The 144179-nt window shown below is 40.7% G+C and overlaps 2 long non-coding RNA genes across 4 annotated transcripts; one reads left to right on the top strand and one right to left on the bottom strand.

Annotated features, from left to right (window-relative positions):
- Positions 1-52397: 52397 nt before the first annotated feature.
- On the bottom strand, positions 52398-53731 carry LOC110130657 (uncharacterized). 2 transcript variants are annotated; one of them, XR_002311925.2, is made up of 3 exons: positions 53652-53731; positions 52734-52848; positions 52398-52527 (listed from the first exon to the last, which is right to left on the bottom strand). It is a non-coding gene; the product is annotated as an uncharacterized lncRNA (long non-coding RNA). The 2 variants fall into 2 exon arrangements; XR_002311924.2 differs by having other exon boundaries at positions 52734-52861; positions 53652-53730.
- A 37-nt stretch (positions 53732-53768) lies between these two features.
- Positions 53769-105091, top strand: LOC139037706 (uncharacterized). 2 transcript variants are annotated; one of them, XR_011490543.1, is made up of 3 exons: positions 53769-53897; positions 61375-61519; positions 104884-105091. It is a non-coding gene; the product is annotated as an uncharacterized lncRNA (long non-coding RNA). The 2 variants fall into 2 exon arrangements; XR_011490542.1 differs by lacking the exon at positions 104884-105091 and adding an exon at positions 63997-64261.
- The last annotated feature ends 39088 nt before the right edge of the window (positions 105092-144179 follow it).

A 144179-nucleotide genomic window follows, 5' to 3' on the forward strand; every position in this document is an offset into this window, starting at 1 on the left:
AAGTATTTATTTATTCATTTTTGGCTGTGCTGGGTCTTCATTGTTGTGCACGGGCTTTCTCTAGTTGTGAAGAGTAAGGGCTATTGTCTAGTTGCAGAATGCCAGCTTCTCATGGCAGGGGTTTCTCTTGTTGCAGAGCAGGGCTCTAGGGTGAGCAGGCTTCAGTAGTTGTGTCTTGCAGGCTCCAGAATACAGGCTAGGCAGCTGTGGCACCAGGGCCCCCTTACCCCATGGCATATGGGATCTTCCCAGACCAGAGATCGAACTGGTATCCCTGTACCGCAAAGTGGATTCTCAGCCACTGGACCACCAGAAAAGCCCTCTGTTACATTTTCTGTTTCAATATTGTTTTTTATTTATTTATCTGGTCTTGAGCAGATGGGGTCTTAGTTCCCTGACCAGGGATTGAACCCAGGCCCTATGCACTGAAAGGATGGAGTCTTAACTGCTAGACCACCATGGTAGTTCTAGATACATTTTTTATATATGTGTCCACCTAAGGGATTTTTTTTTCTTTTGGTTTTATGAGCGTTCAGCTCAGTTCAGTCACTCAGTCATGTCTGACTCTTCAACCCCATGGACTGCAGCACGCCAGGCTTCCCTGTCCATCACCAACTCCCGGAGCTTGCTCAAACTCATGTCCATCATGTCGGTGATGCCATCCAACATCTCATCCTCTGTCATCCCTTTCTCCTTCTGCCTTCAATCTTTCCCAGCATCAGAGTCTTTTCCAATTGGCTGGTTCTTCACATCAGGTGGCCAAAGTATTGGAGCTTCAGCTTCAGCATCAGACCTTCCAATGAATATTCAGAACTGATTTACTTTAGGATTGACTGGCTTGATCTCCTTGCAGTCCAAAGGACTCTCTAGAGTCTCCTCCAACACCACAGTTCAAAGGCATTGATGCTTCAGTGCTTAGCTGTCTTTACGGTTCAACTCTCACATCCATATATGACTACTGGAAAAGGATAGCTTTGACTAGACAGACCTTTGTGGGCAAAGTAGTATCTCTGCTTTTTAATATGCTGTCTAGTTTGGTCATAGCTTTTCATCCAAGGAACAAGCGTCTTTTAATATCATGGCTGCAGTCACCATCTGCAGTGATTTTGGAGCCCAAGAAAATAAAGTCTCTCACTGTTTCCATTGTTTCCCCATCTATTTGTCATGAAGTGATGGAACCAGATCACATGATCTTAGTTTTTTGAATGTTGAGTTTTAAGCCACCTTTTTCATCTCCTCTTTTCTTTCATCAAGAGGCTCTTTAGTTCCTCTTCACTTTCTGCCATAAGTGTGGTGTCTTCTGCATATCTGAGGTTATTGATATTTCTCCCGGCAATCTTGATTTCAGCTTCTGTTCATCCAGCCTGGCATTTTGCATGATGTACTCTGCATAGAAGTTAAATAAGCAGGGTGACAATATGCAGTCTTGAAGTACTCTTTTCCCAATTTGGAACCAGTCCATTGTCCATGTCCAGTTCTATTGTTGCTTCTTGACCTTTATACAGATTTCTCAGGAGGCAGGTAAGGTGGTCTGGTATTCCCACCTCTTGAAGAATTTTCCACTGTTGTGATCCACACATTCAAAGGCTTTGGTATAGTCAATAAAGCAGAAGTAGATGTTTTTCTGGAACTCTCTTGCTTTTCCTATGATCCAATTTATGTCGGCAATTTGATCTCTGGTTCCTCTGCCTTTTCTAAATCATGAGAGTACTTGAACCTAAATAAAGGATCTGAATATTTGAAAAATCCATCATCATAAAATATTCCCTGAACCTCTGGTTAATGGGGTTTAGGATTAAGCAAAGGCAGTCATCTGAGGTCCTAAGGCAGGATTGGGTCATATCTTTCAATCCATTAAGCTTCAGGCTGCTCTGAGCCAGTTCAGAAAATCTTTCCTTGCTTCCCATGGGTGAAGGATGCTTCTCTATTGAGTATTGTACTGAAGGATGATTTTTCCCTCCATGTTTTTCATCAACCAGGGACAGATTTCTTTCCCTTCTTGGTGAGAAAGTCCTTTAAAATCCAACTCAAAATCTCCTTTCTCCAAATATCCAGATTCTTGTTTTCTACTTGAATGCTGAGGCTCTCACACACGAGAGCAGTCCATCAACTTTCTCCAATATTCCTATGTTCTGTGTACTTGGGACAATGCTTGCTTCTTCCCATGCCATGTTCTTCCTTCTAGACCATGAGATCCATGAGGGGAGGGGCTATGTTTCAGCTCCTTCTGATTTCCACAGTCACATTCTGGCACAGGGATTGGCACAAATTATCAAAGAAAACTTACTGGAAAAGTAGAGACCATTTTGATGAGAGCAGGGGTCAAACTTGTTTCCCCCACCCCAAATCTGCCTGGTCTCCCTGACAATTATAAATTCCCTCACAAGTGTGGTGCAATTAACCACAGACAAGTGTGTCCCACAGCAAACACGTCTGCTTAGGATACATGTTTGATCACTGGAAAAATCAAGGCTTAGGGCACCTAAGTGAATCTGAAATACATGTTGTAGTAGCTTTTATCTTCTCTCTAGTAGAATTACCAGAGAAAGATAAAATAAACCCACGAGTATACTCTGAAAACAGCAACATAACTCAACCCTGTGTCCTCAGAACAGTTTGACTTAAAATTGAAAGGAACTATTTTGTCTGCTGTTAAGAATATAAAAGTAGGACAAGCTATAGGAGATCAATTTTAAATCATCTGCGGCTATGGGAAAGATATTTCCCGAGGCTTTTTTGGAAATGGGATAATGTGTGTTTCTGCTGTGGCCTTTTAATAAAGAAATCATGCATTATGCAAACATTAACATTTAAACCAATTAGGAGCCATTGAAGTTAATTCTTTGAAGAATATAGAATTGAGTTATGAATTTCTTTTTATGGATATGATGCTTTTACTAGAATAAAACAATGAGAGTTATGTCTTAGGCGTTAGCTCACACTGTTGGAGAAAATCTCATTTTCTGTTTTCTCTTTTTGGAGGAGGGCACATTATCAATTTTTTTTTAATGTGTGAAGTATGAATTTTCTCTTTGAATGTGGCAGGTTTAACAATTTCAAGCCATGTATTCACCTCTCACCATCATACTGGGGTGACCATACCTTCCTTATTTTACAGATGAAAAAAACTTAAGTCCCAGGACTTCCCTAGTGGTCTAGTGGCTGAGACTCTGCATTCCCAATGTACTGGGGCAAGGTTGTATCCCTGGTCAGGGGACTAGATCCTGTCTGCTGCGGCTAAAATATCCTGCCCACCACAACTCAGACCTGGCACAGCCAAATAAATAAATATTCAAAATAGAAAAAAACTTAAGCTCCAAAGGTCTAGTCTTTGCACTCATATCAAGAGAAACTGACAACACTCTCTCTGTTGAGGCTCCTTCTTTAAAATGAGTAGATGAGGAAACCAGAATTGAAAGAGACACGTGTACCCCAATGTTCATCACGGCACTGTTTATAATAGCCAGGACATGGAAGCAACCTAGATGTCCATTAGCAGATGAATGGATAAGAAAGCTGTGGTACATATATACCATGGAATATTACTCAGCCATTAAAAGAATACATTTGAATCAGTTCTAATAAGTGTTTTAAACATTTTCAAGTCATTCTTTGAATATTTGAAGATTTCTCATAAACATCCTGAGGTTTGTTTGTTTGTTTGTTTTGTCTCCTAGAACATCTGAAGTTCTGACAGGCTAGCCCGCATTTCTTTACGGGCTCCATTATTGGAAGGTGAGGATCTCCTACCCTTTTCAAAGGATGTGCCCTGAAAGACTCTGGTTTGCCAGTCTCTTCCTGGCCCCATTTCTCTCTTGAGATGAGACAACATCATAGCAATATCATCGTGTTTGCCTGCTTCTCATCTTAGAGAAGAGAAGAGAGAAAATTCTTCCCCCTGCCTGTGTCTTTCTCAAGAAGGCGCCAGTGATCAACTCTGAAAGATGTAGATTTCAAGAAAGCTACCCTGGAAGCATTTCAATGTGCCATCCTTTTCCCAAGAATATGAAAATGCTCTTTTCTACAGACCAGAAATCCCACAGGGCTTTCCTTTTCTTCAGTAGGCTTCCTATGTCTCACTTAACTTTGCTGCCTGGATTCATTTACAATGAAACATTCTGACTCAGGGGGTGGGGAGAGGCAGAAAGCAGACGAAACATCCCCGATTTTCTCACTGTGTTTATCCTCTGTTTCAAAAACCCCACTCCAGTATTCTTGGGCTTCCCTTGTGGTTCAGCTAGTAAAGAATCTGCCTGCAATGCAGGAGACCCTGGGTTCGATCCCTGGGTTGGGAAGATCCCCTGGAGAAGGGAAAGGCTACCCACTGCAGTATTCTGGCCTGGAGAATTCCATGGACTGCATGCTCCATGGGGTTGTAAAGAGTCGGACACCACTGAGCAACTTTCGCTTTCAACAACCCCAGCCCTGTTATATGCACAGATCCTCGTGTAGCACCAGTGGTCATAACAGCAAGCAGTTATTGATTCTTCACTTCTTCCTGTTGTATTTTCTCTCTTTTAACCTTTTTAAAATTGTGGTTTAAAAAAAAACAAACAAGACATCATCTTAACCATCTTTAAGTGTACAGTTCAGCAGTTTTAACTATATTCATTTTGTTGGGACACAGTTCTCCAGAACTTTTACATCTTGCAAAAGTGAAAATTTATATCCAAGAAACAACTCCTCATTTTCCCCTCTTTCAGCCCCTGGCGACCACTATTCTGTCTATGAATTTGACTCCTCCAGGGACCTCAAACACGTGAAATACCACTTTGTGACTGGCTTATTTTACTTAGCATAATGCCTTCAAGGTCTACCCGTTCTATTATCTCATTTAATTCATATAGCAGTCCTGAGAGGTGGATCTTATTTATGTGCTAAGTCATTTCAGTCGTATTGGATTCTTTGCAACCCTATGGACTGTAGCCCGTCAGGCTTCTCTGTCCACAGAATTCTCCAGGCAAGAATACTGGAGTGGGTTGCATTTTCTACTCTAGGAGATTTTCCCAACCCAGGGATCGAACCTGTGTCTCATGTCTCTTGCATTGGCAGGTGGGTTCTTTACCACTAGTGCCACTTGGGAAGCCAGATCTTACTTGTAGATGAGCAAAATAAGGCTCAGACCCATGTCCATGAAACAGGACTAGGATTCAAACCCCGTGTTAAATTATTCCCCAGTGCTCAGGCCAGGGAATAATTTTAAAACCATGATCTTCTGGGAGAGTCACAGCATTTTCCAAGAGACATTTTTTTTACTAAGGTACTTAATATTTACTTTTATTTCAACAACAGCGTTCCTTCTTTTATTTGGGGTGGAGCAGGGCTCAGGTGCAAATGCCTAATCATGCTCATCTCATGATGCAATACAATCACTGGTCCATAGGAATCCCTGCTATTGGTTAATTTCCATACCATTCCTCATCAGTTGATTCTATCTACATGCGTTTATTTCTGGGCTCTCAATGGTGTTCCATTGGTCTGTATTTTAATGCATTGCTCTCTTATTTTCTGATTTACAACATACTGAGAAAGCTGCTCTGACTCCAAATTCTTCTTAATGCCATAGAAATAAAGCTCTTGATTCAACGTGATCAAAGAAGACTTGATTTGTTGCCTGAAGGCAACAGGAGGAGACAGCAGTGCCTCAAATCCTTCATCTCATTACTTCGAAGTTTACCTAAGAGTTCCAAATATTTTATTTTAAAAATCTGTCTACATTGTTGTCGGTATGTTATGTGTATTCTGATTGCTGCATTGCATTCCATTATAAGCTCCTCTATCAATTTTCATACTCATATAGTAATATTATTTTTAGGTTGGTTTTTGTTTTTTTAAAAATTTTGTTGAAGTATAAATTTATTTACAATGTTGCCTTAATTTATGCTGTATAGCAAATTGTTATGCATATATATATATTCTTTTTCATATTTCATATTCTTTTCCATTATGGTTTTGAAACCATGTGACTCCAACTAGGTTTCTTAACTGAGATCACATGCCTGGTCAGGACTTAATGAAGCTCAGGTCCTTGATGTCTCAACACAGAAAGAATGCAATCAGAGACAAAGTGATACTTAAGAAGTGGATGGTGGCTCAGACGGTAAAGCATCTGCTTAAAATTCAGGAGACCCAGGTTCAATCCCTGGCTTGGGAAGATCCTCTGGAGGAGGAAATGGCAACCCACTCCAGTATTCTTGCCTGGAAAATCCCATGGACGGAGGAGTGTGGTAGGTTACAGTCCATGGGGTCGCAAAGAGTCAGACATGACTAAGCGACTTCACTTTCACACTTCACAGACAGAGTGTGGGCCATCTCAGAAAGCAAAAGTGGCCCCAGGGTATGGGGTTGTCAGTTTGGATAGAGGTGGGTAATTTCATAGGCTAATGAGTAGAAGGAGTATTCCACTATTTTGGGGAGGGGTGGGGAGTTCCAGGAATTGGGTCACTGCCCAATTTTTGACCTTCATGGTTGGCCTTGAAACTGTCATGGCACCTATGACTGTGTCATTTAGTCTGTTGATGTGTTAGAATGAGTGTATACTGAGGCTCAAGGTCTGTTGGAAGTCAACTGGCCGGCCTTCTTGGACCCATTTGTTTCTAATCAGTTTATGTTGTGTCTTCTGGCTTTGCCATTCTTTGCAAGGTCGTGTCCTGGCCCGCTCCCCTCCTATTTCAGTTTATTACTTATATAATATCACAGAATATTGAATATACTTCCCTGTGCTCTATAGTAGGACCTTGTTGTTTTACACCCATTTTTGATAATGGAAAATTAAATTGCTTCCATCTTTCAGCTAATACTAATAGTTCTGAGATGATTTTTCTTATTCCTATTTACCTGCAGTCCAATGTAACAAAGACTCCAAGTCACATACTGCACATGGGATTGTGCATAAAAAGCAGGCATATATTTAACCACACTAATGCCAAAGATGGAGAAGCTCTATACAGTCAGCAAAAACAAGACCGGGAGCTGACTGTGGCTCAGATCATGAACTCCTTATTGCCAAATTCAGACTTAAACTGAAGAGAGTAGGGATAACCACTAGACCATTCAGGTATGACCTAAATCAAATCCCTTATGAATGTACAGTAGAAGTGAGAAATAGATTTAAGGGACTAAATCTGTAGACAGAGAGCCTGATGAACTATGGGCGGAGGTTCATGACATTGTACAGGAGACAGGGATCAAGACCATCACCATAGAAAATGGCAAAATGGTTGTCTGAGGAGGCCTTACAAATAGCTGTGAAAAGAAGAGAAGCAAAAAGCAAAGGAGAAAAGGAAAGATATTCCCATTTGAATGCAGAGTTCCAAAGAATAGCCAGGAGAGATAAGAAAGCCTTCTTCAGCAATCAATGCAAAGAAATAGAGGAAAACAACAGAATGGGAAAGACTAGAGATCTATTCAAGAAAATTAGAGATACCAAGGGAACATTTCATGCAAAGATGGGCTCAATAAAGGACAGAAATGGTATGGACCTAACAGAAGCAGAAGATATTAAGAGGTGGCAAGAATACACAGAAGAACTGTACAAAAAGGGTCTTCATGACCCAGATAATCACAATGGTGTGATCACTCACCTAGAGACAGATATCCTGGAATGTGAAGTCAAGTGGGCCTTAGAAAGCATCACTATGAACAAGGTTAGTAGAGGTGATAAAATTCCAGTTGAACTATTTCAAATCCTGAAAGATGATGCTATGAAAGTGCTGCACTCAATATGCCAGCAAATTTGGAAAACTCAGCAGTGGCCACAGGACTGGAATAGGTCCGTTTTCATTCCAATCCCTAAAAAAAGGCAATCCCAAAGAATGCTCAAACTACCGCACAATTGCACTCATCTCACACGCTAGTAAAGTAATGCTCAAAATTCTCCAAGCGAGGCTTCAACAATATGTGAACCGAGAACTTCCAGATGTTCAAGCTGGTTTTAGAAAAGGCAGAGGAACCAGAGATCAACTGCCAATATCCGCTGCATCATCGAAAAAGCAAGAGAGTTCCAGAAAAACATCTATTTCTGCTTTATTGACTACACCAAAGCCTTTGACTGTGTGGATCACAATAAACTGTGGAAAATTCTGAAGGAGATGGGAATACCAGACCACCTGACCTGCCTCTTGAGAAACCTGTATGCAGGTCAGGAAGCAACAGTTAGAACTGGACATGCGACAACAGACTGGTTCCACATAGGAAAAGGAGTATGTCAAGGCTGTATATTGTCACCCTGCTTATTTAACTTATATGCAGAGTACGTCATGAGAAACGCTGGTCTGGGAGAAGCACAAGCTGGAATCAAGATTTTCTGGGAGAAATATCAATAACCACAGATATACAGATGACACCACCCTTATGGCAGAAAGTGAAGAGGAACTAAAAAGCTTCTTGATTAAAGTGAAAAAGGAGAGTGAAAAAGTTGGCTTAAACCTTAACATTCAGAAAACTAAGATCATGGCATCTGGTCCCATCATCACATGGGAAATAGATGGGGAGATAGTGGAAACAGTGTCAGACTTTATTTTGGGGGGCTCCAAAATCACTGCAGATGGTGATTGCAGCCATGAAATTAAAAGACGCTTACTCCTTGGAAGCAAAGTTATGACCAGCCTAGATAGCATATTAAAAAGCAGAGACATTACTTTGCCAACAAAGGTCCGTCTGGTCAAGGCTATGGTTTTTCCAGTCATGTATGGATTTGAGAGTTGGACTGTGAAGAAAGCTGAGTGCCGAAAAATTGATGCTTTTGAACTGTGGTGTTGGAGAAGACTCTTGAGAGTCCCTTGTACTGCAAGGAGATCCAACCAGTCCATCCTAAAGGAGACCAGTCCTGGGTGTTCATTGGAAGGACTGATGCTGAAGCTGAAACTCCAATACTTTGGCCACCTCGTGTGAAGAGTTGACTCATTGGAAAAGACCCTGATGCTTGGAGGGATTGTGGGCAGGAGGAGAAGGGGACAACAGAGGATGAGATGGCTGGATGGCATCACCAACTCAATGGGCATGAGTTTGAGTAAACTCTGGGAGTTTGTGATGGACAGGGAGGCCTGGCGTGCTGCGATTCATGGGGTCGCAAAGAGTCGGACACAACTGAGCAACTGAACTAAACTGAACTGAATTAATCTGATTCACTGATTTGCTCTCCGGAATGGCCAAACCATATTCATTCTGCCCCTGTAGTGTACAAGGGGGACGTCCCCATGTCCTTACATTCCTACCAGCTCTTGGTCTCAATCTGTCTTGCTCATTTCTCTCCACCTGATGGAGTCAAATAGTATCCCATTGTTCTCCTCTTCAGAATTCTCAGTTTAACAGTTAGCAGGAACACTTCTATCAATTTAGAATTTTTCTTTTGTAAGCATCTTCATAGTTTCAGATGTATTCAGGTACATCTAGATGACTGCAAGTAATGTCTGGATTTCCATGGCAGTCTACCAGTTAAGACTCCATGCTTCCAATGAAGGGGATATGGGTTTGATCCCTGGTCAGAGAACCAAGATCCCACATGCTGTGTGGCCAAAAGAAAGGCAAGTAATGTTTTACCATTTCTGCTCTTCATTCGGTTTGCTGTTCATAATTGTTTTGACATCAAATAGATACTCAGATCAGGGACTTCCCAGGCAAAGAACTTGCCTGCTAATGCAGGAGACATAAGAGACACTGGTCGGAAGATCCCCTGGAGAAGCGTGTGGCAACCCACTCTAGTATCGTTGCCTGGTGAATCCCATGGACAGAGGAGCCTGGAGGGCTATAGACCATAGGGTCGCAAAAAGTCAGACACGACTAAAGCCATTTAGCACATACACATGCAGATACTCAGATTAGGACAGCATTTAACTTCTCACGCAGGTTTTTCTCAAACTAGAGATTGTGGACCCCTGCAGGTGCAAATATACATTTCCTCATGCAAAGGTGCTGGGGAGAACACTGTGATTTCTCTATTTAAGGAACCTGCATTATATCACTCTGCAAAAATGAAGCCCCTTGGAGAGATCTGAATATCAGCAGTTATAAACAGTGTCCAATGCGTGGATGGAAGAGGGAGGAGCAGTTTTTTTGGGAGGTAGTATTTTGGGTGGACCCTGAGGATGGGCAGGAATTCTCCTTGGTTCTGACAGAAGCTCCATCAGTGCTAAGCACATTTGGTGAATAAAACCAAGAAGAATGAAACTCCATTAGCAATTCCTAAGCTGATTTTAGCACTGAAAATAGTTTGCAGTCAGGGGAAACAAATCAGAATATGAAAGTGTGTAAGTGAAGTAACTTACACAGTAAACAAGGACCTAATTTAATGAATACAAGTGTAAATGCCTTCCCTCGGATACTCAAATACTATTTTTCCTACAACAGTTTGACAATATTGTGATTTTTCATAGTTTATTTTAAAAATCCATAGTTATAGTGTGAATTATTTGAGTGTTTTGTATTTATTATTCTCCATACCGTTCAACCTTAGTAGAAATTAGTTCTTAACACCCGGGCATGCAGTTCTTGAAGATCTCTGATATATGTGCCCTTTTGATGGCTAATGAAAAAAAAAGGATATTTTATCCAGTCATGTGAATCTGTATCGTCCATAGAAATGTACTGTTAGTGTTGTGCTAAAATGAGGAAATAGTATGCCTAATAGGCCTTTGAGAATTGAGTTATTAACACTTTTTACTGGACTATTGTAATGTTTTTTATATATATTACTAATGAAAAAAATTGAGTTTCAGTACTGTGAAAAATGTGTTAAAAATAACTCAGTGATATCGCTATCAACACTAAAAAATGGTAAGTTTATTTTTAAATTGTACTGGTTTCATAAAGAAATAAATAAAAATACAATAGACTGGAAATCAGAAAGCAAAAAGGTTCTTTCACTAAAAGGAACAAAAGACTGTTAGAAAAACATTTCATTTTTATGCTGAGCAGTTTTTTCTATAAATGTCATCTTTCTTTTTTCTTTCTCCAATAACCAAACTAACTTTTATAATACAAAAGAATAAGGAAGGCATGCCTACTTTTGCTCCAGGGTAATAGAAAATTGATACCAATGCAGGTTAAATGACCTGAGTCCCGTGGCTCAGCTGTGGGGACACGCATCACTCATCACTCATTTTGGTCCAGTTGCACTGTATCCCTGTTGAAGAGGAAGGATGCTGTGAATCTAAAAAAAGAGACACATTTGTTTTTGATAGTCTGGTCAGCAGCTAATTTTAACAGAAGCATGTCTGTCTTTTGCAGAGTTAACAGCAAACCATGGTTTCCACCAATCTCCTTTGACAATACATCCTTGTGATTTTGATTACTTTGGTGAGAATACGTTCCAGAAGACTAGTACACGTTAAGTAATCATCATGAAAGGTACCCTCTGCTTGCAGTAAACTATATAAAGGTGTCCAGTTCCTCTCTCATCCATTAAAATGGAAGCCAGGGAGAGATGCAATGCAAATTTCATTGCTCAAATGTGGTTGTCACAAGGGTTTCAGAAGAATGTAGTTCATGACTTATGATACTTTATTTGAGTCTCCTTTTTCTCATTTGTTCTAGAAAAACAAAGTTCCATAATTCATAATAAATGCTACAGAAACTTTGGCATTTATGGAGTAGTTTCAGGATACAGAATGCTGGGTTGGGAGCCATTTTTTCCTTCCAATATTTTTTCTACAGTTTTTACACTACATAAGGAGATCAGTCCTGGATGTTCATTGGAAGGACTGATGCTGAGGCTGAAACTCCAGTACTTTGGCCACCTCATGTGAAGAGTTGGCTCGTTGGAAAAGACCCTGATCCTGGGAGGAATTGGGAGCAGGAGGAGAAGGGGATGACAGAGGATGAGATGGCTGGATGGCATCACCGACTCGATGGATATGAGTTTGAGTAAACTCCGGGAGCTGGTGATGGACAGGGAGGCCTGGCGTGCTGTGATTCATGGGGTCGCAAAGAGTCAGACACGACTGAGTGACTGAACTGACTGACTGACTGAATAGATAACGTGTATATATAACTTATAAGTTTTTGCTTTAGCAAAGTATTATTCACTAATTATCTCTGTGTATGTGCAAGGGCTAAACATGCATGCACATGCTCACACACATGTACATGTACATAGAGATACGTAGTATACAGTGCCTTGAATTATTGCAAAAGGAGCAAACACACATGTAAACCAACACTAAGGTCAAGAAAGAGATAACAGGCAGCACTTAGAAGCTCCCACAGTGCCTCCTTCCAACCATCAACCCCATCTTTTCTGGAGGTACTCATTCTACCATTATCCCAACACAAATAAGCTTTATATAACTTATGCTACAGTTATATAAAGAATACATACAAGAATACAGTTGTATAAGAATACATAATTTTACACGGGGTTTCCTACATTCAAGATTTTCTTTGGGAGAGCCATTCATGTGGTCAGGTGTGCCATTCATTCATTCACTGTGCTGCAGTATCATGTACTGTTACATGGACACACCAATATGCTCTTACCCCTTTGATTGTTGTAAACACTAAAATTGCTTCCAATTCAGGAACTTTTAAATAACAATTTAGGATTATAAACACATAAAGAATGCCATGAACATTCTTGCACATATGTTTTGGTGATTCTGTGTATGCACTCTGGGGGTTGGGTATATACTTGAGGGTGAAATTGCTTAGTCATGGGATGTATGTAAGTTTGTGCTCAGTCACTCATAGGCTGCAGCCCTCCAGGCTCCTCTGTCTATGGGATTTTCCAGGCAAGAATAATGGAGCGAGCAGGTTGCCATTTCCTCCTCCAGGAATCTTCCTGACCCAGGGATCGAACCTACGTCTCTGGTGTCCCCTGGATTGGCAGGCAGATTCTTTACTACTGAGCCACTTGGGAAGTCCCATATACGTTCTACTTGAGTAGATAATGCTAAAATACCTTTTCAAAGTGGTTAAAATACTTTCTACTCCCACCATCAGTTACTGAGCTTTTTAGTTTTCAACCTCTTCCTAACACACCATAGAGCTTTACAAACACGTTGCCAACTTTACCATTTTAACCCTTGAGGTAGTCTTGGGGGATAACTCATTACTTTTCACAGTTTTAATTTTCACTGTCCTGAGTGTTAAAGAAGATGAACTCATTTTGAGATTTTTATATGACACTTGGATATCTCTTGTAAGTTGACAATTCACGTCTATTGCCTTTTTTAAATTGGGTTGTATATAATTTTCCTATGAACTTTATAATTCTTTCTGTATTCTAGATGTGAGTTGTTTGACAAATATTTACATGTATTTAAAATAATTTCTCCTATTCTTTGGCTACCTTTTATATTTTAAAATAATTTATTTATTTGACCATATCAGGTCTTAGTTACAGCATGTGAAATCTTTCATTGTGGTGTATGGGCGTAGTTGCCTGGGGTGTGTGTAATCTTAGTTATTTAGTTATGACCAGGGATTGAACCTGGGTTGAAAGGCAGATTCCCAATCACTGGACCACCAGGGAAGTCCCCGGGTTTCTTCTGGATTCTGAGTTTAATGTAGACCATTTTATAAATTTTACTGGATAGTTATTGCATTTGTATCCTGTTTAAGCTATCTCTACTTATTCCGAGGTCAGAGTAGCTATTCCCTGATGTTTTCTTTTGGACGATTTATTGGTGTAATATTCACTTTATAGCTACATTCCAGCTGGAATTAATTATTGTGCATGAAATTAATGTTCCCATGCTCTATCTAATGGACTCTGTGCCATCGACTGAAAAAAAAAATCATCTTTCCTCACTTCTCTGTTTTGACAGGTTTATCATGAATTGTGGAAAAGGAAATGGCAACCCAATACAGTATCTTTGCCAGGAGAATTCCTGGTGGGCTACTGTCCATGGGGTCACAAAGAGTTGGACATGACTGATGGACTAACACTTCATGAATTGAGTAACCACAGGTGTGTGAGAAGAGTTCTGGATTCTCTACTTGGTTGCATTCATCTATTTTTGTCTTTTTTCTTTTTTTGTCTCTTCTTGCATTAATATCACTGTCTTAATTGTCCTCCTCCAGAGGCTCTTCCCAACCCAGGGACTGAACCCTAGTCTCTTACGTCTCTTGCATTGCAGGCAGATTCTTTAACACTGAGCCAGTGGGGATGCCCATTGTCTAATTAGGTATTATAACATTAACTAAGGCTTGATAGTTGGGGAAAGATTTCTTTTGACTTTGTTCTGTGAATACTTATTCAAGGGAACTCCTGGTGGTCCAGCACTCCCAATGCAGGGGGCCGAGGTTCGATTCCTGGTCATCGAACTAGATCCCTTATGCAGCACCTAAAAGGCCTGGCATTCTACAGCTAAGAACCGGCACAGCCAAATAAATAAATAAATAAATATTGAAACTAAAACTTATTCAAGGTGTTTTTTCTTATTCTTAGCATTTTACATTTCTATATGCATTTTGAATCAGTATGTAAATTTTGACTGAAAAGTATCTATGGAGTCTTTTGTACATTGACTCTGCAGATCAGGGGTTTCCCTGATGGCTAAGTTGTGAAAGAATCTGATTGCAATGCAGGAAACCCCAGTTAGATTCCTGGGTGGGAAACATCCGCTAAAGAAGGGACAGCCTACCCACTCCAGTATTCTTGGGCTTTCCTTGTGGTTCAGCTGATAAAGAATCTGCCTGCAATGTGGAAGACCTGGGTTTGATCCCTGGGTTGGGAAGATCCCCTGGAGGAGGGAAAGGTTACCCACTCCAGTATTCTGGCCTGGAGAATTCCATGGACTGTATAGTCCATGGGGTTGCAAAGCATCAGACGCAACTGAGCGACTTTCACTTTCTGCAGATTATTGCAGGGGAAAATTGACATCTTTGCAGCATCAGTTATTCCAATATATGAACAGTATTTCATCCATTTATGCATTTTAAAAATTTCTCATGGTACTCTTTTATCAGTTTCACAGTTGTAGTCTAGCATGTGTTTCTTTAGATTTATTCCTAGGTGTTTCAATTCTATGCTGCTGTAAATGGCATTTAAAAATCGCTTTGTAACACTTCACTGCTGTGGTATATTACAAGTATAGAGAAATACAATAGATTTTTATATTGATTTGGTAACCAGCAAAACTTGCTAAATTTTCTCCTTAATTCTAATATTTTTCCTGAGATTCTTCTAGACTTTATTCATAAATAAGTATTTACATGTGCCTATATATTGAACACATTTTGTGAAAATAATGAGTTGTTTTTTTTTTTTTACATTCCTTATATTGGTTTTAGTTTAAATTTTTTTCTTGCATTGTGGACAGGCTAGGCCCTTGGTTTTATGTTGTATAGAGGTGGTGATAGCTGGAAGCTTGTGTCATTCCTAGATTCAGAAAGATAGATTTCAACACCTGACCATTAGATATAATGGTTGATATAGTTTTCTGTAAATGCCTTTTATCACAAAGGTCAGCACGCTTTTCCCTTCAAGGCCAGATAGTAAATATTTTAGACTTTGTGGGCCAAATACAGTTTCTATCACACTTTCTGTTTCTCCTCTTCTTCCTTCCCCTCTCTTTTTTTAATAACCAATCATTATAAATCATTATAAGAATCTTAAATCATTCTTAGCTTTCTGGCCATATGTATACAGCAAATATGTCTTCGGATGAGTGGAAATAATCTAAAACTCCAGGTTTCAGTTGTTTTTCTTTTCTTCTTGAGAATATAATAAAACTTATTTAAACATTTCTAAATTGAAGTATAGCTGATTTACAATATTGTGTTTCAGGTATACAGCAAAGTGAGTCAGCTATACATATATATATATTTCATATTATTTTCCATTGTGATTTATTACAGGATATTGAATATAATTCTCTGTGCTCTTCAGTAGGACCTTCTTGTTTATCTATTTTATATATAGTAGTGTGTTTCTGCTAATCCCATACTCCTAAATGGTTCTCCCCACCAGCTTTCCCCTTTGGTAACCATAAGTTTATCTTCTGCATCTAAGAGCCTGCTTTAAGGGCTTCCCTGGTGGCTCAGATGGTAAAGAATCTGCCTGCAATGTCGGAGACCTGGGTTTGATCCTTGGGTTGGGAAGATCCCCTGGAGAAGAGAATGGCTACCCACTCCAGTGTTCTGGCCTGGAGAACTCCATGAACAGAGGAGCCTGGCGGGCTACAGTCCATGGGGTTGCAAAGAGTCGGACTTGACTGAGCAACTTTCACTTTATGAGTCTGTTTCTTAAATAAATTCTTCTGTATTATTTTTTAGATTCTGCCTACAAGTGCTATCATATTTATCTTTCTCTGTCTGACTGACTTCATTCCCTGTGATGGTCTCAAGGTTCATACATTGCAATGCTGCAAATGGCATTATTTCATTCTTTATGATGGCTAAGTAATGTCCTGCTTTAGAATTAATAAAGTCCCTTACTATTTTCATTGTCCGGATCTTCTAAACATAATCAACAATGTAGAATTCTAGGAATCTTAACAACCATGATGAAATCTATATTATTTCCTTTAAATCTACTGAGATGAATAGAGAATTTGACTCCTTTATGCATAAGAATTTTGCACATTTTGCAAATTCCTGTTCTTTAGCACTTAATATCATGACAAAGCCTTTTCTTTTTGGTGGATTTTTAAGTTGATTGTTAAAAGATCAGAAGCAGTGACAGACTTTATTTTCTTGGGCTCCAAAATCACTATGGATGGTGACTGCAGCCATGAAATCAAAAGACGCTTGCTCCTTGGAAGAAAAATTATGACAAACCTAGACAACATATTAAAAAGCAAAGAAGTTACTTTGCCGATGAAGGTCCATCTAGTCAAAGCTATGGTTTTTCCAATGAAGGTCCATCTAGTAAAAGCTATGGTTTTTCCAATGAAGGTCCATCTATGGTTTTTCCAGTAGCCATATACCGATGTAAGAGTTGAACAATGAAAAAAAAAAAAAAGAGTTGAACAATAAAGAAGGCTGAGTGCCAAAGAATTAATGCTTTCGAACTGTGGTGCTGGAACTCTTGAGAGTTCCTGGGACAGCATGCAGATCAAACCAGTCAATCCTAAAGGAAATCAAGCCTGAATATTCATTGGAAGGACTGATGCTGAAGCTGAAGCTCAGTACTTTGACCACCTTATGGGAAGAGCTGACTCCAAAAGACCCTGATCCTGGGAAAGATTGAAGGCAGCAGGAGAAGGGAACAACAGAGGATGAGATGGTTGGATGGCATCACTGACTCAATGGACATGAGTTTGAGAAACTCTGAGAGAGAGAGAAGGACAGGGAAGCCTGGCATGCTACAGTCCATGGGGCCCCAAAGAGTCAGACATGACTGAGCAACTGAACAACTGAACAACAACAACAAAAGAGATCAGAATGGGAGTTGACAGAGGATCAGGGAAATGGGAGCAATTCTGTGGCTCTCGTAGTGGCCCCAACATAAGACCCAAATGATGGGGGTGGGAGGAAGAAGGCCCCAGGGTCACCCTGGGCTTAAGGAATTCAATTATTTCTAGGTTTCCTCCACTAGCTCTCTTGTTCTTTCTCTTTTTGGAGCTTCATATACACGTGTGCCTTGGGCTGGGCAGCCTGGGTCTCAATATAGCCCTGAGGCAGCTGATGTCATGGGATGGGTGTGGTTCTAGAACAGAAAAGCTAGCTGTGAGGTTTGTATATGTCAGTATGGATTGTGCTATGCTTAGCTGCTCAGTTAAGTCCAATTCTTTGTGACCCCATGGGCTGTAGCCCACCAGGCTCCTCTGCCCATGGGGATTCTCCAGGCCAGAATACTGGAGTGGGTTGCCATTTCCTTCTTCAGGGGATCTTCCCAACCCAGGGACTGAACCCAGGTCTCCCACACTGCAGGCAGATTCTTGATCATCTGAGCCACCAGGGAAGCCCCATTATGGATTACACATCTAGAACCTTGACCCCAGGTTGGCTTGGCTGTGAAGAGGAATATTTACAGGTGACTGTCATGGCTAAATAATACAAGATTTTCAAGTAAACCCCACAGGCTGTGCTCAGCTTTGCTTGATAGGATCATGATGCTACAGACACACCAATAACAGGTACCATTTGTGGAGCACTTAGGAGCTGATATGTCTGGGGCTTATCTGGCAGAAATAACCATTGCTTTTTGTTTGTTTGTTTTAATATTTATTTATATATTTGTCTGCACCAGGCCTTTGTTGCAGTGTGCAAGGTCTTTAGTTGTGGCATGTGGAATCTAGTTCCCTAACCAGGGATCAATCTGGGGCCCACTGCTTTGGGAACATGGCGTCTTAGCCACTGGACCACCAGGGAAGTCTTGATATGACCACTGTTAACCTTTGCAACAGCACTTGGAAGGGATATTGTTACTGTACAAATACAGATAAGAATATAGGGGATCTGTGGGATGAACCTCCTGGAGCAAAGACACCAAGGCCAGGATGAACCCAAGTTTGTCCTTCTTCCAAGTCACATGCAACTTGCCCTTGCAGTCCAAGGACTGACTGAGGGACACACGATCCTTTCCTTATAAGCCAAACTGTATACCCAGCTGTGCCTGGGGTGCAAGACCTGTGTTCTAATTCAGCAAAAGTCAGGGAAAAGAAATTCACCGTATCTTTCAATCTAGCACCCATGCCCTTCAAGTCCCCATCCTGTTGGATTGACTGGGAGGTGAGTGTGTCAATGGCTAAGTTGACCTGAGTCCTCTTCTCTGCCCCTGGGATGCCTCCCTCAGCTGTATTGGCTGTCTTCTGTGGTGCTAGGGGTCCCTGAAAACAGTGCCCACAAAACCCATAAGGACAATGCATGTGACCCAGCTTGGAGACTACTCAGATTTACAACCAATATTGGGTGAACTCAACTTCGTTATATCCACTCTCCTATATTCCCATGAGCGATTTTTCAATATTTGGCTTCTTTTGTAGGCTTGACACTTGTAGACCGGTGCCAATGTGTTTTTCGATACGTGCAAAAATCACTCAATTTGATCCCAAGGCTAATGGTTCCCCAAAGAGGATGATTTATGGAGATTTGAAAAGAAACGAGGGACATTTCCTACGGTCTGTGCTGTGTTCTCAAAATGTGTGTCTGAAAATATGGCATTCAGGTATACTGCTTACTTGAAGAATGACTTCATATCGCTTTGAACTAAAATATCTTTTATCTTTGGAGTCTAGTTGAAAGAATAAAGAGAAGGAGAAGCGTCAGTTGGGGAACTGGTAGGTCCCATTAAATTGAAAATTAATGGAGATGAATTCATGGGATGTTGTCGACAACATTAAATAATCTTTCTCCAAAGCAGAGGGAGAGAAAAAAAACAAATCTGAAATTCCTTGTCACCATTTCATATTGGAAATTCACACACACAGGTTTGTTTTTCAGGTAAATATATCACTTCACCATCTTTCTTTTTGGAATGACTTCTAAATGAGCTTTATTTCCAATACATGGCTCTGGGATAAGTTGCTAATCTTAGTACAGGCAGCATCACCGTGCAGACCTTCTGTGCAGGGAGCTCTGGTCCTCCTGTCTGAGGTCTGAGTCGCTCCTTTTCATGCGGTGTTATTTAGATCCTCTAGCAGGGCAGCCTCACGTCAGGGCCACCCAAGAGGGACAGAACAACATATTGGAATGACTGCACCCTAGAGACCTAGGTTGCTTCTGCCCAGGGGTCAGGAGTACATCTGGTTTAACAAGGAAGCTCAAAGATGCTTCCAGGTGCAGTATCATTCACTATTCTAATGCCAGAGCCTGCCACTCAACTTCAGTGTTGACCTTTTATGTTTCAAAGCACATGATGCTAAAAATAGAACAGGGAGGTGACTTTGGGTCGTTGGTGTGGACACACAATGGTATTGTCATTTGTTACAATGATTCTATGAATGTTATTGTATTTGTGAAAATAGATGAGGGCAGAATATACAAAATAAATAAGAGGCTTGAGCTGTCAGGAGCATCATCTTTGTGGGGGAAAAATGTTTCAAAGACTTGTAGGATGCAGCAATATCTATGGTTCCAAACCAAACCCTGCTAATAAATTCTGATATTCACCTCTTGTCTTTCAAGGTTCATTGTGCTGATAATGGGCTAGAGAGACTTTTCTAAGTAGTATTGCTGTTGTTTAGCCACTAGGTCATTTCCAACTCTTTGGTGACTCCATGGACTATAACCTGTCAAGCTCCTCTTTCCATGGGGATTCTCTAGGCAAGAATACTGGAGTGGGTTGCCATTTCCTCCTCCAGGGGATCTTCCTAACCCAGGGATTGAACCCACATCTCCTCCAGTGGCTGGAAGGTTCTTTACCATTTGAGCCACCAGGGAAGCCATAGGAACTTGCAAATACTGTTTGCAAAAGCTGTTTTATTCCCTGCAGACTAAGCTTTGTGGAAGAAAAACATTTAGAAATATATGAAACAAATAAGATGTATCCCCTGCCAAATCTCACTTTCTAGATGATTTTTTAAAAACATTAACCAGAATATTTTCTATGTTTTTACTAACACATGCACATACACACACACACACAGACACACACACACACAAAGATTCATGCATAAACATTCATCATGTACGCACACATTGCCTGGAAAGATCTAAAAAAAGATGGGAGTGATTTTGTTCTTTTGCTGCAACTACAATAAATTATGCAGTTTATATCAAATGAATATAAGGTTATCCTGATTTGTAATATAGTCTTAGGAATTTGGTTGGCATAAACTGTGATCTCGGAACCCAGCTTAACCTAGGCACTGATAGATTAAATATTCTGAATTTATACCATGAGCAAGGATTGGAATGCTTCCGGCATTATCGAAATTCATAACAATGTACATTTTAGTGCCCAAGGCCAGAAGTCACTACACCTATAATCACTGAAATAATAAGAATTGAAATAGCAAATAAAACTATAGCCACTTACTCCAGCATTCTTGCTGGAAAATTCCATGGACAGAGGAGCCTGTTGGGCTACAGTTCATGAGGTGGCAAAAAGTCAGATATGACTGAGTATGTATGCACATATGTATAGCTGAATAACTTTGCTATGCAGCAGAAATTAACTCAACATTGTCAATCAACTATACTTCAATAAAATAAATTATAAAATAGATCAATAGAGACTTCCCTAGTGGTACAGTGGCTAAGAGTCTTCCTTGCAGTGCCGGGCATGTGGGTTTGATCTCTGGTTAGGGAACTAAGATCCCATATGCCTTGGGGCAACTAAGCCAGGGCTACATCTACTGAGCCCAAGTGCCACATCTAGAGAGTCCTCCCACAATGAAAGATCCCGCATGACACAATTAAGGCCTGATGTAGCCAAATACATAACTACTTAAAAAGAATACCTTATTAAAAAATAAAGGAAATCAATAAAATGAACACTCTGGAGTTTCCCAGCTGGAATTCAAATTCTGACTCAAACTGACCACCACCTGAACTAAGCAAGTTAGTCTAGGAAACAGGGTTGGGTAGATGTTAAATTGAAGAGTCCCGGTAAAGTGATGTGTGCAGGGCACAGCTAGTGTCAGTAACCGTGGCTACTCTATCATCATAGAGGAGGATGGATCCTACAGCTCACTGCTTCTTCTGCAGTCCAGAGAGATGGAAGGTGTCAGTAAAGGCCTGGTGGAAAAAAAAAAATTCCAAGTGAGAATATAATGAGTGCGTGCTGAGTCACTAAGTCATGTCTGACTCTTTGCAACACCATGGACTGTAGCCTGCCAGGCTCCTATGCCCATGGAAGCTTTCAGGCAAGAACACAGGAGTGGGTTGTCATTTCCTCCTCCAGGGGATCTTCCCAACCCAGGGATCAAACTAGCACTTCTTGCATTGGCAGGTGGACTCTTGACCACCAAGCCACCTGGCAAACCATGAGAACAGAATGAGTCCATATTTGTTGATGGGCATGCCTGGCTATGGGAAAGCAGAAGTCTGCAGAAAGCAGGGGGCTTGATGGTGGGGTGTCAGAGAGGAGATGCAGAGGAAGAGCCGTGAGGGGCCTCTTTGCTATTAGTGTTTTCGTGTGCATATTTGTCATCGTGGGGCATGTGTGTCTCCTTCCAGACCAGAAGAGCAGTGAGACAGAGAAGAGGGTGAACCCTGATGACGGAATAATCTCACATCTTGAGGGTGTTGGCTAATTTGCAAAGAGTAACTTTCAAATCCTGTTTCAGGTGAAAGTGCTACTTGTTTGGGAAACAGAGGGGTTGAAGATAATGTTTAAGATTTGTTGTGGGAGGGATGAATGGGAAGAACACTAGTCATCCAGGAATGTAGCTCCTTCCATGACTGGGGCTTTAGAAATGGAGCGTTCAAATTTTCACAGGAGTGAGACAAAGCTGGATGTGCAGAAGCCCAGGCATGACTGACTTCAGAAAGATTGCCTTTGATGGGAAAGCCTGTCTGGTGTGTTAAGGAGAAGTTGAAGTGAGGTTAGTGGAGGCAAAGAATAAAAATGAGCCTTCACGTTTTATGACATTTTAGTGCCGGGGCTAAAATGGATCAGAAATGACACATTCTTTTTTTGTGACATCTGAGGGTTTGGATCATTTCTTTCTAACCTACATCCTCTCTTTACTCAAGAGTCAGACCTGACCTTCTGCACACAGTCCTGTGGGCTCCGTAAACATGCCCATTGTTAGTAATAATTATGTTCAATCTCATGGAGGACCAACAATGCCAGTTAGATTATGTGTTAAGTGCTTCATGTCATGATTTTTTAAAAAGAAATCTACACAAATACCGTAGAATTGGTAAATTGAAATATTATTCTCATTTGACCCATAAGTAAACAGCCTCAGAGAGGATAAGAAATTTGCTCAAGGTCACACGGCTTGAGTGGGGTAAAACTATGATTCAAAACTCAAGTTTTAACCTCTTATCCTTTGAAAAAGTATTCAGACTGTTGAGTGATACACTAAAAATTAATCTTGGGTTAAGGCAACCAATTAGAAAAATTTCAGCTTCTTAAATTCATAATTCTGTGGAATTATCAGACTCTTTAGTCCTCTTTAGTCCCAGTTTCTTGGTGTTAGCTAAAAAACTGAGAGCATATAAGTTGGTTAACAGCAACGCTCTAGTTTTATTTTTTATGTTTTTTAGTGCTCTAGTTTTAATTTCATCTCTGCTGTCCCTAATTCTGTGATCCTAAACAAGTACTTTTACTTCTCTGAGTTTTAGAGAAGTTCCTATAAAAGAAGAAGAATAATTTCTATCACACAGGGTGGCTGTTGGGATTAAGAAGGGCCATATAACTACTAAGTACTTTGCATAGTGCCTCAAATATAGTGAATACTTACCAAATATTAATTATAAGGGGTTTCCTAGTTCTTCTTACTGCTTTATCAAAGGCCATTAGTCATACAATTTTATTTCTCAGTAGCATTAACCAGTGTGCAACCTTAGGATGACACTGGTCCCTCCCTTGGAAGACTGTTAGGGTAAAAAGAATGTACAGGCAACTTACAAAAAGAAAAATACAAATGGTCAATAAACATGCAAAGATGATCAAAATCACTAAAATTCAAGGGGACTTCCCTGGTGGTCCAGTGGTTAAGAATCCACCTTCCAATGCAGGAAACTAGGGGTCCATCCCTGGTCCAGGAAGTTCCCACATACTGTGGGACAACTAAGTCCATAGGCTACAACTGAGGAGACTGCGTGCTCCAAGTACAGAGTCCATGCACTCTGGAACCCACTAACCATAACTAATGAGAAGCCCATGAGCTGCAAAGAAGAGCTCATATGCTGCAGCTAAGACCCAATGAAACCAAAAAGATAAATTAATTAATGTGTTCAGTGCTTAGTCATTCAGTCACGTCCGACCCTTTGCGACCCCATGGATTGTGGCCCACCAGGCTCCTCTGTCCGTGCGGATTCTCCGGGCAAGAATACTATAGTGGGTTGCCTGGCCCTCCTCTAGGGGATCTTCCCAACTCAGGGATTGAACCCAGGTCTCCCACATTGCAGGTGGATTCTTTATCATCTGAACCACAAGAGAATTAATTGATTTTTTAAGTCATTAAAAAAAATGAATTAAAATCATGGGTGTGACATAATATAATATCAAATATTGTCTGGCTGTGAGAAATTGGGGGATAGAAACTGAATTGGCATAGTTATAGCAGGGAACCATTTGGAAATATCTATTAAAATTAAAAATCGGTGAGCCTTCTGACCCTGACATTAAACATTTAAAAAAAATATCTCAAGATACTATTTCACATACGCACATGCCAAAGTGTTCATTGCAGTATATTTTGTGGTAATGAAAAGTTGGAAATTAGCCTAAATGCCCATCACACTGTTAGATCTCCATGGAGTACTTTGCAGAAATTTTTTAAAAAAGAAGAGTTATCAATACTGAGATCAAAAGAATTCCTAATACATGTTCTGTAGCTCTAAAACCCAACATTAAATATCTCACATAGTATGATAGGTTGTAGGCAAACACCCACAAATGCATTATGCATTTTAATTCCTACCTTTGGTTAAATACATTAGGAAAACCTCAGAAAAAGATCTGAATGGCTCTCCACCAAACTGATCCCATAGCTACATCGGGGACTAGAGAAGGGGGATGGAGTGATAGTCTAGGGAAAACTAGTTTCTCTGTAGTGTTTCAGTTCTTTTATATATATGGATACAAGAAACATGTCTCTGTCTGTTCAGGTTATTATAACAGTACCATAGCTTTGGTGACTCACAGAATGGTAGAAATGTATTGCACACAGTTCTGGAGGCTGAATGAGCAGATTCAGTGTCTGGTGAGAGTGTACTTACTTTTCCACAGCTGTCTTTTCCTCATAACTTTATATGGTGGAAGGGGCAAGGGATCTCTCTGGGGCCTCTTTTATAAGGGCCCTTTTATAATGTCCCCCTGTTTGTGGGGGACATCACTCACATGACCTAGTCACTTCCCAAAGGCCCCACCTCCTAAGATCATCATCTTGGAAGTTGGGCTTCAATAGTAAAATTCAGGGGAACACAAACATTCAGTTTGTAAGAGAATGTTTAATAACATTTCCTTAAGTGATCAAGTAGCTTTAAGAATATCTCTCAGGACCCTTCCCTGATAGTCTGGTGGTTAGGACTTTGCCTTCCAATGCAGGGAGTGTTGGGGAGCTCCCCTGGTTGAGGAGCTGAGATCCCACATGCCTTGAGGCCGAAAAACCAAAACATAAAACAGGAGCAGTATTGTAACAAATTCAATAAGAACTTGAAAAATGCTCCACATAAGGGTTTCCCTGGTGGTGGTGGTGGTGTTCATTCAGTAGTGTCTGACTGTTTGCGACCCCATAAACTGCAGCATGCCAGACTTCCCTGTCCTTCATTATCTCTCAGAGTTTGTTCAAACTCATGTCCATTGAGTCAGTGATGCCATCCAACCATCTTATTCTCTGTTGTCCCCTTCTCCTCTTGCCCTCAGTCTTTTCCAGCAACAGGGTCTTTTCCAGTGAGTCAGCTCTTCACAACAGGTGGCCAAAGTATTGGAGCTTCAGCTTCAGCATCAGTCCTTCCGATGACTATTCAGGGTTGATTTCCCTTAGGATTGACTGGTTGGATCTCCTTGTTGTCCAAGGGACTCTCAAGAGTCTTCTCCAACACCAAAGTTCAAAGCATCAATTCTTTGGCACTCAGCCTTCTTTTTGGTCCAACTGTCACATCCATACATGACTACTGGAAAATCCACAGCTTTGACTAGATGGACCTTTGTTGGCAAAGTTATATCTCTGCTTTTTAATATGTTGTCTGGGTTTGTCAAAGCTTTTCTTCCAAGGAGCAGGAGTCTTTCCATTTCATGGCTGTAGTTACCATCCACAATGATTTTGGAGCCCCCTAAAATAAAGTCTGTCACTGTTTCCATTTTTTTTTTTTTTTTGCTATCTATTTGGTTCCAAATTTGGAAAGGAGTATGTCAAGGCTGTATACGGTCACCTTGCTTATTTAACTTATATTCAGAGTACATCTTGCAGAATGCCAGACTTGATAAAGCACAAACCAGAATCAAGATTGCAAGGATAAATATCAATAACTTCAGATATGCAGATGACACCACCCTTATGTCAGAAAGCAAAGAGGAACTAAAGAGCCTCTTGATGAAATTGAAAGAGCAGAGTGAAAAAAGCTGGCTTAAAACTCAACATTCAAAAAACTAAGATCATGGCACCCAGGCCCATCACCTCACGGCAAATAGATGGGGAAACAATGGAATGTCTTCCAGACCCAGGGATCGAACCCAAGTCTCCTGCATTACAGGCAGATTCTTCACTGTCTGAGCCACCACGTAAGCGCCCCCACCCCCAACCCCGATCTCTGGGCATCTACAAATCTCCACCCATTCTTCAATTGCTATCAGAAACTCACTTCTTTGCCAAAAAAAAAAAAAAAGTCACTTATTCAAGTTCAAAATGCACTTCTCCCACTGAATTCTTTCTCTCTGCGGTTATGTGTACTTAAGGAAGCTATCGATTGTAAGGCTGAAAATCCCAGGGGAGTAAGTATCAGCAATTGGTTTCAGACAGTGTTTCCTGTAAATTACTTGTGTGACCTCAGGTGTGCTCTTTAATGCCTCTGGCCCTCAGTCTTGTGAATCTGTAAAATGGGTGTAGAAGAAATATTTCCCTCGAGTGCTTAAATATGTTAACTTTAGGAGAGACTGTTGACTGAAAAAAGATGCACAGTGTGAGAGTTTCAAGTTAAGTTTTATTTGGGGGCAAAATGAGGACTAGCCCAGGAGACAGCCCAGATAGCTCTGAGAGACTGCTCCGAAGAGGCAGTGGGGGAAGGTCGATATATATGATTTTGGTGAAGCTGGAGTTCAATGCAATCAAGCACTTATTTTATAACATGTTTTCAGCTAGTCACAAGGAGCTGATGTCACCATGAAGGGATTCAGTGCTTTTCCAAATTTGAGGAAATGCAAAGATTGGGATGATGAAATCAGTTCCTGAAAATATCTAACTATCCAAAGACCTGTTTCACCAATTTCCCTGGAGCACAGAATGCCTTTTTCTCCACCTTGAATTCCCTTTAGGATGTGTCAAAAGGTCAACAGCTGCCACATTCCAGGGTTCAACCTCCACAGAAGCAGATGGCAAATGCCCTTGGCAAGACTTAGAAAAGACTCAGTGGGCAGTAAATGTTAGCGGTATCATCATTAGAATAAGCTCTTTTGCTAGAACATAAGACCTTTGAGAGCAGAATCTCTGTGTCCTGGCTTTTGCACTTTCTGAATTTAAGTTGACTAGGCACAAGGCGGACATTCCCTGAACAGATGGGAGGCTTTTCATTGCTAGTTCCTCTGGGTGGAAAAAGAATGTTCTATTAGCCAACAACAGCAAAGGATCTTAATTCAATCTCCCTGTCCTGCTGGATTACTGGTGCAATACATAAGCAGGAAGAGAAAGAAAGGAAGAAAATAATTCTGATGGATTGCATTTCCTGGGCCAAGGCATTTCTTGGATGCAGTGGTATTGGATGTTTCATTTTCTTTCCAGTAGTCATAAAACAATGACTCTATGTTCACTGAGAATTTCCCTATAGGACCCTCTGGCAAGCTCATCAGTTTCCCGGCTGGCTGCCCACAAGGGGCAGACATTTCCCATCACTTTAATCCAGGTTCAAAGAGACATCTGGGGTCTCTGTGGAGAGGAGTGTTGCCTCAGAAGGGAGGCAAGATGTGCTTTAACTCAGGGCCACCTGCACTTACTTGTCAATAGCACATCAGCCTCAGGGTCCCAAAGACAGGGGTCCACATATCTCACTGCATCTGTGAAGCAGCCAAGAAAGGGCATCAAAGTATGTGGCCACCTTGTTTCGTTAACTCACATTCTAAGAGGTGTTATTCCTGGCTCAGTTACTCCCTTAGACATGATTTCAGGACCATTGCTTCCTTGTCTGCAAGTGAAGGCCAGGAATCATCACTCATCCATGACCTAAACATCATTCATTGTCAACACCCTCAGAAGAGAGCAGAGCCCAACCAGAAGAACAAAGACTCCTTTTCTCAGGACTTCCCTGGTGGTCCAGTGGCTAAGACTCTGCATTCCCAGTGCGGGGTACTTGGGTTCGATCCCTGGTTGGGAACTGGATCCTACATGCCACAGCTAAGAGTTTGCATGATGCAACTAAACATCCCTCAGTCCCCATGCCACAGCTAAGACTCAGCACAGTCAATTAAAGAAATAAAAATAATAAAAAGGAGAAAGACTCTTTCTCTGGCCAGGACTCAGCCAATGAAAAGCCAGGGTCTCTGTTTTCTATAACAGCCCCCTCCTCAACTTCCTTTTCTCTATAAAAGCATTCCCTGCCCTTGCTTTGCAGGGTTTTGCATGTGGTTCGCTGTGATTGCAGGCCCAAAATGCAATTTTCTTCTGATCCTGAATAAAGCCATCTTTGCTGGGAAAATATCTGACTGTTTTAGGTCAGATATTTTTGTTTTAGGTCATCAAATATATTTATATACACTTATTGTATGTGTGCAGAATTAATATAGAAGATGCACTCTCTGAAATATGTTTCTAATCCCAACATTTTTAAAAGAAAAATCACTCCCTATTTTTCTATTTTTTCCCCCCACTGCATGGCATGCAAGCTCTTAGTTCCCCAACCAGGGATTGAACCACTGCCTCCTGCAGTGGAAATGCAATCTTCACCACTGCACCACCAGGTAAGTTGCTCTAGTCCCAATTTTTGTGAACCCAAAAGAAGCCTTTGTAACAGTTTGAAATTAACTGAAATCAGGAGAATTGGGGGCTAATTTTGTTAATGTCAGTTTTAGGAAACTCAAAGATAGTTTAAGCATAAAAGATGTCTTGGCAGTTTTATTATTCTGAATCTTAGATGTTAGCGTCCTCAACAATTCTGATGGTCCTGTGTTTCCTAGGTATGCACAGAGCCCTGACTGTTCCTGTAAAACCTCTTGTGAATCTGTTCTGCCAGGAGGCTGGGCTGATCTGAGCTCCCAGACAGGTAAAACCAGTGAAGAACCACTGCAATTTTTATTATTATTGTTTCTTTATTGACGTATGTTTGGCTGTTCTGGGTGGTTACTGCAGCGAAGGTTTTTCTCCAGTTGCAGTGGTGGGCTCCTCACTGCAGTGGCTTCTCTTGTGGCAGAGGGGTCAGTAATTGTAGTTCCTGGGCTCTCTAGAGCTCAGGCTCAATAGCTGTGGTGCACGAGATTTGTTGCCCTGCAGCCTGTGGGATCTTCCCAGATCTGGGATTGAACCCATGTCTCCTGCATTGGCAGGTGGATTCTTTGTCATTGCACAACAGCTTCCTGTGGACACTTTCCTCTGATGAGACCATCATCATAAATTCTGTTGCCACCCAGCAGGTTGATACAACATTGACAAAGGATTCAATAGAATTTTGTCAGTGACTTCAGAAGGTGAAAAAAACAGAGTGGAAAATTATAATACCGATCCAAGAATTCTACCTATTTTTCATTCAACTAGAAGAAATCAAGATTTGTAACAATAAAGGATAAGTTGCAAAATAAATGTCTAATACAATGACTTAGTCTCTCTCTTTTCATGACATTTCACAGCTAAAATACATTTACTCTCTGAAACGTCCTCTGCTTGTTTTTCCCAATAATTATTTCAACTTTGAAGAACTGGGGGAGTTCACTAAAAATAGAAAAAAATGGGATTTATTTTTTTGGACAGAAAATATTTCCAAACCATGACTTGTCAACCTATTTGCAATCTCAGATATTATTCAGCCATCCTAAATTTGACTCTTGTAGGAAAATGACAGTGAATCAACGCTCAGTGGAAAAAAAGAGATGCCTAATTATGTTCACTTGATTCAAGTAGCTTTTCAGTCAAGGCATTCTTTGCGAAGAATGTTTATGTTCCCAAATACTACTCTAGAAGCCAGCTTTACTTCAGTAAAAGCCTTACGGTCAAGTCAGTTCTTGTAATAATCAAATGAAATATGCAATCAGAGTATATTTACGGACAGCTTTTCAGCTGAGTCCTTTTTAAGTAGACCTGACCTGCATTTTGCAGTTTTATCTATTGGGAAAGTGGAACAGATTTAAATGCACACATAACTTCTACAAAGCTACCTGTTTTCAGCTCTCGTTTCTCACACTGGAGGCTCATAATTTTCTCAAGCCAAGTACGATTTCTAATGCAAAATTGGATTTCCCCACGACCCTAAATCTAGCTGCAGAGGGCTACAAAACATTGCAACTTCAAGGGGAAAAGAAAGACTTTGATTCACTCTACACTCTAGTAACACAATAAGCTCAAACAGAAACTATATAGGGCTGCAAAATTCTTCCATGTGATACACAAATGGGGGACATTTGTCAAAAATCTCTCACACACACGCTGAAATCGTATATACTAAAAGATATATATATATATATATATATATATATATGATTTATTTATTTATTTTATTTTCATCTGTGCCAGATCTTCACTGCTTTTTATAGTTGTGGTGATAGAGGCTACTCTTCACTGTGGTCCACAGGACTTCTCATTGCGATGCCTTTTCTTGCAGCAGAGCAAGGGCTATAGTCCATGGGCTTCAGTAGTTGCTGTCACATGCACTCAGCTGCTCTGAAGCATGTGGGATCTTCCCCAACCAGGGATCAAACCTGTGTCCCCTGCCTTGGTAGGCTGATTCTTAACCACTAGACTTACCAGGGGAGCCCTAAAAGATATATTTTTAAATTACTTTGCTGTTGTTGCTGCTTAGTCGCTAAGTCATGTCTGACTTTTTGCACCCCGATGGACTGTAGCATGCCAGGCTTCCCTGTCCTCCACTGTCTCCTGGAGTTTACTCAGATTCTTGTCCATCGAGTCAGTGATGCTATCTAACCATATCGTCATCTGTTGCCCACTTCTTCTCTTGCCCTCAGTCTTTCCCAGCCTCAGAGTCTTTTCCAGTGAGTTGACTCTCTTGCATCAGGTGGCCAAAGTATTGCTTCCTTCCAGTGACTTCAGGGTTGATTTCCTTTAGGATTGACTGGTTTGATCTCCTTGCTGTCCAAGGGACTCTCGAGAGTTTTATACTAAAAACTATATTTTTAAACTATTTTACAGTATGTAAACTGCTGATAGCATCATTGTAATGCTTATTCAATGTCTACACCCCCTCTCCTCTAAAACCCAAAATGCCTCTTCAAAGACTTTCCCATCAGAATCAGCAGTGATTTTTCTCTTTACCTTGAAAATTTTCTATTCTGAGCGGCTGCTTATCGTCATACTTGATCCTAGAACTTGCAACAAATTCTCTCAAGAAGAGAAGATTAAAACACAAAAAGGTGTTTAATCCAAAATGAACCACTCTCAACCAAGATTACTGTGTATTTATCATTTGAAACAATTTAATTCCCCTCAACCAGCACTGATCGATTACCTGTGAAGTTTCCCACTGTGTTGGATAAAGATGAAATATAGTCACATAAAGGTCAGTTGAGCTCTTGGATTTGTGAGTTTATAGTTTTCATTATGTTTAGATGTTTTGGGAGATATTATTTCTACAAATATCTTTTTTCTCTCCTTACCTCTCTGTCTTCACATTAAGCTGCTTGGCGTCGTCCCAGCATTCATGGATGCTCTCATCCTCTGTTTTGGGGGATTCTTTTTCCCTCTGTGTTTCATCTTGAATAATTTCTTTTTATTTTTATTATATTTATTACTTGTTTATCTATTTGGCTGCTCTGAGTCTTAGTTGCTGGGTTCTTAGTACACTGGGTTCTCTGTGAACTCTTAGTTGTGGTGTATGGGCTCTAGTTCTCTGGCCAGGGATTGAACCTGGGCCCCCTGCATTGAGAGCATGCAATGTTAGCCCTGGACCACCAGAGAAGTCCCCTAAAGATTTTCTACTGTTGTGCATTAAAGTTCAATAGTCTTTTTCTCTTGCAAAATCTAATCATTGTTAATCTCTTTCAGTATATTTTTCTCCTAAGACTGTTAAGGAATTGGTCTTATAGACCCCTTATTTGGACCTTATTCCAGTCAAAGATCCCTGCCTCTGGCAGTGAAGATTCTTTTTTTTTTCCTTTGGATTTGCGCAGCCAATAACAAAATCGATGCTGAGACAAACATGCTTTGTTCGATGGTCAGAGAATGGAACTTAGTTTGCAAATCAGCTTCTTGCAGTCACAGCAAGATTTTAGAGGTTTATAAGATGGAGGTATATGTATTGCTTTCTCCCAACCCCCCCCCACCTCCTCCCCCCGCCCGGCTTGTGTGGATGGTCCCTGGGCATCTGGGTCCAAAGCAAGTCGAAGCATCATGGCACAGGTGGGCAGAGATCTTACTATTATAATTATACATATATATTTTCCAAGTTCCTTTGCAACTCTGAATTGCCACAGGGTCCATTTTAGGCCAATGACAGTAAAGTGGAAATCCTTAGAACAGACATCTCCTCTCCTCCAAACAAAGCAAAACATTTAGAGCAGGAGATGTTGATAGTCCTTCATTTTCCTTTCTTGCAATTTAGGTGTGATGTATGGAAATAAAGCAGCCATCCTGTAACATGAAGATGAATATCACATAGTGATGTTGGGTGAGAGTGAGAGGCTAACAGGCAGGAAGGCCAGGGGTCTGCAAATGGAGCAAATAGGCTGCAAGTGTAAGGTGTTTTTTATCTCTCTCTTAAGAGGCAGGAGGAAACAAACTACAAGTGTCAGATTTTTTTTTTCTCCCTTCTCTATACAAAGTTAAAAGGAGGTTTCTCTTAAAATTCTGGGTAGCCATGATGACATCTTGCTCCACCTGAACTTAACTTTTCCCAAACATTGAGCTAACCAGTGTGTTTTTCTTATGGAAATGTTTTTCTTAAGCTCTGTCTACACATGGACATCACCAGATGGTCAATAATGAAATCAGATTGATTATATTCTTTGCAGCTAAAGATGAAGAAGCTCTATACAGTCAGCAAAAACAAGACCAGGAGCTGACTGTGGCTCAGATCATGAACTCCTTATTGCCAAATTCAGACTTAAATTGAAGAAAGTAGGGGAAACCACTAGACCATTCAGGTATGATTTGATTTATCAAATCCCTTATGATTATACAGTGGAAATGAAAAATAGATTCAAGGGATTAGATCTGATAGACAGAGTGCCTGAAGAACTATGGATGGAGGTTTGTGACATTGTATAGGAGGCAGTCATCAAGACCATCCCTGAGAAAAAGAAATGCAAAAAGGCAAAATGGTTGTCTGACAAGGCCTTACAAAAGCTGAGAAAAGAGGAGAAGCTAAAGGCAAAGGAGAAAAGGAAAGATATACCCATTTGAACACAGTTCCAAAGAATAGCAAGGAGAGATAAGAAAGCCTTCCTCAGCGGTCAGTTCAAAGAAATAGAAGAAAACAACAGAATGGGCAATACTAGAGATCTCTTCAAGAAAATTAGAGATACCAATGGAACATTTTATGCAAAGATGGGCTCAATAAAGGATAGAAATGGTACAGACCTAACAGAAGCAGAAGCTATTAAGAAGAGGTGGCAAGAATACACGGAACTATACAAAAAAGACCTTCATGACCCGGATAATCACGATGGTGTGATCACTCACCTAGAGCCAGACATCCTGGAATGTGAAGTCAAGTGGGCCTTAGGAAGCATCACTATGAACAAGGTTAGTAGAGGTGATGGAATTCCAGTTGAGCTTTTTCAAATCCTAAAAGATTATGCTGTGAAAGTGCTGCACTCAATATGTCAGCAAATCTGGAAAACTCAGCAGTCACCACAGGACTGGAAAAGGTCAGTTTTCATTCCAATCCCAAAGAAAGGCAATGCCAAAGAATGTTCAAACTACCGCACAATTTCACTCATCTCACACGCTAGCAAAGTAATGCTCAAAATTCTCCAAGCCAGGCTTCAACAGTATGTGAACCTTGAACTTCCAGATGTTCAAGCTGTATTTAGAAAAGGCATAGGAACCAGAGATGAAATTGCCAACATCCACTGGATCATCAAAAAAATAAGAGAGTTCCAGAAAAACATCTACTTTTGTTTTATTGACTATGCCAAAGCCTTTGACTGTGTGGATCACAACAAACTATGGAAAATTCTGAAAGAGATGGAAATACCAGACCACCTGATCTGCCTCCTGAGAAATCTGTATGCAGGTCAAGAAGCAACAGTTAGAACTGGACATGGAACAACAGATTGGTTCCAAATTGGGAAAGGAGTAAGTCAAGGCTGTATTTGTCACCCTGCTTATTTAATTTATATGCACAGTACGTCATGAGAAATGCTGGACTGGATGAAACACAAGCTGGAATCAAGATTTCTGGGAGAAATATCAACAACCTCAGATATGCAGATGACACCACCCTTACGACAGAAAATGAAGAAGAACTAAAGAGCCTCTTGATGAAAGTGAAAGAAGAGAGTGAAAAAGTTGGCTTAAAACTCAACATTCAAGAAACTAAGATCATGGGATCTGGTCCCATCACTTCATGGCAATTAGATGGGGAAACAATGGAAACAGTGAGAGAGTTTATCTTCTTGGGCTCCAAAATCACTGCAGATGGTGACTGCAGCCATGAAATTAAAAAATGCTTGCTCCTTGGATGAAAAGCTGTAACCAACCTAGACAGCATATTAAAAACCGGAGACATTGCTTTACAAACAAAGGTCCATCTAGTCAAAGCTATGGTTTTTCCAGTAGTCATGTATGGATGTGAGAGTTGGACTATAAAGAAAGCTGAGTGCCAAAGAATTGATGCTTTTGCACTGTGTTGTTGGAGAAGACTCCTGAGAGTCCCTTGGCCTGCAAGGACATCCAACCAGTCCATCCTAAAGGATATCAACCCTGAATATTCATTGGAAGGACTGATGCTGAAGCTGAAACTCCAATACTTTGGCCACTTGATGCAAAGAACTGACTTATTGGAAAAGACCCGGATGCTGGGAAAGATTGAAGGTGGTAGGAGAAGGGTATGACCAGAGGATGAGATGGTTAGATGGTATCACCAACTCAATGAACATGAGTTTGAGTAGGCTCCAGGAGTTAGTGATGGACAGGGAAGCCTGGCATGCTGCAGTCCATGGGGTCGCAAAGAGTCAGACATGATTGAGCAACTGAACTGAACTGGATGTTAATGAACTATGTATTTACCCTATACTCTGTCTTTCTTCAAGTCAGTTGCACTTAAGACTCAGAACAGATAAGGGCTCAACAAACCTGTATGTTTTACTCATACATTGTTCTCCTTACTTATGTTTATGAGACTATATATTTACTTGGAAACCTGCCTTTCTTCAAGATTCATGTCTATCATTTTATGGCCTGAAAGACTCACCTGGTGCCAGTGTTATCTCAAAATGCTTATTGTGGGTGAGGGGCCTGGTGCTACTCTGAGTTTTGAGACATCTCCTTTCACTAATTAACAGCTTGCTGATAGGTATATAACACCCTGCTAAAGGCTAGCAGGGAGCACAGTTTCTGCTCCCTTCTGATGTCTGTGTCAGAAGCCTTCTCTGTCTCTTTTATACTTTAATAAAGCTTTATTACACAAAAGCTCTGGGCAATCAAGCCTCGTCTCTGGCCCCAGATTGAATTCCTCTCCTCCGGAGGCCAAGAATCCCGATGCCTTTCACAGCTCAGCAACAACCTTTCAAGAGCAGGAGACGGGAGTTTTTGTAACCACCATAAGCCATCACAACAGCCCTAAACTGCCTATTTCTGTGTGAAAACAGAATCCCTTCACGTATTTATGCTACTTGAATAGGAATTGGTGTTTTTCCTGTTAAACACAATACCTGATAATATTTTGTCCTCACTTACAGAAGAACAAATGACAACTTTTGGCTTAATTCTCAATAAAGGAACTCTTAAAATTTACATTTTTAAGAAACCTTTCTTATTTTTAATACAAGGACTCCACTTCCTATGTATAAAAAGAGAGTGGTATGTTAATAAAATCAGTGAATTTTAGAGTCTGATAAGCATAGATTGAGTCCTGGTTCATCAACTTTTAGTTGAAACAGAGATGGTTCTCTGTGGTCTCTTTGCACCACACATCAACCTTGTGTTGTTTGCTTTATTGTTATTATTATTATTTGGTTTGTGTCTGTGGAATCACATTCACCACGGAGGTCAAAGGGCTTCCCAGGTGACGCTCGTGGTAAAGAATCCACCTGCCAATGCAGGAGACTTAGGAGATGTGGTTTCAATTCCTAGGTCAGGAAGATCCCCTGGAGGAGAGCGTGACAACCCTCTCCAGCGTTCTTGCCTGGAGAATTCCATGGACTGAGGAGACTGGAGGGCTACAGTCTATAGGGTCTCAGGAGTCAGACGTGACTGAAGCAACCTAGCACACACCCATACGTAGAAGTTAACAGTAATGAAGAAAATTCAAAGACTGTAAAATATGCAGTTATGATCTTCTAGTCTTTAGGAACTCAAGTAAGAAAAACTTTTGAACTATGCGACTTAGCCTGGGTGAGGTTCCTGGTGGAGGAACATATCCCCAGGTAAACTCTGGCTTTGTCCATTGCTATGGTCCGTCATTCTTTCTCTTTTTTTACTTCTACCGTTCAGAGTCAACCACTATTTTTTTTCATTATTTATTTATTTATTTTTAGCTATGCTGGGCCTTTGTTGCTGTCTGGGCTTTCTCCAATTGCGGTGGTCTGGGACTGTTCTTGGTTGCAGTGCAACCAAGTGATGACTTCCCTTGTGGTGAAGCACAGGCTTCAGTAGCTGCAGCATGTGGGCCCAGTAGTCGTGGCACATGGGCTTAGTTGCTCCGTGGAGTGTGGAATCTTCCTGGACCAAGAATCAAACTCCTGTCTCCTGCCTTGGCCGGCAGATTCTTATCCACTGTAGCAATAGGGAAGTCTTCCCTTTGTTCTCTTAACTCTTGAAACATCCTGATGGAAGTTGGATTGAGTGGGATTCTTAAGTGGCAGGTAGTAAACTTCAGTGCCACGTGAATCACTCATCAACAAAAACTGGTCTCAGAGATAGCCTGTCTTGAAGATGTTAAGAAAACAACTCTGTGAACTTGACTCCTCTAAGCCCTTGCAAAATTACGGTTTTTCAGAATGGCATTAAATTGTCACAGCCCGATTGTTCCCATGATTATGTAAAATAATTGAGTTATGTTGGCTCAAGCTTGTAAAATAAACTTCTTATGCAAAATGTATTGATTAATAAAAGATGAGCATTTTAAATTCAGCTGTCCTTGTCCATCTAAATCCTAATCATTTTTATTTTATTCACACAAAGCATTTTTTAAATTTTAGTTTTTCAAATGTAATTATGGTTTTAGTACCCTCATGGATGGTTGTTCAACAGCAATGCTGGTCACGTCTTTTCCGGTTATGATTTTCAAAAAGAATTTCATTAAAATGAGTTTTGCACCAGGGTTCACCCCATGAATTGAATCTTTGACAACAGCATAATGTGCCACCTGCTTTTCACATAGTTTTCAAGAATTTTCTTTACATATTATCCATCACTGTCTGGAAAATATCATTGTCCCTCTAGGATAGAGAAAAGGGGGTTAGAGTGCTATAAATGCAGAAACAACCTCAGGACAGAAAGTGTCCACAGTTCCTTTTAAACAGTTCTTTAAACTTTCAGATTTTTATTGAAAAAAATAATGAAACCCTCGGCCTCCTAGAAATAGTGTGGGTGAAAGAAGATGGCTTCTAGGGAACTCTTTTGTGAGATTTCTTTTTTTTAAATCTACACTCAGTAAGAGGTAATGTTCTTCAACATGGATCTGGCTCCACTCTTCTGGGAAACTCTGAGGAAGAGACAGCTGGGAAGGTCCCCAGGTAGAGGGCAGTGCGTGTTACGAAAAGATTGTTTAAGTGAACAAAATGCCTTGTGGAAGCAAGTGGTTTATCTGTTGTTTAGTTGCTAAGTTGTGTCTGACTCTTTGCAACCTCATGGACTGTAGCCAGCCAGGCTCCTCTGTCCAGCAATTTCCCAGGCAAGAATACTGGAGTGGGCTGCCATTTCCTCCTCCAAGGGGATCTTCCTGACCCAGGGATCAAACCTTGGTCTCTTGGGTCTCTTGCCTTGCAGGTGGATTCTTTACTGCTAGTGCTCCCTGGGAAGCCCCATATTCACTATAATTTCTACACACACACACACACACACACACACACACACACACACGTATAATCGAGTCACTTGGTACAGCACAAATTAACACAACACTATAAATAAACTACACAAAAACAAATTTTAAAAGTCATTTGCAATCACTTGCATCTATAGACTGACTTTATCATTCCCAAGACAAGGCTTTGTGCACAAGGGTTCACCAAAGTGGTTATACTCTTGCTCACACTGCTCCGCGACATGATTCAAGTTTGGAAGTTTTCTCCCTTTTATTTTTGTATCCATGTGACTGCAAGCCCATGGCAGGGAAGCAAGCCTCTGATGAGAATGTGCAGGTACAAGATTGGGTTTTCTTGTCTGTATAAAGAGAACAGTGGGGGAAGACACACATTTGCATTGCTTTTTCGACATGAGTGTATTGGAATTGCAGGGGATTTACCCATGGGCTGTAGGGCAGAAGTCCCGACAATGAGTCATGCTGCTTCTTGACTGTCGTGTGAACTCAGGTCACTCTGACCGCATTGGAGTTACAGAATAAACTCAGCGAGGCCAACAGGCTGTAAGTTTTTTTATGACAAAGTGGGAGGTGAAATCAATTTCCTATGGAGTATAGTTTGCCACACAAATGACCAAACATATTTTTCTACGACAGTCATCTTAACAAACAACACATCCCCCAACAAGTATTCATCATCTCAATGTTATAAATCATGGTCCTGCCACTATTGGAGCAAACCTTTGTAACACCCAGTAAACCTCTTTGCTCTTCTGTATAAATGATTTCAATGAATCTCAATTTTATGATGATAACACACCAGGTTAAGTGTCAGCTTCAATTTCATGGTAACTGGTGTATAAATATTGAGTAACTTTCCTTATCTCTATAATGTGATGCCAACTACGGCCTCTAGCTTGCCCTCTCAAAGCACCTGAGTCTACAGGGTCTCTTAGTAATCTTGGGACGTTTAGCTGTTGGCTTTCACTGTAATTTCTAGCCAACACTGAATTAAAGGAAATGGAGCAAGCTTATAATTTTCAGTTTTTCCAGAAATTCCTTAGAGTAACACTGAACAAAATTTTCAGGCTTATCTTTCTGAAAATGTCACTCACAACCTGGCATAATGCTGCGACATGTCTTGCTATGGATGAGATGCCTTTGTCTTCTTAAAAGGGTGTTAAAAACACAGATTTGAGTGTCATAAAAGCCCTTCTTCTTCCTGCCTAGTCCCCACCATCTACCATGTTGGGGGGGGGGGTCACTAAACATACTTAATACTCAATTTTCTCATCTATAAATTAACAGTAGTAACTATTTGGTAGGGTGAGTGAGATTAAGGAGATGGTTGAACAATCTTATCAGAGCACCTAGGACTTGACCATATTTAATAAATGTGCATGGTTTATGGCGAGTTTTATCTTGTCCTCACAGCTCTTAGAAGACACTGGACCAAGTTCAACTGTCTGACTGACCTGAAGTAGTTGGGTTTCTCAGACACAAGTGATGGAATCACAGAAAAAGAAAGGGACTGCCTTGTGACAACCGAAAAACAGATTAAACTGGAATATTTCAATACAGAGTTTTAAAAGCAGTATTTTTTTTCTTTATATTGTGGTAAAACAATATAAAATCTGCACTCTGAACAGATTTTTTTAAGTACATAGTATAGTATCCGCAGGCACAATGTGGTACAATGTGTCTCTAGAACTTAGTCATTCTGAATAACTGAATTAGGATTTTGGAGCAATATTAGCACCACCTTGTTCATCACAGCAGTTAGTAAGGGCCAAAAAGTGAAAACCACTGAATGTCCATAGATGGATGGATGGGTAAAGAAAATGTGGTTTCTACATACAATGAACAATTCAGCCTTAAAAAAAGAAGGAAATTCTGCACTATGTGACAATATGGATGAACCTGGAAGACATTATGCTAAATGAGAAACTGGAAACAGAAGGACGACCATGACAGGACTCCACTTATATGAGGGATCGAAAATAGTCAAACTCATAGAAGCCGAGAATAGAATGGTGCTTGCCAGGAGCTGAGGGGGTGGGGAGAATGTGGATTGTTAACATGCATAAAATGCTAACATGCTATTTTCTATTTGTCAATTTGTTAACTTGTTTTCAGGGATTCTGACAAAAATGCTTTCAGGAATCCTATAAAATCTGAGGATGGTGAAGTTATGTCTGAGTGGAAACATGAAACCACTCAAGCCATCTGCAGCCAGCTTGAGGACAAGGTATCACCAAGAATGGAGACCAGAGAGATGGGAACACCTTTTTGTTTTCTAACGTATTGCAATTAAGGATATATATCTCTTCACTACTCTAACTGTATCACACATTTTAGTACATAATATATACACTTGAGTTTTTAAAAACTTTTAATTTTATATTGGGAAATAGCCAATTAACAAAGTTGTGCTAGTTTCATATGGACAGCAAAAGGACTCAGCCATACATAAACATGTATCTATTCTCCCCCAAACTCCACCCCCATCCAGGCTGCTACATAACATTGAGCAGAGTTCCCTGTGCTATACAGTAGGTCCTTGCTGGTTATCCATTTTTTTTTTCCATTTATTTTTATTAGTTGGAGGCTAATTACTTTACATCATTACAGTAGTTTTTGTTATACATTGAAATGAATTAGCCATGGATTTACATGTATTCCCCATCCCAGTCCCCCCTCCCACCTCCCTCTCCACCCGATCCCTCTGGGTCTTCCCAGTGCACCAGGCCCGAGCACTTGTCTCATGTACCCAACCTGGGCTGGTTATCTGTTTCACCCTAGATAATATACATGTTTCAATGCTGTTCTCTCAAAACATCCCACCCTCGCCTTCTCCAAGAGTCCACAAGTCTGTTCTATACATCTGAGTCTCTTTTTCTGTTTTGCATATAGGGTTATCGTTACCATCTTTCTAAAGTCCATATATATGTGTTAGTATACTGTAATGGTCTTTATCTTTCTGGCTTACTTCACTCTGTATGATGGGCTCCAGTTTCATCCATCTCATTAGAACTGATTCAAATGAATTCTTTTTAATGGCTGAGTAATAATCCATGGTGTATATGTACCACAGCTTCCTCATCCATTCGTCTGCTGATGGGCATCTGGGTTGCTTCCATGTCCTGGCTATTATAAACAGTGCTGCGATGAACATTGGGGTGCACGTGTCTCTTTCAGATCTGGTTTCCTCGGTGTGTATGCCCAGAAGTGGGATTGCTGGATCGTATGGCAGTTCTATTTCCAGCTTTTTAAGAAATCTCCACACTGTTTTCCATAGTGGCTGTACTAATTTGCATTCCCACCAACAGTGTAAGAGGGTTCCCTTTTCTCCACACCCTCTCCAGCATTTATTGCTTGTAGACTTTTGGATAGCAGCCATCCTGACTGGCGTATAATGGTACCTCATTGTGGTTTTGATTTGCATTTCTCTGATAATGAGTGATTGGTTATCCATTTTAAATATAGCAGTGTGTGCATGGCCATCCCAAACTCCTTAACTATCACTTCCCCCTGTCTTCCTCTCCAGCAGTCATAAGTTTGTTCTTTCTGTCTGTGAGTCTAGAACTTGTGTTCTTGAGGATATATTAAGTCCCCAACACAATTAGCTCTGAAGTCATTCTTACTCTGGAGTTCTTCCTAGATTAGTTGACAAAATCTTGTTATGATTGAGCCACTGTGAGCTACAGTTCTGTCATTCATGGCTGGGCTCATCCCAACTTGTAAAGACTGTGCTATATATTTTTAAAAATTTATAGCATGCAACATAATTTAAGACTTGTGTGCATAGCATAGGTTATGAGAGCCAGGTCATAGGAACTGAATTTCATTATTCTGGATTCCTATTTATTGATGGGAAGAAGGGAGAAAAATTAGGAGAATTATCCTTAGTATAGAAATATGGGTGATGACTGAGTGTAGATTACAATGCCCGCTGATAATAATTAAAGTATGAAGCTAATAATAGCCCATCTCAGGATTTCCCTGGAGGCCTGGTGGTAAAGAGTCTGCCTTCCAATGCAGGGGGCAGGGGTTTTAAGTCTGGTCTGGGAATTAAAAGCCCACATGCCATGCGAAGTATCAGAAAAAGTCCATCTTTCCAAAACAGTATCAATCAACTATATTTAAATAAAAATGAATAAAAATTAAAAGAAAGATAAAATAATATCTCACCTTTCATTAGATTCAGGTCCTCATTTCAACCATTTGATTGACTTCTGAGAAGGAAGGTAAATTGAAAGGTGGGATTCCATCTCTTTATCTTTTTTTCTTAAGAGATCAATTGTCCACTCCCATTGGAGCTCCCTCCCCACTTTTTTATGAATCTCTGATTATTCACTCGTCCTCAGGGACCAAGGTCCGCAGTCTCATGCAGGCAGAGGGCTGTGATGTGGGTTGCAGAAGCGTTTTTTTGTGGAGTTCAGTGTTTAAAACAAAATACAATGAGTTTGTCAGACTTTCCTGAAAACTGAAGATTTCACAAAGCATCTGGAGTCAGTCCCCAGTTGCCCCATTTTAGGCAAGAAGTGAGCTCCCCTGCTGACCACAGTCTCCATTACAGTAAGTCCTCTGCACATGAGCGAGTCCCATTCTGAGAGCATGTTTGTAAGTCAAATTTGTTCTTTTAAGCCCAATGAAGTTAGCCAAGGTACCCAACTAACACAATTGGCAATATTGTACTGTATTGTAATTGACTTACCGTCCTTCTCACACAAATAGTACATAAAAAACGGGCACAAAAAATAGAGAAAATGTTTTTCATCTTACAGTACAGGACCTTGACAAGTACAGTGGTGCAGCTGGCATCCAGGGGCTGGCATCGAGGGAACAGGCGAGGAGGGTTACTGACGGGAGGAGGGCGAGGTGGGAGATGGTAGAGCTGAAGGATCCTCAGCAACAGGAGACGGAGGGGAACTGCACTTTCACTCATGCCTGACGTTGAGGGCACAGGTTCTGGTTCCCTGCTGGGTTCAATTCTATCTACCCTCTCGAAAAAATGATACAGTGATACCTGGGTAGTAGCTCCTTTTTTCTCATCAGAGATTACACGGTAGCACCGGATTGCTTTCTGTGCAGCTGCCGCAACCTCCAAGTACCATTCTATGTTTGGGTCCAAAGCCTCAAAAACCAACAGTGCCCCCTCAAACAAAGCAAATCCATTTCCTGTATTGAGAATCTCTTTCGTTCATCAGTTACTTCTTCCTTTTCTTATTACTTCACTCTCTCAATTATTTTCACTTTCATTTCCATTGTGATCGCTTGGAGCATCTTAGTGGTACCAGCTACATCACTGCTGCTTTTTCCCTTGCTTCTAGACATCCTGGGCTTGAAACAAAGATACTGTATTCTATATAGTACTGTGAGGCTTCCCAGGTGGCACTAATGGTAAAGAACCTGCCTGTCAATGCAGGAGATATAAGAGACGCATGTTCTATCCCTAAGTTGGGAAGATCCCCTGGAGGAGGGCATGGCAACCCACTCCAGTATTCTTGCCTGGAGAATCCCATGGACAGAGGAGGCTGGCAGGCTGCAGTCCATAGAGTTGCAAAGAGTTGGACATGACTGTAGTGACTTAGCATGCAAGCATGCACATACAGTACTGTACAAGAAAGTACACAAAAGCACAATCAGTTATAGAGGATGCACACATATGACAATGTACGCTAGACACATGAACTAACTTATATGGTTGGACATGTGAATGAAAATCTTTGAAAATTCTCAACTTGAACTTTCCTATGTAGGGGACTTACTGTATTTCCTATTGCCTTATAATCACCCACCATTCTCACTCATATTGCTTTTCTTGACACCTGTTGGCATTTTAGTTTACTACCTATAGAAGTCATTTCAAGCCTGTGTCCTATTGGATCCTTTATTAAAGCCAAATATTCTACATAAAAATGTTCTCATTCCAGACACATAGACGTTTGCAAGACAGAACAAAACACTGATGACTGGCAAAGTCAAATTTTGCCTGAGAAATGAGTGACATCTTTCATTTTATTTTAATCACTCTAATGAAAAATATGAAAGAAGCAATTTTTTTAAGAGGAGGAAAGTTGAATTACACTATTATTTTTTAAATTGACTTTTATCTCTGAAAATTATCTCACAGTTGAAGAAATAATATCTGGATATGGTAATCTTAATATTTTTAATCATTTTAATATTGTGAAAATAATTGTTATTAGTGTTTCAAATGTCTGTTTTTCAATAGCTGAATATGATTAAGCTAAAAGCTTTTTGAAGGTTGTTTGTGAAAGCTTTTCTTTTTAATACATTAATGAAATCTGTTAAAAAAAATAGAATCGATGTGTCATCTCAAAAGTCATTAGAGAGGCTGAAAATTACCCAGCAGTGTTTATAAGCATATCCAGGCTTTAAAACCCAACTCTTGCCCTGTCTCAACATAGTATGGAGCTCTGGTAGGCTACTGTCCATGGGGTCAGAAAGAGTCGGGCACGACTGAGCGACTTCACTTTCACTTTGATCACAAGCCATTGAAAATCCCATCAACCACCACTAACCTCCACCACTTCAACAGTGCTAGGAATTTAAGATGTGTTTGGATAGGAGTCATCTTTCAATTTCTGCAGTATCTTGGGTTTTCTCAAGGTTATAAGCTGGAATATACCATTCACAAAATCACTGTTTAGAAACTGATCAAGTATGCTTCAATAACAAACAAACATACTCACAGAAGAAAAGATCAGCTTTGTGGTTACCATAGACAGAGATAGGGGGAGAGGCTATTGGATGAAGGAAGTCAAAAAGTACAAGACATAAGATGTATATAAGGTAAATAATACTAGGGACGTAATGTACAACCTGATAAATGTAATTAACAAGGGTGTATGTTATATATGACAATTGTCAAGAGAGTAAATCCTAAGAGCTCTCATCACAAGGAAAATATTTTTTTGATTTCTTTAATTTTGTATCTATATGAGATGATGTTCATTTAACTTCTGTGTCTCACTAAAGTTGGAAGAAAATGCAGAAACAATAAAGAAGAAAAATTTTTAAATACTTTGATAAAATTGCATTGAATTACCAAAAAATTATTTTCATTAAAAAAAAAAAAACTATTGGACTATAGTTGATTTGCAATGTTGTGTTAGTTTCAAGTGTACTGCAAAGTGAATCAATTATTCATATACATAGACCCACTCTTTTTTAGATTCTTTTCCCATATAGGCCAGTACAGAGTATTGACTAGGGTTCCCTGTGCTGTCCATAGGTCCTTACTGGTTATCTATTTGATACATAGCAGTGTGTATATGTCAATACCAGCCCCACAGTTCATCCCTCCCCCCGCTTCACCCCTGGTAACCACAAGATTGTTTTCTACAAATAACATTGCATCTAGTCATCCCTGTAGTATTCCAGACAGGAAAAGGGAGAAAGTGAGAAAAGTCAAAGGACAACTGTGAGCTGAGTCAGCTCTTTAGTATAGTTTTCTTTGGATGTCTCATCTAACCACTTCACAACATTCATTTCCACCTTATTGGTCAGAATTGACAAGGTTTATCTGCAAGAGAAAAAAAAAAGTTTTCCACTTAGTTAAGGATCAGTGTGGTTCAATTTTATTATAGTCACACTCATTTCGAGAGACAATGTCTCACACTGTTATTGGATGCTCAGAGACACATCATGTTCTGACATGTATTCCTCATCAATGGGCAGTAAGCAGAGACGCTTCTCTCTGAGAGGAGGCTGTCATTAGGTTCAGGTGCAGAGGCAGGGCAGCATTCATAGAGGAGCTGTTCCTTTCATAAAAACCATCCGTCCCCTTGGTTAGATGCTCGATTCACCAAAGGGAACTATCAAGGATTTCCTGGTTGTAAAAAATATTGATCATTGAAATGTGGAACAAACAGAAATTTCTTTATTATTCATTAAAGATGAGGATGTGGAAGGTTGATGTAGTGAATGATTGTGAGTAAAGTGATTGGATAAGGATTAGGTCTGCTTTATGTGAAGGAATGCACAAAGTTTTTGGGGCACTGATGATTTGCCAATTAGGAATTCTGGTCAGTGGAAGATAACAGAGATATCTCCCAATGTAGCAGTTTATTTTTCTCTCACGTATTATGGAGTCCAAAGGTAGGTAGTAGGGCTAGTGCAGTGGAATATTACTGCTACCAGTATCCACACACATCCTGTTTTTCTCTTTCTCTTTTGGCTTGTAGTCTCAAGATTACCTCACTATCACAAGATGGCTTCTGGACACCAGCCATCACTGCAGTATTCCAGACAGGAAAAGGGAGAAAGTGAGAAAAGCCAAAGAACAACTGTGAGTTGAGTCAGCTCTTCACTATAATTTTCTTTGGATGTCTCACCTAACAACTTCACAACATTCATTTCCATCTTTTTGGTCAAAATTGACAATGTCTACCTGCAAGAGAAATCACTACAGGTGATTTCTGTTTGTCTGTAAGTTTATTTAGATATTCTTGTTCCACTCCCTCAAACTCAGGACACTTTCAGTGAGGAAGAAAGAGTGATATTAGAAATATCTGATTTTAAGATCAGCCTGCAGAATTTAATGCATATCAGGGTTGTATGGACCATTTACAAATATCATCACACCTGAAGTCTACTTATTCTATTTCTTAGTGTTTATCTATAAGCTGACACTGTTTTAGTTAAATCCATTTATTTAAAAGGGGGCATCTTATTGAAGTGGAAAAAACAGCCATGTTTTGCCATAAAAATAATATGATAACGATGAATAAATTTATAAGATTCTAGCTATAGAGTCATATTGTCAAAATTCTGAACATGAATCTCCATTTCTTAAACAGGAGATAAAGTGTTAAAAATTGCTGTCACCCAAAAGACTATTTCTCCACATCACACGAAAGCTCAAGGGGTTTGCCAATGGGGGAATGATTCCTCTTAATGTTATTTCCTGTCAGGACTGGTGCCACAGTGAAATCACCTTGCTTTCCAGACAAAGCACATCTGCTGTCTTAGCATCATTGATTTTTATTTAAATTTCCAAGAATTTTATTTAAAGATGAGAAATGCAGCTCATGTAGGTTTTGCAGAGCTTTTTAGAAAAATACTGTTGATTTTATTTAAATATTTGTTTTTGGCTGTGTTAGGTCTTAGCGGCGGCAGGCAGGATCTTCAGTTGCATCTTGCAACAGTCGCTGTGGGACATAGGCTCAGTTGCTGCGTAGCATGTGGTATCTTTGTGCCCTGACCAGCAATTGAACCCATTTACCCGGCATTGGAAGGTGGATTCTTAACTACAGGACCACCAGGGAAGTCCTGGATCTGTAGGTTTTTCTCAGAGGAGGGTCTAAGACACAAGTCACCTATCTTCTAAGTTCAAGATCATTACAGTGCCTCTCATCACCTCTTATCAACACCAATATACTGGAGAATTCTGAAGTCCCAAAATACAGATTACTTTGTAGAAACAACATGTGGATTTGACCACCAGCTATGCGACCATCACTGTGAAAGATAATGAGCAAACATCGGTTTTTAAAGCAGCATGATATCCACCCTTGTGGAGTGCAAACCCTCCATACAACTACCTCCTAATGACCCATTTGTTAGAAAACAGAACAACAAAATAAACTCCAGTGTAGGAAAATGCCTGTGACTCACTTCAAATGCAATAAAAGCCCACTGATTTCTGAGAATGGGTCCTGTGGGTGGAGATTCGCAGTTCTCTGTTAAAAAGAATCTTTCTGTCCATCTTCAGGCTGCAGTCCATGGGGTAGCAAAGAGGCAGACACAACTGGCACACACACACACACACACACAACACACACATTTGTTCTTTTGACTCAGTCTTTCCATAATGAAAGCACGTTATTTCTCTTCTCTAGAAATGACAACATTTAATTGAGCTGGCAGAGGATAATCAGTAATACAGAGAGTTAAAAGGAATTCTCAACGCTTCATTTCTGCCTATAGAAAAAAAAAAGATGCATCTTTAAGTCAGACTTGATGATCATTTTGTTATATTGCAAAACACATTTCTGAGAGTCTATTTAGGGTTTTGAGAAAGCCCATGAAATATTAAAATTCAGCCAGGCTTGTGAGCATCTAGCATGGATGCTGGACTGAATTTTGTACCGAAACTCTCATTAAGTTAATGGGAACCATGCCTTTACAGTAGCTAGGGAGTCTGGCTTCCTGTTAAGGGGAAAGGTTATAAATATATTTTCCTATCATTTTTTCCTTCTTGAATTCATAAATCAAAGCTGAGGTTTAAAACTTGACAAAGCCGCCCCATGAGTGGGGGTGGAAATAGTTCATGTTTTAGACTGATAACCATCTTTAATAGGTGGGAATCATATGTGGGCTATGCCTTATAGTCAGTTATCTGAGTGTATACTTCTTAGCCTCCAGGAACAGGCATGAGTCAATGTCTTAAGTAGGAAAGACGGCCCCTCCAGATTTGAGTTCTGAGGATTGTGAAAAATATTCAGAACCAGCCACTTCCAGCCCCATCAAGCGGAACTCAACAGTGTAAGGAGAATTCATCTGGAACAACTGCATGTAGATCAAATCCAAAATCAATCCCCCAATACAGAGCTTTTAATCTGCTATCCAGAGGGTGTATCTGCTCTCTGAGACCTGTTTTAATCTGCTGGCCTCATGCAGTGTTGACCTGCAAGATGCCAAGAAAAAGTGACTTGCTTGCCACATTGAAAAAAAATGAATATATCTGATAACAAATGCTGGAGAGTGTGGAGGAAGGGGGACCCATCTATGCTGTTGGTGGGAATGTAAACTGGTGCAGCTACTGTGGAAAAGAGGAAAGAGTTTCCTCAAAAATCTAAAAACAGACTTGCTGTATGATTCAACAGTCCCACTTCTGGCCATATATCCAGACAAACCTAGAATTTATGCAAAAATTTATGCAAAAAATATGCAAGCACACCTATGTTCATAGCAGCGCTGTTCACAATAGCCAAGGCGTGGAAGCAACCTAAATGTCCATTGACAGATGAATGGAGAAAGAAGACATGGTATGCATATGCAATTAAATACTGCTGCTGCTTCTGCTAAGTCGCTTCAGTCGTGTCCGACTCTGTGCGACCCCACAGACAGCAGCCCATCAGGCTCCTCTGTCCCTGAGATTCTCCAGGCAAGAATACTGGAGTGGGTTGCCATTTCCTTCTCTGAATTAAATACTATTCAGCCATAAAAAAGAATGAAATAATGTCATTTGTAGCAACATGGATGCAACCAGAGATTATCTTACTGAGTGAAGTTGTCAGATAGAAATACTATATGATATCATTGATATGTGGAATCTAAAATATGACAAAAATGAACTTATCTACAAAACAGAAATGAACTCGCAGACATAGAGAAGAGAATTGTTGCCAAGGGAAGTGGGTGAGGCAGGGATGAAGTGGGAGTTTAGGGTTAGCAGATGCAAACTGATATATATATATAGGATGGATAAGCAGCAAGGTCCTAGTATACACACAAGGAACAACATTAAATATCCTGGGATGAACCATAATGGAAAAGACCCAGAGGGATGGGATAGGGAGAGAGGTGGGAGGGGGGTTCAGGATGGGGAACACATGTAAATCCATGGCTGATTCGTGTCAATGTATGGCAAAAACCACTACAATATTATAAAGTAATTAGCCTCCAACTAATAAAAATAAATGGAAAAAAAGAGAAAAATAGTATTTATATAGATATAACTGAATCACTTTGCTGAACATCATAAAACTAATATAAATTTAAAAATAAAGGTATTTGGCATCAAATTCCAGATTTCTGTGACTCCACTGGTAAATCTGCGAAATCGAGGATCCCATTTCATCAGAGTAGCAACCTTAGACTGGTGTCTTCACTTCCTGAGGCTGCCACAACAAATTCCCCAAACCTTGATGGCTTAAAACAGTAGAAATTTATTCTCTCACAGCTCTGGAGGCCAGACTCTGAAGTCAAGGCGCCTGTAAGATCAAGCTCCCTGCAAAGGTTCCAGGAGGGAATCCCAGTGCGGCTTCTAGCTCCTAGTGGCAGGAAGGCTTTCCCGGACTGTCTGCGTCACTCGGATCTCTTTCTCTGTTTTCACATAGTCTTCTTTCCCGTGTCTCCACCTCTCAGATCTCCTCCAGTTGTAAGGAGACCACTTGTTGGATCTAGGGTCCACTCTAAATATTGAGAGCCTTTTGAAAACGTTTAAATTTATATTAGAATATAGCTGATGAACAATGTAGCATTAGTTCTGGTTGTACAACAAAGGGATTCAGTTATACCTATATATGTATCTATTCTTCCTCAAATTCTTTTCCCAACTAGGTTGGTACGTAATATCAGCAGAGTTCCCTGTGCTATGCAGCAGGTCCTTGTTGGTTATCCGTATTTTTTATTTTTTTAATTTTTAACACTTTTTATTTTGTATTGGGGTATAGCTGATTAACAATGTTGTGATAGTTTCAGGTGACTAGGGAAGGAATACAGCCACTCAAATACATGTATATATTCTCCCCCAAGGACTTCCCAAGTGGTGCTAGTAGTAAAGAATCCACCTGCCAATGCAGGAGAAATAGGAGATGAGGATCTGATCCCTGGATCGGGAAGACCCCCTGGAGGAGGAAATGGCAATCCTCCAGTATTCTTGCCTGGAGAAACCCATGGCCAGAGGAGCCTGGTGGGCTACAGTCCATGGGGTTGCAAAGAGTCGGACACGACTGAAGCGATTTAGCAGGCAGGCATTCTTCCCCATACTCACCTCCCATCCAGGCTGCCTCATAACACTGAGCAGATTTCCATGTTCTGTATAGTAGGTCCCTGCTGTTTATCCATTTAAAATATAGCAATGTTTGCCTGTCAATCACAAACTCCCTAACTATCCCTCCCTGCCACCCTTCCCCTGTGGTAGCCATAAGTTCATTCTGAGAGCTTTAATGTAGTTTTACCTGCTAAAGTCCTATTTTCAAAGAAGCTTCACAGAGACCAGGTGTTAGGAGTTGGACTTATTTTTCAGAAGGTCACTATTTAAGCTACTGCAATAGAATTTGGGTCTCCAGCACCTCATAGTCACTAGCATCCTTTTCTGTCTTACATCTGACCACATTTACCTTGCCTACCTGCTCTATGCATACATCTGAGTTTTCAAGACCTGATTCCAAAGCATCTCAGAGTGCATGGTTCTGGACTGTCAAAATTTTTAAAATGTTCTAGACAAAGCTTAAAAGGAAAAGGAGACTTTATACAAAGCTACTGTAACAGAGAAAAGATACCAGAACTCATTCAGAGCTCAACTTCATCAAAACAAAGGGTGGGAGAGTTTTTAAGAGCAGAGGAAAGGGGCTCTTAGGTCACCTGGGTGTGTTAATTGGTTTTACACAGGGAAATGTGGACTTTTAAAATATCTTCATGATAGGAGGGAGTTTCACAGCTTGGAGCAAGGCTCCAACTAAAGTTGGGCTTCTTCCCTCCCATGGAGACTGAGCTCTGTCTTCTTTGATTAGTTTTCAAAGAGCTGACTCCTAGGTCCAGGAAAAATACATTCCAAGGATGAAAAAAATGAAAAGAGGCTTTTAAAAAGATTTACATCTCAAAGTAGTAGAGAAAGAATTTCCAATTACAAATTTTCTAGAGCAAATGCAACAAAAAAAGAGATATCCAGGGCCATGATGTAGGAAGAGCCTATGTCATGGTCAATCAGAGGGAAATATTAAGATTATCTTGGTCAGAGTTGATCGATCTTACTGGCCGCTGACATTACATTTATTCAATTAGATGATTTCTAATTTCTGGGGCTTCCCTTTTTTTTGGTGGGATCCAACATTTTCCTGTCAATGGTTGTTCAGCAGCTAGTTGAGATTTTGGTTTTTTTCACAGGAGAAGATGGGTGCACATCCTTCTACTCTGCCATTTTGGGGCTTCCTTGGTGGCTCAGTGATAAAGAATTTGCCTGCAATGCAGGAGACCCAGTGTTGATCCCTGGGTCAGAAAGATCCCCTAGAGAAGGAAATGGCAACCTGCTTCAGTATTCTTGTCTGGAGAATTCCATGGACAAAGGAGCCTGGAGGGCTCCAATTCATGGTTGCAAAGAGTCAGATGTGACTGAGTGAGTAACACTTTCACTTTTCACTTTCTAACTGCAAGTTTCAGGACCCTTCTGAGTCTCATTTCCTTCATCTGTAAAATAGAACAGTAAGGCTACTTAACTCATAGGGTTGCTAGCAGGAGGACTTAAGATCTCATACAGCTAAAATACTGTGGGGACATGGAAATATGTACACACAGCATTCAGATGCCCCCTGCTGCATTTCAACAGGACAGACAGCTCTATTCCCTTTTTACTTGGCCTCCTTTGATGATGGGAAGGGTTGCATAACTCAATTCAGGTCAATAAAACACAAGTATGAGTCTCTGTGGGGCATTTATTGGCAAGCTTTTGTTTTTGAATGAAAGGAGATACATGATTGGCATCATCTCTTCTAGCTCTTTTTGCTTTGATTAGGATGTGATGGCTGGAGATGCAGCAGTCATCATGCAACCCTGTGGAAAAAAACAAAAGCTTGCAAGGGATTTATTTCTTTTAACTGCCCAACTAATTCCTACAATCTCTAGACATTTTATTATGTGAGATACCAATCACTAAGTTGTAAGCCACTATGGTCAATTTTACTGTCACTTGTGGATAAACTCAATTTTGTTTGGTAGAAAATATCACAGTGGTTTTCACATTTCACAATGGGTTATACCTTGTTATGCACACATCTGTTCTTTCTATCATATTGAAAGTTCTCGGACAGACATAACTCTTATTTACTTCTGTATACTTCAGAGTCCAAAGGAGAAAGAGTTTCTAGAGTATAGCTGAAAAGAAAGGCTTAAGAATATTGACATCTTGTTATAAATAATTTCAGACATAGAAAAAAAAGAATATTGATAGTTATCCCTAAATTGAATTTTATAAAAACATTCATAAGCATTCACAGCACCTGATTCTGAGAATTAAAGAATTAAACAACCCTCAAGAAGATTACAGATTTCTGGGAAGAAAAATGAATTTCTCTAATAAAACAAGTTTGTTGTAATAGACATATTGCTGAGGACAAGTGCACAGCCACTTACAAAGATGTTTTTGTAATTACTGAATGCTTTCAACTGCAGAAACAGAACTTCTGACTCATCAGGCTTTTACAATAAGGGGTCTTATGTTCTTATCTTCTTAAAAGCCCAAGCACTATGGTAGGAAGTTGGGAGTCCAGCTTTTTTCTCCTTTCACTAGAAGCAAGATGGTGCCAGAAGTTCTGGGTGCCATGATCAGACATGAAAATCTCATAAAGGAAGGAATCAGAAGGCAGTAGAATTTGGATATGTGACCAACGCTTTTCACTACAGATATGAAGTCTACATTCAGTAAAAAATTATGTCATTCATAAAAATTCCAGAATATTTGAGCACACATCCATAGGGATCATTACAGAAAGTACAAATACAGTTCTTTGATTAGTATGTCAGAGTCTTTCGAAACTGACATTTCAATTCATAAGAGTGTGTGTGTGTGAGACCAGGCACCAAAGATGGCTGTTCTCTTGCTCTTTGTATATCCCCTCCTTGACCACTGTCTACCTCACCTACACGTTCTCATGAGACTGACCTTCCTACTTACTTACCCGTGGTCCCAGCTAGTGATTGCTCTAATCTTTGGATCAGAACTTCTGCACTCTGAGATCTTATCAAAGGGATTGTGAGGGGCATGCTCCTGTTCTGGTTTCCCTGGCAACTGATGAGCCAACCCTGAGGTCAATTGTCCCTATAACTGGTAAACTCCCCTTCCTCCTGGAAGAGAAAATTGCTGCTCTATGCTGCCTTCTATTTACCACACATTGAGGTGTTGCCCCAGGACCTGCTTCAGACACGTAAGATCCTCCGTCTGTTAAACCACTGATGTCTCTGTTGCCATCTCTGGGCACTTTCTTTGGTCTTGAGGCTCAGGTTTTTGAAGGTGCATCCCAGAGGTGTCTATGTGTGATGTAATGAAGAAATGGAAAGATATTTGGCATTTCTCCACAGATAAAGCCCTTGAAACAAAACCAGGGATGATTTCAGGGAAATTTAGCTCCCTCTGGAAGTCTATGAACATTTCTCCACAACTTTTGGTATTGTTTAGTTGCGAAGTTGTGTCCCACTCTTTTGTGACCCCATGGACTGTAGCCCGCCAGGCTCCTCTGTCCATGGGATGTCCCAGACGTGGAAACTAGAGCAGGTTGCCATTTCCCTCTCCAGGGGATCTTCCTGGACCCAGGGATTGATCTCACATCTCCTGCATTGCAGGTGGATTCTTCACCACTGTCACCACTGGGGAAGCCCGTAATATTTATTCAGTAGCATTTGTTGATTTCTCACTATGTGCCAAGCACATATCTTCATTTTAAATTGGAAATGTAAAGACTCTCACTGCTAACCATTTCCTCTATGGGAAGAGTTGAAAAATTCATGTCAACTGAAAATACCACCTCCTCAAATCCACAGCTAATTGCTATAGCCTTATCATCTGCATTTCAGTAGCAGTCACAAAACTAGAGAAATACACTTCAGTATGAACCAGTACAAACATTTCAAATACATTTGCTCTGAGGGAGGAACTCTTTGTAAGTAAAGATTGAGTTACTGAAGAGCCAGTGTATGGGGGAAAGCTGAGTATTCAGAGTTCATGAAATTAAGAAGAATTGATTATACTGAATTGAGAGGAAGATGGGGAAAAAAATACATTTAGTTCAGACCAGTTCTTCTAGACAAAATTATAAGACATAAGATGTCCGATTTCCCAAGGGGCCCTCCCCCACACCCACATCTAGCACATCTTCAGGAGGCTTTGTTTATATAGAATTCCATGTGAATGGAGTTACAGAGATGTGAGTGACGCTCTTCTGGTCTTTCCTCTTTCGTCTTCACATCCTAAGCTGGAAGTACCAGATCCCAAATTCACAGCCCTGAGCTGGAAGTACAAGGAGCCTGGAAACTGCACATCATTAGATTTTACGTTGGTTCTAATCAGATCCTGTTATAGCCATCCCAGAGACTGGGCTCCAGGAATCAAGCTTTGCCTTGGGCTCCTTCAGTTGCTATGTGGTCCCATGGGCTTAACCAAAAATCATGATTGTTTATCCTCCTTATCTGAGGTCCAGTTCTGCCTGCTCCTTCCTGATGCTCTCATGTTTTGCCAGCAGGGAAAGACAGTGACCTCAGTGTTCAAGGAGCAGGAAGCAGGCATTGTATAAATGGCCCGAACTGCAAATTGAGTTGCTGATTTCTGTCCTACTCTGCCTCTACCGCTCCATCTGAATTTAATTAAATCCAAGTTTCACTCTGTTCTAATGGGGGGATAGTTCTAGAAATTTTTAAAATTTCAAGAAAATATATGGGGCCATCTTCACTAGTATTTTGAATAAGTGGACTAAAGAAAAACTTCAACCCATTCTATCTTGGAGTATATTTCAAGAGAGCATGTGTTATTTCAGGGGCTGGGACTCTAGGTCCTTTCCCGGGTACCAGAGCCCAACGTTCACAGCTGGACAAGTCACAATAACACAGGCCACTTCTATTAACATCTGCCAAAGAGGAACAATTCAGACAGAGACTGTGGTTGGCTCCATTTATTTTTTGCTGAAATATTTATGCAACTTTAATTTATACACAAATGAACCTCTTTCCTCCTGGCCCCTAGGTGTCCTACCAAGGCCACCATTTTGCCACTGCTGCCTGGAATTTCTGGTTGGAAAATGAGTCCTTCCATAATTAAATTATTCCAGTCAATTCAAAGGCCCCTCCTCCCACCAGGATAATGTTCCTATTGCTTTTCAGAATTCACATTGATGCTGCATATAAAAGCACTGTTATCTCAGTAATAGCTCTGTATTCTGTGTCCAACCACTAAATCTAAAGTATGCCCTTTTCAAATAAACCTGTGATTGTAACCTGTAGGCTTCATGACTTATGCTTCTGAGTCTTTCAGATAAAATATTTCTCCCAGAGCTAACTGTTTAGTGCAAATGAGTCATTTAAAACATTAGTTGTTTTCTACTCTTCAAGTGACAGAGCAGTCATAAATTTGTAGGAGATAATTTTCTGAGTGATCAGTAAGGAGGGCTAGAAGCCTGCTTGAAAGTGAAAGTGCTTAGTTGTGTCCGACTCTTTGTGATCCCATAGACTATACAGTCCTTGGAATTCTCCAGGCCAGAATACTGGAGTGCGTAGCCTTTCCCTTCTCCAGGGGATCTTCCAAACCCAGGAATCAAACTGGGATCTCCTGCATTGCAGGCAGATTCTTTATCAACTGAGCTATCAGGAAGCCATGCTTAAATGATTCTTTCTGGGGATATGAAGCAGTAGATAGTATAAGTGATTGCAAGAGCTCTCAGTAACTTCCCAACCTAGAGTACTCTTTCCACCAAACCTATCAGTTTACGAAAGTCTTCATCTCTTACTTCATTTTTCAAAAGTATTAATATAAAAACAGAATATTTAAAAATGTAACATATATGATACTAGAAATACAGAATTTGGAGGTTTAAGAAATATTTTAGAAGAGCTGGTCACAAGGAAAACTTTATGGCTGAATAGTCTATGTCCTAACATCAACAATAAAGTATGTTGCATGTGTTTCAAGTGTTTCCCACTCATTGAAGAGTGTAGCTATCTCTTGAAACCCTGCTTTCCGTTCTTTTGGATATATATCCCAAAGTGGGATCCCTGGCTCATATGCCAGTTCCACATTTAATTTTTGATGAATCCCCATACTGTTTGCATAGCTGTTGCACTATTTTATTTACATTCTCACAAACAGTGTTCAAAGACTCCAATTTCTCCACAACTTTGCTGTCCAGTGTCTGAAGTCTGATGTCTTACAATACTTCTCAACTTATTTCTTAAATAAAACAGATAAGTAAATTTTGCATCTTGTACTTTTAAGCCCTATTCATATATATATTTGGCTGCGCTGGGTCTTGGGTGCTGGGCAAGGCCTTTCTCTAGTTGCTGTGTGCAGACTTTCCATTGCTGTGGCTTTTCTTGTTGCAGAACATGGGTTCTGCACAGGCTCAGTAGTTGGGGCCTACAGGCTTAGTTGCTCCGTGGTATGTGGAATCTTCCCAGACCAGGGATCGAACCTGTGTCCCCTGCATTGCGGATTAACCACTAGACCCCCAGGGAAGTCCAAACACTATTCTGTAAAGTTACTATTTCTCCTTGCACTCTCTAAGAAATTTAAGCAAGGATGATACAGTGGGTTTTGATCCTACTCAACTGAACTCTTCATCTTCAATTTCCTTCTTTTTCAAAAAGGAATCAATATCTTCTTTACCACAAATTTATCATACAGGGCTAAAATGGAATTAAATGCATGGAAACAGTTTGATAATTGTTTAGTGTTATCAACATGCCAGTTGCTGTCACTATTTTTGTTCAGGTTGTTTTTACGAGGATTATCACTCTTCCTCACTCTGGCCTGGAACCAAAACAAAAAGGCACTAAGCAGTTCTTGCGGATTGGAAAAATGAGAAATATTTATGCCAGTTATATTTGTCCTGTTAGCATTTCTTGGCAGTGGGGTATGTGACTATATTGGGAATATCTGCTCAGTTTGTTCTTACTAGTTGCACATATAATATAGATGGTTCAGAGACTGTTTTTCTTGAAGTTGGATGATTTCTAATCACTGCCCACATCTCTTTACCCCAGTACCAATCTGAAAGCTGGAAGCTGATCTTTTCGTAATGGATTAACTGGACTCCCATGTCGGCTGGTTTTTGGTTAGATTTTTGAATGGGAGGCTAGAGAAAGAAATGACAATCCACTCCAGTATTCTTGCCTGGGAAATCTCATGGACAGAGGAGCCAGGCGGGCTACAGTCCTTAGGGTCACCAAGAGTTGGACCCAACTTAACGATGGAATAGCAGCAATGGGAGGCACTGGGGTTTCGGGGTTAAGATATGAGAAAGGTCAAGGGATTTATGGCTCACATTCTCTCCCTACTCTTCCATGATTTAGCATCATATGGGTTGCTTTCACAGAAACTACAATTCCCACTGGATGAGCGCTTCTCAAGTGCTTCTCATTGCCACCGCTCTCCCTACTCTGCAAACTGCCCCCTCCTCCTGGCCCTCTGGTTGGGCGGAAGGTAGGGAGTGGTGTCACGGCTTTCATCTGATGCTAGGTCCTGGATGTGGGGCCATCCTCAGCCTACTTACCCTGACCAAGCCATTTAAATGCTACTTTTATTAAGTCCTGTCCTTTTTTGAGTCACAAAGAGTCAGACATGACTGAGTTACTAAGTACATCTTATTTTAAGAGTGCCATGTATTTTCTATGAAGACTTTAATACAACAATAATAACAATACAGTGATGATAGCCAACTCTTACCCTGTGTTTTCTATACTCCAGGTCCTGTTCTGTGTGTGCTCCCAAAGTCTGGTCAACCTTGCCCTTTCAGTGACCTAAGAGATAAGGATTGAAATGGTGTACAAGCCCCAGAGTCCTTGTCTTTTGAAGAAAATTGATGACCCAAGAGTTAATGATTGAGAAATGTAGAAACAAAGAATGGCTGTTGGGCTGGGGAACTATTAACAATTTAGACTTTAATTCTGCCCCATAGCAGCATCACCAAACTCCCAGTTCCCTGAAAGATACAGATAAAGGCCTGACACACATTCCTAAGGTTTTTTTTTTTTTTTTTTTCTTTTTACAAGAAGCAGACCCCTGCCTCCAGATGTAAACTGCTGACCATAAGAACACAGACCCTAGACTGGCTAAAACCAGAAAGCTGACATTTGAAACTTCACCTTGATGCCAGCCAATCCTAGAACTGCCCAGGAGCTGACCACACCCTGCTCATCGAGCATTATAAAACTCCTCACTACGCCCTCCAGGCAATTCACACAGTCTTAAGGGCATTAGCCCGCTGTGGCCCCCTTTGCCTGGCAAAGCAACAAAGGCTACTCTTTCCTACTTCATCCAAAACTCTGTCTCCACATTTCTGTTTGGCACTGGTGAACACAGGCTGAGTTTCATCAGCAATATTGCTATCGTTGCCATTCCCACCTTGCAGATAAACAGATGCGCAGAGAGGGCAACTGATTTCACCAAGGTCACACAGCGAGCAAGCAGCAGAGCCAGGACTTAACCCTTGATGGCCGGGTGTTGGGGTCCAGGCTTCAACCTATGGCTACAGGCAGTGCAGCCAGCCAGGCTGCCTCCGAGTTCTGAAATGAGGGCAACTCAGGCTGGTGACTTTTCTTATCCAAGTATTGGTGGTGGGATGTATCCCACGATTTCGTTTTCTTTAGCCACCACTACTTGTGAATTGTGAGAGTGCCTGTTCAGTGTCACTGGCTGAGATTCTCTGGCTCACACAGTGAGACTTTCGATTAATCTACTAAAAAGCTCTTCGGGCCACCAATGTCCACGTGCTTGTTACTGCATGATGACTGCCCTGCTCCAGTGTTCTCTTTCCCAGACAATATGAAACCAGGCAGGAGTGAGGATGATTTAGGCACAACTGAGTGCATTACACAAGCACATTTTCACGTTAATGGGAGCCATAAAAGACTTCACAGCCATATTTACACCCAAGCCTTTCCATATTTTAGACTAAAGACAGGGGATCAAAGAAGCTGGAATATATAGCACATTTATTATTTCTCAAAGCTCTCTGCAGCTGCCTGCAGGACGTTGGGGAAAAGACGCAAAAAAAGTTGGAAATAGCTGCTGTTACCAGTTAGACATTTTTATCCTATAAATATGAGACATATATTATATTGTGCAGCAAATCAGATTGATTAAATAGTTTTTTTGGGTATGTGTGTGCTCACACTTTTACAGTTAATAATGACTCTCAATTATTAACGAATATGCAGAGATTTGTCCTAATGCTACATATCTCTTAACTCATTGTATCCCATAAGAATCATAGTAGGTAGGTCCTATCTCGTTCCCATCTTGCAGACAAGGAAAGTGACACACACAAGGATTATTTAACTTGAATACATTTCAGCCACTGGGAGTTGAACACAAGTTTACAGAACAGACTCCAAAATCTGGACCTATAAGCTCAGTTCAGTTCAGTCGCTCAGTCATGTCTGACTCTTTGCGACCCCATGAATTGCAGCACGCCAGGCCTCCCTGTCCATCACCAACTCCCGGAGTTTACTCAAATTCACGTCCATCAAGTCAGTGATGCCATCCAGCCATCTCATCCTCCGTCGTCCCCTTCTCCTCCTGCCCCCAATCCCTCCCAGCATCAGGGTCTTTTCCAATGAGTCAACTCTTTGCATGAGGTGGCCAAAGTATTAGAGTTTCAGTATCAGTCCTTCCAATGAACACCCAGGACTGATCTCCTTTAAGATGGACTGGTTGGATCTGGACCTAAAGTCACTGTAATATCTCAATCACTGCATTTGCTACTCAGTGTTTCAGCAATTTTGTTTTTCTCCTTGACTTATGAGGAAACCACTGGAGTTGCCAGCCCTAGAAGCTGAATTATGCCCTGAACCCTTATCTGCCCCAATACAGATCCTTATGCTTTCATGGGTGAGCAGCAGCTGGATCTCAACATCAGTGACCCAACCAGGAGCAAAAGGACCAGCAGGTGTCAGGAGTAGCTCATGGCAATTTTGGTCCCAGGCTCTCTAAAAGGGTCTGAAGTCAGCAGATTGAATTCCCCAGGAGACTTACAGCACCCCAGCTGTTACTGGAACCTCTCTTCCCATGGCCAAGTGTCCCTCCCACAGGTTACCCCACAATATGATGGTACCCAGAGCTCTGGAAGGAACAAAACTGAATTCACCAGCATCAAAGATATTTTGTTGCTGTTGTTCAGTTGTTGTGTCTGACTCTTTGTGACCCCATGGACTGCAGCACATCAGGCTTCCCTGTCCTTCACTATCTCTTGGAGTTTGTTCAAACTCATGTCCGTTGAATCCATGATGCCATCCAACCATCTCATCCTCTGTTGCTCCCTACTCCTCCTGTCCTCAATCTTTCCCAGCATCAGGGTCTTTTTCAAAGACATAACCTACCTGAGTAATGGTAATACATTAGAGAGACTTCATCATGACTAACAATAATTGGGTTGACCCAAAAGTTCAAGGTTTCCTATAACATTGTATGGAAAAACCCAAATGAGCATTTTGCCCAATCCAATATACAGGTAGTTTTGCACAATTGTGAATACTCAGGTTCTGGAGTCAGGCTGCCTGAGCCTGACTGTAATTCTGATAGTATCAGTATTATTACCTAAATTTTACTAAGGGTAAACTGTGCATAGAACTCTGCATACACTTAGTTTTCTTGTAAAACACCTCTTTGAGGCCAATACCAGCATAGTACTTATTTTACAGGGGAGAAAACTGAAGCAAAAACAAATGATATACACACTGACCTGGTTAACTCAAGTAGCCAATGGCAGAGCTGCAGTTTGAGCCCCAAACCGTCTGTTCAAAGCCTGAACTTCGGGGTCCTGTACCCCAGTGCCCGTCATTGAAGGTGGGTTTGATGAATGAAAGAATGACTGAATGATTAATAATTACATCTGCCCTTTCCTGGAAGCCAAGAACTTAACGGGCGTCACAGCTCTGATAGGCAGATCAAATCATGCCCTTAAATAGATGAGGCCATGGAGCTTGGGACATTGACCTTGGCCAGAGCCAGGTATCAGCAACTAGACCTCGGAGCCCAAATTTTCCTGAAAGAGGCAAAAGAGAGAAGCTACTTCTTGACTCAGGGACCCCCTTGAGTTTCTTCCAGATGCTCATGAAGAACAAGATCCACAGAAATTCAACCCCAGAGTGACAGTCTAAAACCATAGCAGTGAGATGATGGGAATGACGGGTTAAAGGCAACCACACAGAATCCAGGGAAGGATACAGAATGTACTCGACCACATCAGCAATCATTAGGGAATGTACCCAGGAGGGATGGGCATGACACAGGCTGCCTCTGACTACACCAGGACTCTGAAGGGGGCAACACAGCTGCCTTCCATGAACAGGAAAAGCATGTACAATAGTGTCCAAGGGAGGGATGAGAGGGAGCTAAAAGTGGGGAAAGAGATAGAAAGGGATCTGTGTCATCAGAGCCTATCTGGAAAAGGAAAGTTAATGTTTCAAGACTCAAACCACTGTTTCTGTGCTTTATGTCTGTGTGGTCCTGCAAAAGGGAAAAATACAAATCTGCCTCTCTACTGGACCTGTTTCTTTTCCTTTAACCTTTGTGTTTTATTGCTTTTTCTACAAGCTAATCACTAAAGGGATGTTGTTGTTTAGTCACTAAGTCGGGTCTGACTCTCCTGTGACCCCGTGGACTGTAGCCCGCCAGGCTCCTTGGTCCATGAGATTCTCCAGGCAAGAATACTGGAGTGAGTTGCCATTTCCTCCTCCAGGGGGTCTTCCACACCCAGGGATAGAACCCCTGTCTCCTGCATTGGCAGGCAGATTCTTTACTTCTGAGCCACCAGGAGAGCCCAAAGGAATGTTGCCTGTGAGCTTAAATTATACATAATGGCCCATCGCCGGGAACCCTGCCTCCCAGGTAACAAGCTTTAAACTAAAATATCTTTGTTTAGCTCAGGGGAACTATCCTGGGCAGGGCCACCTGTGAATGACTGCAGGAAGGAAGAAATGAACACATTTCATCCAGAGGCTGATGGGAACCAGGAAGTGTTTGACTTTGCTCCCCCACTTTTGGCATAAAAGAAGCCTGCATTCTAACTCAGGGAAGATGATTCCTGAGTTAGTCCCAACCCCTGGGCTGGGAACATTCCCTAGTGAAGGAAGTGGCTAGTCTGGCATCTTCTTCATCCACTGGCTTTCTGAATAAAAGTCTCTGTTCCTTGCCCCAGGACCTTATCCCTCTGTTTACTGGCCTGTTCCCTGGCAAGCAGTGTGAGCTCCGGCTTGGTAACAGTCCCCTCATGCTGAATCCATCTCTATTTCCAAAGGGTGAATGGCTTCTAAAGGAAGGTAACACCCGGGGCTTTCCAGCAGGTAGAAAGATAATGACATTGATGTTTCTCTTGTTAGCCTAATATTATCTCTGTGCAGATTTTAACCCAGAAGGCACTTGTTCCAGGGGCCCAAGCCCAACAAAAGAAAAGCTTCGCAGTTAAAGTCTTAGCTGAGGAAAATGAAAATAGGCTAAGGAGCCTTTTTTCTCTGGGCTCTTGAAATTGGAAAGACTGACAATGAACTCCGAAATGGTGCTTTCACCACTTGTACCATTTTCAAAAGCATAGTTACTTTGTCGGTAATGACACTCCACCGGCAAACTGTAAGCGTGTGTCTCATTTTGTTCCATAATAGGAAATCAAAGGCATACTTAAAGTAGCTTAGAAATATGGATACATACTTCAGGAGCCCTAAGTGGCCAGAAATAAATAGAATCACTATTTCTCACACTTTTTGCCCAAGAATGAAGAATGCTCATTGTTCCTTGTTGGAAGATATTAATCATTTATTTAGTGGCTTTAAATGTGCTAAAAGCATTCTTTTAATAGACATATATTAAGCATCTTCTATGTGTCAGGGATGGTACCATGGTTTGTGATGCAGAGGGGATATAATTTCATTTTCCATTCTCAAGCAGACAATGATCCTCTGCGAAGTGGCAGGCCAGGGAGGGGTGAACTTGTGTTTTATAGGTGGGGTGTTTACCTTCTGGTTGCATTCATGATTTGCCACTGAAACAAATGATCATAAATCTAACTTTAAAGGAACATAATATTTAATTTTTTTTTTTTTTTTTTTTTTAGTTCTACAAGTCAAAGGTAAATGGATTGAACTGGGATAAAATCAAGTTGTTGTCAGGGTTGTGTGTCTTCTAGAATCTCTGAGAAGAATGTGTCTCCTTGGTCTTTTCAGCTTCTAGAAGTTGCCTGCCACCCTTGGCTTACAGTTACATCACTGATCTCAGCTTCCATCACACCTTCTTCTTTGACTCTGACCCTCCTAACTTTTACTCCTAAGGATGCTGTGATTGCATTGGGCCACCTGGATAATGCCGGACCACTTCCCCATCTTGAGATCTGTAGCTGAATCATACCTTGAAGAGTCCCTTTTTCCATGTACGGTGACATATTCATAGGCTCTGGGGGCTAGAACACAGATATCCTTAATGAGGGGCAATTACTCTGCTTACCACAATGATCAACTCTTAAATACCCAAAGCTTTACCTTATAAACTGTATATCCCTCTGATTAAAGTTTGGACTTTGCTTAGTGAAAGTACTAACATCGGTTCATGGTGTGAGTGTGCTCAGTGGCTCAGTCGTGTCTGACTCTTTTCGACCCTCTGAACCGTAGCTCACCAGCCTCCTCTGTCCATGGGATTCTCCAGCCGAGAATACTGGAGTGCATTGCCATTCCCTTCTCCAAGGGGTCTTCCTGACTCAGATCGACCTCACATCTCCTGTATTGGCAGGTGGACCATTTACCATTGAGTCCCCAGGGAAGCTCAATATCGGTTCATAAAGGGTAACAAATGCTCCCTACAAAGGTAAAGTGTTAGTCGCTCAGTAGTGTCCAACTCTTTACTACCCCATGGACTGGAGCCCACCAGGCTTCTCTGTTCATGGAATTCTCCAGGCAAGAATACTTGAGTGGGTAGCCATTCTCATCTCCAAGGGGATCTTCCCAACCCAGGGATAATAGGGAGGACGGGGGTGTGTCATCTAGAGGAGCACTCTCTGCTATCTTCACTTTAATTACACAAATCTCAAGCTGTTTTAAAATGAAAAATGTAGGGACTTCCCTGGTGGTCCAGTGGTTAAGAATCTGTCTGCTAGTGCAGGAGACATGAGTTCAACCCCTGGTCCATGAAAATCCCACATGCTGCCGGGCAACTGAGTTCTCAAGCCACAACTACTGAAGTCCACATGTCTAGAGCCTTGGTTCCACAACAAGAGCAGCCACTGCTATAAGAATCCAGAGCACCGCAACTAGAGAGTAGCCCCCACTCACTGCAACTAGAGAAAACCCACACGCTGCAATGAAGACCCAGCACAGCCAAAAATAAACAAACACATTTAAAACATGTATTAAAAGCAATCATCCCTGATGCCCTGGAAAATGTAGGAAATCAATCAACAGTGGGTCATTCTGGTTGGGAAAAGCTGACGGGAGGTGAGTCCCTGTTGGTCCCCTTATTGGGGTGCATACACCTTCTTTGATTAAATCAAGTCCCCAACTAACCACTTCATCTATCTATGTCACTTCTCTGGTGGCTTTGGAACTTGAAATTGTGAGTCTTTTGTGTGTTTGTTTTTAATTAAGTTCACTTATTTTTAATTGAAGGATAATTGCTTTATAATATTGTGTTGGTTTCTGCCAAACATCAACATGAATCAGCCATAGGTATACCTGTGTCCCCTCCTGCTTGGACCTCCCTCCCTCCCACCCCTTCAGGTTGTTACTGAGCCCTGGTTTGAATTGCTTGAGTCATACAATAAATCCCCATTGGTTATGTATTTTACATATAGTAATGTACATGTTTCCATCTTATTCTCTTCGTACATCCCACCCTCCCCTTCCTCCCACTCTTCCCTCCCCCCACCAGGTCCAGAAGTCCATTCTCTATGTCTGTGTCTCCACTGACTGTGACTCTTGAAAGAAGCAATTATATGGAGAGTTGAGTCATTGCCCCGGTGATCTGCACCAGGTAGGCAGAGACGGGGGGATTCTGAGAGCCACTCTGAAGGAGGACCTTGCCTCGTCTTAGGTTCTAGCCCCTCAGAATCCATCCAGATCAGATGGAAACTCACCAACCAACCAGATGGGCAGGCAGGTGAAGCTTCTGTTCCTCTATGTGCTTTACAGATTGCGGCAATTTCAAACTGTATTCAGTCAGGAGTTTTTTCTTCGCTAGTTGATGTGATTTTTTTTCTGGCTAAGTGCATTTGTTGCCAGGAGCTGACATGCTTCAAGGATTGTTGCATAAGAGCTTGACAAGACATTCTGGTTATTGCGCGGGGGATGAAGGGAAGGGAGTTGTTAATATCTGGGGACCGTGTGCCCATGGCTAAGAATAATGTAAATCCTGGTATTATAACTTTAAGCAGGCTGCTGAGCCATTACAGTATTCAATTATTTTGATGCTGCGAGGCAAATGTTTCTAGGTCTGAAATACTACTCTACTTGACACTGGGCAAATGAGGTGGCATTTTTATGGAGTGATGCCTGTTTGTGAAGGTGGCAACCCATGTCTCTCGTCTGGCCTTTGCCTGCCCTAAGCACCTCCACTGATGTTCTTCGTACTAATATTAGTGGTCATGTTTAGTGTTTTATAAAAGGGAAAAGCTTCCTGGAGAGATGTTGCAAGGTCAAAGAAGACTATCTAAGGAGTGAAGCTCCATTTCCCCTAACTGAATCTCAGAACTGAACAAAGTTACTTTATCTTCCTTCTTGATGACTGGTGATGATGTTGAACAGGGTTTCGTGTGTCTGTTGGCCATCTTCTTTGGAAAGATATCTGTTGAGATCCTCTGCACATTTAAAAACAGTTTGTTGCTTATTTATTTATTTTTGGCTGTGCTGGGTCTTCGTTGCCACGTGGGCTTTTCTCTAGTTGCGGTGAGTGGTGACCACTGTCTAGTTGTGGCGTGTGGGCTTCTCACTGGGCGTCTTCTCTTGTTGTGAAGCAGGGGCTCTGGGGCACGTGTGCTCAGCAGCTGCAACTCCCGGGCTCTAGAGCTCGGACTTGGTAGCTGTGGCTCATGTGCTTAGTTGCCCCGAGGCATGCAGGATCTTCCTGGATCAGGGATGGAATCCATGTCTCCTGCACTGGTAGGATGATTCTTTACCACTGAGCCACCAGGGAAGCCCCTGCCCATTTTTCTCAATTGAGCTTTTTTATGTTTTTGATGTTGAGATATATGAGTTCTTTGTATATTTCAAATGTTAAACCTTTATCAGATATATGATTTGCAAATATTTCTTCCCAATAAGTAGGTTATCTTTTCACTTTGTTGATGGTTTCCTTGGCTGTGCAGAAGACTTTTAGTTTGATATGGCCCCACAAGTGAGGGACCACTGATTTCTTACTCAAAACAGGCATTTAATTCCTCCAAAGCCAATACAGAATGTTGGAGCATTTGACTCTGATTCTCCAGGTGATAAGATTCAGATTGTCACCTTCTCCTCTTGTGGTAATTGACCATAACACTGTCCAAGAAAACCCATGGCTAACAGTCCCTGTTCCAGCCAGGGAAGCTATATCAAATTCTTCACAAACCAGCATGTTCCATTTCTGACATCCAGTGATTAATCTTACCACATCACTAGAAATGCTATCATTGCCAAATTAGAGCATACATGGAGACCTAATTAAATTCATTGATTCAATTTTTGTGTGACTGAGTTATTGACATGGATGTGAATTAACTTATTTGTCTGCAGCCAAAGGCCAGTAACAGAATTTGAAGAAAAATTATGTCTAGATAACACTCAGCATGAGTAAGAGTATGTCTAATTCAGATACTTGCTCACATGATAAAAGGAGATCTCCCAGGGCATAAAAGTCAGTGAAAGTTCTCCACTGGATTAACCCCACCTATGAACAATCTCTTGGAAACACTCTGTCTCAGGGTAATGTTAACTGAAAAAGTAAGAACTAAGAAACTCTTGTAAAAATCTTTTCATGGATGATCCAATTTGGAATTCTAGGAGAGGAATATGTTTTCTGCTATTAAGTCTAAGCATGTCCTCTATTCCAGCCAACAATCTATGTATTAAATGTAACAAATTGAAAAACAATTGGTTGGGACATTATCCTAAGTGGGAGATAAGCCAGTCAGAAAACCAAATACTGTATGATTCTACTGATAGGAGGTCCCTGGAAAAATCAAATTCGGGGAGACAGAATGTAGAAGAGGTTTTTCCAGAGTCTGGAAGAGGGCTGATAGGGAGTTAATGTTCAATGGGGACAGAGTTTTCATTCTGTAAGATGAAAGCAGTTAGGAAATTGGTTGCACAACCATATGAATGTACTTAATGCTACTGAAAGGACAGTTGAAAATGACCAAGGTGGATGGATGATTTTTAGGTTATAGGCATTTTACCATAATTAAAAAGAAAATATAGGGCTTACAACAAACAACCAATAAATCTGGAACCACTAGAAGCTTTTAAGACGAATTATCTTGCACAGGGAATTAAAGGTTTACTGAACAGTGGGAAGGACAGGGCAAGTGAAGTTCCTATTGTTACAGAACCAAACTGGGGGCTGCTTGCCCATGTCGAGGAAAGTCAGTCTACTGACATCAGTTTGTGGTGAAGGAAAGTACAGTATTTACTGCAGGCACCAAGCAAGGAGAATGGGCAGCTCATGCTCAAAGGATCCGAACTCCATGATGGCTTTCAGGGAAGGCTTTTTAAAGACAGTTGAGGGAGAGGGTTGTGGGATGCATAATCAGCTCAAGGACATTCTTCTGATTGGTTGGTGGTGAGGTAATTGGGAGTCAACCAGTCAACTGGTTCCAACCAGTCTGGGGACTACATGCTGGTGATCAGCAGATAGTTAACTTTTTCCACCTTGTTAGGGATCTTAGTTCAAGCAAAACAGCTCAAGGATATGGCTCAAAATACTATCTTTAGTCCTTGAAAAGGAACTAAATACTCTTTCTAGATTTTATTTAATGGATAAACTATTATTATTTTGTCTTCCTTGACTATTTTCCTTTCTTTCTGCATTTTCTCACTTCTCTGATTAAATTTTTTCTTTGGACCTTGGGGAAGGCTTAGGAAGGTAAAACTTTTTTATAAACAAGAGACAAGTCTTTCCCAGGAAAGTCCCACAGGGTCCTGCTTGATTACTTTATGTCACTGCCTACAACACCCAAGTATCTGATTCTCAGGAATAAACCAGAAGATGATGTAGGAACTTCATTCTCATCAGCCATCATTATCCATCTGTTTCTTCACCTACCACCAGAAAACAATGGCTTCTTAGAGCTGAATACTAATCAGAACTCTTCTTCTGGCAGGGAGTCTAGACCATCTTCTGTGGAATTCTAGAGGTACAGAAATAATGCTAAAGGTTACCTATCAGGACCAATCTCCTGCTGGAGTGCTTAAAAAATGTGAAAATTATAGGAACTTCCCCTACAGTTCAGTGATTGAGACTTCACCAGTACACTGCAGGGGACAAGTGTTTGATCCTTGGTCGGGAAACTAAGATCCAACATGCCATGTGGCACAGCCAAAAAAAATAAATAAAAAAACAAAGTGCAAGAATTTCTTTATTTAAAAATGTGAAAATTATGATACAGATCCACACATCTTGAAATTATCACCAAATTTGGAGAACATACAACAGCTGAGGTAGAAAACAATGCTGAATGAGACAGAGAAGATGCTTCACCAGACCCACAGGGGTTCTCTACCTGGGGAAGTAAAGCGCCCTCAAGACTTCTGGAATTGCAGAAGTTGTCAAGTTGTCAGTGGCTGTGCTTAGAGATGTTAACAATCCTGGAGGAGAGGCCCATGAACATAAAGACTTTTTTGGCAAAATGCCCACAGCGGCCCTTTTGAGGAACCCTGGGGGAGGGGAAAGGCTTTATGATTGGGTGGTTTGTGGGAAATGCCATTTGAAGTGAAAAAGACATTTCACTCTGACCTCTTCCCTACAGTGTGGATAAAACTGCTGACATAAAAGACAATTTGGGGGTTAATATGTACTATTTGTTTTTCTCTTTCTAACTTATTTCCCTCTGTATGACAGACTCTAGGTCCATCCACATCTCTACAAATGACCCAATTTCCTTTCTTGTTATGGATGAGTAATAGTCCATTGTATATATGTACCATGTACATTAACACATATATGTGGAATCTAGAACAATGGTACAGATGAACATATTTGCAGGGCAGGAATAGAGACACAGATATAAATAAGGGACATGTGGACATGATGGGCAGGATGGGATGAATTGGGAAGGTAGGATTAACATGTAGACACTACCAGGTGTGAAATAAGTAGCTAGTAGGAAACTGCTATATAGAACAAGGAGCTCACCTCTGGGCTCTGTGATGACCTAGAGAGGTAGGATGGGGAGGGTGGGAGGGAGGTCCAAGAGGGCAGGGATATATGTATATAGAGAGCTGATTCAACAGCTTCCCAGGTGGTGCAGTGGTAAAGAACCCACCTGCCAATGCAGGAGACACAAGAGACGTGGGTTCGATCCCTGAGTCAGGAAGATCCCCTGGAGGAGGAAATGGCAACCTGCTCCAGTATTCCTGCTTGGAGAACCCCATGGACAGAGGAGTCTGGTGGGCTACAGTCCATGGGGCACAGAGTCAGACGTGACTGAGCACCAGCAACCTATAGCTGATTCACTTTGCTGTACGGTAGAAACTAAAACAACATTGGAAAGCAACTATATCCCAATTTTTAAAAAGACAATTTGGAGGAAGAGAAGGTTATGAAAAACAGGAATTTATTTGAACATATTAGAGTATAAAATTAGCACAAAATATCCTGTGATTTCAGACCTACAATTCCTGATAGCGTGGCTAAATTCCTACCATGGTCCTGTAGCTTCCACAGACAGCATGTGTTTCTACCTTAATTTAGGGCTGGGAAAGGAGTCTAACACAGGTTTACACCCCAAGGTTTTCTATTTTTTGTGGTGGTCATATTCTTAGTTAGACTTCTCTCCACATGGTGAGCTCTATTTCTCTAGCCTTATCTCCTTCCAGGAATGAGTTTGCTTGAAAGACAACTAATTTCCTGGGTTCACGTCTGGTCTAGGACTGGACTGGATCAAGTTTCCAGTTGAACAGATCATGGAGGCAAAAGAATGAAATATACTTATTTCTTAGACCTGAGTCTCAGGCTGCTCTCTCGGAGTTGAGGAAGTCTTCAGGTCCACCGAAACACATGGTTAGATGGTGGGGAAGTCAGGATGGGCATCCCCCAGGAAATTTGGGGTGCCACTGTCAGAACTAATAACGATGTTTCCTGAGCAGACAAAAACAATAGCGACATCATTGAATTTATTTTCTTAGGGTACATTTTTACAAGTGAAATATAGATTCAGGTTTCTGATGTAATTGGTCATTGTCCTTTCAAACAAAACGTGCCTCTTGATTTGGATACTAAACCTGGGTGACTTTTTTGGTGATATAAGATATTAAAGCCTTAAAAAGAAATGCATAAAATTACTTAGAGTATGCCAAGTTGCGTTTTGATAACTAAAGACTTTCTCTAAAGTTCATTAGCTAATATTCAATTATAGCTAACAGAGACCCTGATATTAACTTTCAGATAGAGAGAGATAAAGTGTTAAAAAAAAAAAAAAAAAAGAGGAGACAGAAAGATTGAATAGGAATACACTGAGATGGATCATCTTTGGAGAAGCTGGAGCTTTCTCCTTGAACAGACATGCCTCTATCTCTCTGTGTGTTCATGCTAAGTCACTTCAGTCGTGCCTAACTCTTTATGACCCTATGGACTGTAGCCCATCAGGCTCTTCTGGCCAGAGGATTCTGCAAGCAAGAATACTGAAATGGGTTGCTATACTCTCCTCCAGGAGATTTCCTGACCCAGGGATCAAATTATATCTCTCATGTCTCCTGCATTGGCAGGTGGGTTCTTTACCACTAGCACCATCTGGGAAGACTTTTTGTAGTTATCCATTCAACACTAATACTGGTCCAGGAAAATAGCCACAGTTTTCCATTCTCACTGGTAAGAAAATCAATATCAAGTTTTAAAAAATATTTTCTGAAAGGTAGCAATAAAGTCAAATAGAAGAAAATTGAAACCAGAAGGGAATAAAAACATTCAAGATGATTGCTTCAATGTCAAATTTACCACAAGAAGAAATATCACCATGGATCCATGATCAAATTAGGAAACTCTCTAGATCTTTCTGAATTTCCAAACCACCTTTCCACCCAGCCTATGCTCTCAAATACTTTGAAATACCTCTGCTTTGAAAGATCTCTCAAAGAGTTCTTGCTGTCAGCTCTCTCGTGGTAGGGACCTCTCTGAGTATGGGTCAGAAGAGACAGTAAGAGGTGGTCTCCTGAGGGTAATTCTCAGACCTACTCGGAAGTTCCTCCGCTCCGGAAGGGGGCGCTCCTGGTGCAATCTCTAAGTGCGATGGATGGTTCGGTACCTGCAGAACCCTGCTTGCTAGTGGTACCTCTGCAGCTTCAATCAGTCTGTCTTTTTCCCTCACCCTGACCTTGAAACTTCTGCACAGCCACTGAAAGTGCATGCATGCATCACTTGGTCTCCATAGCAACTGCATCGGACCATCAGCAAAGCAAAAGGATTCAGCATCCAGTTGTTTATGATGCTTTTACTTAGATGAGGATTTCTCAGTCTTCGTTTCATTGACATGACAGGCCTGACAATTCTTTACTGTGGGGGCTGTCCTGCCCCCTGTAGGATGCTTAGCAGCATCCTTGGCCTCTACCCAGTAGATGCCGGTAGCAGTCCTTAATTGTGACAGACTAAATTATCTTCACGCATTGCTGAATGTCTCCTGGGAAAGAAGTTGCTCCCACTTGAAAAACACTGAACTAGATCATGGAAACATGGGGCCAAATTGGATGTTGTTGTTTTAGTTGCTAAGTCATGTCTGACTCTTTTTTGACCCCGTGGACTGTATCTTGCCAGGCTACTCTGTCCACAGGATTTCCCAGACAAGAATACTGGAGTGAGTAGCCATTTCTTTCTTCAGAGGATCTTCCCAAAGCAGGGATCAAACCCGTGTCTCCCGTATTGGCAGGGGGATTCTTTACTACTGAGCTACCTGGGAAAACCAAATTGGAAGAAGTTTCATATAATCTATAATTTCTTTTCAGTTTTATCCTGAAATCATTCTAAATCTTGTCTGTTAACCACAGGGAAACCAGCAAGTGTCTGCTTGGCCAGCGCTTTGTGAATACTTAGAAGTAACTCAAGACTCTCACCTCGCATGTCACTAATTGAGACAACATGTATACAACTTATAAAGTATTTTAATTTTTTTAATAAAAGAAGTGAGTGCCTCTCATAAATAATTTCCAAAAACCTTGAAATTTACTTTAAAAATGACAAAGTAAAAAAATACGAAGCATTCTTTCTTTTCCTGCAGTAACTATTCTCAGCATTCATGTGTCCATCCTTCTGAACAAATTGAACACTTAAAAACTATAAATCAGGAGGAAACCCATTAAACCAGTTAAAATGTCTCCAAATAAGCTCTCCCTGCCAATATTTCAGACATGATAAGGCTGCCAGTTACGACAGGGGAAGTAAAACTATGAGCTATTTCCCTGAAGAGCCAGTGACAAAAAAATTTGTGTCAATTTCCAGTCACGAAACTAAGGATTCCGTAATTATACCTATGAAAGGGTTTTAGAAAGAAATGCATCAAAATAATACCCGAAGTAAATAAAACAGGGGAAATATGATCAAGAGAATGAAAAACTCAGGGGGAAAATATTATCACTGCCTCATTCTCACTGGTTCATTTTCCTCCCGGCGTGGTTGACATCTTTGTTCCAATGAGTGTTGTGGATGGAGAAAACAGAGAATGGAGACAAGGCTATAAAATCCGGCAAACAGACAGAAGGGGCCCTCTCTCACCATGTATTTTCCTAAATGAGCCAGTTCCCACCAGTCCTGAAACTATAAAGGGTTCTGCAGTTGTAACTTGCCAGGAAGCACGAAAAACCCACAAAACACATGCATCCCTTCCAAGAAGCCACAGAGCAATGCATATCATGTTTACATAAAAAACAGGGCCACTTGGACCTGTGTTCCATTGAACTCCGCAGAGGCTCAAATCACTGAGCAATAAACACAGCCTAATTTTCTATCAAAAGTAGTTTACCTCACAGTCCAGTCTCAGTGAAACAAAGGATGTGTTCTTGAACCAAATTAAGGGTTTTTGCTGCTAATACTGAACCCTGGGAACAAATGTCATTTATATTGGACCTCACTGGGTTTGGCTCATATCCTAAGGATGGAACCTGCAGTATTGATGAGATCCTCATAAAAGCCTGTGTGTGTTGTATTAGTATCCTTTCTTGCAGACAAAATACTGATGCTTACAGAGGAGGTAAATTCAATAACCGAGGCAGTCGTGAAAGCAAGAATACATCTGAAGCTTGCTCACTCCAAATTCTGTGCTCCTAACCCCACTATTGATACTCTTATTTTTTAATTTAATTATTGCTTTATATTGGTTGGACTTCCCTGGTAGCTCAGCTGGTGAAGAATCTGCCTGCAATCCTGGAGACCCTGGTCGACTCCTGCGTCAGGAAGACCCCCTGGAGAAGGGATAGGCTACCCACTCCAGTATTCTTGGGCTTTCCTGGTGGCTCAGTCAGTAAAGAATCTGCTTGCAATGCAGGAGACCTGGGTTCAATCCCTGGGTTGGGAAAGTCCCCTGGAGGAGGGAATGACAACCCACTCCAGTATTCTTGCCTGGAGAATCCCCGTGGACAGAGGAGCCTGGCAGGTTGTAGTCCATGGGGTCACAAAGAGTCAGACACCACTGGGCTACTAAGCACAGCAGAGAGTACATTTGATTTATAATGCTGCGTTAGCTCAGGCGTCTAGCAAAGAGATTCAGTGATACACGCATACACACACACACACACATTTATATATATCTCCATCCTTTTTCAGATTATTTTCCCATATAGGTTATTATAGAATATTGAGTAGATGTCCTTGTGGGATGAATTAAGAATTTGGGATTAATTTTACACACAAATATATAAAATATATATTCAACAAGGACCTACTGGATAACACAGGAAACTCCACTCAGTATTCTGATAATCATATTTACTCCCCCAAATTTCATTTATTGCACCAAATTTTCATTTTTGTATTTGGTGAATACAGTGTAAACTACATCTTGATGTTCATTTGTGTTTGAACATTCTGATGAAAATGAGGACAGAATCCATGGCCATTAGGCTATTCTTTCAGAAAAAAGGTTAGTAACTGATGGCCAGCCTGCCACATGCCTCCTGCAAACACATTGTGTCTGGAAACACAGAATGTAGAAAAATGTTTCATCGGTATCCAACATAGGAAAATAAGGCAATTTTATATAATATAAAATTCCAATTTCTGGCTTTTTGTGAAGCATTGGTTGCTTTTGGAAATTCTGGAAAGACATTCTAACTTGGCAAAGACGACCTGAGGGTGAGGGATGCCTTTAGAGCTTTCTCCATCCACCTGCACCCCTACCTGTTCTAGCACCCCAGCGCTGATGGCTCCCATTTCAGAAGCTTCTCATCCTTTCCCTTGTAGGTCCAGGGGCACATGACTGCAAATAAAATAAAAATAATTTCTATCAGAGAAACAGATGAGCTTGACTAAGGCAGGGAATGAAAATCAAAGCCATAATGAGCTTCTGTATCATAAATGAGCGTAAATTACATTGTCAGGGCTATTTACAATTTCACATGGCACAGAACCTTGTACTTAGGTCTATTTAATTATTCCATGCAGAGTTCCTTTTTCAATAAAGATTTCTTATTGTGGCCAAATAGCTCATTTAGAAGCTTCTGTTGTATATGAGATTCAAAACTAGCTATAAAAGGTTCATCATCATAGATTCAGAGGACAACTGTAGCCAAGGATCTAAAGACTGGAACATTTGTGCAGAGATGTTCAAGAGTTTAGGAATAAAGCATAATGCCTATGACCTCCCTCCATGGTTGTAGAAATACTGAGTTTAATTCCAAATAGCGTGCTGGTCAGGTCAGCATGCTCCTACCGGGAAGAATAAAACAAACAAAACAAAATTTGGAAAGAAAATGTACTGGCAAATTTTTGCAAGGGTTGAAAAATTCCTTATGAGTTTTTTTTGTTTCTTTGATTTGTCGGGTGTTTTTTTTTTTTAAAAAGCATATAATTCACAGATATTTCCTTATGTGTAACAAAAACCTATGACTCCTTTTAAAAAATGATCATGATGCCATTATTATTCTACAATACAATAAAAATATGCCCATAATATCATCAAATATCTAGTCAATGTTCAGATTCTCTGCATGCCTGAACCTATTTTTAAACCTTTAATAGATCATGAGTGGATGCTGCATTTTTTTCCCCCATACATGAGTATGGCAGTTTTTCAATCCACTTTCTTTCCACTAAACTTAGCAAATCCTGTAATTACATCCATCCTTGCTGTACTATACACAGATGCTCATTCTAGAATAACACTGGAGCTTGGTTTCCTGTAGGAGTCAAGCTAGGTAACTAAACTGTGGAGACAAACAAGGCTTAGCTTTGTTTAAAAAAAGAATTACGTACCTGTCTCATGGAAATTTCCAGTACAGTAAGTTTCCTACATACAAACCTTCAAATTGCAAACTTTCAAAGATGCGAACATGCGTTCCATCAGTGTCAGGCATGAGTGAAATTGCAGCTTGCCCTCCATCTCCTATTGCTGACGATCCTTCAGCTCTACCATCTCCACCTCCTCCCCCTCCTCCATCAGTAACTCTTCTTGCCTGTTCACTCGATGCCAGCTCCTATATGCCCGCTGTTGTACTATACTTTTCAAGGTCCTACTGTAAGATTAAAATATATTTTCTTTACATTTTACTTTTTTATTTATTATTTGTGGGGAAAGTATTTAAAACCTATTACAAGTATAGTACTATATAGAAGATTACATCAGTTGGATACTTAAATTAACCTTGTTGGACTTACGAACAAATTGGATTTACGAATGCACTCTATAAAGAACTTGTACATGTGTAGGGGAGTTGCTGTATTGGAATGGAAGAAATAAAAGCTGCTTTTAAAAGAATGAAAGTAAACGTTAAGCTTTGAGCTGCCATAACAGAGATGTGAACCACAACCACGGGGTTGAGAAGCAAGTTATTACTCTAAAACATTCCCAAAGCATCCTGGGATTGTTTAACCAGCAACTACTATCTCAGGCGCAAACAGACAAAGCCCATGATCTTAAATATAGCTACGATGCTTCAATTGTTTTCTAGAGCAATTGTCAAACAAAAATTGTCCTGGGGGAGTTCTTGGCATAGTGACAGATACCGGAAAGCCCACTCTGCTTCTGGGATGCAGGCTTCTCCACCTGTGGCTTCAGTAAACATCCTTACATGCCTTCCTCCAAGCAAATGACATCTTATTAGAAGTAAAAATAAACACAAAAACATCATCAAACACTCTCTCTGTTTGACTACTTTGAAATTAAGTTCTTCAAACCTGCTTCATAAATGGTCTTGTTGACATTTGGTTAAACAGTCAACACTCATACCCTCGAGTCTGTTTCTGGAACAAACATCCAGTTTCTGCCCAACCTTTGCTCTTCTTGTCCTCTTGCTGGAGCTTCTGCTTGGGTCTGCCTCCTTTGTACCCTCCTTCACAGAGGAGAGAGAGACTTCCCTGGTGGCTCAGATGGTAAAGCATCTGCCTACAATGCCGGAGACCAGGGTTCGATCCCTGGGTCGGGAAGATCCCCTGGAGAAGGATATGGCAACCCACTCCAGTACGCTTGCCTGGAAAATCCCATAGATGGAGGAGCATGTTAGGCTACAGTCCATGGGGTTGCAAAGAGTCGGACGTGACTGAGAGACTTCACTTTCTTTCACTTTCACAGAGGACACGGTCCTCAAACCACCTCTCAGGAGTCTTTCTGGACCTTGCTGTTTATGGCTTCCCTATGCCTATTTAAATGAAATCTACCAAGGTGCAGTTTGCATACAATACAACACATTCTTTTATTATTTTGTTATCTTTTGGGCCTGCCACATGGTTTGTGGGAGCTTAGCTCTCTAACTGGGGCTTGAAGCCAGGCCCTAGGCAGTGGGAGCATTGGAGTCCTAACCATTGGACAGCCAGGGGATTCCTTACAACACACTCATTTTTAAATTTTTTTTAAAAAAATCATTTTACCTATTTATTTGGCTGTGTCAAGCCTTAGGGCACGTGTGATATTTCCTTGCGGGGCATGGATTCTCTGGTTGTGGTGTGAGGGCTCCCGAGTGGACAGGGTTCAGTAGTTGTAGCACGTGGGCCCTCTAGTTGTGGCATGCAGGCTCCGGAGCAGGTGGACTCAGTAGTTGCAGCATAAGGCCTTAGTAGCCCTGTGGCCTGTGGGATCTTAGTTCCTGGACCAAGGACTGAACCCTTGTTCCCTGCATTGCAAGACAGATTCTTAATCACTGGACCACTCGGGAGGTCCCTACAACACACTTATTTACAGTGTACATTTCAGGTGGTTGAAAGCCCCCAAACACACACAACAAAATTACATATTTTTCTTCATCATTGAGAATTAATTATTCCCCAAAGCCTGCAATCTACATCCTTATTTCCTGATTCCCAGAAAGTATGTTTTCCTCCAGATCATACAGTTTAATCTAAAAATTGAAAATATACACGAAGAGATTAAAAGTCACACACAAATCAAAAGTTCTAAAAATGCAATCATAAACTAAATAAGTTACCCCCAGTTGAGCCTCTGAACCATCCAATGCCCCCTCTTTTCTTGAGTTACAGGCCTCCCCTTCTTCCTCTCCACCTCTCATTCTCCCACCTTTGAAGCCCTTCCTTCCAAGTGCCCTGCTGAGGCTGAAGGTGTGTCCTCCAGCAAGGAGACACAAGACAGTGTAAGAGGCCAAAGCCCGCTCTGTCATTGGTGGAGGCATCCAGCCCAGAGGTCCCCATTTTAGAGGGCAGATTTTGCCTTTGCTGTTATTTTGGGCAGAGAATGGACCACTGAGGATTGAGCAGACTGGCATCCCCTGCAGACATGGGCAAGCAGAACTTGTGGGGATGAAGCAGCAGTTATTCTTGTGTGTGGAGATGCCACATGCCCCACTGTTTGCTCTTGGAGCCAGTTGCCATGGGGTGAGGAGGCCCAAGCAGCCGGGCCGGTGAGACCCTATGGAGCAGTAATGGGATCCTCCGTCCCATTATATTTGTAATTGTATTTGTAATTGTAATTGTATCCACAATCGCATACAATTGTGGATCAGGTCACGTGACAAATGCGAACTTGACAGCTGTGTGGGTGTGTCCCCTTGAAAGTAGATTCCCTGCCCCCAGTCACAGCATCACAGCTGACACCATAGAGCAAACTGAAGTCTCCTGGGCCACACAATGACTGATGTTATGCTAGGCAATTATGCTTTGGGGGAGGGGATTATTACACAGGGATGGATAACTGATAATTCACCAAATGTCTTGGAAGGAAAAGCAGCATAGAATGGTGTGCTTATCGTATCGGATCTGCTCTTCTCGTTTTTCTTTATTCAAATTTTGGATTTGGGACAGCTCTTTAATATTTCTGGGCTTCCCTAAAGAGATGTTGCTTTTTGTGTATTTTTAAATAGATACTCAGGTTTTTTTTTTGCATTGGGAGAGTTGATAGACTATAAGTTGGCTTATCTTGGTTGGAAATGGAGATATGCTAGGCGTTAAGATTTTCTAAAAATTCCCCAAATTCTCACTCTTATTCCCCAAAATAAGAATGGGCCTCCTATCTCTTAAAGATAAACTATCTTGAAGTCATCTCCTATTTTTTGGGTCCTTGTGTCCATGTTTAGCAATAGACCTCATATTGATTTCACTAAAAAAAATTTAAAGGGCTTCCCTGGTAGCTCCATGATAAAGAATCCTACTGCCAATGCAGGAGACATGTGATTGATCCCTGGTCCTGGAAGACCCCACAAGCTGTGGAATGACTATGCCCGTGCATCACAACTACTGAGCATGTGTTTTAGAGTCTGTGAACCCCAACTGCTGAAGCCCATGCACCCTAGAGCCTGTGCTCCTCAACAAGAGAAGCCACCTCAATGAGAAGCCTGACCACTGAAACTAGAGAACAGCCCCACTCGCTGAGAGTAGAGAAAATTCCAGGCAGCAATGAAAATCGAGCACAGCCAAAGATAAATAAATAAATAAATAAATAAATAAATAAATAAATAAATAAATAAATATAATTTTAAAATTATTTAAGAAATTTAAAAGCTGGGTCACTTTTAACAGCTGAAAAAAGGAAAGAAAGTTCTAAAAAATGAGTTAGATCTATTCCTTATTCTCAGATAATTTTTATTCCAGCTTGAGAGACAAAGATAACCCACACTAATGAGGCAGAGACTAACTCCAAATGATTATATTTGATTTAGAACACTATTATGTTGAGCGCAGAAACATATGCCAAAAACAATAAGTATTACATCTACCATGGTACACTGTGGAATTAGCCAAACTGTAACTGACAACCACATTAGCAATTACAAATAAAATTTACTAGGAAAGCTGAAATGAAAATACATCTACAAGCAACTTAATTTCACTCTTAGAACTTTGGTAATAGGGCACATATGCATATTTTAAACACCATTGTGACTTTTATATAAATATAGAAGGGTACTCTTTGGACTCATAATTTTGGTGGAAATAGAAAGTTTGCTTTAGAACTCTCAATTGCACAGGCTTTCATCTGATCCTGGAATAACTTTGAGGAATTAATTTTATAGTTTTGGTATAAATATCTTGGCAATTTAGGCCCACCAGAACCCTGGGTGACATGGGGAGGGCCTCTAAGATACCCTCAGAGATTCCCATCCCTGGTACCCACACCCATGGATGATCCCCTCCCCTTCAGTATGAGCTGGATTTAGTGAATCTCTTCCAATGACCAGACTATGCCAAGGTGATGAGATGTCTCTTCTGAGATTAGGTTATAAAAAAGACTTCTGTAATTTGAAGTGTATTCTCTTGCCTTCTCTGGAGGAAACCAGATGCCAGAGACAGCTGGTAGAGCTTCAGTGACAGAGAGCCAAGAGTTGGCAAGAACCATGTGTGTTAGCTCATAAGCTGAGTTTGGAGTCACTATGTTCCTGTCTCACGCTTTGATGGCAACCTCATAAGATTTTCTAAGAGTACTGACTCACAAAAAAATGGTGAGATAATAACTGTTTGTGGCTTTCAGCTGCCAAGTTTGGGAATTATTTTTGTTATACCACAATAAATATCTAATATACTGAGACACCTTCTTGGAGCAAAGGTTCTATGTTTTATGTCCAGTGATGTATAATTTATTTGAAACAGAAGGTTGACTTGCTATCATCAGGAAAGATTTTGGGAAGGCTGAAATTTCACAACTGCCAAGGGCTTCCCTGGTAACTCAGTCACTCAAGAATCCACCCACAATGCAACAAACACACATTTGATCCCTGAGATGGGAATATCCCCCAGAGAAGGAAATGGCATCCACTTCAGTATTCTTGCCTGGAAGAAAAATCCATGGCCAGAGGAGCCTGGTAGGCTATTTTCTATAGGGTCACAAGAGTCTGACACAGTTTAGCAACTAAACCACTACCACCACCAAGATACACTGGAAACAAAAAAAAACAAAAACAAAAACAAAAACTTCTGTACAGAAAAGATGCTTCATTATAATCTCAGTCACTGGTTCACAACCCTGGTTGAGCATCCAAATTATCTGAGAAGGAAGTGTTAGGTACATATTTATGTATGATTCAGATTCATTAGATATCAGGTGAGACCCACGAATCTGGATGATTAATAATAATATTCAATAATCTGTTGAATATTTCCCCAGATAATAGTTTCAATCAGTCAGTCAGGCAGCCCCTTGATTGACAACAATGACAACAATGACCAGCTAGCTATACAATATGAATTTGTCCCCAGATTTACTTGATATATGGTAATTATATGTGCTCATTTGTTCAGTGAGAAATAGACTCTCAGTAAAGAGAGCTTTACTCCTTTCTTACTAAAAAATGCTCTTGCATTGACTTAACTTATAACTTACATGCTATTTGGAGTAAACACATTATTAATTGCCTTCAATTAATGTTAGTTTTGGTCTTCCCTGGTGGTTCAGATGGTAAAGAATTTGCAAGCAATGCAGGAGACCTGGGTTTTATCCCTGGATTGGGCAGATAGCCTGTAGAAGAGGAAGGCTACCCACTTCAGTATTCTTGCCTGGGAAATCCCTTGGACAGAGGAGTCTGGCAGGCTACAGTTCATGGGTTGCAAAGAATAGAACACGGCTGAGTGACTTTAACCTTCAATGATAGTTTTAGACACCTGTGAGATCACCTGATATCATTAATTAAAGAAGAAATAAGAGAAAAAGAGGATGGGGGGTGGGCAAAGATAATGTTTAAGAAGGAAAAAAAAAGCCAAAAAGAGAAGGAGAAGGGAGATGAGGAAAGAAACAATAATGAGACATTTAACAAAGATTTAAGAGATATTTCTTAGGATAAGACTCTAAAAATCAAGGACATTACATACTGTTGTAAATATTGCTTATCAGGCAATTTGGAAGTTATTGGGTTGTGATTCTGGAATACCCACCAGACTAGGGAATGACATAAGTGTCCTAAGTTTAAACAAATAGGCACTGATCATTTGGGATGAAAATTCTAGCCAAAACATCAAATACACATTCCAAATGTGCTTTATCTCAAGCAACTTGAAAGGTGTACTCTAGAAAATGGCATTAGACAGATGATTCTAGAATAATAAACATGTTGCTGCCAAATATATATATATATATATATATGATACATTTAAATAAAACGATTTAATAAATAGAATGAGAAAAGCAGTTTTTCCAACACCTATATAACACTGGATTTAAAATGGGTTTAACTAAGTTAATATGTGTTGTAAATAGATTATTGAATTTTTCATCCACATGCCTGAAAGTTTATACATGCAAATTCTTTTTTTCCCCTTCTCTTCTCTTCAGCGAAATATTCTACACACACTGAAATATTTCCTGTGGGGCTATCAGTTAGCACAGACCTTAAGACTCAGATATTACAGCATGATTAGGAAATGAGTTGCACAGTTAGAGAATTTGTTACTGCTAAAGATCTCATTGGAAAATTGAGAGATTCTGACAATGAAGCAGAATCTGGTCTGGAATAAACTAACTCTCAGCCAGCAACAGAAGTCTTAAAGCAGTAACAGAAAAAAAATGTTATGAATGTAATGATTTTGCATGTTACTGTGGTCTACTTTGATTGTGGACATCTAGCAAGAAAATTGAGAGATCAGAGGATTGCAATAGGGGATCAACAAATAATTCCATCTATTCCCAGAGGAACACCTGTGAGCCTTGGAACTGAACAAGGACCAAGAACAACTGTTTAGGTTGCTAAGAACTGTGGTTGCTGTTTCGCTAAGTTGGGCCCAACACTTTTGCAACCCCATGGACTGTAGCCTGCCAGACTCCTCTGTCCATGGGGTTCTCCAAGCAAGAATGGCATGCGGTTGCTATTTTTCCAGGGGATCTTCCTGACGCAGGGATAGAACCCACGTCTCCTGTGTTGGCAGGTGGATTCTTTATCACTGAGCCACCTGGGAAACCCTTGCTAAGGACTACAGACAACAAAATATAACTGATATAATAGTGGAGTAAGAAACAACAGGAATTAAAAACAGAGTTGGACTAACATTTCAGATTATTGAAATATTTTAAGTTAAACTTTGGGGGCACTGTCATCCACATGTTTGAGTTCTTTTTTCCCCCTCCTATTCTTATTGAGAAGCAGAATATGCGTCACACACATAGAAATACTTGCCTTGGGGGTTATTGGTCCCTGCTAGGGAGACTTGGAGACTCAGATGCTACCTGACGGGAAGACAAAATTCAACTACCAGTTCATACAAAGTGGCATGACGGTTTTAAGAGTTTTGGGGTTGATGGGCAACTGAGTTGCAAGAAACAACTGAATTTATCTGTTTGAAAAAGAAGAGAGAGAAGTTGAGAGAGCTCCTACAAATAATTCAAGTATTATTTGCAGATCTTAGAAGAAATGATACCTCAAAAAGGACATCATTGTGAACATCAGTGACTACAAATGACCAGAAAAACTCAAGAGTGTCTGATTTCTTTGTACTAAAACACACACAGCTACTAGAACCAGCCCATGGAATCCTAACTTGAGTTCCCCCAGATCCCAAATTTCTGTCCACCTGAAATTTATCTTCATTCTGTATATTAAGTAGAGCACGCTGATGGTGCTATTTTGAAGAGGAATTATTATTCCCAATAAGTATTTACAAATAATTTATAGGATTTCTCACTTTCAAAAATGCAGATTGAGCTATGGTTTGGTGAATGGAAGATCTTTATTCTAAATTTTATCCTTCCTAATTGAATGGAAAGAAAGCACTAACTTGCATAGTATAAAATTTCAGCTATAGAGATTTGCTTGTCTACTTCCCTATTGATGCAGACATGTTGGACCAAAGTAAGGCAGTTTTAAAGACATTCATACTTTATGTACTCTCTAATCAAAGGTGGTGAATTAATTTTAACTAGTGCTTTTCCATAATGGATATTGGGTGGCAAGCATTTGTAAATGATTAAAGGGGAAAGTGTATAAAAGATCATTTAAGGGATGGCGGAGGAATAGGACGGGGAGACCACTTTCTCTCCTACAAATTCATCGAAAGAACATTTGAACGCTGAGCAAATTTCACAAAACAACTTCTGATCGCTAGCAGAGGACATCAGGCGCCCAGAAAAGCAGCCCATTGTCTTCGAAGGGAGGTAGGACAAAATATAAAAGATAAAAAGGGAGTCAAAAGAGCTACGGACGGAGACCCGTCCCGGGAAGGGAGTCTTAATAGAGGAAGTTTCCAAGCACCAGGAAACCCTCGCACTGGCGGGACTGGGGGAAGTTTTCGTCAATCTAACTGGGAGGAAAAATTAAACAAGGCCCACAGATTATGTGCCTAAAAGCAACTCCCAGCAGAAAAGTACCCCAGACGCCCGCACCCGCCAGCGACAAGCGGGGGCGGAATGGAGAGGAGCAGGTGGCATTGCTTAGGGTAAGGACCGGCCTGAAGACCCTGAGAGCAATCGGAGGGAGCTTTTTTAAACTGTGGGATAGCAAGGGACAAAATTAACTGGCCCGAACACACTGCCGGCGGTTCGCAAAACAAAGGGACTGAGAACTCCAGAGAAGAGCCGGCCCATCCCCGCTGGAGGTAGGAGGCAGGGGGGAGGGGAAAAGGGCAAATTCAGCCCCTGAGAAGCCACCCCCTCCCACACTGCAAACAGGCCTCCGGGTTCTAGCTCAAGACTTCCTGAGACCCGACTGGCGGTGCGTGCTGGGGCCGCGGAGGGAAAAAGCGCGCCGTACCCGGGGAGATTGCGCTCAAGCCTCTGGCTGCTTGGGCCGCTCGACGCGGAGGGAAAAGGCACGCTGCACCCGGGAGAGTGCTCCCAAACCCCTGGCTGCCTGAACCGCTCAGGCCGGGGAAGGCACAAAACGCAGGAGCAATCGAATCCGCGCTTTTGTGGAGTACCCGAAAACTGGAACCGCACTCAACACAGGGCCCGCTCCATATAGAGCAGCCGGGAGCCTAAGCAGTGTAGACGGCGAAAGCACTGACACCCGTGAGCGGGGCAAACCCAGTGTGGCCGGAACGCGGTGAGCGCTATCCACACAGAGCGGTATCTGTCTGCAGCGCCCCGCCCTCCCTGTAGCAGGACTGAACTGGAGAACCTAAATAAGAGATCACCTCCGCCCGCCTGTGTCAGGGCGGAAATTAGACACCAAAGAGATGGCAAACAGAAGCCAAATAAACAAAGGGAACCGCTTCAGAAAGGACCGGTGCAACAGATTAAAATCCCTGAAGGTAACACCGACTACACCGGAAGGGGCCTACAGATATCGAGAACTGTAAGCTGGAAAGAGGAGCTATCTGAAATTGAACTGAACCTACACTGACCGCAACAACTCCAGAGAAATTCCTAGATATATATGTATATTTTTTTTAATTAAAAAAAATTTTTTTTTCTTTCCTTTTTTTTATTTTTTATTTTTTCTCTTTTATTTTCTTTTAAAATTCCCTATTACTCCCCCATTACTCCTCAACTTTCATTTTCATATATTTTTAAGATTTTTTTAATTAGGGGAAAAACAATTTTTTTTTCTTTTTTTTCTTTTTCTTGTTTTTCTCTCCTATTTCCTTTTAAAGTCCTCTAATACTCCTCTATTATTCCTTAATTTTCATTTTCATTTCACTATAACCTTGCCAAAAAAAAAAAGAGAGAGAGAGAGAAACCCTATTTTTAAACCAAACCTCATATACATTTCTAAATTTTTTGTGTGTTTTTGTTTTTGTTTTTAAATATTGTATTTCAAAGAGTCTAACCTCTACACTAGATTTTAATCATGGTTTTCCAGTATGTGATATAAATTTTGGACATTTAAGAATCCAATATTCAGTTCCCATTTCTATTCAGGAGTGTGGTGATTACTCTCCCACTTTTGACTCTCTGTTTTCTACCTCAGAACACCTCTATTTCCTCCTTTCCCCTTCTCTTCCCAATCCAATTCTGTGAATCTTTGTGGGTGTCTGGGCTACAGAGAACACTTTGGGAACAGATAACTGCGTAGATCTGTCTCTCTCCTCTTGAGTCCCCTTTTTCTCCTCCTGCTCACCTCTATCTCCTTCCTCCCTCTCCTATTCTTCACGTAACTCTGTGAACCTCTCTGGTTGTCTCTCACGGTGGAGAATCTTTTCACCATTAACCTAGAAGTTTTATTATCAGTGCTGTATAGTTGGAGAAGTCTTGAGACTATTGGAAGAATAAAACAAATCCAGAGGCAGGAGACTTAAGCCCAAAACCTGAGAAAACCAGAAAACTCCTGACTACACAGAACATTAAGGAATAAGAGACCATCCAAATGCCTCCAAACCTACACCAAAACCAACCACCACCCAAGAGCCAATAAGCTCCAGTTCAAGACATACCACGCAAATTCTTTAGCAACGCAGGAACATAGACCTGAGTGCCAACATACAGGCTGTCCAAAGTCACATCTAACACATAGACCCATCGCAAAACTCATTACTGGACACTCCATTGCACTCCAGAGAGAAGAAATCCAATTCCACGCACCAGAACGCTGACACAAGCTTCCCTAACCAGGAAACCTTGACAAACCAATCGTCCAACCCCACCCACTGGGTGAAACCTCCACAATAAAAAGGAACCACAGACCACAAGAATACAGAAAGCCCACTCCAGACACAGCAATCTAAACAAGATGAAAAGGCAGAGAAATACCCAACAGGTAAAGGAACATGAAAAAAGCCCACCAGGTCAAACAAAAGAGGAGGAAATAGGGAATCTACCTGAAAAAGAATTTAGAATAATGATAATAAAAATGATCCAAAATCTTGAAAACAAAATGGAGTTACAAGTAAATAGCCTGGAGACAAAGACTGAGAAGATGCAAGAAATGTTTAACAAGGACCTAGAAGAAATAAAAAAAAGTCAATTAAAAATTAATAATGAAATAAATGAGATCAAAAACACTCTGGAGGGAACCATGAGTAGAATAACAGAGACAGAAGATAGGATAAGTGAGTTAGAAGATAAAATGGTGGAAATAAATGAAGCAGAGAGGAAAAAAGAAAAAAGAATCAAAAGAAATGAGGACAACCTCAGGGACCTCTGGGACAATGTGAAACGCTCCAACATTCAAATCATAGGAGTCCCAGAAGAGGAAGACAAAAAGAAAGGCCATGAGAAGTTACTCGAGGAGATAATAGCTGAAAACTTCCCTAAAATGGGGAATGAAATAGCCACCCAAGTACAAGAAACCCAGAGAGTCCCGAACAGGATAAACCCAAGGCGAAACACCCCAAGATACATATTAATCAAATTAACAAAGATCAAACACAAAGAACAAATATTAAAAGCAGCAAGGGAGAAACAACAAATAACACACAAAGGGATTCCCATAAGGATAACAGCTGATCTATCAATAGGAACCCTCCAGGCCAGAAGGGAATGGCAGGACATACTTAAAGTAATGAAAGAGAATAACCTACAACCCAGATTACTCTACCCAGCAAGGATCTCATTCAGATATGAAGGAGAACTCGAAAGCTTTACAGACAAGCAAAAGCTGAGAGAATTCAGCACCATCAAACCAGCTCTTCAACAAATACTAAAGGATCTTCTCTAGACAGGAAACACAGAAAGGTGGTATAAACATGAACCCCAAACAACAAAATAAATGGCAACGGGACCATACCTATCAATAATTACCTTAAATGTAAATGGGTTGAATGCCCCAACCAAAAGACAAAGGCTGGCTGAATGGATACAAAAGCAAGACCCCTATATATGCTGTCTACAAAAGACCCACCTCAAAACAAGGGACACATACAGACTAAAAGTGAAGGGCTGGAAAAAAATATTCCACGCAAACGGAGACCAAAAGAAAGCAGGAGTCGCAATACTCATATCAGATAAAATAGACTTTCAAATAAAGGCTGTGAAAAGAGACAAAGATGGACACTACATAATGATCAAAGGATCAATCCAAGAAGAAGATATAACAATTATAAATATATATGCACCCAACATAGGAGCACCGCAATATGTAAGGCAAATGCTAACGAGTATGAAAGAGGAAATTAATGTAACACAATAATAGTAGGAGACTTTAATACCCCACTCACAACTATGGATAGATCAACTAAACAGAAAATGAACAAGGAACGCAAACTTTGAAGGACACAATGGACCAGCTAGACCTAATTGACATCAATAGGACGTTTCAACCCAAAACAATCAACTTCACCTTTTTCTCAAGTGCACACGGAACGTTCTCCAGAATAGATCACATCCTGGGCCATAAATCTAGTCTTGGTAAATACGAAAAAACTGAAATCATTCCAGTCATCTTTTCTGACCACAGTGCAGTAAGAGTAGATCTCAATTATACGAAAAAAATTATGAAAAATTCAAACATATGGAGGCTAAACAACACGCTTCTGAATAACCAACAAATCATAGAAGAAATCAAAAAAGAAATCAAAATATGCATAGAAATGAATGAAAATGAAAACACAACAACCCAAAACCTATGGGACACTGTAAAAGCACTGCTAAGGGGAAGATTCATAGCATTACAGGCCTACCTCAAGAAACAAGAAAAAAGTCAAATAAATAACCTAACTCTACACCTAAAGCAACTAGAGAAGGAAGAAATGAAGAACCCCAGGGTTAGTAGAAGGAAAGAAATCTTAAAAATTAGGGCAGAAATAAATGCAAAAGAAACTAAAGAGACCATAGCAAAAATCAACAAAGCTAAAAGCTGGTTTTTTGAAAAAATAAACAAAATTGACAAACCATTAGCAAGACTCATTAAGAAACAAAGGGAGAAGAACCAAATTAACAAAATTAGAAATGAAAATGGAGAGATCACAACAGACAACACTGAAATACAAAGGATCATAAGAGACTACTACCAGCAACTCTATGCCAATAAAATGGACAACTTGGAAGAAATGGACAAGTTCTTAGAGAAGTATAACTTTCCAAAACTGAACCAGGAAGAAACAGAAGATCTTAACAAAACCATCACAAGCAAGGAAATCGAAACTGTAATCAGAAATCTTCCAGCAAACAAAAGCCCAGGACCAGATGGCTTCACAGCTGAATTCTACCAAAAATTTAGAGAAGAGCTAACACCTATCTTACTCAAACTCTTCCAGAAAATTGCAGAAGAAGGTAGACTTCCAAACTCATTCTATGAGGCCACCATCACCCTAATTCCAAAACCAGACAAAGATGCCACAAAAAAAGAAAACTACAGGCCAATATCACTGATAAACATAGATGCAAAAATCCTTAACAAAATTCTAGCAAACAGAATCCAACAACATATTAAAAAAATCATGCATCATGACCAAGTGGGCTTTATCCCAGGAATGCAAGGATTCTTTAATATCCGCAAGTCAATCAATGTGATACACCACATTAACAAATTGAAAGATAAAAACCATATGATTATCTCAATAGATGCAGAAAAAGCCTTTGACAAAATTCAACATCCATTTATGATTAAAACTCTCCAGAAAGCAGGAAAAGAAGGAACATACCTCAACATAATAAAAGCTATATATGACAAACCCACAGCAAGCATCACCCTCAATGGTGAAAAATTGAAAGCATTTCCCCTGAAATCAGGAACAAGACAAGGGTGCCCACTCTCACCACTACTATTCAACATAGTTTTGGAAGTGTTGGCCACAGCAATCAGGGCAGAAAAAGAAGTAAAAGGAATCCAGATAGGAAAAGAAGAAGTGAAACTCTCGCTGTTTGCAGATGACATGAACCTCTACATAGAAAACCCTAAAGACTCTACCAGAAAATTACTAGAGCTAATCAATGAATACAGTCAAGTTGCAGGATATAAAATTAACACACAGAAATCTCTTGCATTCCTATACACTAACAATGAGAAAACAGAAAGAGAAATTAAGGAAACAATACCATTCACCATTGCAACAAAACGAATAAAATACTTAGGAGTATATCTACCTAAAGAAACAAAAGACCTATACATAGAAAACTATAAAACACTGATGAAAGAAATCAAAGAGGACACAAACAGATGGAGAAATATACCGTGTTCATGGATTGGAAGAATCAATATTGTCAAAATGGCTATACTACCCAAAGTAATCTATAGATTCAATGCAATCCCTATCAAACTACCAACAGTATTTTTCACAGAACTAGAACAAATAATTTCACAATTTGTATGGAAATACAAAAAACCTCGAACAGCCAAAGTAATCCTGAGAAAGAAGAATGGAACTGGAGGAATCAATCTGCCTGACTTCAGACTCTACTACAAAGCCACAGTCATCAAGACAGTATGGTACTGGCACAAAGACAGAAATATAGATCAATGGAACAGAATAGAAAGCCCAGAGATAAATCCACGAACCTATGGTCACCTTATCTTCGACAAAGGAGGCAAGGATATACAATGGAAAAAAGACAACCTCTTTAACAAGTGGTGCTGGGAAAACTGGTGAACCACCTGTAAAAGAATGAAACTAGAACACTTTCTAACCCCATACACAAAAATAAACTCAAAATGGATTAAAGATCTAAATGTAAGACCAGAAACTATCAAACTCCTAGAGGAGAACATAGGCAAAACACTCTCCGACATAAATCACAGCAGGATCCTCTATGACCCACATCCCAGAATTTTAGACACAAAAGCAAAAATAAACAAATGGGACCTAATGAAAGTTAAAAGCTTTTGCACAACAAAGGAAACTATAAGCAAGGTGAAAAGATAGCCCTCAGATTGGGAGAAAATAATAGCAAACGAAGCAACAGACAAAGGATTAATCTCAAAAATATACAAGCAACTCCTCCAGCTCAACTCCAGAAAAATAAATGACCCAATCAAAAAATGGGCCAAAGAACTCAACAAACATTTCTCCAAGGAAGACATACAGATGGCTAACAAACACATGAAAAGATGCTCAACATCACTCATTATCAGAGAAATGCAAATCAAAACCACAATGAGGTACCATTATACGCCAGTCAGGATGGCTGCTATCCAAAAGTCTACAAGCAATAAATGCTGGAGAGGGTGTGGAGAAAAGGGAATCCTCTTACACTGTTGGTGGGAATGCAAGTTAGTACAGCCACTATGGAAAACAGTGTGGAGATTTCTTAAAAAGCTGGAAATAGAACTGCCATATGACCCAGCAATCCCACTTCTGGGCATACACACAGAGGAAACCAGATCTGAAAGAGACACGTGCACCCCAATGTTCATCGCAGCACTGTTTATAATAGCCAGGACATGGAAGCAACCTAGATGCCCATCAGCAGACGAAAGGATGAGGAAGCTGTGGTACATATACACCATGGAATATTACTCAGCCATTAAAAAGAATTCATTTGAATCAGTTCTAATGAGATGGATGAAACTGGAGCCCATTATACAGAGCGAAGTAAGCCAGAAAGATAAAGACCATTACAGTATACTAACACATATATATGGACTTTAGAAAGATGGTAACGATAACCCTATATGCAAAACAGAAAAAGAGACTCAGATGTATAGAACAGACTTGTGGACTCTGGGAGAAGGCGAGGGTGGGATGTTTCAAGAGAACAGCATTGAAACATGTATATTATCTAGGGTGAAACAGATCACCAGCCCAGGTTGGGTGCATGAGACAAGTGCTCGGGCCTGGTGCACTGGGAAGACCCAGAGGGATCGGGTGGAGAGGGAGGTGGGAGGGGGGACTGGATGGGGAATACATGTAAATCCATGGCTAATTCATTTCAATGTATAACAAAAACTACTGTAATGATGTAAAGTAATTAGCCTCCAACTAATAAAAATAAAAAATAAAAAAAAAAAAAAAGAAAAAAGAAAATGGAGAGATCACAACAGACAACACTGAAATACAAAGGATCATAAGAGACTACTACCAGCAGCTCTATGCCAATAAAATGGACAACTTGGAAGAAATGGACAAGTTCTTAGAGAAGTATAGCTTTCCAAAACTGAACCAGGAAGAAACAGAAGATCTTAACAAACCCATCACAAGCAAGGAAATCGAAACTGTAATCAGAAATCTTCCAGCAAACAAAAGCCCAGGACCAGATGGCTTCACAGCTGAATTCTACCAAAAATTTAGAGAAGAGCTAACACCTATCTTACTCAAACTCTTCCAGAAAATTGCAGAAGAAGGTAAACTTCCAAACTCATTTTATGAGGCCACCATCACCCTAATTCCAAAACCAGACAAAGATGCCACAAAAAAAGAAAACTACAGGCCAATATCACTGATAAACATAGATGCAAAAATCCTTAACAAAATTCTAGCAAACAGAATCCAACAACATATTAAAAAAATCATGCGTCATGACCAAGTGGGCTTTATCCCAGGAATGCAAGGATTCTTTAATATCCGCAAGTCAATCAATGTGATACACCACATTAACAAATTGAAAGATAAAAACCATATGATTATCTCAATAGATGCAGAAAAAGCCTTTGACAAAATTCAACATCCATTTATGATTAAAACTCTCCAGAAAGCAGGAAAAGAAGGAACATACCTCAACATAATAAAAGCTATATATGACAAATCCACAGCAAGCATCACCCTCAATGGTGAAAAATTGAGAGCATTTCCCCTGAAATCAGGAACAAGACAAGGGTGCCCACTCTCACCACTACTATTCAACATAGTTTTGGAAGTGTTGGCCACAGCAATCAGGGCAGAAAAAGAAGTAAAAGGAATCCAGATAGGAAAAGAAGAAGTGAAACTCTCGCTGTTTGCAGATGACATGGACCTCTACATAGAAAACCCTAAAGACTCTACCAGAAAATTACTAGAGCTAATCAACGAATACAGTAAAGTTGCAGGATATAAAATTAACACACAGAAATCCCTTGCATTCCTATACACTAACAATGAGAAAACAGAAAGAGAATTTAAGGAAACAATACCATTCACCATTGCAACAAAAAGAATAAAATACTTAGGAGTATATCTACCTAAAGAAACAAAAGACCTATACATAGAAAACTATAAAACACTGATGAAAGAAATCAAAGAGGACACAAGCAGATGGAGAAATATACCGTGTTCATGGATTGGAAGAATCAATATTGTCAAAATGGCTATACTACCCAAAGCAATCTATAGATTCAATGCAATCCCTATCAAACTACCAATGGTATTTTTCACAGAACTAGAACAAATAATTTCACAATTTGTATGGAAATACAAAAAAACCTCGAGTAGCCAAAGTAAGCTTGAGAAAGAAGAATGGAACTGGAGGAATCAACCTGCCTGACTTCAGACTCTACTACAAAGCCACAGTCATCAAGACAGTGTGGTACTGGCACAAAGACAGAAATATAGATCAATGGAACAGAATAGAAAGCCCAGAGATAAATCCACGAACCTATGGTCACCTTATCTTCGACAAAGGAGGCAAAGATATACAATGGAAAAAAGACAACCTCTTTAACAAGTGGTGCTGGGAAAACTGGTGAACCACCTGTAAAAGAATGAAACTAGAACACTTTCTAACCCCATACACAAAAATAAACTCAAAATGGATTAAAGATCTAAATGTAAGACCAGAAACTATCAAACTCCTAGAGGAGAACATAGGCAAAACACTCTCCGACATAAATCACAGCAGGATCCTCTATGACCCACATCCCAGAATTTTAGACACAAAAGCAAAAATAAACAAATGGGACCTAATGAAAGTTAAAAGCTTTTGCACAACAAAGGAAACTATAAGCAAGGTGAAAAGATAGCCCTCAGATTGGGAGAAAATAATAGCAAACGAAGCAACAGACAAAGGATTAATCTCAAAAATATACAAGCAACTCCTCCAGCTCAACTCCAGAAAAATAAATGACCCAATCAAAAAATGGGCCAAAGAACTAAACAGACATTTCTCCAAGGAAGACATACAGATGGCAAAAAAACACATGAAAAGATGCTCAACATCACTCATTATCAGAGAAATGCAAATCAAAACCACAATGAGGTACCATTATACACCAGTCAGGATGGCTGCTATCCAAAAGTCTACAAGCAATAAATGCTGGAGAGGGTGTGGAGAAAAGGGAATCCTCTTACACTGTTGGTGGGAATGCAAATTAGTACAGCCACTATGGAGAACAGTGTGGAGATTTCTTAAAAAGCTGGAAATAGAACTGCCATATGACCCAGCAATCCCACTTCTGGGCATACACACAGAGGAAACCAGATCTGAAAGAGACACGTGCACCCCAATGTTCATCGCAGCACTGTTTATAATAGCCAGGACATGGAAGCAACCTAGATGCCCATCAGCAGACGAAAGGATGAGGAAGCTGTGGTACATATACACCATGGAATATTACTCAGCCATTAAAAAGAATTCATTTGAATCAGTTCTAATGAGATGGATGAAACTGGAGCCCATTATACAGAGCGAAGTAAGCCAGAAAGATAAAGACCATTACAGTATACTAACATATATGGAATTTAGAAAGATGATAACGATAACCCTATATGCAAAACAGAAAAAGAGACTCAGATGTACAGAACAGACTTGTGGTCTCTGTGGGAGAAGGCAAGGGTGGGATGTTTCAAGAGAACAGCATCGAAACATGTATATTATCTAGGGTGAAACAGATCACCAGCCCAGGTTGGATGCATGAGACAAGTGCTCGGGCCTGGTGCACTGGGAAGACCCAGAGGGATCGGGTGGAGAGGGAGGTGGGAGGGGGCACCAGGATGGGGAATACATGTAAATCCATGGCTAATTCATTTCAATGTATGACAAAAACCACTGCAATGTTGTAAAGTAGTTAGCCTCCAACTAATAAAAATAAATGGAAAAAAAAAAAGATCATTTAAGGAACGAAAAAGAAGATGCTATCACTTTTGAGAAATAAGACATTGTAAGAGACATATTCAGTGGATTAAACTACCTCCAAAAGAAGATATGTTGGTTCTGAGTTAATAATGAAAATGATTTTTCTTACTCTCCTCTGGCTCATCTTTAAGGATATTCTATTTCTCATTTAGCTGACAGACATGAAAAGAATTACAGGACAAGCTAAGAACAGTCATTTCAAAGTAAATTGAGAATTCTTCCTCCTTATGGAAGTCTTTGCTCCTTTTTAAATATGCATTTTAAAAAGATACTAGTAACAAGCACATTATATAATCACATTTTTTCCCCCTGAATCTACTCTTCAGCTCCCTTTGTATTTTTTTACAACTGTTCAGTAGAAAGAGAAACAAATCCATGGACTTTGAAGTTTTCCATTTCTTTCTTTTGCTTTGAGAGAGGAAATTTACACTATTTAAGTTGTGAAATCTATCAAATACAGAATACACTTAAATTTTTTTAAAGTTTTTGAGTGTTTTGTCCTAATTATAGAACGAAATGATAGTTGGATAAACCTGAAGTAAAAAATGATTTTATATATGTGTGTATATATATATATCATATTGTATATTATAGATTACATATTATATATATAAAGTATATATACATGCATATGCATATATATGTGTGTGTGTGTATATATATAATATATATATGTCCATGGATTTCCCCAGCAAAAATACTGAATTGGGTTGCCATTTCCTCCTCCAAGGGATCTTCCCAACCCAGGGATCGAACCCAAGTCTCTTGAGTCTCCTGTATTGGCAGACAGATTCTTTATCACGGAGCCATCTCGTAAGCTCCACACACATACACTCAGGTATGTAGAAATAAGAGCAACTAGAAAAGCCTACCTTTCAGTATATTATTTATTAAAGAAATATTGGTTCTCATGACAGGACATGTTATGCATAATTTTGCATATTGCTAACAATCAAGACTACTTCTCACCCTTGAATTTTTCTATCTTAATTTTTGGGAGAGGAGGACTACTGAGGTTAATTGATTAGATAATATAATAGCTTGAACATTAATGGGATTTTTATATATTACAGACATTTTATTTTAATTTGTTTCTGTGTAAGAAAATCCAAAACAGTTGCTTAAATTAAGAACATTTATTTTCCCAGGAATATTCCTCCTGCTGTGGGCTAGAAGGAACATGATGATCTCTGCCTTACTTGGCATCAGACAGGCCAGCTGAAGCCTGGGACAGAGTCATGTGAAGTCAGCTCACACACGTCCAAGGAGTATGAAGGCTTCCCACTGGGTCCTCACTGGACCTTTCCATGTGGCTGCTTGCTTTCTTCAGGGTATTGTGGCTGGATTCAACAGTGGGAGAGTCCCAGGAGGACCAAGAAGACGTTGTATTGTCTTTTCTATCCTTATATTGGAATGCCCGCAGTCCAACTTCTGACACAGTCTTTTGTTCAAGCTAGTCACCAAAGACCACTTCATCCCTAAGGAATAGGGGAAAAATAATCCAAACTTGGGAGAGGACACATTGTAGCCATTTCTGGTAGATTCAGTCCACCACACTAATAATTCCCAGGATTGTCAGTGTTAGCATTATCACATCACCAGAAATACTGTGTTTTGCCCACATCATGTAATTTGTCCATCACAGTGATCATGTAAGGGAAAACCTCTTATCACCCCCATCATCACAGGTGAAGGAAGTACTGTTTGAAGGGGTAGGTGACTTGACTGTGTTATACAGACAATACAAGGCAGAGTTGAGTTTGATACCAAAAATGTGAATGAGAAATTTGCATTATCAGGTCAGGATTGAAGAGGAGAAATTGTGACCTTCAATGCAATTTGTATCCATGTTGAGATTTATTCCTATTTTGTTTAAGAAAAACCCACTGACACAGCGTAGGAATTTGTGTCCCTAATTTCCTTAAGGACTTTCTCTTGACTCAACCAATGAACCTCCTGGACAGAGAAAAATAAGACATCTTCTATCCTTGTGACCAAGTCAAGACTTAACATTTAATATGTATAAAGAACAGTCTTTCCCCCTCCAGGTACTGGAATCAGCCAGTTTAGCAGGTGAAGAAGTTCAGATGCCAGTTATTGGGGTCACAAGTTTTCCATTCCGCATGTCTCTGTGCCTGGAATTTCAAGCTTGTGAAATGTCACGGGATGCTGGAGGGTGAAGGGGAAGTCCTCACCTCCTGCATCCCCAGGCTGCAGGACAGAGGGGATCCTTTGTATTCTTGTTGTTCAGTCACTAAGTCATGTTCGATTCTAGTGAATTGCAGCAGCCCACTGAACTGCAGCACACCAAGCTCCCCTGTCCTTCACCATCTCCCAGAGTCTGCTCAGACTCATGCTCTTCACTGGTTGCCCTCCAACCATCTCCCCTCTGCCACCCCCTTCTCTTCCTGACCTCAGTCTTTCCCAGCATCATGGTCTTTTCCAATGAATTGGGTCTTTGCATCAGGTGGCCAAAGTATTGGAGCTGCAGCTTCAGTTTCATTTCTTCCAATGAATATTCAGGGTTGATTTCCTTTAGGATTGACTAGTTACAGTGGGGACCCTTTGTATTAGCTTGTGGCTTTTAAAAATTTCTGTTTTCTGTTGAGTTGACATCTGGAGTCTTTCTGATTAGGGAGAGACTGCCCATCCCCCCACCTCCCCAAGATTGGCTAATTCCTAGAGATAGCAAAGGGTTTCACATCTTTCTTTTGTAAAGCAACTAATCCAAAGTCCACACCCAGCCCCTCCTCTACTGAGTCTTTACACTTGGGCACCATTCACCTTCCCTAATCATCAAAAGGCCAGGTGCTGGACACCTAGGGTCAGCCCTTATGTCCTAAAGCTCAATGGAGATATTCAAGCGGTCCAATGCTAAGCCTGCTTACTGGCCGTTGCCTGTTACTTCCCACAGAAATTAAAATAAAGGATCTTGTCCACATTTTCCTCCCCTTTCTCTGCCTCCTGAGCGACCCTGGTGCTTTCCCAAGTGGCCCCTGGTGGCCTGACGTGCCCCTTCCTCATGGGAATGGTAACAAACTACCTTTTTTCTGTCTGAGACTTATGGTTATAACTTCCTTTTATTTTCTTTTATTGGAGTATAACATTAACACTTTTGTGTTAATTTCAGGTCTACAGAAAAATGATTCAATTATATATATACTCATTATTTTTCAGATTCTTTTCTCATATAGATTATTACAGAATATTGAATAGAATTTCCTGTGCTATACAGTAGGCCTTTGTTGATTAACTATCTCATATAATAGTGTGTGTGTGTTCATCCCAAGCTTCTGATTTATTCCTCCCCTTCAGATTTCTCCTTTGGCAACACTAAGGTTATTGTCAATATGTGTAAGTCTGTTTCTGTTTTGTAAATAAGTTCATTTATTTCTTTTCTTTTCACACTATCTTTCCAATAACAGTCTTGTCTTGATCTGTTTGCCACATCATACTTAAGCATTAATAAAACTTACATTTGACAACCTTTGAATATAAACCTGAAGTTAGCTGAGATGATCTTGTAATTGTATACAACCTTCCATAATAATAATAAAAAAGATAGAGCCATAGAGGTCTGGGCATAAAATTGTATGTTATACTGAATGGTCATGATGTTCAGGATTTTTCATTAGCCTTTGACTCCATAGGTCAGAATTTCAGGTGTGACATATGAATGCATTTTTTTTTTTTTTACTATATCTACCGTTGAAATTGCTGATCAGTCTGCTGTCAGCCTCTATCCAGATGTCTTTTGATGAAGTCTCAGAAGAGAAGTTACAGAAGAGAAGGAACCTCAGAGATCAGGCTAATAAGAAGAAATTCCAAAGGTGATAAAATGACCCCTGATTCCATTCCTCCCCTGGCCTGAAGGGAAGTCACCAAGTCTTGATTTAATTAACTCCATTTTGCATTTGGTAAGACCTTCTTGCTCCTTGGAAGAAAAGCTATGACAAACCTAGACAGCATATTAAAAAGCAGAGACATTACTTTGCCAACCAAGGTCCGTATGGTCAAAGCTATGGCTTTTCCAGTAGTCATGTACGGATGTGAGAGTTGGACCATAAAGAAGACTGAGTGCTGAAGAACTGATGCTTTCAAGCTGTGGTGTTGGAGAAGACTCTTGAGAGTCCCTTGGGCTTCAGGGAGGTCAAACCAGTCAATCCTAATGGAAATCAGTCCTGAAAGTTTTGAAGGACTGATGCTGAAGCTGAAGCTGAAGCTAAAGCTCCAATACTTTGGCCACCTGATGCAAAGTCACAACTCATTGGAAAAGACCCTGATGCTGTTACTGAAAGGTCAGAGTTGGAGGGGGGGGTCTGGCTGATCACTGCTCAATAGCCATAAATAGGCCAGGTTGGCAGAAAGGAAAATTTGCTTTATTTTAGATGCTGGCAACTGTGGCAGGGGTGAGGGTGTGGGGTGGTGGCAGACATCTGTCCAAAGGCTGACCCCCTGCCTAACAAGCAGGGGTGAGAGCTTTTATAAACAGAGTGGAGAGTAGGGGAGAGGTTACATGCAGAAACAGCATAACCATCTCTAACAGTCATCTTTAATTGGTCATCAATGGTCTGACCAGCATCATCTTGGTGGTTTTAGGTACAGTTCATCTTCAGTTCCAGGGTGCACTTGTTCCCATTTCTTTGTGGTCAGTTCTCAGAATTGTGGCAGCTCAAGTCCTGGGTGTAGTCTAGTCATCAAGTAGTTAGCTTTTCCACCTGTGTTTTGGTATCTATAAAACAGCTCACAGAATATGGCCCAGAGTATTATCTACAGCCCTTGAGAAAGAACTGAAGGTCCTTGACTATGTTTAATGACTGCGTTATTATTATTTAGTCTCCTTAACACACTTACAAAGTTTTCCGTTGTTTCAGCATTTCTCACTTCTCTGATTAAATCTATTCTTTGATTAAAGTTATCCACAGACAAAAGGAAGGCAGAAGACAAGGTTGGTGGAGGGGGTTGGGGGTCAGCGGGGAAGAGTCCTGCTCTGTTTCAATGCTGGAAAGATTGAAGACAGGAGGAGGAGGGGATGACAGAGGACGAGATGGTTGGATGGCATCACCAACTCAGTGGACGTGAGTTTGAGCAAGCTCTGAAAGATGGTGAAAGACAGGGAAGCTTGATGTGCTGCAGGCTGCGACCTTGATGGGGTCGCAAAGAGTTGGACATGACTGAGCCAATGAACAACAACACGCAATTACAACAAACGTCTTGTGATTTCAAAAAATATTTGTTGGTTAATGTGCTCTATCCACCCACCTAACTATGTTCATTCTGGCAAAAAAGAAAAAAAGTTTCCAAGAATTTCCATTAGGGAGCTTGCAACATAATAAATTATGGCATATTTATTTTTCATTTGTGGAGAAAATAAATTAAAATATTGAGTGCCAGTTGCACCACCAGAATTAAGTCACATTTCTCTGTAGGAACCACTGGGGATAAATTGGTTCCTGGAAGATACAATAAATTCAGCCTGGTCTCTGAATTCCAGGATACATAGAAACACATTTCTTTAGAAAGCTGGTCCCCAAAATTCCATAAGAAAATGGCTTTTGCTTCACCTGCCAGCCAGAAAATTACAGGTCTCAAAATAGCCTTTATTTTTGCAGTGATTAACAACTACCCCATTCAGTTACTCTAACTTGTATCTGACTTAGATGTTGGTTTGGCAAACATCATATTTATCCCAAGCACTGTAAAAATCAGAATATAACTAGTATGGGGTGAATGCTTGCTCAGTTATTTTCTAGAATAATTTCCTAGAATTTATAGAGTTGAGAGATTTTGTACAATCTTGAAGGTTTTTCATGTATTTTGATTATTTCTCTCAAGGAGTCTATATTCATTAGCCATCCTGGCAGCAGGATGTACATGGGCCAGTTTGTCAGTACCTGTAACATACACAGGTATCTCCCTGAGCAGAAGCTTCCCTACATTACTAGCTACCCCCTTGTTTGCTTATTCGTAGGACTTACCATCCCATGGGTTCTAAACCCGGTAACAGCCAACACAAGTCTCCGTGAGAAGCCCTAGTAAGCAGTGCTTTTAGTCAATCCTCAGCTGCAGACAAGAGGGTTGCAGCACCATCCTGGCTGGAGGGAAACCCATGGAATACCTTGTCTGCCTGGAATGCTTGAAAGCATGAAAAAAATGCTCATTTTCTTCCATCTACCAGAGTTCTATTTACCTTACCTTTCCCAACTTCATGCTAATGAAAGGGGGATACTCATTCCAAGAAGCTAGTTAATTAATCACAGCAAGACAATGTCTTTTTTTTTTAAGATTTTTTATTTAATTTATTTTGGCCATGCCATGTGGCATGTAGAATCTTAGTTCCCTGACCAGGAATCGAACTCTTACGCCCTGCGGTGGAAGCACTGAGGCTTAACCACTGGACTGTCAGGGAAGTCCCTGCAGTGCTCTTTTATTTTTTTAATTAATTTGTTTTTACTTTTGACTTCACTGGGTCTTCATTGTCGTGTGTGGGCTTTCTCTAGCTGCCGTGATCAGAGGCTACGCTCTAGTTCACTGCAGTGGCTCTTGTTGCAAAGCTCTAGGATATGTGGGCTCAGTAGTTGTGCCTCATGGGCTTAGTGGCTTAGTTGTCTCATGGAATGTGGGATCTTCCTGGACAGGGATCAAATCTGTGCCCCCTGCAGGCAGATCCTCAACTGCTGGACCACCAGAGAAGCCCCAAGACAATGTCTTTTTAAGAGGTATATTAAAAACAACAACAACAACAAATAAAATTCAAACATTTTACATATTCCAGGTTTCCAGGAAGACAAAGAAGAAATAAAGTTGGCAAGGTTGCAGAAGGGCAAATAATGTTGTTGGTGGTAGGGGTTTAGTCACTAAGTCATGCCCGACTCTTGTAATCCTGTGGACTGTAGCCCGCCAGGCTCCTCTGACCATGGGATTTCCCAGGCAAGAATACTGGAGTGGGTTGCCATTTCCTTCTCCAAGGTAATGTTGAAGAAAGGTCAGATCATTTGAAAACATTTTAGTTGTTTAATTTAAAACTTAATTGTTGTGTTTACTGTTGCCCACTGGACTGACTTTCACAACTGAATACAGCTGTGTATCTTTCTCCCAGATCAAATTCTTTCTATTTATCCTGCCTCTCCTCAACTTCCTTGTGCATTTTTCTTTTAACTACCCAGTCTATCTGACTCCTTGGGGTGGTCACTTGAACAAAGATGTTAGTTTTGCCAGTGTCTATACTTTACATACTTTGGCCACTTCATGTGAAAAGCTGATTCATTAGAAAAGGCCCTGATGCTGGGAATGATTGAAGGCAGGAGGAGAAGGGGAGACAGAGGACAAGATGTTCGAATGGCATCACCAATTCAATGGACATGAGCTTGAGCAAACTCCGAGAGATGGTGAAGGCCAGAGAAGCCTGGTTTCTCCGTAGTCCATGGGGTCTCAAAGAGTCTGACTCAACTGAGTGACTGAACAGTATTTTATATAAATGGATGCATGTATATGAATATCTTCTTGTGGCTCTCTCTTCTTTCAACCAAAATTATAACTATTAATTGTATCCATATGTTTACATATGACTTGAACTGTGTATTCCCATGGTTAGTTTATTTTCATATCATATAGATTGTTTTATATAATATGCATTATATTTTATATAGTACATATTTGTATATTATGTAAGCTTACCACAATTTACTTAGCTCTTTGGGCATTTGGTTTGTGCCTAATTTCTGGCTTTTACAAGTACTGCTGTCTGGAATATTTTAGAACATGAATTTTGGCAAACAGTATGCACACAATTCTTTTGGGTGTATATTTAGGGGTGGAATTGATACATCATGGGATATGAATATGTTTAGCTTTGGTCAGTCAGTTCAGTTCAGTTGCTCAGTCGTGTCCAACTCTTTGCGACCCCATGGACTGCTGTACGCCAGGCCTCCCTATCCATCACCAACTCCCAGAGCCTACTCAAACTCATGTCCATTGAATTGGTGATGCTATCCAACCATCTCATCCTCTGTTGTCCCCTTCTCCTACCACTTTCAAACTTTCCCAGCATCAGGTCTTTTCAAATGAGTCAACTCTTCACATCAGGTGGCCTAAGTATTGGAGTTTCAACCTCAACATCAGTCCTTCCAATGAATATTCAGGACTGACTTCCTTTAGGATGGATTGGTTGGATCTCCTTGCAGTCCAAGGGACTCTCAAGAGTCTTCTCCAACACCACAGTTCAAAAGCATCTATTCTTTGGCACTCAGCTTTCTTTATAGTCCAACTCTCACATCCATACATGACTACTGGAAAAACCATAGCCTTGACTAGATGGACCTTTGTTGGCAAAGTGATGTCTCTGCTTTTTAATATGCTGTCTAGGTTGGTCATAACTTTTCTTTGTAGGTAGTAGCTTTTGTAGATTGTACTGAGAACAAGTTTACAAAGTGGTCCTGCCAATTTTGATTATCATTTTAATTTTCTTTTTTCAATCATTTGCTTGAGTAAAGTTATTGCCTGTTAGATTTGATTCCTTTGTCTTCAGTATATGGGTTTTCTAAAATATAGTTTGGGGATTTTCTTTCTTTCTTTGTTATCCCATTGGGCACTGAACTGTATCTTTGGGATGGGGAATGGGAATTTTTTGGCTGTGCCAGATGGTAAAGAATCCACCTGCAATGCGAGAGACCTGGGTTCAATTTCTGGGATGGGAAGATCCCCTGGAGAAGGGAAAGGCTACCCACTCCAGTATTCTGGCCTGGAGAATTCCATGAACTGTATAGTCTATGGGGTCACTAAGAGTTGGACACAACTGAACGACTTTCAGTTTCACACAGCTTGCAGGATCTCACTTTCCCAAGCAGGGATCAAACCTGGCCCCTTGGTAGTGAAAGTGCATAGTCCTAACCACTGGACCACCAGAGAATTCACTGAACTCTATTCTTAAAGGACATTTAACATCCTTTATAGTGTACTTATTCAGAGCCAAATTGCTTGGGTTCAGACCATGGCTTTGATTCTTACTAGCTGTGTGACACTAGGCAAATTAATTAACCTCTGTTTTCTCTCTGAATTTTCATCTCTGAAGGTGCAATAATAATAATTCTATCTCATAGGTTGTAAAGATGGAATGAGTTCCTATACATGAAATTTTTTCCACAGCACCATGGAGTGGTTATATGCATTTGCTTCTATTATTTCTTAAATAAAAAGTTTGAATCAAAGCCTCCCAAATGACCAAGGCAATGAGATTTTTTACAGTCGGAAAAAGGCAAAAACAGCAGATGATTTATTTTTTCATTTTACAATGCACTTTGAAAATATTTTTCTATATAGTTCAAGAGGAAGTAGTTTTTCTTAGGAAAAGAATCTGAGTATGGAGTAAAGGGTCACCTTTGAGGTCATCTAGATGGCCTCAGAGAAGCCACTTTTCCTCTTGTGTCTCCCTGCCTTTACATATCCTGTGAAATAATGACAGGTCCCCGGGTGTGGCAAAGCTGGGATGCTGCGTGTGGTCACTGCATCTCCACCTGTGCCCCATTTAGAGGTAACTGTCTTTCCTATGCCTTTGCCACGGGTTGCATACGTTGTTAATGGCTTAGCTGGAAGTGTTTCCCCTCTTTCTTTCTTTGGTCAGGTACTGGGATGAATATCCTCAGCTCCAAGCAGTCAGTCTTGGCCTCCTGACGATGGATCATGTTTGGATTACATGCAGACTACAACCTAGACACTAAAAAGCTTCAAGAGGGCCCTTTGTACTTGGGTTTTAAACTTATTTTTAAGTGTTTTATTCTGTCTGGACATTGCTATTTCTAGTCATTCAATAAACAAAACCCAAAAACATACGTGGGGGACTTCCCTGGTGGTCCAGTGGCGAAGACTGCACACTTCCAATGCAATGGACCTGGGTTCCATCCCTGGTCAGGGAACTAGATCCCACATGCCACAACTAAGACCTGCCGCAACCAAGTAAATAAATATTTTTAAAAGCGTACATAGAAGTTAGATGTGAAATGGTGATGTCCCACCAGGGTGGAGACAGGGAGCTGGGATGAAAGTTCTTCATGAGCAGGTGAGTCACGGGAGCCAGGACCACAGGTGAGGGAAACCTGAACCACACACCTGGGACAGAATCGGTGCTCTGTACCCAGATTCCACTGAAGGAGAAGCTTTTGGGATGAGTGGTCCTGGAGCGGGGGATGGGAGGGGAGTCTGCATCAGAATCAAATTGAATGGCAAAGCAGCCAGCCCAAGGTGTATTTTTAAGGTTTAAAACATGAAAATGAGGGATTGCGATTGTGTGGAGCTTTGTACCAGCTGCTGGAGAGAAGACAGACAGGAAGAGAAGGCCCAGCAGCTGCTGGGTCCAGGGGACAATCTCCCCACAAACAGAATGAGTTACTGGAAACCGTGAATATCCCTGTGAATTATTTATGTCAAGATCTGACTTTACAGCTCAAATGTTTAATTTCTCAGTGATGGCAAAGTGAAGCCTCCCTTGGAGACCCTAAGCGTTGGTTGGGAGCCACAAATGCTTACTCAGGGTTGTCATTGGTGGTCAGATGTGTTGTCCTCAATATTTATGGAGCATGAATAAATAAATCTTTATTTAGCAGCTGGTATTAGATGCGGTGATCACTCACCTAGAGCCAGACATCTTGGAATGTGAAGTCAAGTGGGCCTTAGGAAGCATCACTATGAACAAAGCTAGTGGAGGTGATGGAATCCCAATTGAGCTATTTCAAATCCTAAAAGATGATGCTGTGAAAGTACTGCACTCAATGTGCCAGCAAACTTGGAAAACTCAGCAGTGGCCATAGGAATGGAAAAGGTCAGTTTTCATTCCAATCCCAAAGAAAGGCCATGCCAAATAATGTTCAAGTTACCGCACAATTGCACTCATCTCACACGCTAGCAAAGTAATGCTCTAAATTCTCCAAGCCAGGCTTCAACAGTAAGTGAATCGTGAAATTCCAGATATTCAAGCTGAATTTAGAAAAGACAAGAGGAACCAGAGATCAAATTGCCAACATCTGCTGGATCACCAAAAAAGCAAGACAGTTCCAGAAAAACATCTACTTCTGCTTTATTGATTATGCCAAAGACTTTGACTGTGTGGATCACAACAAACTGTGGAAAATTCTGAAAGAGATGGGAATACCAGAACCACCTGACCTGCCTCCTGAGAAATCTGTATGCAGGTCATGAAGCAACAGATAGAACTGGACATGGAACAACAGACTGGTTCCAAATCGGGAAAGGAGTAAGTCAAGGATGTGTATTGTCACCCTGCTTCTTTAATTTACACAGAGTGCATCATGCAAAATGCTTAACCGGGTGAAGCACAAGCTGGAATCAAGATTGCCGGGAGAAATATCAATAACCTCAGATAGACAGATGACACCACCCTTATGGCAGAAAGCAAAGAATTCAAGAGCCTCTTGATGAAAGTGAAAGAGGGGAGTGAAAAAGTTGGCTTAAAACTCAGCATTCAGAAAACTAAGATCATGGCATCTGGTCCCATCACTTCAAGGCAAATAGATAGAGAAACAGTGGAAACAGTGGCAAACCTTGCTATTTTGGGCTCCAAAATCACTGCAGATGGTGATGGCAGCAATGAAATTAAACGATGCTTACTTCTTGGAAGGAAAGTTATGACCAACCTAGACAGCGTAATTAAAAAGCAGAGACATTACTTTGCCCAAAAAGGTCCATCTAGTCAAGGCTGTGGTTTTTCCAGTAGTCATGTATGGATGTGAGAGTTGGACTAAAGAGAAAACTGAGTGCTGAAGAATTAGTGCTTTTGAACTGTGGTGTTGAAGAAGACTCTTAAGAGTCCCTTGGACTTCAAGGAGATCAAACCAGTCTATCCTAAAGGAAATCAGTCCTGAATATTCATTGGAAGAATTGATGCTGAAGCTGAAACTCCAATACTTTGGCCACCTGAAGCGAAAAACTGAGGATGAGACAGAGGATGAGATGGTTCAATGGCATTACCGACGTGATAGACATGAGTTTGAGTAAGCTCCTGGAGTTGGTGATGGACAGGGAGGCCTGGCGTGCTGCAGTCCATGGGGTTGCAAACAGTCGGACACAACTGAGTGACTGAACTGAATTGAACTGATTTGGTGGTAAAGCCCAGGGTTACAGCAGAAATTGTGCTTCGGCCTTAATCATTCCAAAGAAAAATGTCATTGTCTTTTGCCTCCCTGGAGTTAGAGGCACAATTCAAGGGAAGGGGGAAAATGTCTTTCTGACTCCAGACTTTATGCCTGTGTAATCTTTCCTTGATCAGGTTTCTACACAACCATTGCTTCAATTCTGGACATCTCCAATTTAATGCTCTTCCTCCTGGGTCTTCCAACTTGTGAGTAGCCAGCTTCTGGGGAACTGAGTCCCCTATAAGCCCTACTCCTACCCCTCCCACTCCTTTTGTTGTTCATCTGTGTCTGACCCCACGGACTGTAGCCTGCCATGCTCCTCTGTTCATGGGATTTCCCAGGCAAGATTCTGGAGTGGGTTGCCATTTCCTTCTCCAGGGCATCATCCCAACCCAGGGACTGAACCCACATCTCCTGCGTTGGCAGGCGGACTCTTCATTACTGAGCAACCAGGGAAGTCCGCCCTACCCCCTGCGAGAGTTCCCAGATTCTACATACAGAACACACAGTTAAATTTGAGTATCAGATAAACAACAAATAAGATTTTAATATAAGCAGACCCCACATATCAAATATTGAATATTATAATTTAACTGTAATATATAATATATAAAAATAAACTCATATGTTAAAATATGTAATTATAAGTAAATATAAAATAATACCTATTAAATGATATTAAAGTATTTATATAAATATCATCTATAAATATATACTAAATATAGTAAACATTTATATAGCAAATAAAAAATAAATATATAAACATTCATAAAACTGTTTTATCAAATTTATTAATCTAAGATTTATTGATTAATTATTTATATAGTACTCTAATTTATTAGCTGTATTAATAATTATAGTGTTATTAATTGAGAAACATAATTAATTAATCATATTTGATGTAGTATACATAAAACATAGTATACATATTATGCATGTACACATATACTATATTGTGTGCAAGCTAAACTTAGTATATATAATAAATACACTATATATAATGTATACTATATTTATAATAATGAATATAGTATCTTTATATATAACTATATTTAATATACATAAAATATATATAAATATATAAAATTATAAAATATACATATTTTATAATTTAATTATAAATGTAAATATATATATATACCTATTTATATATATAATAATATATATAATAATATTTATATATCTATATATAAATAGAACTATATTTATAATTTCATATACAATATACATATAAGTATATATTTATTTATATATATTAACACTTAATATATAAATATACATAATATATAATAAATATACTATATTTATATATAATAAATTTGCAGAAATGGAATATAATAAATATAAACATATAATATAAATATATAATAGTATATAATATATGATATAAAAAATATATAAAATGTATATAATATATAACTATATAAATATATAACAAATATATTATATTAATATATAATATATAAATTAATATAATATATATAATATACAAATAAACATATATAATAAATATATAAATATAAATGTAATAAATATATAATATATAATAAATATATAATATATATATATAATAAATATATAATATAATAATATAAGATATAAGATATTATATAATATATAATATATAATAATATGTATAGGATAATATATATAATGTATAATAATAATATTTATAATTTATAGTAAATATATGAATATAATAATATAAATATAAATATAAGCATAAATAAATATACTAAATATAAATATGATAAATATATATAGTAAATATATAATTAACAAATATAATAAATATTTATATAATAAATATAATATAAATATAATAAATATACAGAAATAATAAATATATGGAGATATTTAATTATAAAATTATATATATTTATATAATTTATAATGTTTAAAAATATATAAAATGTATTTATTGTATATATTTGAATATATAATATATAAATATATCAATGTTGATATGTATTTATATATTAAAATATATATAATATTGAGATATATATTGCAATGTATATAATATCTATATATTTATTATATATCATAATAATATCACAATATCATAATGGGGCTTCCCTGGTGGCTCAAAGGTTAAAGTGTCTGCCTGTAATGCAGGGGACCTGGGTTCGATCCCTGGGTCAGGAAGATCCCATGGAGAAGGAAATGGCAACCCACTCCAGTATTCTTGCCTGGAGAATCCCATGGATGGAGGAGCCTGGTGGGCTACAGTCCACGGGGTCACAAAGAGTCGGACACAACTGAGCGACTTCAGTCACTCACTCAATTTTATATCATATATATTTTTATATATTTTATAAAATATATGTTATATATATAATATATAATAAATGTACTATATTTATATATAATAAATATACAGAAATGGCAATCTACTCCATATATATATATATATATATATACCCCATATAAGTAAGTCCCAAGAAATACCCAGGACCTACTTATACTAAAATTTTGCTGTGTAATAAATACATATTTGCATATTTCTTTAACTTTTGTTTAGTTTTGGCTGCTTTGGGTCTTCCTTGTTGCACAGGCTATTGGCTTTTCTCTGGCTGCAGTGAGAGGGGACTGCTCTAGTTGCAGTGTGCAGGTTCTCACTGCAGTGCCTTCTCTTGCTGCGGAATAGAGGCTCTAGGGCTCCAGGGCTTCCGGAGCTGCCACTCTCAGGCCCTGGAGCACAGGCTCCGCAGCTGTGGCTCACAGGCTCACTTGCTCTGCAGCAGGTAGGATCTTCCCAGATCAGGGATAGAACCCATGCCTCCTGAACTGGCAGTAGTCTTTATCACTGAGCCCTCAGGGGACCCCTGCATAATTCTAAACCATCGACTCTATCCTCTGCATCTGGAGACCCCAGTTTACAGGGTGTGTGGGGTCTTCCGCACACCGGTGAAGGAGGGCTCGGGGAGGGGGTGGGAGTGAGCATTTGGATGACACATGTCCGGTAAATTAATTACCACCTGGGGAAACACAGAACGGGGGAACAGTCCCTACCCTTGCTGTGTCCACTTTTCCCACTTTCTTCCAGGTTCTTGTGTCTTTAGTTTGCTAGCCTAGATGCAAGCCAGAGGTGATATTTACAGCTAATCTGGATAGCTGCTTCAGTGCCAAGAATTATAACTCTCTGGTTTCCGCGTGTGGGCTAGCTTATTTGTGGGCCCAGAGCAGGTGCTGTCTAAAATTTATGTATTTTTCTTTTAGTAAAACTTTATTAAAAGTGTGTTCTTCCTCTGTCATATAGGGACAGCCTCTCTCCTTGTCTCTTTTCTTTCCCTCTCCACCAAAGTTCCTGGGGTGTCCTTCAGGTAGAAAGTTTTCCTTCCTGTGAACACCTGGAGGATCTGTGTTAAACGTTTCTCAGATGTCATCAGATTGGGTCTTATTTCAGCTCCTGGATCACCAGTTAGGACGTTAAAATAACTAAGGTTCTGGGGCCTCCTGGTGGCTCAGTGGTAAAGAATCCACCTGCCAATGCAGGAGATGTGGATTCCATCCCTGGTCTGGGAAGATCCCATATGCCAGGAGCAACTAAGCCCATACACCACAACTACTGAGTCTGTGCTCTAGAGCCCAGGGAGCCACAACTATTGAACCCATGTGTCATAACCACAAAGCTCCTGCTCCACAACAAGAGAAGACACCGCCCTGAGAATCCTGTGCATTGCAACAAAGAGTATCGCCCTCTCAGCGCAACTAGAAAAAGCCCACGCAGCAATGAAGACCCAGCACAACAACAACAACAAAAAAAAACTATTTTTTAAAAAGTGATGTTATAACTTCCTTTTCTGATCTTGATCTGAACCTGAGTTTTTTGTGTTTAAAATTGTATTTTTAATAAGGAACTTCAAAATCGCTACAGTGTGATGTCTCTTCCTGAGAGAATATTTGTGGAAATATTTAGACAAAGCATTTAAAGTGAATTCTCCCTGTGTTCACACGTCTCTCTTAGAGGCTGTTAGGAGGAATAAAAAAGCCAGGCATTCTGTATTTCTCATATATTTCTTTGGATAGAATTTCTGAAGCTGAAAGCAGAATTCAAGCTCAAGAGTCCATCTCCTTTAACTTTAAATAAACCAAGCAGGGGCTTTGGACTATCAGTTCTTTAATATACAAAGACAAAAATATCATAGCTGATTCTTTTAACTACCCAAATAGTTTCCCACTTCATTTCATTCAAAACCATATTACCAACCATCTGTCACACTTCTGAATCTGTTCTCCACAGAGAAAAATATCCCACAAAAAAACCTGCCCACCATTGTTGATAACATTGATTGTGTTCTTTGTCACAAACACAAACTGGAAACAACTTAATCCCTTTCCATAGGTAAATGGTGAAGCACACTGTGGCATGTCAAGACAGTGAAATTTCTACTTAGCAAAAAAAAAAAAGAAAATACTATTGGTACACTAAGGTTTAGATGGGTCTCAGGGACATTTTACTGAGTGAAAAAACTCAGTCTCAAAATATCCCAGTTGTATGATTTCTTTTCATTTATAATGTAATAGTTTTGCAACACCCCACCTGTCCAGTGCTTGAGACTTGTCCTTCCAATGCAGGGGGTGTGGGTATGATCCCTGGTTGGAGAGCTTAGATCCCACATGCCTCATGGACAAAAACCCAAAGGAAAGCTGACGCTGTATTGTAACAAATTCAATGAAGACTTTAAAAATGGTCCACATTTGAAAAAAATCTTTTAAATACTATAACAGTTTGAAAATGACAAACTCCATCTCCATAAAGACGGAGAAGAGGTTCATGGTTGCCAAGGATTAGAAATGGTGGTAAGGGGTAGTGGGGGAAAGAGGGAGAGGTCTGTGTGGATCTGTGAGTTTTGCAAGTGAACGTGTGAGATGCATTTCGCAAAGGAAGAAAACGGTGGGCGTTTCTCCTAAAGAAAATAATTTCTCTTGAAACGAGTATATTCAATTCTCTTGAATTTCAGTGCAATTCCTGCATGATCCCTTTTCTCATCAACTAGCTCTGATTAATCAACCATAAACAAGGGCAACAGCCAATGAATCAGTCCTGATAGGCTGTCCTGAAATTAAATGGAAAACAAAGGGATTGGGAGAGGTGATCATTGTGACGGTGGGGATAAGAGGCAGGCTTTACTGAGCCAGAAGCCTGGCAGAGGTCTCTGAACTTCTGGTAGCTTTCAGGGGGCCTCTTTCCTTTATGTAGCATTATAACTACATACATTAGAAACGAAATAAATTGTAAAGTTCACGTGGACTTTTCAGCTCGGCTCTTCTCAAGTCCAAATGACAGTGATGGACCAACCGTGACATCACATTCTGTATCCTCTGCAGAACAATGTGTGATATGGAGCACATAGGGTTACCTACTAGCAACAGCAGGCTTTTTTTTTTCTTTTCCATTTCCATATTCTTTTCCATTATGGTTTGCTACAGGATATTGAATATAGTTCCCAGTGCTACAGTAGGACCTTGTTCTTTATCCATCCTATATACAATAGTTTGCGTCTGCTAATCCCAAACTCCCAATCCTTCACCAACCCTGCCCTTCCTCCCTTTGTGCAGAAACAAGTCTGTTTTCTATGTCTGTGAATCTCTTTCTGTTTCATAAATAAGGTCATTTGGGTCACATTTTAGATTCCACATATAAGTGAGAGCATACAGTGTTTTTCTTTCTCTTTCCGACTTTTTTCACTTAGTATGACAATCTGCAGGTCCATCCAAGGAACTGCAAAGGCGTTATTTCATTCCATTTTATGGCTGAGTAGTATTTCATTGTATATATATACCACATTTTCTTTATTCCTCTGTCAATGGACATTTAGATTGCTTCCATGTCTCGGATATTGTAAACAGTGCTGCTGTGAAAAGACCCTGGTGCTGGGAAAGATTGAGGACAGGAGGAGAAGGGGATGACAGAGAATGAGATGGTTGGGTGGCATCATCAAGTCAATGGGCATGAGTTTGAGCAAACTCCAGGAGATAGTGAAGAATAGGGAAGCCTGGCATGCTGCTGTCCATGGGGTTGCAAAGAGTCAGACACAACTGAGCAACTGAGCAACAACATGAACATAGGGGGAACAGCAAGTTTTTAGAGTTTAGGATTCCTTTCCACCCCTCCAAACATGGCCACTCACTCTGTAATGCAGTTTTGCTTTTACTTTTCAGTAGACCAGCTGCTTGTCCATCAGGTCGTTTTCATCTATCAGTTCCTCATCTCATGTCTCCACGTCTAAAATACCCCTTTATATTTACACATTCTGAAACTTATTAGACATCATTATAAATGAAACTTTTTTCTCAGAGAAAATGATCTAAAATCATTTGGACCCATGAAATAAAAGTTGGATTCCAAATAAGAGTTTTTAAAAAATGAATGAATAAAACTGAGAAAGTCCTGTTGAGCTTGGTTGTCCCTTTTCAGGGACATTCTCTTGAGTTTTGAAATAGTATTTTTTTAAAAATGTAAAAAAAAGAAAAGGATTTTCTTTTTCTCTATAAGAGCTTTGGTCACAAGCCACACATACTATCGAACAACCAAAGTGAATCAATTTGTACTTTTCTAGGCTCCCTATCGGGCTTTCCTTGTGGCTCAGCTGGTTAAGAATCCGCCTGCAATGCGGGAGACCTGGGTTCGATCCCTGGGTTGGGAAGATCCCCTGGAGAAGGGAAAGGCTACCCACTCCAGTATTCTGGCCTGGAGAATTCCATGGAATATACAATCCATGGGGTCGCAAAGAGTCGGACATGACTGAGCAACCTTCAGTTCAGTTCAGGCTCCCTATCAAAGATCATCAAACAATATCGGAAAAATAGTCCTGCTGACCCTTGAACAACATGGGGGTAAGGGGAACTTACCCTCCTCCCGGTGGAAAAGCCATGAATAATTTATAGTCTATAGTCTGCAGTCTGCCACGTTTCTTCCCTACACAGGTTTCTGCATCCACAGATTCAACCAACCTCGGACTTCATAGCATTGCAATATTTCCTACTGAAAAATATCACCATGTAACAATTCAAAACTGTTTTGTTCAAGGGTCAACTGTCTATAGATTTCTGTTTTAAGGTAATCTTTTTCTCTGTTCTCATCCTCAAAGTACATTCAAATTAAAGAAAGATTCTCTACTTGCCCCACACTTTGAAAATACAATTTCATAGAGGTTCGCATTTTAGTATGCCTTTTATGGCTTTTGCGGGCACCTGTTTAAGAAGGTGTTCTCCTTCCATTTGTACAAAGTAAAAAAAAAAAAATCTTATTAAGAGCTTCTACCCATGCCTAAGAAAATGAGAAGTGACCAAAATCTTTAAGGAAGAAATCCTCAATGTTAGAGACAAGAAAATCACACTCCTCTTTAACAGCATTGTGTACAAAGCATGTAGGATTTTGAGCAGATCATTACTGCTTTCTTTGGCAGGAATTTAGAGGCTAAATGAAATTTGTCAAAATGTACACCTACTTATTTGCTGAATTTGCAGGAAGTTGAGCAAAATCTAGTTCATATTTAGACAAGATATACAGAAAAATCTTTCACTTTTAGATTTGCATGGCCTTATTAAATTCTTCATGGAAATCAAGAAAACATTGTGAAACTCAATTTTTTCATATTAAATTACCTAAGAGGTATGGCTTCCTTGGTGGCTCAGATGGCAAAGAATCTGCCTGCACTGCAAGAGACCTGGGTTCGATCCCTGGCTTGGAAAGATCCCCTGGAGAAGGGAATTGCAACCCATTCCAGTATTCTTGCCTGGAGAATCCCATGGACAGAGCAGTCTGGTGGGCTACAGTCCATGGGATTGCAAAGAGTCAGACACGATTGAGTGGCTAACACTGCTAATAATACTACTACTACTAAGGGGTAGGGGGAACAAATTTTTATTGTTCCTGTAATTGGACATATCTGTTGATATACTGTGGGAAGTGCAATCAACAGTAAGAATTGCTAGAATCAGCTCTATAGATGAGGGGCCAAAGCATCTGCTATCAATACTAACATTTGTTTTTGTCCATAGAACATTTTAGTTGCAATTTCTAAAATAGGCTAATGTAACTCTGCTTACTTTCCTACAGCAATCAAGGAAAGGGTATGACAATGCATGTTTGTGTGGTGCCCAATGTAATGAGGTGGTCGCTATTTCCAGATGAACATTGGTGTCTTTCTAGGAGGCAAAGTTACCTTTGCTGATTGAGAAGGATTTGCCAGACTTATGAAATGTATTATCCAGTCTTTTCTCCATCATGCCCAACCCCCAATTATTTTCTGCATATTGTGTGTGCAGTATGGTCTTCTTTGATCATTTACCTCCTTAATATTGCTCTATGCATCCATTTGTTTTCCCTTTAAATAATCCAGCCTTTCTTGGTGATGCCTGGGTAATGTTAGTGTTGATACTGCAATCATTCTCATTTTTATTGCCTGAACTCTCTAACAACTCTATAAAGTCACAATATTGACAAAGTTAAACTTTAAAAGCTAAACTAGTGGTATCTTGATGCAAAGCACAACAGTTAATACACAGGCAAAGTCAAAGATGCACTGGTGATGCTTGTGATAATAGCTACATTTAATAGCACACCTTTGTCCTATCTCTCAGAGTGATGCAACAAAGGATGCTCTATCATCCTTATCCACACATCACTGTTGGGACACCAGTGGTGAGGGGGTGCAGCAACAACACCTGCAGTGGGTAGACAATCTATGTTCCTTTCATTTGACACTAAAAACAATGCCTCTCTCAGCCCTTAATTTTAGGAAAGACTTATGGGTTTTTGTATAATACTTCCCCCTTCCTTCCACACTCATCATGCCCAAACCAGGACATCCCACGTCCTGGGGGGACAGTTTTGTGGATGCGGGATCTTTAGTGTGAAACTGGGAAAAACCCAGGTGGATTGGGATGGCTGGTTATCCTTGGAGATATAGGATGTCAGAGATCTGCACAGTTCACATCAGACCTAAATGAGAAATAGATTGGTATTGTGTTAAGTCATTGAGAATTCAGGGCACCCCTATGGGACAGATGGGGTCCCTACTGGGACAGAAAAAACCAAGCACCCCTCTCCACTGCCTTTCTCAAAGCCAAGCCAACTATGAAACTAGCAGGACCCTACGAGGCTCCAGGGCACCTTTCTGGGTCCCCTGATTCTTGATTACAAGAAATGGGCTTCATTCAGCCTCCTAGATCTTTCCTGAATTCCAGCGGGCAAGTTCAAGCAGTTACTAATTAGGGAAGGGATGGGATGCAGAGACACAAGGGGAGCAGTCAAGAAACAATAGGGCAGCCTCGGGGCAGGGTCCTGGTTCACATAATAATATCTCTGAGTTGTTTTGCAGATACTGAACCCTCACCAGGTAGGAGAAGTTAACTGTATGCTGTTCACAAGCACATAGACCCCAGAAGAGTTGGAAGCTGAAAGTTGATGATATTGACGCCCCATTACCTCACCATCAACCAATCAGAGAATGTTCACAAGCTGACCACGCCCTCTTTGAACCATTACGATTATGCTCCTCACTACTACCTCCAAGTCTGGACACAGAGTTTTGAGGGCATTAGCCTGCTTTGCCTGGCAAAACAAGAAAAGTATTCTTTTCTACCTCACCCAAAACTCTTCTCTGAAATTTAATTTGGTGTCAGGGTAAAGAGGCCAGATTCAGCTTCAAGCAGCCTGTGTAGACGTGATTATTATTTAGACACACAATCCAAGAAAAAAAGAATACATGCTTAAGGCAGAGGGTGCTGTGGAGGAAGGAAAGTTTAAGATCTCACACTTTAAACTAGTCGGATATCATCCAAGTGCCATGCCTCCCAGCCCGAGGGAAAAATGAAGCTACCTGGGCTTCCTGTGATGGATTATGCACACCAGGATAAGCAGGTCTAATAAATCAGGAGGAACTTTTACCAAAGGTGGCTGTCCTGTGAATTAAAGCAGAGCTCACAGTCTGACATTTCACACATCTTAAATTAAGTATAATGGGTACTTCTTTGGTCATCTACACAATAGATAACGTGAAACAGTGGACCTGAAATGGGTTTTAGGAATGATCTAATTCTAATTCCTGTAATTTAATTCAAACGTTTATCGAGTGGCTTCTGTGTTCCGGAGACTGTTAGAAGATTTAGAGGTAAATAATGCACCGTCTCTCTGCTCCAGCCGTGTGTGTGTGTGTGTGTGTGTGTGTGTGTGTGAGTGAAATTCACATGTCATAAACTTAACTATTAATGACTTTCAAGTGAATAATTGAGTAACTTTTAGTATACTCACATGTTGTATGACCAGCACTTCTACATGATTTCAAGAGACTTTCACCACCCCCAAAAGGCAATCTTACACCCTTGAAGCAGTCACTTCACTTTCTGCCTTCCACCGAGCCCATCCCATGCACTAATTTACTTCCTGACTTAATGGATGTAATATATGTGAATTGAAGCTTGTACTGCTCTCTGTGCGACAAATAAACCAAGAGACAAGGTGTTATGGCAAGGAATAGCGACTTCATTCTGAAAGCCAAAAGACCAAGAAGATGGTGGACTAGTGTCCTAAGGAACCATCTTCCCTGAGTCATAATTTGGACTTCTTTTATACTAAAAGGGGAGAGATGTAGCTGATTGTTGCAAACTTCTTGGTGCAGGAATCCTTTGTTCTTGCGGCTGTTTGGGTAGATCTGATCACCATGTTCCTATAAACCTCCAACAAGATAAATGCTATTCTCTGTTCTGCAATTTTTTGTCTCTATATGAAAGGAAAGTGTTGTACCTTTAAAGGTCAGAGCCCTGAAAATAGGCTCTCCTGTTTATTTCAGGCTCTAGGCAATATTCTTTTCAAAAGGTACAGAACCAGCATGACTCAGCACAGGCAACAGAGCACAAAGGTTAGAGCTAAAGGAATAGATCCGAAATGGAATCAGATTTATCTGTTACACACATTCTGGATATTTCACAGAAACTATACAATATGCAACCTTCTTGGCATAATGCTTGTGAGGTTCATCCATATTATACTATGCATTCAAACAAAAATGTGTACATGAATGTTCTTAGCACTGTTAACACAAGTCAAAAACTAGAGACACCCTAAATATCCGTCAACCGATGATCAAACACAACACTGCACATTCATATAATGACATTCCCTTCAAGCAACTTATATTTTCAGTGAAAGGTGATTACATAAAGAAAGAATTTAGATAAATTCAAATAGTGTTAAACTTAGTTAAACCCAGGATGCTGTGGCAGGTTGGAGGAGTGATAAATACACCCCAGGGGTTTTGAGATCATTTAGAACCCTCTGGTAATTTCAATGGGTGAAGCATGGAATTATGCTAAAGCAGAAAGCAAGTTTTAATTTGATTTTTTCCCCCAGAGTGGAAAAATTTTAAATATATCTTTATGTGTATATATACATATATAATTTTATTTATACCTTTATATTTTAAATCTTCTTTTAATGTTCATGTTACTCAAGTATCAAATATGACTCTGATCAAGGGAGAGTGGTCTAATTACCAGCTAGTAAACTTCTGTAAGTAGAGTATAGGTTTCAAATCTGGGAATATTTATGGTACAGAAAAATTATTGTAAAGACATCTGTGCTACTATGAATATATATTAAATGTAAGATAAGATGAAATTTGACATGTCTTCACATATGTGCAGAATTCACACCTTTGTTAATATTATTAACATATAAGAATTATAACAACTCAAAAAGATATATATGTACACACAAATATATAGCTTTGTGTACATATATATGTATGTATATATATACAGCAATGTGACTATAGCTATTAATACTGTACTAGGCATTTGAATTTTTCTTATCAAGTATATTTTCAGTGTTCTCACCATGAAAAAGGAAAAAACAAAACAGTAGCTATGTGAAGCAATGGGTATATTAATTAGCTTGATTGTGGAGTTTATCTACCAATCTATCTAAACATCAAGTCATACAGCTTTACCATATGTAATTTTTATTGTCAATTTTACCTCAGTAAACCAGAAAAGATTTAAAAGCAGAAGTGAATGTATGTTTAAAAAAAAAGAAAAGCCACTTTATTTTCTGTATTTACTATATATTCATTATCATTTGTAACCTTTATTTATTCCACAAAGTGGTGACAACAATATTTAATTAAACTTAGAGTGTTCTCCATCAGTTCCGGGTCTGGGGATGGTGGCTCTGCCCTGCAGGGGCTTCTAGGAAATTGAGAGTGACCCCAGGTCCTCGGTACTGCATTTTCCCCTGGGGTCTAGTCACAGCATCTGTATCTGCATTGCCCAGGCATCTCCTGGGCTTTTTCACAGCTCCTTCTACATTCCTCGCAGCTGTGAGGAGATGCTCAGAGGCTCCATTCACCACACAGGTGGAAGGAAAGTCAGCTAATGAACCATGTAGCCATCGCCACTCCATTGCTCCTTGATGTGGGGACACGAACCACTCTGCATCTTGGCACCCCCAGGGCCCCTGAGATGCACAGCACAGAAGTCCTTTGCTCTTTGACTCCAAAGCCATTTATTTCTGCTATGTCCTGCTTTATCCCCTGGGATCTTCAGGGCCACCGGGGGAGGACAGGAGAGAGAGGGAGCAGAAAGCAGGTCTTTCTCAGGAGCATTTGCTGCACCTTCTGTTATTCCATTATTTTTCCATTTTCACAACCTTACCTTTCCTGAGGTCACACGTGCCTCCTGATGTGGCTTAAATAAGAGAAAAACCCTATGATGGGCTAGAAAAAGAAATGATCAGGAACAGACAGAAATAAGTTACTGTATCACAGTGCAATTCCATTTCAATAAGCCAGAAACATAGAGGGTATATGTTTATCTGATATATAAAATATGAGGACATTTTCTATCCCAAGAGAAAATCAAGAGGCCATAAAGGAAAGTGTACACATGTGACTACACATTTTTAAGCTTCTGTTTATTAAAGTGCGTTTTAAACTAAAGAGCAAAAAAAAACTGGGGAAATAATTGTAATCTAAAACAGAGGTGTCCAACCTCCGAGATCTAATGCCTGATGAGCTGAGGCAGAGCCGACATAGAAACAGTAGAAGTAAAGTGCACAGCAAATGTAATGCCCTTGAATCATCCTGAAACCAACCAACCACCTTGGTCCGTGAAAAAATTGTCTCCCACAAAACCAGTCCCTGGTGCCAAAAAGTTTGGGAACTGCTGATTTAGAAGACCAGGCATTTGCATCTTTAATATATAAAGAACATTTATAAATCAACTAATATAAATGCAAACACTTTAATAGAAATAGATGAAGGACATAAAGAAGCAAATTAGAAACATATATTAGGAAATATATCTTTGAGAAAATTTACTAGAAGTGAAAATTCAACATCAGCATTAATAATAAGCACACAAAAAATCTGGGAAACGTTAATGTCTTATTCATCACTATGGCCAATAATTTTTAAATCTAATCTCCCTTGCTGGGAGAATATTTTCAAATGGGACCTTTCATAGTATAAGTGATTGAAAAAACAATTTTGCAGTATGGATTCAAAGTCTTACAATGGAGCATTCTATTTGATCCCCAGTTTCACTCCTTGATGTTTATTTCAAGCAAAGAATCAGAGCTGTAAGAACCGTGGGGGCTTCTTTGTGATATAAAGCATTCCTCATTTCAGAAAAACTGTAAGCAGTGATGGGGTGCTGGCTATTATATACACTAATGGAAGTTTTACATATGGGAATAGGTTATACTAGATGGAAAGCTTCCAAAGTGGCTCAGCAGTAAGGAATCTGCCTGCTAATGCAGGAGATGCAGGAGACGTGGGTTCGATCCCTGGGTCGGGAAGATCCCCTGGAGGAGGGCATGGCAACTCACTCCAGTACTCTTGCCTGGAGAATCCCATGGACAGAGGAGCCTGGCAGGCTACAAGCCCATGGGGTCGCAAAGAGTCAGACACGACTGAGTGACTAACAACTACTACTAATACTAAGAGGGCTGAGCATGCACACACGTTTACTAGATAAGCTGAAGTTTTATTTAGCTATTCAGCTACTCTGCCATCACAGCAGAATTAGTCGAGAAGTCTTGATGAAAACAGTGATGACAGTGGTGCTGATGGTGATAAAGATCATGACAAAAATGTCATAAATGGTGATTATAATGACAATAGTGACGATGTGGATGATGGCGGCAACAAGGATCACAAAGGGAGAAAAAAAAATTAAAACAATAAGCTGATGTGCCACAGGTATTTTTAGCATCATTTTAAAGGGAAAAATGCACCGGCGGGGGGTGCTTAATGCTTTTATCTATCTATCTTTTTGATGTGTGTAAATGTATGTATTAGAATAAGACTTAAAGTTTTCATGCGTGAGGGCTAAGAGTGTTCGTTTATCTTAGAAAGAATGAGCATTGTTTGAATTGTATCTTTGGCTAATCTATATTTTCAGATTATTTTTTGGTAATGAAACTGGTTGAGCCACATTTTATTTTTAGAAGAGAATGGTGGTTTGCTAGGCTGAATTCAGTCCAGCCTGGTCTAACAACAAAACCGCTTCTCCAGCTGGGATGCCTCCAGGACACAGGGCCTCCCAGACCCAGTCAAGCCCAGGATGTGGTGCCAGCCCTCAGGCTCTGTGCTCTCAGCCCGGAGTCGGTGCCGAGCATCCCAGGGACTGGCCTGGTTTCGAGGTCCCTGCTCTCAGGCAAACCTGTGCATCCTTCATTGTCCTTTTCTGAAATAGGGAAATGTCAGATTTGTCCTTTTTCCTCGGGTGTGAGAGCTCCTTGAAGTCCCTTGATTCATTTAAAGAAAAATATTAACAAGATGAATTATTGAAGGCTCCTGCACAGAGCGGCAGAGGTCACATTAGATGAGGGCATCCAAATGGACTTCAGGTGCAGCTGCTGCTAATACAACACAGGTTCACTGTCGGGTCCTGATGCCTCAGTGGCATCAAGAAAATAAAGGTTTCCTGGGAGATCAGAGTTAAAATACATACACACAGAGGGGAGTCAGCTGGTAAAACCTCTTTGCTTTGCAGTCATCTCTCCAGGGCAGCCTCTGTGCTCAGGTCGCAAACTGGCTGCTCTGAGGCCAGACTTGCCTAAAGCATGTTCTATTCAATTTCTCAACCTTTCAAGGGCCAGTTCAGTACAAGCAAAGAAAGCTTGGATCCCATATTAGCAGTTTTACCATTTGACTGAGCATCTACCACAGGCAAACCATCCAGGGGAGACAGAATTGAGCATAGAATTTGGAAGTACCCAGAATATAGAAGAGAGTTATACTTTGTTCAGCCAACTCTATGTGTGTTGACTGGTGCACCTGTCAGTCGCCAGCAACATATTCAATTGAAAACATCACCACGCGGACAAGGCAAAAGGGAAAACAAGAAAATTAACAAACAAAATAAATCTGGCAGCCCACTCCAGAAATGTCAGCCTCTGAGACCTCTGATTCAAGTAACACTTCGCCTACAAGCTCATTTATTCATTCAACAAACAGAGGTGTGGTAAGTGCAGAAGATGCTGACGGATGTGGGCAACAGGAAGACAGAAGGGGAGTTAATCTGTGCCACGTCATCCATGGAGTGTTCTGAGAATAGGGAGGAAGGTGGGGGATGAGTGTGACCTCCCCCCAAAAAAGATAACGGAACACGGAGGCAGAAGAAGATGATTTACATTGAAGGCCCTGAATATTAAAGGGGAGAACTTCTCTGTAGCCCAGGAATCACACACAACACATGGGATGAGGACAGTGAGACCAACCTAGAAAGCGGGACACCATCTTTTCTCCCTTTTGACCAACGCAGGTCAAAATAGAGTCTGAAGACCTCAGCTGTACTAAGATTTCTCTCTCTCAGTTAAAATTGTCCAGCTGCAATATACATGTTGTGTGCATGTGTGTGCATGCTCAGTCATGTCCAACTCTTCTTGACATCATGGACTACAGCCTGCCAGGCTCCTCTGTCCATGGGATTTCCCAGGCAAGAATCCTAGAGTGGGTTGCCATTTCCTTCTCCAGGGGATCTTCCTGGCCCAGGGATCCAACCCATGTCTCCTGCATTGGCAGGTGGATTCTTTACCACTGAACCACCAGGGAAGCCCCTAATATACCCGATAATATATAAATAATAAATAACCAACAAGGACCTACTATACAGCACAGGGAACTCTACTCAGTAAAGGAAATTAGGGGAAAAAAATCTGAAAAAGTACATATATGTATGTTTTTATATATGTATATATAAAAAAGAATATATATATATAAATATATAAATTGGCATATAGATCTATATCTATATGGATATATATCTATATCTATATCTATATTTATATGGATAAACAATAAAGACTTATTGTATAGCATAGGGAACTATATTTGATATTCTGTGATAAACCATAAGGAAAAAGAATTCATGTATCACTTTGCTGTACATCTGAAAGCAACACAATATTGCAAATCAATAATACTTCAATAAAAGTGTGCTACAAAAAAATTGTCCAGTTACACCCATTAATCAGATGACTCTCTGATAAGTTCCCAAGGCTGAAAAAACTATCTGAGCAGAATCCAAGAGATGACACCTTCTCCTGGAAGCTGGTATCTGCTGCCACCAAAGGAGGTGCAATTATTCAAAGAAAGGACCCTGGAGGAGGTGTGGTCCCCTTGGCCAGGCTTGCTGATGGCTAGGAGGCAGGGAGTGTCCTGAGACGCCTTCCCTTGTGCAAAACCAGTGCTAAGAGCTGAGGCTCTGTTCTTGCCTCGTTCTGAACCACAGTCACGGGGAGCAGTTTTCTCCCCTGTGCCCATCTTCCCCATAGAGATTGGTTGTGCAAGAGGAAAACCGACCTAGCTCATTTGTCAAAATAGGAGCCAAGCTGGAAGCTAGCCCTTCCCACCCCTGCCTGGGCTGGACTCACGGTCTCTAGTGGGGTAACGGAGCCCACAGCAGCTCACGGTCCCCGTGATAATGTCTAGGATCCTGGCTGTGGGGGCTTCCGAGAGGTGAATATGAAAGAGTGCAGGTCCCTCACTGTTGCCTTCAGACGTTTCGTGTCAATTACATGACAGTCTTAAAAAGAGAAGGCAGGTTCCCTCCAGTTCTCTGGTCTCCCTGAGCTCCGGCGAGCTTCCGGAAATAACAGTCTTAATCCAGGTCAGTTCACAACTTCAGAGATTCAGATGTGCCTCAAGCTTTTTCACAGTGACTGCCTTTCCCCTCCTCCCCAGAACCATTGCTCAGAGGCTGTGGATGTGAAATTGACTGATCTCATTATTATTTTTAAACTCCTAAGCCAGGAACACAAATTAAATTGTTTGATATCCATTCAATTGTTTAGTCTCTCTTAAAAGGAGTACTTTCAGTGGGTGGGATCCATTCCCAGCAGAAGCAGCCCGCATCCCAGGACAGCTGTGTCTCTGCTTTTTCCCATATTTCTGGAAAGCATATTCTTCTTCCTCCATGTCTTAGCTTCAGTGTGATATATTAGGACACTTCTGTCCACTTAGAGCAGAACCACCCTCGGCCCCCCACACCACTGTTACCTAACACACAACACTGTGTCTGTCTTTCTCAGCACTCATCATTACTGTAAGTCTTTAACAACCACCATCTGCTTTATCCATGCTACTCTTAGGAGACCAGGCAGGAATGGACAGGGTCTTATCGCTATAGCCCCACACCTGAGTAAGTACCTGGTGCAAAAGAACCTTAACATACATCAATTGAACCTGTGAATGAATTAAAAAAAAAAATAAGGTTGAATATTAGACATTCTTAGGGATCTCCGGGACCCTCCTCCAGAGATTTATTGTCAGCCATCATTTTCACCTGTTGCTTTACCCCTCTCTTTTCTCCAGTTCAAATAAAGTTCTTCCCCTAACAGCTATCAGTTAGAGAAATGTTTCACTGGACCAGAAGAAGGAAAGAAACCTACAACAAAAGAAATGGTGATGTAGCTCCACCAACTTCTGTTTCTGGTACACTGACACAACTCAAAGTCAAGTTTACCTCATGGCCCAAAATGACTGCTAGTGCTCCAGCCATCAATCCACATTCTAGATAGAAGAAAGGATGGCAGGCAGGAGAACCAAATGGATTTCACCTCCAGCCTGCATCTCTTCCATTTAGGGGGACATCCCAGAACTCTTATATATCATTTCCATCATTCAGTGCTTAATAACAGGGCATACTTAATTACAAGAAATATTTGTTTTTTGTTGTTCAGTCACTAAGTCACGTCTGACTCTTTTTGACCCCATGAACTGTAGCACCCCAGGCTTCCCTGTCCTTCACTGTATCGGGGAATTTGCTCAGATTCATGTCCATTCAGTCAGGGATGCCATCCAACCATCTCATCCTCTGTCACCCCATTCTCCTCCTGCCTTCAATCTTTTCCAGCATCAGGATCTTTTTCAATGAGTTGGCTATCCACATCAGCTGGCCAGAGATGTTAGGCACAGTGTTACCTTGAATATGACTGAGTTTTTGACTCTAAAAGAGAAAGACTGGGTGACTATCCGATAGGCAGCATTCTCCAGCTTCTCCTCTCTGCTTCCTGCACATCAAAGCATTTTCTTGCCCTAGGATCTGTACTGATTCCTGACAATGAGATGCACCAATGGGAGATCAGAGTTAGGGAGAAAAACCAAGTTAAAAATATAAGTTTCTCCAGCAAGCTCTCCACGGTAATGCTGCAGACCGAGTGCCTCCTTTACTGGCAGTCCCAGCTCCTGCCTGCTGGTCCTCCTAGCACAGCCCTTCCTGTCACTCTGCTCCCGTATCCCCCTCAGTCCCTCACCCCTGCATGCAGGAGATGATCCAGACTTTCTACTACCAATCCCTGGGATTTCTCTGCCCAACACCTTCTCTTGTTGTTGTTTGGTTGCTCAGTCATGTCCAGCTCTTTGCCACTCCATGGACTGTAGCCTGTCAGGCTCCTCTGTCCATGGCATGTCCCAGACATGGGAGTGGGTAGCCACTTCCTTCTCCAGGGGATCTTCCCAACCCAGGGGCCGAACCTGCGGCTTCTGCACTGCAGGCAGATCTTTATCACCGAGACACCAGGGAAGCCTGCACAACACTTTACATGTTGTCTATTAAATTGTCCCCAGATTATCTCATGTTACATGTGCTACCTATGTCTACCAGGAGCCTGAATCACGTAGCAACTGTTTCAGTCCTGACGTCCTGAGGGTTCGGGAAACACAGCTGCTGCCCTTCACAGAGCCATGCTCGAGGCACGGCACTGTTTCTGCAGAAGTTAACTGACTGCAATATCATAAGTGACATAGAGATTGTAGGTCCACTACTGAGTGTTGCTGACAAAGTGGGGGCCCCAACGATGTCACAAACAATGTGCTTGCAGCAGGTGGGAATCTCAGGCCACACACCTGGATGCTAGGCATGTACGTTTATATGTTATAGGTGACCACATCACCATTTCAAAGTCCCACTGTGCTGAGTGCCAAAAACCTACTCCCTCTCTGTCTTTTTTTAAATTGGAGTGTAATTGCTTTATAATGTTGTTTGAGTTTCTGCTGTACAATAATGTGAATCAGCTATAACTATACATATACCTCCAAACTCTTGAGCCTCCCTCGCAACCCCCCCATCCCACCCCTCTGTCATCACAGAGCACCGAGTTGAGCTCCCTGTGCGATACAGCAGCTTCCCACTAGCTGTCTATTTCACACACGGTAGTGCATATATGTCAGTGCTACTCTCTCAAGTCAGCCCACCCTCCCCTTCCCCGCTCCTGGGTCCACAAGTCCCTTCTCTACATCTGTGTCTCTATTTCTGCCCTGCAAATGGGTTCATCTGTACCATTTTTCTAGATTCCGCATATATGCATTAATATACAGTATTTGTTTTCCCTTTCTGACTTAACTTCACTCTGTGTGACAGACTCTACATTCATTCATGCCTGCACGCGAAGTCACTTCCGTCATGTCCGACTCAGTGTGACTCTATGGACTGCAGCCCGCCAGGCTCTTCTGTCCATGGGATTCTCCAGGCAAGAGTACTGGAGTGAGTTGCTGTGCCCTCCTCTAGGAGATCTTCCATACCCAGGGATTGAACTCGTGTCTGTTCCATCTACCTGCCTTAGCAGGCAGTTTCTTTGCCACTAGCGCCACCTGGGAAGCTCCTACATTCAATCACATCACTACAAATGACATGGTTTCTTTCAATGCTAAGACTTCTCAGTCCGTTCAGTGCCTCCATCCTCCCGGCTCCCCCACCATCTTCTTTTCCATACCTTCCTCTTTGAAAGAAAGCCACCATGAGTATCCAGCATGAAAGAAATGGGAATGTTAGGCTTCACCTCCTTGAGGATGTAGTATCTGCATTATTTGGAATCCCTTGCTCAAGAGACTTGTTTATATTTTCCACTGATGTATCTATTCATTCATTCATTTTTTATTACGAATTTCCAGGATGTTGGTTTGCCTTGAACCTCAACGCTCTGGTGGATCTAAGAAAAGTCACTGACTTGCAGTTTTTTCCAGATGTGTCTTATTGTCAGTACAGAAGTGGTGACTTCCAAGCTCTTGACACATTGGGGCAGAAGTCCTCCATCGGTATTTTTTTCAAGTTTTAACCTGAGGTTGATTCCAAGAAGCAGCTATTGGGAAAGGAATCCCAGATCCTTATATACAGAGCACGGAGCAGAGGTACCACCTTCAGGAAAGCGTCAAGAGTGATGCTTACCCTGATGGCTTAATGGTATTAATGGTATTAATTCTTTAATGGTAAAGAATCCACCTGCAATGCAGGAGACATGGGATCGCTACTTGCGCCAGGAAGATCCCACATGCCACAGAGCAACAAAGTCAGTGCACCTCAACTATTAAACCTCTGCTCGGCTGCAACTGCTGAAGCCAGGGCCTAGAGGCCGTGCTCTGCAGAAAGAGAAGCCACAGCAATGAGAAGCCTGTGCACTACAACTAGAGAGCAGCCTCTGCTCGCTGCAACTAGGGAAAAGACCACGAAGCAATGAAGACCCAGAACAGCCAGAAATAAATAAATAAATAAAATGACAACTTAAAAAAGAGTGATAAGGGATGGAAGGACACTCCCTGCTTTGCCCAGTCATTGGCAACTTTGCCTCATGCACAGTTGATTGGGGCCACGTGGTGCTGCCAGAATCACGTCTTTCCAGGAGTGGCTTCCCCCGTGTTTCTGAGGTTAGAACCAGGATGGTAAAGTAGGCTGTATCTGTCACATAAAGGGATCCTCGCTAGAACAACTGTCCTGCTTCCAAAGCAGGCACTGGAAACATGGACTCAGACTAAATCAGATGGAAATTATTTTCTCTCACTTGAGAGATCAAGGTCTGGAGAAGATTTCTAAGGTGGCTGACTCAGCAACTCAACAATGTCATGACTGATCAAGAATTTTGTCCACCTCTTTGCTCCACTTCTTATCAAATTCTAATTCCTCGAGTCCTCAGAAGAGGTCTCCTAATGACAGAGCCATGCATTTATTTTTTTTTCTCTGTCACACATGAGTGTACAGACATGTAGATGCACCCTGAAACTCGCCCGATCCTACGCTATGAATCTTGGCTTCATTCTATTTGAGCCAACTTAAGTGATGCGTTCTTACCCGGACCAGTAAGAATTTCCTAGGGGATGACAAGCCTTATACAAGAAGGACCTGAGTCTGGAGCAGCAGCTCGAGGCAGCTTCTTCTAAATTGTGAGTGTGTGGAAGAGATGGAGGCACCTTAATAATTTCAGAGACGTGCTAAGGAGAGGAGTTGCCTAGATGGATGGCAGGCAACAACAGTGTCCACTACGGATCTGGTGCCTGGTCCTCAGAGGATGCTCAGTGGTTAGAGGACGGGAAGATAAATTCATCATCTCCTCTCACTGCTCAGCATCCCTTTCCCCTTCCACATCCGTCCTCCTCTCTTGGCCTGCTCACTCTGCTGTCCCTCACACGGGACCTACTTTTATCTGGCAGTCAGCTCATAAAGACCTGTGGGCTAACTCTGAAGAGATCACACTGTCCATCAAGCTGGAGGAGAACACTTTTCCGGTGCAGGATGGAACATGGAAAGTGGACAGGTTCCTGGCAATGCTGAAAACACGGCCAGTGTGTGGCCCTCTGCTCAAACTGCCACAGCTATGAACAGGGAATAATGTGTTTCCAGGAGGATAAAGGGTTGGATTCTGTCCTAATTCTGAAATCCATTCCAGTTCCACATACTGATCTCAGGCTATAATCCAGAAGGGTCATACAACTTTCTGTGACCCAGGGGAGCACCAACAGCAGTGGGAATTACTCATGAATAAAGACAAATACAACCTAGTCCATTAAACCTGCAATAAAGACATACCAGCAATAAACCAGAAACAGACAGTTTTCTAAGAATACGCTTTTGAATGGATTGTGTGCACAAGTGTGTTGTCGATGTGTGTGCAAAAATACATAGGATTTCATTATACATCGAGGACTCTCACACTTTCTAGTTTAACCTATTGCAAGTATTTTGGACACAAGTTCAGTTTGTAATAATCAGAACTCTTTTTTTTTTTTCAGTCTTACCACCGATGGATTTTATTTATTTATTTATTTTTTCATTTATTTTTATTAGTTGGAGGCGAATTACTTTACAATATTGTAGTGGTTTTTGTCATACATTGACATAAATTAGCCATGGATTTACATGTATTCCCCATCCCAATCCCCCCTCCCACCTCCCTCTCTACCCGATCCCTCTGGGTCTTCCCAGTGCACCAGGCCCGAGCACTTGTCTCATGAACTCTTAAATACCAACATTCATGCAAGACCTAAGATCCATGGTCTAGTGTAAATATTATAACCATATTACTGAAGCCTGTGAAAAATCATTTTATGTTATGTGTCTTAATAATTAGAAAATAGCATTCTCTCTTGAAAAGAGGGGAAAAAAGCTCAAAGGTATTTCTTTTACAATGTATCATTGTTCTACACCATTTATTAGAAATGTCTGTTCCTATCATCAGAAGATTTTCTTGAAATGTTTATGTGCCCACCTCAAATATTTATAGCATTCAGGCTTGAGATGATTTATTTCTATTTGCTTTTAATTTCCTCGCGTAATGTTTCAGATGACACCTCAAGTCATTATGAATGGTTTAGAGTTAAATCATCGCTCCTGATTGCCTGCATTTGACAAAGTTATGAAAACAGTGTAAATGTGAATTATCAAAGCAACACAAGCATACATGCAGAACCTGTTTCACAATCTTGTGCCCGAAGAAATGTGTACCACTGGTAATAGATCAGGCAGGATGTATCAAGATCACTTAGCTGCTGAGTCATGTGGAGTCCAGAAAGCCATCAAAGCTAACAGGTATCGAATACTTGGAAGAATCAGTATTGACTAGCCTGGCCATTTCTTTTTAGCTTTTCGTTCATTGGAAGGTCTGCAAATGTGCACCAGAAAATTCACCTCCCTGGCATGTCCACTTGCCTGCCATAGACAGGCCCTTCCTAGACTAGATGATATAGTCAGAAAAAGTCACCACCTTAGAAAACTATGCTCTCTTTCATTTGTGAGTTTCTTATTCTATCTGCATAATCAGTGGTGTCTTTGCCTCCAAAGTAACACATGTCTATCAAGAGGAGGGGAAAAAATACTGTCGCTTGTATGTGGAATCTAAAAAAATGGGACAAACAAACTTATTTACAAAACAGAAATAGAGTCAAAGATGTAGAAAACCAACTTGGGGTTACCAAGGGGAAGGGAGAGGGGGGTGGTAAATTGGGAGATTGGGATTGACATAATACACACTGCTGCTGCTGCTGCTGCTAAGTCGCTTCAGTCGTGTCCAGCTCTGCGTGACCCCATAGACGGCAGCCCACCAGGCTCCTCCGTCCCTGGGATTCTCTAGGCAAGAACACTGGAGTGGGTTGCCATTTCCTTCTCCAATGCATGCAAGTGAAAAGTGAAAGTGAAGTTGCTCAGTCGATAATACACACTACTGTTTATCAAATGACTTCTCTGGTTGCTCAGTGGTAAAGAATCTACCTGCCGATACAGGAGACACAAGAGATTCAAGTTCAATCCTTGGGTCAGGGAGATGCCCTGGAGAGGTAAATGGCAACCCACCCCAGTATTCCTGCCTGGAGAATCCGGTGGACAGAGGACCCTGGCAGGCTGCAGTCCATGGGGTGCTCATTGAGTGACTGAGCACGCACACATATATTAAATAGATAAATAAGAACCTACCTACTGGATAGCACAGGGAACTCTACTCAAAACTCTCTAATAACCTGTATGGGAAAAGAATCTGGAAAAGAGTGGATATATGTATACATATAACTGATTCACTTTGCTGTACATCTGAAATTAATCCAACATTGTAAATCAACTATATGCCAATAAAAATTAACTTAAAAAAAGAGAAACAGTTGATAGAAATATTACAATTTCTGTAAATAAAATATATGCCTGGAAAATATCCAAGACCTTAGTACATTGTGGGTTATTTTGTCTTTGATGGACAGAACATGTCATTTGCTTGTTGCTTCATTTGATAATAACCAGATAAAAAATGATAAGGAGACATCTATGTGGCATTTTATAAGCTGACTACTACCAAAGGAGCAAGTCTAGTTTTGAGACAGTATATTGTGCTGTCCTGTGAGAAAGCAGAAAAGCTTGGGAAGAGATGAATTTGACCCCAATTCTTTTTATTTGGCTCTAGAGAGTTTTTCTTAGAATCCTCTCTGACTTTTGCCTCTCCATTGGTAGTTCTGGATAAGATTCATGTTATAAAATTTCCTATGAAGAAGCATGTGTCTTCCCCAAATGCATTCAAACTAATTGAATCTCACATTCCAGTACCTGGGACCCTGATGGGTTAATCCTCGTCATGTTAGAGACTCAGCACGCTGAAATATATAAACTGTCTTTAATCTTATTGGTAGTATTTTAAAGAGCTAAAGAAAGATAACCATAGTTTTCATAATCTTCAGAAGAAAATTATAAAATGTTATGCTGTGTGAAGGATTCATTCATCATGCAATAAAAATTTATTCAGCACCTGCTAAATAACCATGTCCTTCCTGGCACAGGTCCACAACCATGAACCAAACAGACAAGGTCTGTCCTGCCCTCATGGTGTTGACTTCTTGGTTTTTGGGCTGGGAGTAGGGGAATGATGACAGAAGTAGGGCGACCAGTGAGAAGACTGTGGCAATAATTCTGATAACTCGGAATGTAGGTAATATATTTCTAGATATATTTTAAAGTTAAACCAATGGTATTTTCTGATGGACTAGAGGTAGGTTGCAAACCAGTGACAGGAATCAGAGATGAATCAAAGAACTTGAGGGTCCACTGAATAAATGTGGTATCATAAGTGAGACGCAACAGACCATTCTGGGAGCAGATGAAAGGATGGATGTTTAGCGTGAAGCATGTTGAATTTCAGACACATGTCAGGTATATGAGTGGAGATGCCCAGGAGTCTACTGGAGACCCTGAATGTATCTCTTTGATAGATGGCATTATACTATCAAGAGTCGGCATTTATTAAGTACTTAGTATGTATGCATCAAGTCTGTACCAAGTACTTTAGAAATCTATAAGAACATTAATATCATTCTTCCCATTTTTTTTAGATGAGAAAACTGAAATTTAGAAAGTCTAAATGCCCTTCTTGAGGATGATAGCATCTATTCACCCATCACAATAATGCAAGAACATAATACCCTCATGACTCACTTAACTGTTGTCAAGATTGAGTGGCCAATGCAAAATGGTTAACATAGTTCTTGAGATTTAATACAGACTCTATAAAAAGAAGAGGTTTATCCTCCTCTTCATCATCATATCATCATCCAGAAAGGACTGCATAATAAATAATAGGATCAACCACACTGACAGTACCAAGTTTGGTGCCTAACATGCTACTTTTCCCTAAAAGGGGGAAAGCATGACACTTATTCCCTAATTAAGTGGCCATCTCAAAGAAGACCCTTAATCATGAACTTGGCTTCCAGAACCAGTGACCCTTTGTGCCAGCTCAGCTCTTCCTTCTATCCAGCTACCAACCTGACACCAATCCCTAGGCTCCCCGAAAGTCTTTTTCTCCTGTTTATAACCTGACTTACTCGTATAACCATTCCATCATTTCTCCTCTTTTAATCCCACACCTAGGGTCTTTATTCCCATCATTCCCCATTTCCTGCCTGTGAAACTTGATACTGAATATGGTCCCACAAAAGCATTAAAGAGCCTGCATCTAGAGGGAATTTGATATAACAATCCAAGTGTTAGCCAGGTACGGAAGGTAAGACAGCATGTATTGTTTGATCAGTGGCCTTCCCATGATAATGGCACATAGATTCCCTAGGAAGCCTCCTCTTCTCCACATTAAGTCTTTGTTTTTTGGAAATGAACCCTGACCTTCTGGTCATAAGCCCAAAGTTCTGCCAGTCAATACATTCATTTCCCCAGCATCCATAATGATTGGTCTTGGCATCATCATGTGACCCAAGATGGGCCAATGAGACTCAACTTATTGTGTTACCCAACTATTTTGGAAGGATCTGCCACTTAGAGATTTTGGGAAGAGAAATCTGAGTAGATTAGGTGCTGGCATGTCTAATTAGGTGGGCATGTCTCTTACGCCCATGAATTTCTTTAATGCACCTGCTGATGGTATTTGTGTCTTAGTTTTATTATTTTACTTTATGTTTTTGACTTGAGGCACAGAAGAATCTTTGTTCCCTGACCAGAGATTGAACCTGTGCCCCCTGCAGTGGAAGCAAGGTGTCTTAACCATTGGACCACCAGGGAAGTTCCTGTGTCTTAGTTTTAATTGTCTAGTCCCAAGGGCACTTCCAGATCCCAATACTAATTACCCAAGTATGAATCCCCATTTTGGGTAACTGGCATGTCAATTGCTCCTGCTTGGAATTGTTTTTGCCCAACACTTTACATTATTTATCAACGCCAAATAAAAAATATCACTTTCATTAAGTAACTGTTCTTTGAGGTGCTGCTCACAACGTATTAACATATGGGTGAATTTTAGATTTAGAACTCATAAATGCCAACAAGCGATGACCTAGTTAAGCGAGCCATCTCCCCCCATGAATGAAAAACTATTCAATAACCATAAATGCAGCACAGCAGATAAGCTCCCATAAATGAAATCATTCTTAAGACAGACAATTGGATGGAAAGATGTTCAAAGCTTTTGTTGTAAAAAAGGGGATTTTCAAGGCATTTGAATACTCGCCAGGGGAAAGCAATCAGCTTTCAGGTAAAATGCATCGTAGAATGCAACAAGAAGCTCCAGAATCAAGCTGTCACAGGCTTGTTTAATGAGAAAGGGGTCATTCAGAGCCCCACATCCACATTACTGAAAGTGTAAACTACTGTAGAATGCAGGAGCAATGATTTAGTGCATGAGCAAGAAATGGAATAGTGCATGAAAGAGGGTTTGGTGGGTTTGAATCTTGGCTCTGGGATAGGCTGGAACCTGAGACCATTTGCTGCAGTGCTTGCACTGAGATAGTCTTCTGGGGCAACAAAATACAAAGATACTGTAAGGACCAGAAATAACTGGGTGCTTGTGGAGTTGGGGCAAATTTTGGATGACAAGATACAACAGGAGTAAAACCCCAACTGCCACTTCAGAGGAGCCAAGAGCAAAAGCTGGGTCCTGCGCATGCCCTCTGCACATAGCACCAGCAAAGACGGGTGGGGCCAAACCAGCTAAGTCCCTGATCAACCCCTGGAGACACTTCTACCCTCGCCCCATGCAAGCAAGGGGGCCTATTACTTGCTCTGTCTCCCTACTGTGCTGCAGCAGGGGCCCCAGTAAAACCTTGTCTGAATTTCTTGTCTGTCCTCTATTGCTTTAGCAGGCCAAGAACTCTGATCTGTAACAGCTATTCCATCTATTTTTTTTACGTGACCTTTGGTAAAACACTTTCCCATTCTATATTTTAGTTTCTCACATGTAAAATGGGACAATAAGGATCCCTAAATTCAGGGGCTCATGTGAGGATTAAATAAGCTAACACTATTAATACAAAGTGCTTGGGACAGCAGGCCCGTGTGTAGGTGTTGGCTGCTCCTGTCCACACCCTGCACTGAGCACCAGCTAATATCCTCTGTATCCCCTCCTAATGGAGGCCTCCAAGGTAGGCAGCTGTTTTGGGTTTATAGCTGTGTCCATGGCACCAGGGATGTTGTGGCCCAGAACTGATCCTCTATAAATATCTGTTAAATTTATGAATTTTGGAACCTTGAGAAAGATAACACTTTAGGTTGCATTAGGTATCAATAGTTTATTTCAGAAAGGTGTCATATACATAGAAGGTTTCCTGAATTTCCCACAAGACCTTGGCCAAGTCACTTCCCTTCCAGAACTTATTTCTCATCTGCCTTGGATTACCCTGAAGATCTTTTAAGGTAAGTTAACAAACAAGCTATTTCATGCTAAAGTCTAGTGGTTCTCAAGGCTGGGGCATATTAGAATTACCTGGCAACTGTCTAAAATAGTACTGCTTCCAGCTACAGTTACATGCTGTATGGTTCCCACTGTATAGTATTTGGGAAAAAGTAACACTACAGAAATAGTTTAAAAAAAAAAATTGGTCCCCCCAGGGACTTGGGGGGGAAGAGGGATGAAGAGGAACAACACAGAGGATTTTCATGGCAGTGAAATCAATTGGTATGATAGTGCAATGGTGGGTACAAGATACTATGTGTTTGTCAAAACCCATAGAACTTTATAGCACAAACAGTGAAATCGACTGGAAACCATGGACTCTGGTTAATAACAATGTCTCCATACCAGCTGTGCAATGGTAACAAATACACCACACTCACACAAGATGTTAGTAATACGGGAAATCATATAGGGGTGCTGTGGTGTGCTAAGTCACTTTGGTCATGTCCAGCTCTTTGAGCCCCCTGGGCTCCTGTCCATGGGATTTTCCAGGCAAGATTACTGGAGTGGGTTGCCATGCCCTTCTCCGGGGGATCTTCCTGACCCAGGGATCAAACCCGCATCTCTTACGTCTCCTGCTTTGGCGGGCAGGTTCTTTACACTAGCACCACCTGGGAAAACCTTTAGAGACACTATTTGGTAGTGGTGCCCAATCTTTTTGGCACTATGGGCTGATTTCATGGAAGACAGCTTTTCCACACACAAGGCGTATGGTTTGGGGATGATTCAAGCACATTGCATTTATTGTGCATCTTGGTGGTGCTCAGTGGCTCAGTTGTGCCTGATTCTTTGTGACCCCATGGGCTGTAGCCTGCAAGGCTCCTGTTCATGGGATTTCCCAGGCAAGTAGTGTGCCATTTCCTTCTCCAGGGGATCTTCCCAACCCAGGAATCAAACTGGCATCTACTGCATCTCCTGCACTGGCAGGCTGATTCTTTACCACTGAGCCACCTGAGAATCCCATTGTGCACTTTATTTTTAATCTAATGCTGCAGCTGATCTGACAGGAGGTACCAGTCTGTGGCCTGGATGTCAGGGACCCTTGCTCTACGGGAACTCTGCATTTTCCCTGCAGTTCTGTGAGCTCAAAACCACTCTCTAATTCAATCTACTAAATTTAAAAAATATCGATTCCCTCACACTGCTGCCAGAGATTGGTTTGGGGTGAAGCTTGGACCACTGTACGTTAATGATTCTCCCATCATTCTAATGCACAGTGATGCTGAGAAATACTTATCAGGAAGGAACAGTCTGCATGGATTGATGATGTAGTGGAAGAGGGTATCTGGCTATAGTGTAACCATCCCAGACACTCTGCGTCTAAACCATAATGTGTCCTTACTTGTTCATTTCTCTTTTGAGTGGGTTGTGTATTACTCTCAGCTGGATGCAACCTAAACTCTGACCCATCATTTCCTTAATTAGACTGTGAGTTCCTGGAAGGCAGTGTGGCACATATTTGTTACTTGTGGTCCCTGCAGTTTCTGGCCAGTGCTCAGAGGGAGAAGCTCACAGTGCTCACCTGGCAATTGGTGTGGTAGAGCTGGATGATGTAAAAGAGACACATGACTCTCTAACCATGTCTAAAGTAGAATGAACAATGGACCCAACTGCATCAGGGCTGGTTACCTCCACTTGACCACCTCCCTCCTACCCATCCATGATCCAAGATGTGACTAGAATTCTCCTTTTTGAAATTCACAAAACTCCCCGAGCTTTTGTCTTTCGAATATGATTTCTTTCACATCTCCAGAGTGGCAAAGGGGAAAAACTCAGTCCCAGAGCTGTGCACGTTTCCCTTATCTGATATTTTCAGAAAAGCATGCCCCACATTAATTTGCAGAAGGAAATTGAAAAATGCATCTTTTTCAGCTCAAGGGATGATCTTCAGGAGTATAGGAGAATCTTTAACTAATTAGAGAGGGATGAGCATATTCGAAGGGGTCCTGAAAACAAAACACCCAGCCCAGCTCAGATGGCATCTTGCACTGTGTAAATTGATAGTTGTTGGGATCAGCTGGGGAAAGAGATACTTGACCACCTTGACATTTCTGTAATTGAATGCAGAGTGAGATGGAGGCAGGGGATGATAGTCCAGAGTGTCCACCATGTTTTCTTGCCAATTGAGACATTCAATATCTCTCCTGGCAACTGCAGGATCTGATGGGAATTTACCACTTTACAGACAAGTGCAGAGGACTGGCCGTTGAGAGACTCACATAGTCACCAAAAAAGAAAGATGCCCTCTGCTACCCAAATAGGTCTGCTCAATGTGATATGGCAGTGTAGATGGGAAGGAAGTTTGCGGGAGAATGGATACATGTATACGTATGGCTGGGTCCCTTTGTCCACCTGAAACTATCATGAAATTGTTAATTGGCAATATTCCAATACAAAATAAAAAATTTAAAAAAGAGAGAAAGAAAGATGTCTTAACTCTGGAAATGCAAATCTATTCCCAGTCCTACCCAGACAAATACGTGGGGCACATAGTTCAACTCCAGGAAGCTGCCTCAACCGTCTCTTTGGATGAAATGAGGTAGAAACACACCCACAGCCAGGGTCTTCAGCCCAGACCCAGGCAGGGGCTAGGGAGGGTAGGAGCCCTGTATTTCTGGCCAGGGGAGAAGTGATCCATTCAACCTCACCCACTGGAGAGCAGAAATATAAAATAAGGCATCTGAGGACATAGAGTTTGGCTGCCTGCACCATTTGGAGAAGGAAAAATCCAACTCGAGTCTATGGTTTCTCTGGCAGAGTGCACCGATGGTGAAAATGGTTGCATAAATGAATCAATCGAAGTATGCATTAGAATTGTATCCAAGGTGAAAAGTTTCTTTGCTCTGGGTGAAGCAATTGCCAGCAGATAACCTGAAAAATAAGAAAATCTGCATCTAGGTTTATTGATATGTTTCTTAACAACTGATCCTTTTGATCCATGCTTTATAGAAAGGCAAGCCTGCATTTAGAGACCAGGTCATGGGTCATAAAAAATATGTCTCTCAAATTTAAGGACAATAGTAGTAGGCAAAAAAGAAGCAAAGAAAATTCTCAGAATAATAGAGATTTTTTTTCAGACTGTCTTGCCCACACAATAGGCTGATTAGGGTTTTCCCAAGCACCTCAGAAGATGTAAAATATTGATAACTATGAAGTGTGTGATCTTTAAGTGTTCTGTGAAGGTTCCTTGGGGCACGTCTATTCTCTCTTTGAATTTGCTTTCACCCAGTTTTGCAAGGAGATCAAACCAGTCAATCCTAAAGGAAATCAACCCTGAATATTCATTGGAAGGACTGATGCTGAAGCTCCCATATTTTGGCCACCTGATGTGAAAAGTTGACCCATTGGAAAAGACCTTGATACTGAGAAAGATTGAAGGCAAGAGGAGAAGGAAGTGGTAGAGGATGAGATGGTTAGTGAGCATCACTGACTTAATAGACATGAGTTTGAGAAAACTCTGGGAGATGGTGAAGGGCAGGGAAGCCTGGCGTGCTGCAGTCCAAGGGGATGCAGAGTCAGGCATGACTGAGCGACTAAACAACAAGTTCTTCTAATCATAGTTGATTTAGAGGTTCTTACCAACACGTATGTGCACACACATAACCATACATGTATGTAAGTTGGTTTTTTTTAAAGATTTTTCTTAATGTGGACCATTAAAAAAAATCTTTATGTGTGTGAGTATATTGTTTAGATGCAAAATAATGGGTATGTGTTATAGAAAATTTGGAAAATTTAAACAAAAATGAAAAGGAAATTATGATGTTCTGTGACCTTCTCATTCATAAACGGGAATGTCCTCATGGGAGGGGGTGGCATGCTCCCACTCTGAAACCATAGCCTGGATGTTAATTCCACTTCTCCATGCCCTTTGACAATTAAATCATAACATGTATGTAAAACATAGCTGCCCTTGGCACATAGCAAGTGCTCACTTAGTAGTATCTTAGGAAACACATCAAGGCACCCACATAAAAAAATGTTCATTATGGAATTAGAATTAAATTTTAGAAATGATCAAATATTCACCAATTAGATGATTAAATAATCTTACAACATAGCAGTTGTATAGTAATACTCCCAGAAATTCCACAGTCTTGCCATATTTGCCTTTCTTTCTGCCTCTACCTGTAAACTGTCTGATGTAGTATTGACTGGGGGAATTCAAAGAGAAATATATTAAATCTTGGTTCTTGATACATCATAGATGTTCAGTACCTGTTTGTTCCTTCCATCTACACCAATAATTTATTGACCCAGCAATTTTCTCTTGGTTCCTTCCCTAGTGAAGTCTGTACATAAAAGACGGACTTTAAGGCTTTTTCCATTTATATTAATGAGCTAAAAATGAAACATCATAGCTCCCATCACTCTCATTTTTGAGATAATATCCTGGGAAGGTGGTAAACAAAATCCCATCAAAGGCATAAAATAAAAGCTGACAAAAATTTCGGTCAACAGTGTGTATCTGCTTATCCCAAGTTCCTAATTTATCCCTTTCTACCACCTTCCCCTTTGATAACTATTAGTTTGTTTTCTATGTCTGTGAGTCAATTTCTGTTTTGTCAATAAATTCATTTTTTTGTATAATTTTTTTAAGATCCCACATATAAGTGATGTGGGATTAACAGATACACACTACTATATATAAAATAGATAAGCAGCAAGCATCTACCATATAGCACAGGGAACTATGCTCAATATCTTGCAAAAATCTATAATGGAAAAGAATTCGAAAGTATACAGATATACAGATAGGTAAAATCGATGATACTTCAACTTAAAACACATTTAAAAAAAAATTCAGGTCAAGTCTTTGACTTACTTCTAAGCCATCAGCTCTGTTAGGACAGCTATCGCAACTGCATAGTTACCCCATTTTCATTCAGCTGCAGCTGAATTAAATGTACATGTATTTTAGAAGAGACCAAGAAGTGTAACCAATACTTGCTGTTTCTTGTCTGGATTCACACAATTCAGGACGAACTATGCAATAGCAGACAAGGACCCTGGTCATTACTCCACATGCTTTCCCATGGATTGTGACTATCCTGGGTAGGATTTGTTGTTGTTTAGTTGCTTCAGTCGTGTCCAACTCTTTGCGACCCCATGGACTATAGCTCACCAGGCTCCTCTCTCCAACCAGGCAAGAACACTGGAGTGGGTTTCCATGTCCTCCTCCAGGCGATCTTCCCAGCCCAGGAATCGAACGCACATCTCCTGCTTGGCAGATGGATTCTTTACCACTGGAACCACCTGAGAAGCTCTCTGTGGGATTAGTTCAAAATAAAATGTGTTTAAATTTTGTTTGGAGTCAGAGTAGTTTTTTTCTACTGAAAAAAAAAAAAAATGAAACAAAGACTGGGGTTGGATAAACAGCCCCCACCCAGCCTCCTATTTTCCCTAGTGGTGTCCACGCTTTATAACGGGAGCACCCTGAAAGCAGGCATCTCTGTGGTTGGTCTCCCATCCACAGCTGAGCAGGCAGTCAAGACTCTCACCTCCGTGCAACAAGCAAAGGAAAAAACACCTGTACTGTTGCCAACCTGAGAGTTAGTTGAAAGTGTGAGGAGAGCCAAGAATTATACAGCCAACAGAGACACCATATGTTCCCAGTTCTTATCTTGAAACCCAGTGTTCAAGAAGCCCCACAAGCCTTCCCAACAGAAAAGGAAATGCAGGTTTCATAAGAGCATCGCCTGATTCGAAAAAAATCCATAATGGTGCTCATGTCAATGTTGCCTCTTCAGGAGAGTCTTCTCTAGGTTTCTTGTCTGTTTCTGGTATTAGAGTCTTCATACCTTTTGTCCCAAATTTCAGCAGAGAGAGAACAAAAGAGAGAGAGAGCTAAGAAGAAGAAAAAGGAGGAGGAAGAGGGAGGGAAAGAATGAAGAAGAAACAAATACAGTAAGTTCCTTACATATAAACCTTCAAGTTGCAAACTTTCAAACATGTGAATGTGCCCCTGAAGACCAACTGTACTGTACATTTCAAGGTCCTGTACTGTGGTTTAAAATGCTTTCTTTATGTTTTATGTTTGTTTATTTTTTATGTATTACTTGTGTGAAAAGTATTATAAATCTATTACAGTACATGACTATATAACTGATTGTATTAGTTGTGTACTTAGGCTAGCTGTTGAACTTATGAATAAATTGGACTTGGGAATGTGCTCCCAGAATGGGACTTGTTTGTGTGTATAAGGACTTACTGAATATCTTTTAAAAAAGAAGAAGAAATTAAGAAACAAATTTGGTCTAATGGAGTTGAATATTCAGATTTTTGTTTGAGTGTATTTTCACTTAAAAATAGAACAAAAGTGGGGGTGGGGTGGAGGATCAGGGCTGGCTCACTTCTAACTGTTAAGTGTTAAGCTTCTAATCTAATGTCTGTGTGTCAGTAGCGATTAACTCAGGATAAAATGAAAAATGCCAAGAAAACAGAGAGAGCAGAATAAAGAGGAGCAATTTTAGGAGAGATACCGCTGCTGGTGGTGGACTGTTCTAATTCCAAATAGATCAGTATTGATCCCCCGAGAAGCTGACATTTGAAAACAAAGCTAAAATAATAGAGAAGGGAGCCTGGTGTCTGAGGGGTGGATGGTTCCTGGCGCAGAGACCAGCCAATGCCCAGTCTTCAGCAGGATCCAGGACTTTGTATCTGAAGAGTCTTTGTGCTGTTGGCCTTGGCAGGGCTACCGGAAGCCAAACGTAGCGCGAGCTAGATTCTCCATGCTGACGGTCCAGGTCCTCGCCCCAGCGCTCGGGGAATGACAGGTGATGGAGGCGGTTCGGGGCATCGGGGCGTCACCAAAAACCCTACCACGTGCTCCTCGCCGCCCATCGGGCAGCGCTCGTGGCTTATTGGACCGCTCACCTGATGAATGCCGTTTTAAAAGCTTCTTTGTGGCTCCATTTGAATAGAGATTTTCATTTATTCCTCCTTACACTGAATTTTGTATCATGATGGGGAGAGGAAGCGAGCTGCCCCGTCAGTGAGTTCCTTCCATCTGTTCACCATCCATCTCTGGGCCAGGGAGCGACATCCGTGTCACCTGCGGAGGCAGGCTCCACTGCCCTGGCGTCTCAAGAAAAGACGCCGCCAAGACGAAGGTTCTGGAGCATCTTTAATTTCCCCGCATTAGCTACTTAATCAGCATCCTGACCTCGCTGCCAAGATTAATGAATTGCAGAGAAAGCTCACGGCTCCTGGGCTTTTGGTGCCCGCTGTGCGCTGGCAGCTGCCTCTGGCTCCTACCTGTGACCCGCTTAAAGGCGTCCCGAAACGGCCAAAACCAAACTTTCTCCACCCATTTCACTTTCTTTTCCAAGTCGATCAGCAACGTCAATCAAGTCTTTGTGCTCAGTTAGGACTGTGAAGGCATCTGAAAACCAGACCACCTTTCCTGGAGGCCAAATGTTGCTGTGCATCCGCGGGATAAATAATCCCAGTGACTGTCCGGCGGGGAAGAGGGGGCCACAGAGAAAGATGAGAAGTGAACTGCGGGTGGGTATCAGAAGACCCTCAATGGCCACTCCTGGGATTCTTTTTTAAGACTTTATTTTTTAGAGAAGTTTTAAGTTCACAGCAAAATTTCCAGGAAAAGTAGTTTTCCCCACTTAAGGGTCCCTCAGCAGATGGTACATTTGTTACAACTGATGATCAACATTGATAATTAATATCACCCAAAGTCCACAGTTTACAATAAAGTTCACTTTTAATGTTCCTTCTGTGGATTTGGACATATATATTGGGCTTCCCCGTGCTGCTCAGTCAGTAAAGCATCTGCTTGCCATGTGGGAGAGACCTGGGTTCCATTTCTGGGTCCAGAAATTCCCCTGGAGAAGGAAAGAGCAACCCACTCCAGTATTCTTTCCTGGAGAATCCCATGGACAGAGGAGCCTGGTGGGCTACAGTTCATGGGATCACAGGAGTCTGACAGGAGTCAGTTTAGTTCAGTTGCTCAGTCGTGTCCGACTCTTTGCGACCCCATGGACTGCAGTACGCCAGGCCTCCCTGTCCATCACCAATTCCCAGAGTTTACTCAAACTCATGTCCATTGAGTCGGTGATGCCATCCATCCATCTCATCCTCTGTCATCCCCTTCTCCTGCTGCCTTCAATCTTCCCCAGCATCAGGGTCTTTTCAAATGAGTCAGCTTTTCCCATCAGGTAGCCAAAGTGTTGGAGTTTCAGCTTCAACATCAGTCCTTCCAATAAATAGTCAGGACTGATTTCCTTTAGGATGGACTGGTTGGATCTCCTTGCAGTCCAAGGGACTCTCAAAGAGTCTTCTCCAACACCACAGTTCAAAAGCATCAGTTCTTTGATGCTCAGCTTT

The sequence above is a fragment of the Odocoileus virginianus genome, chromosome 12, assembly GCF_023699985.2.
Source record: "Odocoileus virginianus isolate 20LAN1187 ecotype Illinois chromosome 12, Ovbor_1.2, whole genome shotgun sequence".
NCBI classification, from domain to species: domain Eukaryota; kingdom Metazoa; phylum Chordata; class Mammalia; order Artiodactyla; family Cervidae; genus Odocoileus; species Odocoileus virginianus.